Raw genomic sequence first — 121,896 nt, 5'->3', positions numbered from 1 at the left:
ACAAATCAGGCTATTTAAAAAAAACCGCAGTATAGAGCTCTCTATATAATATACCGTCCATCGTTGATTCACGAAACTAAAACTCGTTGGGTCTACCGGTCACTCACAAGTTTGTGGGTTCGAAGAGAAATTGGATTTTTGTCCTAATGTTGATCTTATAAAGTACTTTGCAGAAGTACTTTGCAAACTTCGGGAATATTAGCTCAAACTCGCGTGAAGTGTCCTCCAAACCATTTGTTCGGTTTGATGTTCTTAAACACTTTATTTCACAGTGAGATGTTTTTATTTGTTGTTTTGCTTTATTTCATGTGTGGGTAAAATAATTAAAAACATATTCAGTTAAAAAATAAAGGAGTTTCTGGGATAATTATAGTCTAAAAATCATAAACTTTTTGATAAAAATGTTTATTTCTTTTCAAAGTAAGATACGGGATTAAAAAATAAGGATGTGTTTTCAGAAATATTTACATTAAATAGCCTGCCAAAGATTATTAAAAACAATGTTACTAGTTATTAATCTAGTTAGTAAGTGTATATAATATTCTTTGTTTATTTATTTAACATTATTTAAGATAGATATTTAGATTTTATATGTACCTATGTTACTTACAGTAATAGGTATAAATGTTGGGTTATAAAAAAACCCTGTTTATTTATGTACCTATAGTTACTTAAAATAAAACAATCTCTTACGCAAATAACAGTAGAAAAATAATTTAAATGCTATCTAACCTATGTTAAAATACCTACAACCAAACAACTTTGGTTTTATTTGAATTGGTTAAAAGCTATACCTAAATGGCAATGGCAGTAACAAAATAATAATGTCATACCTACATCACTTTTATAAAAATAACTATAAAATACCTACAATGATCTGTTAAATACCTATCTTCTTTTATAATAAATTTACGTATAAGTATTTCAAACTCTTAATAAATAGCCTTAATATTTTTTGGAGATAGCACCGAAAAAAATTTAAATGAGGTTGAGAAAGAAAATTTTGAAGTTTGATTGAAATAGTGCCTACCTATCTAGGTTTTTCTACTAATATCTATCGGTCATATTGTATAGACCTGTTACACGATCGTGAGCGTGATTAGGATGATCTCTTCTTCTAGCCCTGAAAAAAAAAGATTAAACCTTAAAATTATTCATAACGAAATGTTAAAATTTAAATATGGGTAATGGCTACCCTATGGAATAAGAATAAGTGACATGCTGACAGTCTCTGTTATTATGTTTTAGAGAGTGTGAGCATGTCTTTTATCGCACAATTAGCTATTATCCTGACATTGTTATAAAACACACAGACGATTTTTCCAAGTCGGTTAAAATCAGATTAATCTTCTACTTATTGGGGACAAATTTAATGCTAAAAAAGACTGTTTTGCCACAGTGTTGAAAGGATTGAACAGTAAAATTTGCTTTAGAAGTTGCCTGCCCAGATATATCTTATAGAATCCACCGCAAGGTTCTAATTCGATTCCAATAATGGTGCTAGGCTAGATAGCCAAAAATAACGTCCGGAAAAATCGTAATCCAATAAAAACACGGATCAGGTAACAAAAAAATCATCGCTTTTTGGTATTGAAACCCTCTATTAGAAATAACAACCAATGATTATTTTCCGCCCATGGCCTTCTCGAAATGACCTTAGTCAGCATTTTAGCGGTATCATGACAGCGCTAAAAGGCTGAGTCGGTTTCTTGCTGAAGTGAAAACAATCCATGCGAATCTAAGGACTTGAGGGTTCACTACTACTTTGCGAATACACTATTATTTATTTAAGGTTTAGTAAATGAATACATGCTCCAAACAAACCAAAAGTAACGGTTGGTAGGTATCGTTTTTATTTTGACTACTATAATTATGTTTTAGGTATGTTATGTACATTTATGGTTATTAAAAACGTTTCTCAGACCATCGTGGGAATGTATTCAGTTTTACAGTTGTAAAACTGTTTTTGTGACTTGAGAATCTAAGCCCTCATATCGTGTCGTTTGCAGCCAAACTTCACTTTGATTTCATACGTTTCTACTCTACACTAGAATTTATTTCATATTCGCAAAGTCGGAGTTACCCCCTGGGCCAGGTGAAGTCTGTTAGTCAAGCTTCAACGGTTTTTCTTTACCCTCGATTTTTCCCAACATTTTCCGAACATGGGGTTTGCCTGATATTTTTTTGTTCTTGAGGAAAATACCTGGTAAATATCTTTAATAGCCGTAGGGTCGATAGTTTTAGTAGCAACGATTTAAGGTAAAAATTGGATGGTCCCTTATGGACAGTAACTATATTTTGTACTGAAACTATGGCTGCAAAAGTATTTCCATACATGTCCAACTGTTAAAACTGGCCGAAACTAAATACAAGCTATATCAGCAGAAACAAGTCTTGTAAAATGTACCTACCTACAGCACAGAATAATAATAGGTTTTACTAAATTATACTTACAGTTTATGCCGCTGTCTTCTTTGAATTTGTTTTAAATGATTGTGCGTAGTGCTAGTGGCTGTAACTTGCACACATAACACTATGAGTGGTTGATTGCAAGGATATCTGAAAAAAAGGTAAGCATATACATAAAAATTAAATATAAAAATAAAATGATTTTGTTTGTTTGAAGTTTTCTTGAGAATCATTCATTATATGGGTGCATATAAAACTTATTTACAGGGTATTGCAAAATTGTTATAGTCATCCGAAAAGTCGTGACTCAGGAGCTACCTCAAAATCCCCTGCCATTTGGGTTAGACACTATCAATGAGCGCGACGCAAAGCTTTTGTCACGTCTTGGCGTGCGATTCCTACGCCCCGTGCTAGACCTTCTGTACTTACATATCCTGCCCTAATAGTCTATGGTCTCGCAGTGGCGACGCGAGACCGGATTCCCTCTCGCTCTGCCACCGGTCGCAGTCGTGCACGGAGCGACCCCCCGTGGTGTTGCCTCCGTGCCACACCGCCTTGTTAGGCCTGTGCAGTAGATACATTTCAGTAAAGCTTCAGTAAATACACTGTACCCTTTTCGTGTCAATTTTAGTCCATCCAACCAAAGGTTTTCTGGTAGAGGTTGCTTTAAGCGATAAGCGAAGCCTTTTGTACCCTCATTAAGTTGTCAAGTAAAAAAAATATTATTTCTTGGTGTAAAAATAAAGAGTACTCTATCCATCTTTAAGAAGTTAAGCGATTGCAACGGCAATGTTAGAATACACCGATAGCGACCATGGACCAAGCATCATAGTGTAGTGCCTCTTCCATTTCAATGAACTTGCCATAGCGGATCAGTCATAACATTTCTCCTGTTGAAGCTGTAGATATCCACTGATCCCCGGAACAATCCACCCGTTCCTTCGAAGATGCTGGTCCAAGAATCGAAAAGCACTTCGTCTCTGATGTTGACCACCGGCAACATGCGGTCTGAGGGCTTTACTATAGAGCTAAGTACTTGTTCTCTGAAATATAAATGAAAGTGTGAGATCTTCAAGTCTATTTGTATGTATGAATAAGCTTTGGCGTCAAACTCTATGCTGGGCTAAACATATTTACTAAAGAATTGCTAAATATAGTTAGTTGAGCTTGAGGTGGTATCGCTAAGTTAAAACTAAGATGGTATTGTCAAATTCAATACATTTTGAATCCGAAAATCGTCGTCAAAACAAGTTCGCTATCTAATAGGGGGTAGACCTCCTGTCTAGTGTAGGTGTAGTGTCTAGCAATAGATATAATTATGTAAACTGTTGACAAGCATTAATTAAGTATTTTGTGATGATTTATGTATTTTTGATGTGAATTATAGAAAATCTTACTCGCTAGCCAAAAAAGCCTTGTAGGTTCCGCTGTAATAATGCCTCTTAGATTGTCTATAGCAGTCATAGTTAGCCGCGTTGTGACCCGTGCTCAAGGACTCTGAGTGCATTCTTCCCGTGTACGGGTAGTTTAGAGCTGCTATCCGTATCTGAAATACATTTATTTATTGTGTAGGATTGATTTTGAAATTGTTGTCAGAGGTATACAAGATATTGGATAGGTAAGGAATACCTACCTACTTCTTTCAAAGGATGTTTCGGAATCCTTAGAAAAAAATGCAAAATTTTATTTGCTTCGCCCTTTGGTGATAAAATTACGAGATATATTTATGCAGAACTTACAAAAAAGATAAAATAAAAGTAGTAAACCTTGATAATACATCTTCAACAGTACATTAAGATTAACAGCATTGAAGGAGGTGCCAAAAATTTCAAGTTGTGAATTTGAACATGATTTTCTCTATTTGATGGATTTCTTGAAAACTTAGTTACTTTTCAGCTTAGTTTCTACCTTACTTACGAATCTTTTCTCTTCATTGCTATACGGAGTCGAAGGTGCGTCTCTGAGTTGTCCAAACGCATCTGAAGTGGATGTACTCAGAGGAATCGGCTCTGGTCTGTATGTTGTTGTCGTGTACTTATTCTTGATTGACTTCCCAGCTTCTATTATTGATCCCATCTGCAAGAGATTGTCTATTTAGTTCTGGTATCGTCTTATACCTACTCTATGTAGTTAAAACTAACCTCTACTGGCATTCTCCCGTCGCGCGCAGCCCCCACCCTTGCCAGTTAGGATCTGATCTGACTACTAATCTGACAAACACTAGCTCTAGTATTGCAAATCTTAATTTTATTAAAGGTAAGCGTACACCTTTCGACATCGTGCGCAACGGACCCATCGCTTTCATTATTTTTCGCATAGAAATTAATACAAGTGCGTCCACTTCAACAGCATTGCCGAATAAGAAGTTACAGATAACTCTGTATGTGTGGTGTCAAATAAATGTAGGTATTCTATTATATTTATAATAGGTAGAGGGGACTTTTCCGACGCGTGGGCAGAAGGAGAAAGTCGTAGCTTCGTATATAATATAAGAGAATGGACGGGAGTGGCCATTGTAGAAGCTGCAATATGCAGAGCTGACCGCCAACCTCCCGTAGTGAAGAGGCAATAGAAGAAGGAGAAGAAGAAGACAGCACTCACAACAACGTACTGCCATCCGTCATCAACTCTCATGAGCAGCATCTTCTCTCTAATGACATACGCCAGGGTCCCGAGCGGCGTCATTGAGGTTCGCTTGAACAGCGCCGCGGATGACTTGTAGATCACGGTGGTGCTGGTGTACCACTCGTCTTCGTCATCGTGGTCGTCGTCCACTTCGTCTGTGAAAGTATTGGGAAATTAATTATGTGTGTGGGATTGGAAAAATTTGAGAAGGGGTCAAGTTTTTGTATATGTTTTTTTACCTATAATATATAATTATTATTATATTACACCTGTATAATATATAGTATAAAAATACAAATAACACCTACCTTTAGATGTTAGAATGTTGTGAAATATTGAAAAAATATAAAAAGTATTCACAAATTCACAAAAAATAATAAAATATGTTGGATACTTAAATATAATTTAAGGAAAAAGGTAGTAAGCCAAAGGAGTCGAACTCAGCTCTTCAGTCTGTAAAACATTTGTTCTACATCTTTTGAAAATTCAGAAATAGCTGTGACGACGTGTAATATTTGTATAGCAGTTGACCAGGTATATTATATACAAACTTTACTGTGCATGTCTATTCTGAAAATAATACCCCAGCACTAGAAATAAGTGGTGTTAAATAGAAAATAATGTTTCTCACATGTAACCATTTCAGCCCCGTCAAGTGCGTTTTGCTGAAGAGTTTTCTAACCCCTGCGCTGTTCAACCCCACTTCAAGTTAAGTTGGGGTTAAACATAACACTTTTCTCGTACGCTCGTAAAATTTCACACGTATATTTATGAGGAATTCGTTTTATACTGAATTTAGGATTTATAAATGGAGTAAATAAAAAGGTTTTAATAAGTATGTAAGCTAAATCTTAAAATTTGGATATACAAAATGATATGGGTATTGGTACGAGTAGGTACTATCGGTGTTGAAATTATTTGAGTCAATATATTCTAAAATAAAGTTACATATTTTTGTTAATACCGAAAAAAAAACATCTATTAACCTACCTCACTATAAGTACCTACCATCTTCTTCTTCATGTGAAGAAAAAGAAGAAGAAGAAGTACCTACCATGAGTATAATCCATCTACATACTTACTCAGTCCAACATCGTAGCTGTTATATTTCCTCTTAGCTACGAATTCCCCCGGTTCCCCTTTTGGTCCAACGATAGAGACCCCGGGTGGTCCAGGCGGTCCGGGCGGCCCCGGCTGGCCGGTGCAGCTGGAGTTGCAGCCTACGCCTGGTGGACCAGATGGACCATCTACGCCTGGCGGACCACGTGGGCCTACATCACCTTTTGGTCCTTTGATCTGGTTGGGATAAGTAATGGTTTTATTTAGAGATGCCACGAATATTCGGCAACTATTCGGTATTCGGCCTATTCGGCCAGTTTTTTCAGTTTTCGGTATTCGGCCGAATAATGCGTACTATTCGGGCCGAATACTGAATATAAATCATGTAAAAAATGACTTGTTATATTAATCAAAATTGTGTATTTATTTCCAAATCACAACATTTTAGTACCTACTTAAAATTAATCAGTATTAAGTTGTGCTGGATAAAAACGAGCATTTCAGCATTTTTTGGTAGCCCACGATTGCGCTTTTCATTGTAACCATCCTCAGAAAATAACCTCTCACTATAAACGCTACTTCCAGGTGAAGAAAGATAAGTTTTTGCAAATTTCAAAAGGTTCGGGTATTGTTTTTTGTTTGCTGACCACCACTTGTAAGGATCGGCCATCCGATCTAGGCGAACTATTATCAAATAAAAATTCAACTCGTTTGCCACAGCATTCTGCCTCCTAATAATTAGCATTTCTCATATAATCTGAAGCGACTTCTTCAAAGCAGCTCCAGGAACAAAAAAAACAGGTTTCAGCGCCGAATATTCGGCGCTTCGGCCAGCAGCGTCGCCGAATATTCGGTATTCGGTATTCGGCCAATTCACTATTCGTGGCAACACTAGGTAGTTTTATTTAGTGAGTTATGGTATGTTTGTTAGGTTGTTCATCAGTTTTTGTAAAGCTAGTTAGGTATTATCATCTATCAGTAATTTTAATTATAGGGTATTGAAATAAATATCATGAAAAAACTGCGGCGATGATTAACGAGTTCCCAACTCTGTGAAGAAATTTTATCCTAATTTCTAATTAAAAAAAAAATTTTAAAATTTAAACTGTTTATTTCAAGAAAATAAGTAATTTTTGAATTACAAGATCCAAGGACTTAATCTACTTACTAGGTGAGATTATAATAGCCTTAGATTGTTACCCTAGAACAGCGTATAAGTAAAAAAAATAATAAAATATTATAAATTAACATTATACTTAGTTATAAAAAGTTATTTCAGTAGCAGCGTTAAGTGCAAAAAACAAAAACAATACCAGAAAACAACCTAGTTATGCACCTACACACACCATGCAAGTTAGTATTACGTTGGTAGATGTATGCAGGTACATACGGTAAGTTTAGCTAAGGATTATTTAAATAAACATTTATGTATGTATAAGTAGGTAAGTACAAGTACAAGTACCTAGGAACACTTATTAATTTAGACATCAAGGTTAGGAACTTTTTTTTTATGTAAGTACACAGACAGTATACAAGTAGGTACATAGGTATACATATATACATCATTTTTATAACAGAAAGTGAGGAACATGTTGAAGTAGGCAGTAATATCTAGTTTAGTTGAGGTGGAGCGGTAGGAGATCTGTCTGACACACACGGACCGTACTTTTCTTTGATGAAATAACGTTTTAATATATTTTTTGTTTGTATTTTATTACTAAGTTCAAGTTTATTTTGAGTCTCCTTTGGGAGCTTATTTAAAATATGCGGTAGTATGTATCTTGCAGATCTTCTACCATATTCATTGTTACATTTACAAAGTTCGTAGGTAGGAGTATTAATTAAAGTACGAAGGTTACTGGGTCTTACTTTTTTATGTAATAGATTAATTTTTTCGTGATATTCATTGACAATTGCTAGATCAATCTTGTCGAATACATTTATGACTCTGCAGTATTGGAATAGTTTTTTGTAGTTATTTTTGTATTTATATTTAACTTTCAATGGAACTATGGATTTTAACATTCGTAGTTGAATATTGTATATGCTTTGGATATTTGTTTTAAACGTTCTCCCATAGCTAGATATACCATAGTTAATTATTGAGTCCGCTAATGACATATACAATAGTCTCAGCGTTTTATACGGCATTTTATATTTTAGGATATTGAATTTGGCCAGTAGTGCTCTTAGTTTATTACAAACGTGTTCCACGTGGGGGCCCCATGTGAATTTGTTATCAATTTTTAGACCTAAATATGTAAGCTCATTTACGATATCAAGCCGTTTACAATCACAGTGGGTAGGTGATAAGTGCATACAGTGGTGTTCGTGGGCTATGACCGTCGGAGTTGATGCAGTTTTGAGATATGGCGAGTGGATATGCATTATTTTAGTTTTTTGGTAATTTATCGATAAACCAACATCATGAGCCCACTTACACAATAGGTCAAAGTCGTTTTGCATTTTGCACTGCGCTATTTCTAAGTCTTTGTGCGCTGTTATTAAGCAGGTATCGTCAGCAAATTGGTACACAGAGGCATGCTGAAATATTTTACACATGTCGTTGACATAAATTAAATATTCTGTTGGGCCGATAATCGACCCTTGGGCTGTTCCTTGCAGTGCTGGTTTCAGCTCACTTAATTCACCAGCGATGTTGACGGTACTAAATCTATTTTCGTGGTAGTTCTTAAACCATTCCAGCACAGGGCCTTGTATACCATTCTGCTGCATTTTTTTAAACAACGTTTTATAATTAAGCGTATCAAATGCCTTACTAAAGTCAATCATGACCGCTAATACATGTTTCCTATCATTTAGGTGGTCATTTACCTCATCAGTGAATTGTGATAACAGCTGTGATGTGCTTTTTTTTCTTTGAAAGCCAAATTGTTTTTCGTGTATTATGTCGTTGCCAGAAAGGAAGTCATTAATTTTTTTACCGAAATATTTTTCTATTATTTTATCTATACAAGAGAGAATCGTAATGGGCCTGTAGAAGTTTGTATCTGTATAGCTACCTTTTTTATGTATTGGTCTAATCAATCCAATTTTCAACTTATCGGGAAAAGTGGAAGTAGATATGCATTGGTTTATAAGGTGGGTTAATACAGGAGATATTTTGTTACTGATGTATTTCAAATCCTTGACTCTAATCTTATCTATCCCTGGACTCTTTCTCTCATTCATGTTTTTAATAATTTTATAGACTACGTCTTCATTTGTTTTACCAATTCTTAGAGAAACGGAAGGTGTATTTATGTATGAGTTCTCTTCAAGCAGCGGCTCGCTACAAGAAGTAAGTACATTTAATACATTACTTTCAAAGTCATGAGCAAATTTATTGGATAAATCCTTTGCCTTAAGTCTAAATGAGTTCAGAAGCATTTCATCGACAGCTGCTATCACCCTACCTGTTAGCCTATTCACAATTTCCCACATTTTCTTTGGATTTTTAAAATTATCACATATTTCTTTTTTAATATAGTTATTTCTAGTTTTGTTCATCAGTTTGTTAGTTTTATTTCTGTACCTTTTATAAATTAATTCGTTATACTTATTAGTAGTATCATTTAAATGTAGTTGTAAGAGTTCATTTTTTTTTCTTGACATTTTTATAAGCTGGTTAGTAATCCAGTTACAATTATTATTCTTATTTTTAACATTTACTGTCTTTGTGTAAGTACATTTTTCGTATATAGCATCAAATTTCTGCACTATAAAATCTAGTATACTATTTGGACTATATCTATCAAATACTGGGCTCCAGTCAACCTTAGCAAGCTCCTGCTTTACCTTATTATTATCTATCTTGGTTGTTGTAGTATTTTGGTTTGACCTACGATGACAATTTATAGCGAGACTGGTTATAAAGTGGTCGGCTAATGCGTTTCGTACAACAGCTGATTGAATAGTGTGATAACGCGCAGTTACATCGCGTAAGAAGATATGATCAATGCACGTTTTGGATGTGCCTTTTGCTGTGGTTTCAATTCTAGTATATTGTTTAATGCAACACAGAAAACCTAGTTCAGATAGAAGGTTTAGATAGGAACTTGCTTGGGTGCTGGCTACCATTATGTCCACATTCATATCACCAACAATTATACAATTAGAGTTCATAGGATATTTATATAAGAGCCTCGAGAGTTCACCAATAAAATTACACACATTTGTCTTTGGGGGCCGATAGATAGCACACACGTATGATTTATAACCATCGGTGGTTATCACTTCACCAGATAAGCACTCAAAATAATATGAACTCACTGTTTGCTTTAGAAAAGTAACACTGTTATGTACGTACAAGATTATGCCACCTCCTTTCTTCTTGCTTCGTAATTCTGTGTACATTGTGTAGTTTTCAAATCCGAATAAGTTTTTTGTTAAATTAGATACGTTAGCCTCCGTTACCACTATCAAGTGGATGGTTGATGGGCTTGTTGTGATAATGTATTCTAGCTGTGCGTGATTCTTTATCAACGATCGAAGATTAACGTGTAACAATAATAGGTTGTTTAGCTGTGGGTTCAATTCGCATGAATATTCTATAAAACTTTTATGTGTAGTTTCAGTTATTCCTTGTTCGTGACAGTCCATTTAGGATAATTAAGTGTCAGTATTGACTAGCAATCGACGATAGGCATAATATGAGTGTAGTACATACCTAACTTCAGCCATCTCACTTGTTAAGCTCCTTTTTTATCGTTTGTATGTCGGCCGCCGATCGCACGTAGTATATTTTCTTATCTCCGTCCGTTTTTCGCACCATTATCATGCCGTCCTTGCACCATACGTATTTACAGAGAGATTTATCCTTCAATTCAGTTTTGGCCTTCCATAGAAGAAAAGCTGTGCTGGGGCTAAGTGAGGCACGCACGTATATCTTGGAGTCGCTATTGGCACCGAGCTCCCTGGCACTGATGCTCTTGCTCCTGGATGCCTGTATCCAGGACTCGCTGGAGCCTTCCCGCAAGGTCACTACGATTGGCGCATCAGCAATGGTGCGGGAATTTTGGGCGGCGCCTGGCTTGATGGGCTTTTTCTTCCGGTGAACGCTAATTATGTCGTCAGCATTTTGTTGGAGCGCTTTGCTTACCAGCATGGCAACTTTTTTAGCGTCTTTTTCTTCCTCAGGGACACCGCATATCACGACGTTGTTACATAACTGTGCTTGCTCCATTCTGTTGATTTTTTGCTCAAGGACTTCGTTTTTCAGTTCTAGGTTGGTGTTTTTATTTATGACGTTCTTAAGTTGGTTTTCCATTATCTTTATTCGAGAATCATGATCGTGCATTCTTTCTCCGAAATCATCAATTTTGTCAGAATAAAACTTGAGGGTACTTTGTAGTTCATCGCGAATTATGTCTCGAACCGTTTGTCGCATCTCGCGAACCTCTTGTTTTATTTCATACAGTAACCGTTCTTGACTTCCTAGGTTGGGGCATTCAGCTTCAGAATCTTCATCCTCCCGGTCTGGTAGGATGACCGAGATGCGTTTTGGTTTGCCCCCGGCCGTGCAGGAGCAACTACGGCACTTCCAGTCGACGGAATCCGTTAGGGACAGAGCGGTCAATTGCTCAGTGGTTAGGGATGCACAGGAGCCGTGTAACCACTTACTGCACTTGTTGCACTGCACTCCAGGTGTTTTTTTACCTACTAGCTTACTGCACTTGGCACACTTCACCATTTTAAAATATTATTTTTGGTCGCACACTCGCGCGCAATTACAGGTTATCGATGAAAAAAAATAGAAGTCCGTTCGCCACCGCTGCGTTCGGGCAACTATTATTATTACACAATTAACTATTATACAATTAGGGATCTAGATAAAAGTTACGTTAATAGCAAAATGTTACTTACTTTATCAATACTGATGCATTCTCCTTTGTCACCCTTTTCACCGGCAGTGCCTTTAGGTCCTGGAGGTCCCTACGAAAAATATTATTCAATTCTATTACACTACTTCAAAAAAAATCTTAAAAATTAACCTATATTTTAACTAAAATGTCTTACTTCAACGTGCATATCCCTGTTTTCTTTTGGTTCAATAGAAGTAGTTGAGCCTTTCGGTCCCATGTCACCCTTAGGACCCCTTTCACCTCTGGCCCCGTTCTTCCCATGGCGGCCATCTTTACCGCGAGCACCTGTGTTTCCCTTGTCGCCTTTGTCACCCTGGAAAAAGATGTTGTTAAGAATTGTTGGCTATTGTATTTATAACTATGCTTTGGTATATTTTATTCTGTTTTGACGATATATTTTTGTTAACCGACTTCAAAAAAAGGAGGAGGTTCTCAATTCGTCGGGATATTATTTTTTTTTATATTTTTTTTATGTATGTTCACCGATAACTCCGCCGTTTATGAACCGATTTTGAAAATTCTTTTTTTGTTGTATTGGGTTGAGCTTCCAGGTGGTCCCATTTTTTTTCAGAATTTTATCTCACCCCTAAGGGTGGGTAAAGGGGTAAAAACAGGGTATGAATTTCCATTTTGGACACATATTAACCGATTCTAATGAAATTAAGAACGTAAATATAGTTCTTATAACAATAAAATATGATGGTGACCTTGAGCTGATCTGATGATGGTAACGGAAGGCAGTCAAGGGAACTCCTCAACGGTATATAGCAACTACCTCGTGTTTAGGCTTGAATGATTCGTATTGATTAGTAGGACTTTTTGGTATCATTTGCATCTTACTTTTGATTAAAAACTATTGCAAATAAACAAAAACTATAAAATAAAATAATAATTTAAAAAAATAAAAAACCGACTTCAAAAAACCACTAAAATGTAAGTAATAATTTAAGGTTTACACAAATTATATGTGACAGTACAAATATACCTAAGCAGGAACTGTTCTTTTTTGAAGTTGGTGCCATATTTCTTCAGATTACTTTGTCACTGCACCAACATCAAAAAAGAACAGTTCCTGCTTAGGTATATTTGTACTGTCACATATAATTTGTGTAAACCTTAAATTATTACTTACATTTTAGTGGTTTTTTGAAGTCGGTTTTTTATTTTTCTATGTTAATCTTTGCTGACAGCTGTATAGTTACTCTTGTACTCTTGCATACCACTTAGGCTATATAGGTGGAGCAAGGATGTTATTGTGATAAAAATAGGTCATCACTTTACCGCTTGTCATATGCGTTTGAATGGACAACATTTCATTTTCTTTACCCTATATTTTTATTAGTTATTCGGAAAGTTTATAGAAAATTAGTGGACCCGTATTTTTTTATTTTGTATATACATAAATTTTTGTATGTTATTTTTAACTTTAAAGTTAATTATTTTAAAACCGGAAGTGACGTCACATATTATGCTCAATTTTTATTTTTGTCTATTGCCTGAGTCTTGAAAAAAAACATAAATGACACTGACAAGTGACATTTAAACTTTGTTTACATGCCAACCAACAAATGGGTCATTTTCAAATGACCTTGATATTTCTAATGATGGAAAGTAGGTACTTATCATGTAAAAAAATAAGCAGAAGCATTTTTTCAGCTGTGTAGGCGGTGGCATGCTCTGGGACATATTATATAGAGGTCATCTCTTAATAATAAATAAAAAAAATAGTCAGAAAGTGTCAGAACAGAATTAATGAAAATGACCCAAATAAACAACAACGTCACGATAAAACGTCAACGTCAATCAAAAATGAAAGTGACAGTTACTTTGTTTTTAAATGTATAGGCTTTGATCATCAAAATGCATCGCACCTGATGCATGACGTCATCAGCACTTTTTTACTATTTTATGATTTTCTCGAAAATGATACATCCAAAAAATACAAAAACATTTTTTTTGTGGCCTTTAGAGCTAAATCTCGAAATGGTTTTCGATTTATAGCAGCTTTAGTTTTTTGAAATGTTGTCCATTGGATGTATAAAATCAAATTTATAATAATATTTTTATTACTCCTATAAAATATTGGTCCAGGAAAGGTTACCTTCCCAAATCGGTTATTTTTCTTATCTCAAAGGTCTGCATTCAAAAGAGAAAACTTTATGCTAATAATAAAAATGGTTTTATCACCTTACGACCGGGTTCTCCAGTATTTCCTTTGAAGCCTCTCAGCTTTTCAACGATCGCTTCCACTGAAAACACAATACATAGTAAAATAACAACTTTATTATCATGACCTATAAACGAGTTGTATTTGTGACTACCTACATTGTCTTGTGAAGGAGACGTCTTAATACATTATCATAATGGCTAACATAAACCAGTGGAGCGAAAATTTGGATAGAACAATTTAATATTAACGAGTATTTATTATGATCTAACAAATATGTCAATCAAAGTTAACTGGATCGGAAATAGTTTTGAATGTCTTGATGATAAAGTTTATATCATGAAAATTTTATACATAAATAATAATAATATTAACATTATTTTATATACCTAGTTAATGTGTAATCTATAAAGCAACACTCGATACTTAAGAAAGAAGAAGTTTATAACCTTTAATGGAATAAATTAATTATACGTAGGAACTTGTTTTCTATGAAATTACATATTGCAATAAAATATTAAACATCTCAATAACTGTATTTGAATGTGATACAAGAGCGTCAGATACTTGCACGCTGCTTCCTTTGAAAATAAATACAGAGTATAAATAATAATAATGTTGGCTTAATTTTGCCACTATATTGCCATTCTGTATTTTTTGCTTGTAAAGTTAAAGACCCGTAAAAAAACGTAATTATCAAGCATATACAATTTCAAGCGTTTTTGTATTTATCAGCTTTCATAAATTCAACGACTGGCTGAATGCTCACTATGATTTACTGAATCTTCGTTGAGTAGGACTTAAGTACTTATAATATGCTTAATTAGATTAACTCTAGTGAGAAAATAGGCCTTTGTAAAGCAAAGCTAACGTGGTAAGCAAAGCTAACGTGGTGAGCAAAAAACGAGGTCTTTTCCCGAAGAGCGGCGTTTCTGCGGCTCCACAAACATTTGCGTTGCGTTACTTACAGATATCCGGGAAGAATTGCTAAACAAATAAACTTTCTTTCCAATACGACTTGCTCGAAAACCTCACTTTCTGTGCTGTATCACACTAGCTTCTTCTCATGTAGCTTTTGTATAAATGAATGATGGTCTGTTTTTTTATAAAATGAAAAATATTTTTTAAAATTATGACGCTTTGGATGACATGTTGTTTTGCATGCGAAATAATTTGAGCGTTATTTGTATGACTGCGTTTATTAGCTGATTTATAATTATTATACGGTAGGTATTATAAGTGTGGAACAACGTCGTTGCATTCTAGTACTTGTTGGCGTAGTATAAGCATGGTGTTGCGATGAGACTGTAGTGATCAACTTTCCGCACTCGTATCACAATGTACTTCTGTAAGTACATTACTTGGTCCCTTCACGCCGCCAGTAAGAGATGTTGTAACGAGTTCCATGCGAGTCTCTCGCTGTCTGAGGGTTACTTTATTAACTCATCGCTTTCTTTTGAGTTGCCGAATGAACGCGACTCCTGGCTTTGGAAATGAGTTTGGGAATTGTTTACTGAGAGGTTCTTTGTTGGAAATGTATGTAGGTATGTGTACTAAAGGTGTACTGTAGGTATTTTAAAAATTAAATGTAGGTATGTAATTAAATAAAACGAGTTTGATAATACCTAAATACTTTGAAGAAAATTTTGCTTGTTATTATTACAATACAAAATAAAATAGTTTTCTTCTTCATAATAATTATTTTGTCTATGATAAACAATCGTATGATTGTGGGACTAGGAAGGGTTAGGATTTGTTACCCGTGGTGAAACGATTGGCTAGTCAGAATATTGTCAGTGGTAAGTAAGTGTCCTGGGTACGCCGGTTAAATATCAAGAACAAGTGATCCATTAGTGTCTTTTGGTGCACGAATTTATTATTTACTGCCAGTTTCAATAACTCTATCTACCTATGAGTGATACTTAATACTTTCCTAGCCGCTATATTTTACGTAAAAAAGGTTGATTTATTGTTTATCAATACACAATAGGTTCCTTTTGCTGGCGAAGCAAAGGAAAGCTATAGCAAGTGGAACCGTACATTTTACCGACATAATGAAAAGAGAAAGGAAAATGAAACTATTTCTTATTGAGATTTGTTCATTCCAAAACGTCACACGGGAAAATGGTAACAAACTCAATTTGATGAAGGCAAAACCTTTACAAATAAAAGCTCATAAGTTTTCCTCGTGAATTCACAACCGATTTGTAACAAAAAAAAACATTACTGAGCAGAGGGTTTTTTTCATCCTTTTGGATGAAAAAAATGTCAATACAATTAAAAAATATGCATAAAAATAAATTTTGCTAATGAAAACCTAACGTTTTACTATTTGACCGATTGGTGTAATAATCTCTGTAACAAAATAAAATAACTGGGTAGGTAAAACTGAAAACTTTATTTTAGATGTACCGTATAGAATAATAGCCTAACTTGTATATGTTTTGTTCACGGGTAAAAAAAATGTTTAGATAAAAATCCATTGTTTCATCTAACCAAAAAATGACAAAAGAAGGATAAAGATGAGGCCAATAAAACCAATACTGGCAGAAATACCCGTAGATTCAATCTACTTACAATAGTACGCTTACGTGACCTAAATAATTTTGGGAAACATTGAAATTCATTTCGAGTGTTCCTTCTTTATCGGATCCAAGTCCAAACTCTATTGAGGCCCCTTATTTTTTAAATGTCTAGTCTCATTATAGTCTTTAAAAAAGAGAGAACTGTTGAATGTTTTAACTAAGTGTTTTATTAAATTTTGCGTATTTAGAAACTGTATTTTATTGAAGTTTATAAAATTTACATTAAAAGTTACGCAATAAGTAACGCATTTAATAAAAAAATCACTTACCGTCAGCAGGGTCCATAGTAGGGTCCAATAAATCTGTCAATTTTGCAGATTTTCCTGGCTCCCCTTTATAACCTTGTTCACCCCTGTCCCCTATTAAAAATAAACTGTTAATATCAAATTTATTATGGATTTTATTTTTAAGAAAACTATCGTTTGAGTTGTTTGTCATTAGCTACATTAAAAGTAACTTTATTTGTTATTGAAAAGAGAGCTTGTTACAACTAGTTTACCTTTCTCCCCCTTTTCTGCTGGTCTACCGTGAGCGCCAGGTTGTCCCGGTATCCCGTCCACACCAGCTTCACCCCTCTCTCCCTTCTCCCCTCTCACCCCTTCAGATCCTTTGTGACCCTAGAACATAAGTTCAGGGAATTACAATTCATAAAAATCTCAATTATTTCTTAGATATTTATTTTAAAACCTTGTACCTATGTTCTTTTAAATATTTCGGTTTTTTTTTATAAAAAATTTTCCACCAGCCAACCAGAGTCTTGGGTATGGTAAGGATCATTATCACAACCCAACACGTACTTACTGCTGGAGCTTGAGTCTCCTTTCAATGGAGGAAGGGTTTAGGCCTATGGTAAGGATACTGCATGCTAATTTATCCCACACAATGCAACCAATAAAAAATGCAAACCAAAGTTGCTGCGGGTTATTAGTTATTTAATAAGGAGAATATTCAAGACCGGTCTACTTACTTGGTCACCTTTTTCGCCTTGTGGTCCTTGCAATCCCCTTTCTCCTTTCTCTCCAACATCACCTTTGACGCCGGTTGGTCCTGGAGCTCCTGTTTCCCCCTTGGCTCCGGTTACTGTTATTTGTTGCACATCTTTGGATGTTTCCTGTTACAATATAATAAGGGTAACTGACCAATGGTCTACGTTAACCACCAAAATCACATTACTGACATAAATACTACTTGCTGTAAGTTTTGCGTTCATACCTCTATATGCTACAAGATTTTTTAATTGCATCTATTTGAGATTTTTATTTTTATCACAGCTTTTTAGATGTTATCCTTTTTAAAAATTCACAAATTAGTCATTCTGCTTATCCATAAAAATAAATATAATTACCTTACAAGATTCACCAGGTGGTCCCGATGGACCGGTTGGTCCAACTGGTCCCGGAAGACCATCTGTACCTCTGTCTCCTTTATCCCCGGGCAGTCCATCGATCCCTGGTTTCCCATCTTCACCGCGGTCTCCTGTGTCACCCTTCAGTCCTGGTGGTCCCCTTACACCTTGATCACCTTGTTTACCCTAAAAATATGCACATGAAGTAATTTTATTTCTCGAGTTCCTAGTTGGTTGCTCAGTAAGAGTTGCGCAGTACGACTTATACATTCAAGTGCCAACAAAATTTTACTGAAAATAAACTATCCACAATAAAAAAAACTTAAAAAAAAACAAACAGGTAATTATTGGAAGATGATAATGGACCAATCAGGGGTAGAGCTACTGATAACTTACAGTCATGCCTGTAGTGCCAGGGTTTCCATCGGCCCCTGGGGGTCCCTCAGGCCCAGGCGGTCCCTTCAGCTCTGGCATTGTCAGGAGTACTTGCGACACTGTCTCCGCGGAACATTCACACTGAAATTAATTAAGTCAGGGTTTTTACTTTTCTTGTTTATTCAAATAACGTTTCGGATGACGGTGTCGACGCTAAAAGTGGGAGAATGGGTGACGAAGAATGGTGGTGGTGAAGGAAACGTATGTGATTTTGATGTGACCTGTAGATTATTGAGAGGTACATTAAATGATTATGTGACGTATCTAGGTTATAATAATATACTCGTAACTTGAAATTATTTGTTAACAATTTTACATCATGTTTTTTTTGAGTTTAACAACTTACGGAATCACCTTTCTCTCCTTTTTCCAGATTCTCTAACGGGGCTGTAAACAAACAAAAATCTGCATTAAATAGGGATTTACTTTTGATTTACTTGAACAAGTACAATCATTAACAATGACATAGGAACTTCGGCTTATTACAGTAAAAAGAGCTATTGTAGTCCAAAAATTTACTCATCGTTTACATTTTTCATGATTTTTTTTATTTCAAAATAGGCGAATAACTGAATAATATGAATTTATACTTACGTGGAGGTAGTATGGGAGGAGGCCGTGAAAAAAACTGAAACACAAACCAACAATATTTATATATTATTATATAATGAAATGTGTATATTGGTGTTTACTAACCTCTTTTGCCGACTGTAAATGTGCGTTATTTGTTTTTGCAATACCAACAGTACCAACACCTATTAAATACATAGTTATTTGTGACTAAACTAAAACCAAAATCATTGTGTTACTTTAGTTGTCATCGCCAGGCTAGTAGTAATAGGTATAAAAAGCAAATATAAAAAGCAGTGGACAGAAAAGCCAATTAAAACCAAATGAAAAAAGTTGTTGTTTTTTACAATTTTGAATTTGGATTCCACTTACTTTTTGAAGATTTGCAGGTTTCTGTGTAACCTAAAAGTGTTTAATTAATGAAATAATCATTACAATTATTGGTATGGCTAGTTTAATATTAATATAGGTAAGTACTATTCAATTCATAATAATGAGTAATATTGTTGTATTTACTAATTCGAAACATTCACGGGTAATTCAAAATACTATTCTTAGGGTCTGTTTCACAATGTCTGGTTAGTGGCTACCTGACGGATAAAATACATGCTGTCACTCTCTGTTATTATTTTTTTGACAGTGACAGCATGTATTTTATCCGACAGGTAGCGACTAACCAGACATTGTGGAACAGGGGCTTAGCCTCTTTGCTATTCTAAACACGTATTTCATGAGATTTGTTCAAAATTTTGAAATGGAAGCAACTTGGTTTGTGTGCATTAAGAAGTAGAAATTATGAAGAAGAGTAGATTAGGATAGTGGTGGTTGTGAGTTTTAGTAATAATTTGATAAAACAGGGTGTTGCAAAAAGGGTATACTAAGCCGAAACCTATGTAGATGTGCAGCATGGTATATCTAAGCCCGAAACTGAAACCAGAAATTCAAAATTCGCGAAAAAAAAACCTTTTTGCAACAACCCTGTATAATCGAAATCTAGGGCTATATTTTCTTAAAACAACATAAAAGTGCAAATAACAGGTAGAAGAAAGCGATAAGTAATATGCTTTCAGCTGAATCTGACTGCCAAAATTATTCCCATAGAAAACAGGGCTGCATATTATGTTCTCGTGTTTAAATCCAATTAGGTACCATCTACTAAATTTAGCAGACTTGTAGCACAGAAGTAACGTTACACTACCAATTTGTATATTTAATCACATTAAGTTTTGTAAATACATAGGTATAATTCAAAAGTGCTAGGTAGGTACTTTTAAACAAAAATAAAAATTTGACATAAAAGAAATGCAAAATATAGCCCCAGATTGTAATAAGTTATTATACAAAAAATATATGTATATGCGTAAAAACATTGTCCACGAAACAAAAATGCAATTAAACAGCTTGTGACACTCAACCACTTTGTAAAACTATTTAATTAAAACAAAAAAAAAAATGTTGTTTTCATGCCAACATTTTTACGTATATGTATTATTTATGTATAAACTATGTACTTATGTTAGTAATTAAAAATAATAAAAACATAAAACCCTTACATTGTACTCTTCACCTTCCTGAAAAGATATTAGATTTGTTGTTAAATCACATAGTGCTGGATGAGGGTGATGGTGAAGAAAAAGTGCTTAATAGCGTTTAATAATTATTATGTAATTAAAATTACTATAGAGGTAGCGATTTTTCTAAAGCAAAGCAACTACCATACAGCCACTATAGATTAGCAATCAAACTTGCCTATCTGTCAAAACTGACATAATGTATATGGATCTGGCAGATGTTTCCCAGATAAGCGATGCTGCTTGGGGTTGTCTGGAAGAGATTACTTTTACTACTTAACTTATGCTTTTATTTTTTATTCTGTGAACTTAAGTATTTTATTTTATCTTTATTTTAGGGATTGTTGATTGCTAATGTATCGGTGGTGGTAAAGGCAGCAGGTCTATTCAGATATGAGCGATATAAGCCACCGCTATGGAAAGTGAAAACAATCGCGTTGCTTGGAAACCGCTGTAATTAGGTAATTGTACGGAAATTCTAGAATCACTACTGAAAATTAGTTCCCGTTACCGAATATCGCATATGTTTGAATAGGCCTTTAAGAATATTTTATTTTAGTCGTGTTATTTATAAACAAAAATAAGATGACTTACGCTCTCCGGCAGTGAGATTGTCTGTAATAAAAAAATAACTTTACTAACGTTACAAAGTCCGTTATAATTTTTTCATGTTTTTTTTTTAATCTATTGTATTTAAACCTTTACATAAAGTGTTTAATAAAATGGTCCTAATAATTATAATCTGTTCAGTGTAAATGTTGTTGGAAATACACAAAAACACTTACCTTAGCACAAAGTTCTTCAACAAAACGATCGTTGACGTTCGAATATATTCTCAACTCTTGAATGGCACCCTGCGAAAACAAATATTATACTTTAATATAAAAAATGAGTATTTGTGTGTAGAGTTTTATTCTGCACTTTTTGACATCAACGCACCCTTGCCTACCCCGTGAGTCTTTATGTTATGTCAGCTTTTTCATCAAAACAAAAGCAATTTAATTTAGAACCCCAAATAAAACAGTCTGTGGCAACTTTGTTGAAGCGTCAACATTATCTAAACATAGACAATAAAAGTTGGTCGTTCACAATCCACGGTTTCAGTGTGTGTCCATAAAATTTTAATTGAAAAACCACTCGTCGCTCGGTATGGGCGAAAACCAAAACCGAAGGTATACGACTATACGTTTTTCACCCGTAGATAATGGGATGGTCCTTAGATTAACAATGTACGGATAAGACATACTTAAACAAAGCAAAAAAACTGTCCGCATTTTATTTAGTGTCAAAGCGTTTCAAGTTCACACTAATGAAAACTATTGTACCTTGAATAAAGGAGAATGGCCATTTCTCTATGGCGTCATGACCAGCTAGAGCAATATTAATAACATATTATTATACTGATGTGTAGCCCATGAATACAGTATATCCTGGTGTAAATTTTATTATTATGAGGCATGGGAGAACGAAGATATAGGTGCTAAAAGATTAAGTTTTTGTACTGATTAGATGTTTCCCTCAGACTAAGTTTTTTTAAACGTGGTTTATATTTTTGTTAAATATTTTTTCCTTACTTAGAACAACTTTATCATTGAGTAAAAATAGGTTTGGTTAGTGGCTGCAAAGCGGGTCAGATTTGGCAATTCTCATTTACAAATTTTATAATTTAACTAATTAAGAGCTCATTGGTTGAAGTGGCGTGTTATTTGTCGAGACGTGTCTTTTGCACTGACAATCCATCTTGTTGGTATATTGTCAATCTAAGGGACGGTCGCTTAATGGTGGGTTGGCGAAAGGTATTTAATTTAATTCGTCCATAGTGTACCGGATTCCAGTAGCAGCGCGTGGAACAGAATCGTTTATCGTGTGAACATTCGTATTAATTTGACGTACATTCGATTACCACAATGCGATACAGGATGTTCCTACTCACAGACAATGCTATTCACGTTAAGCATTAACTTAGCTTTTGTACCTATTCTATACAAAATGTGTATAGGTTATATATACATTAATTTGTATGTGTAGTACATATTCAATCGCGAGCAAAGAAAAAAAAACACTCACAAAACACACCATTTTTTCAAACATTTTATTTTCAATTTTTTGTTGATAATATTCTGAAGCGCTGTTTAATACACTTTAGTGCCAATTTCTCCATAGTCGGTTATAGCATAACCAGGTATTAGTGGTTGACTTTTGACACATCTGTCAAGAATTTTATATAGAGATGACGATAATAATAAAATATAATTGATAAACCAATCCCGGTCGGTTATATAGATAACCGACTATGGAGAAATTGGCACTTAATATTGCAGACGAAGTCACTGTGGAACTTTTTCATAGCTTGTTAGTGTATTTGCCTCATTCGGGAGTAGAACCCAGGACCTAAGCACTGCACAACACCGTACCCGATGGTCCTGACTATGAATACGGGCATACAAACACTTAGCAGGGCGACACTATGAGCACGTCGTGACTATACATAAATCCCGTTCAAAATGTAAGCGACATGACAAAATGTAATGTAATATTTTCTTAAGATTTTTCAGGTGTTGGCTAGATTTTAACAAGGTTTTATTTTGGCGTCTTTCAACCCCGGGCCACGGACAGCCGGGGACACGGAGAGAAAAATTGTTTCAATTGTTTTCTTCGATTAGAGGGTGTGTGTACATGTTTTCCGAGATATTGCTAATCATTTCCATAGTCAAACTAAAAATATTGGTTTCGTGGGAATAGTATAGTACCTTATGTATCTTAAATGCAATGTTTAAGAAATAAATAAAATAGGTAGTAGGTAATAGATAGACATGTGTGAATGAATATAACAGTTAGATGCTTTAAGAATTACAGTCGCAATTAAATTCAATATTTACCAACATAATATTATAACTTCCAGACTACAACTGACTTACCCCACTTGCGTAGACCTGGGTTAGCGAATTAACTCGGAGATATTTGATATAAGGAGGGTTAGATTGTTAATTTGTCTTGCACCGCTGAAATACCATACTATTACATTTGAATTTAACCCTAAACCTAATCACCTACAATTCACCAACCAATCACAGCTCTCATTTACGGGTAATCTCATAGAAATATAACACAAACATTCCCACAGGAACGTCGTAACTCACACACACTATCTCGCATCCGCAGAACTAAGCCAGTTTACTCAACAAGGAAGCTCCGCGCTTTCAATTTCATAACACACGCTTGTTGTCAATAGTCAATACCGCTGGATCTCTGAACGGGGCATTTCTGCTAAATTAATAACTTTTGTAACAATAATTGTAGCTTTGTTAAATAGTCACATGTAGTGGATAGGCGTGGTGGGGTGGCAAGGTGTCCTTTTAGTCGAGAGGCGGTGGTTTCAAATCATGTTATGGTTTATGGAATTGTTTTCAGTTCAGAAAGTGCAAATAAACCCTCATGAGGAAACCTGTACTAATATACGTATCTAGATCGCAGAGGCCCAGCGTGGTGGGGGATGGTGTCAGCTTAGAAAAAATGTTAAGACTTTGGGGATGTGTATGTGAAGGTACTAGGTAAAGCTTTACCTAAACCATTCACCAATTTTCAAAACCACACTAAAATTTTATTAGGTAGGTACCTAAATGATTTTACCTTCTAATTTTCCCCAGCATAAAGTTTCGTACCTATAATTATCGAAATTCACAAGCAGCTTAATTATATGCCACACAACTATTGAATTAATTAATATGCACGTTCGAATTGTTCACAGTTACCAGAATAAAGGCTGAGTTTCATTATACAGTAGCGTTCACACAAAGAGTTTACTGACAATGTCGCATTTCACATACAGTCTACAACGAAGTATGTAGGTACATATGACAATGACACTTGAGGAAGTATCATCAAAGCGATTTTATACAACTTTGTATATTTTCAAGTTCAAGTCAGAAAATTTCTAGGCGAGTCAAGAAAATTCACTCTTGAAAACGCAGCAGTATCGTGTGGCGATTTTGAAAATGAAAAAAATGTTGGAGGGTAAAAATTATAGGGTAACAGATCGGAATCACCCGTTCCCTGATGCCTATAGGTATCGGATTTACTGTTGTAACTACTTGCAACGTTGTGAAATTTTAAGTGTAAGTAAGTAATTGCAATTTTGAAATTTTATCCCTGACCTCACCTCCCAACGCCTCCCATACATTAGCGCGATCCAAATCAAAATCGGAATTAAATTGTGACAGCTACAAATGTTTACGAATGATTACGCCCGAATGTACAAGTTGCGCGTCGCTCAGGCTTCCGGGCTAAATACATTAGCTGCAAACTAGTTGCTGAAGAGTTGCCCCGCAGTTTGATTCTGAACGGCTCCGTACCTCTAAGCCGTGGACTGCTAGCGCTTTGCTTAGAATGGATAAGGCTTTTTAGCGATAACCAAAAAAGCGACAAAAACTGAATGACACATAAAACAAAAAATGCGAATCTGTATTTTGGTGGGTAAATATAATAATTCTATAGCCCGCTAGACCTACGTTCTTAGAGAGCTATATCAAATATTGGTATGTCTCGCAATGCCATGTGTAGAGTATGTAATATAGCGCTATATCTAATAAAAGACAAGCCCTTGTCCAGATTGTTTATCAGAGACAAGCCAAGACTAAGAAGTGGACGATACTGCCTAAGCATACATGCCTGCCAAAGCATGGCGCATCCACCGCATCCCTATTCTGACATCAGACCTCGCTTCAGTAGCAGATCGGAGGCAGCTGCGAAGTTATGACGTAGCGGATATTACCGACGCCGCAGCCATTCGTCTTAGAATACGACTTTTAACTTCCATAGGCATTGCAGAGATCGTCTTTGGTGTTGAATTATGGCTCTTGTTACTCATAATTGAATTGTGGTTGTTGCGTATCTATTTTCGGGGATGTTATGCAGGAAGAGAAGGACGGAATTTGCGTGCGAAAATGTTTTATGTAGCAATAAGATGAAACAATACATATTTGGACATCAACGCACTTGTATATCTACGCATATAATTATTGGTTATTTTAGGAGTTGGAAAGTGTACCGCTCCCACTATTCAGTACCCTATTAAAGGGTAAAAAATAGTATAAAAACCTTACGGATAACTACGTAACTACCAAGTCCTTCGTGTAGCAAAAGAAAGATATTGAAATATATGTAGCAATTATTTTTATTTATGAAGACAATTTATTTTACCTATGTAATTAACGCATTATTTAACCATAAGACATAAGAAACTTTAAAAAGTAATAAGTATTATCAATAATTATTGTACTTGGATGTCATTGAAATGATTTTCACCGACAGAAAACCATTTAAATATCCCAAACCGGCCCTTTTATCCAACCAGAAAAAAGTTATTCAAGAGCGCAAACTGTTAGCGGAAATCGCAAAGGCCACTATATATTTCCAGCTTTAAACTATAAAAATGTCAGTGTTCGGAGTTATTTGTTGGAAGTTCACCATCAGTCTATAAATTGTTGCCGCATGCAAAACTCCTTGACTGCGTTTAGACTTCCCGCCGCTCGCTCTGTCTTGTTTATTAGCCCCACTCTTCGAGGTGCAAAAAAACTGGACGAATGCGAATGGGAGTTGCACAAAAAGTCTTCCGAGCCATATTATACAGGCTGTTGCAAAAGTGGTAAGTAGGTATATAGCAAGCCGACAATGGTTGACGCGAAATTTTCAAAAGTCGTACAATAAAAGTTGATCAGAATGACCACCAGAGTCACGAAATATGTAAATGTTCAGCTTTTCAGCCACACTCTCCTTGGTGGATGTGTCTACAGAATAGCGTCGCTGAATGCAAACGCAATATAAATTCCTTCTTCGGATTTAGACGCTCGTAACAATGCGAATGTGGCTTCATCATAACACGGAGGAATGGTGGAAAAAATATATATTGCAAAAATACGTGTTATCATGAAGGTTGGCACACAATAAAACAAATTGAGCTTTATTGCGAAGACTCCCATTTCGCTTCAAGCACCCCAGTTCTTTGAAGACACTCCTTACACACCTACAAACGTGAGGTATCCCTTTAAATGAATACAAAGCGAGAATACACGGATTCCATTCTAATTTTACCTTTTTATTGCACGGCAGTTTAAAAGGAAAAGTTATACAGGGGGGTATAATTCACGCGTGCAGTTGTAAAGTTTACAAAAAGTAGGACCGTATATTTTGAAGATACATCACCCGCTCTGACGTTTGAATGCCCTCCTCTGAGACTTGCCACTTCTAGAGCATTCGCCCCCCTCTCTGAGCTTTTGAGGGGTTAATTATTATTTATAAAATATAGGTATCTTTTTCTTTCAGACAGTTGAATAGTTTTGCATTATCGTTCACGAAGGTTTTTCAACATACACTCGAGCTTTTAATACTAACATAGTTGTATTCAACGATGCAGTGTTCAGTTTCCATGGAATGAACAAAATAAGAAGAAACATTATTAGAGATTCGCATTTACAAACATTAAAGTAAAATGTACCAAAAAACAATCGCCTTACACAAAATAATTACACCACTTATCAAAGACCCACTTCCACTATTTAACAACGGACAACTCCCAACACCGCATTCGCAGCACTAGCTAAACAGTTGGCACCAAAAAGTATCAGTAGCAATGCAGTAGCAAGTAAAGTGCGGACACACAGAGCCAGGCGTCCATTCATCTTCCCGCACAGTGGTGCAAACGCGACGCAACTTGGACTTCTAATAGGGGTGGTGTGGTGATGTTAGCGCCGTTTTTTGATTCCGTAAAAAATGTTATTAAAAAAATATGAAATAGTTACCGTAAATTTATTAAATCAGTATAGCTTATGGCGTAGTTGATATAATATTTTATAAAATTTAGTAATCAATTTTAAAAAAAAGTAACTAGTGGAAGTTATTCACTTCTGTTTTAATGTGTCTGTGAGTGTGTGTGACTCACAGACACATTATAACAGAAGTAAATTACTTGTCCTTTTCTGTTAACAAATGGATGGTTTCTAAAATATTTAAATCTGATTATTATACCTACTGAAAAAACTAACCCTTTCATAATTAAAAATGACACCAGAATTTGTACCTATATAATTTCAGTCTTTGATTTTTTTTTGGAATTCCTTTTCGGAAACAGCCTGTATGTAAGTACATGTTTTGTACAAGTATAAATAGGGTGCACACCAGCAACTAAGTGCGGCGGGAGCGCGGAGTGATCCATTCATCTTGCGAGCCGCACAGTGTGTCAAAAGTTGGACCATAAGTTACAGCGCACATACGATGTACATTGTATAAAATTATATTTCTCTAATAACACTAATATTTTGCGCCACTGTGCTGCTGTAGGTGATGTACGTTGGGGTATGAAGTTGTTGGTTTTTTATTGATGAAGCTTAGTAATGACCAAAATGTATGTACGAGTATCTTTTAAATTTACAATACCTATGACTCATTATCATGATCATTCTACATATTAAGTTATACTATGTTACTATATAAAAATAGTTCTACGGATGTTTAAATCGAAACTTGACAAATTTATAAAGCGTTTGACAGAGTTTAGCATTAATTAGTAAGACCCATACTTACTGTATTACTACAAAAAACTTTGGATCGTATTTAACGGGTGTTTAGAATAGTAGGTTTTGACAGATTTCTAAAGTATTTCACAGTACAAAAGATGTATTGAACCCTGTCTAAGTTTTCATTTCACCCAACTTATTAAATGTTTGCGAAAAAATACTATGGGCCTTCCATAGTATTTTTTCGCATACATTTCCGAATAAAGCTCAGCTAAGTTTCAGAAAGAATTACAATAACAAGTCTCAATCTGAGTTTAATAAGTTGGGTTGAACTCCGCTCGCCGATCTTCGGGAAGTAAATCTACGGAATTGCAAACTTTTTATGAGACGGCGGCTATTTCGTAATTTACTGCGGGCATTTCTGTGTGACTGGCGCGTTTTTTATTATTATTCTGCCCGGAAAATTATTAGCTTTTCCGTAATTTTGTGTGATTGATAGCTGTTGTGCTTTATTTATATACAGATTTAGATTGACTTACAATGACCCTTTTTTATTTATTTATTTATTAAAACTGGAATAGCAACAAACCAACGACCTACTAAAATTCAACGAAGAACAATATAAAACTATTGTTTTTGCTGTAAAAGCCTATTTATATGCACATAGAAATTAGAAATAGATTGAATCGATTCAAATAGGTTCCTATGTAGTAAGTACCCATTAAAAAAAAACCAAAGAAGAACATGTAACGAAACCGTGGCCTAAGTAGGTCACTCTAGCGCAGTGTAGAACTTTATCAAAGTTTTATTCCCTGCATGTTCAGGCCATTACCGGGTAGAGTCCCTGAGCGATTAGTTGGACAAAGTTGTTTCTGTTTCACTTTACCGCTTCCCACTTTTTGAATGGTTACTGCAATAAGCAGGTTTAATTTTAATTCTGGCAACTTGTTCGTCTAATCTGCCGGCGACCAATGGTTATTCCGAATAGCACGGCAAATTTTGCACTATAATAATGTATAGAAGCTGCTATAAGTTTGGCCGGGTATTTCTGTTTGCCTGTTACTTTCAAAATTGAACTAAAACGTTAATTTAATGAATTCTTTGCGTTTTATATTATTAGAATTTCTTTGACTCGGCTATTGTTTATTAACTGCCGTTTCAATAAATATGTATTTTGATGAATGTCAGTTATAATCTGTTCATTATCTTTGAGTACCTACTGAAAACCATTTTTTATTCTCAAACCAACTTAATAATTTAAACGTCCTTCTTGTAATGAAAAACGATAAATTAATTTTGTAGGGAGCTTAAAGGTTTTCAAAACGATTCCACGATGGAGTTTCCTCTAAATGAATTTTCTATCGCTTAAATGAATAACCATTCAGAATTTATTGTCTTGTGAACCTTTGTTTCCGGGCGAAAATTCAAATTTTTCGCGCATCGTTTTTTTAAAAGGTAAATTGATTTATTGTTTTTCCTTCTCCTTTTGAAGAGAGCTCCATTTTGAGTTATTGAATAGCTGCTATTAAGCAACTTTATTAAAAATGTGAGAAATCTAAAGTCATTACTGAAAAAGAAAATATTAGGTCCTTACATATGAAATTGGCGTTTTCTATAGGAGGAACATAAAGTCGTTTTTTTTTTTAAATGAAATATATTAAATTAATCAAAGTATGTACCATTGCTATGTATGCACTTTTGCCATCTCATAGGTAGTTCATTGATCCCCTTACTAAAAAAACCATTCGGGCGGGAATCAATAAAATCTTTGAAGGCGGTTTGGACTGCCCCATCGGAGTTGAATTTTTTTCCTTGCAAGTAGTTATCCAAATTGCGAAAAAAATGGTAATCTGTTGGAGCAAGGTCCGGAGAGTACGGTGGATGTCTAAGACAATCTAATTGAAGCTCCTCTAATTTGGTAGCCGTCTGTTATGCAGTATGTGGTCTAGCGTTGTCCTGAAGCAGCAGTGGCCTAGAGCGATTGACCAGCAGCCTCGGTTGTTTAGCAGCTAGCTTTTCCGGGTACACTACATAATTCCGAATTACTTTTTTACGAATATGAAAATAACGATTTTTAAAATTTCGAATTTCATTGTTCCGAATAATTCACAATCCCGAATTTTAAGTTTCCGAATAACGAAAATCACGAATAGTTTATAAACGAAATTTCAAACAACACATTTATTAAAATGACGAAAGTCAATTTTCCGAATATTATTATTTCGATATTTCAAAAGTACGATTTTTTATTATATCGAAAAAAAAAAAAAAAAACACGCACTCACGCCTTGTACTAATGTTCTCCCTTGCGGGGTAGGCAGAGGTGCATTGCTGCACCCACTTTTCGCCAGAGTGTTATGTTAGTCCCAATGTACCTAATATTATATCGAATTGTTAAAATTCCCCGAATCCCGAAGTTTTAATATTCCGAAAATACAAATTCCCGAATGTTTCTTAGTTAACAAGAAATGGTTATATGAATAATGCAGCATAATGCGTATAAAGACAATATTTTTAAGCTATATTATGTGAAACGCTCCGCTCCGCTTCGCTACGCTCCGCTTTGTTTTTCGATATCTATGTGCACATAACACGCTCCTCCTCGCTTTGCTCGTCGTCGCACCTATCTTTAGGTTTAGGTCCTAAGGTTTTTAAGTTTAAACACCATAAAAATCTTAGCAATTGTTTTGCTCTAAATTTGAAACGCTCCGCTCCGCTTCGCTGCGCTCCGCTTTGTTTTTCGATATCTATGTGCACCTAACACGCTCCTCCTCGCTTTGCTCGTCGTCGCACCTATCTTTAGGTTTAGGTCTAAGGTTTTTAAGTTTAAACACCATAAAGGTTTTTAAGTTTAGTGACTCTGGCCATGGTATTAGCGAACTTTTTGCCTCGTTCTTCCACTCAACTTTCCTGAGTTGTAATACTAGTAACGATTGCCCAATCGCGGACAACGCAGACAAGCCTACTATCGGTGACATCTCATGCATCGACATTTCTTCCCATGCAGTTGAACAACTTCTACGCTCTCTGGACCTATGCAAATCTGCAGGTCCTGATGAATTGCCCGCTATCTTACTTGTATCTTGTGCTTCTGAATTATCTTTGCCTGTCACATTACTCTTTCGCAAAATTTTAACAGAGGGTGTAATGCCACTTATTTGGAAACGTGCATTTATCTCTCCTATTCACAAAAAGGACAGTAAAAATAAGGTTGAAAATTACAGGCCTATCTCCAAACTCTGTCTCTTAGCTAAAGTCCTTGAGCGTCTCATCCACGATCAGCTATACCCTAGCCTTAAATACTCATTTAGCCCATCCCAGCACGGCTTCCTGAAAGGCCGCTCCACAGTGTCCAACCTTTGTCTGTTCAACGACTACCTTACGGAGAAGATGGATACTCGTAACCAGGTTGATGTTATATATACGGACTATAGCAAGGCCTTCGACCGCATTGACCACTCACTGCTTATATGCAAACTACAGGACATAGGTGTTCGGGGCTGCTTGTTATCGTTCTTCAGGTCATACGTCACTGCGAGGTCTCAGGCCGTTGTACTCAATGGATTCACATCTTCTTGGATGAGCATCCCATCTGGAGTACCCCAGGGATCCCTTTTAGGGCCACTCCTGTTCATTATTTTCATTAACGATATTGGTACGTGTTTTCACCATTCCAATCACCTACTATTTGCTGATGATATGAAGGTTTTTGGAGTTGTGAATAACGCGGACGACGAGATGCTTCTCCAAGAGGATCTACGTAGGTTTGACGCTTACTGTGTTATGAATAAGCTCGATATTAATGTTGAAAAATGCTTCCTATTAACATATACACGGAGAGTTAATGTGTTCCCAAGTTCTTACACACTACAGGATAAGATAATATCTAAACTTACTGCTACTAAGGATTTGGGTGTAATTCATGACCAAAAATTAATATTTAATCTCCACATAGATAGCATTCTCAATAAAGCTTCACGATCCCTTGGCTTCTTAATGCGATCTTCTAAGCCCTTTAGAAACATGAAAACTATTAAAATACTGTATTGTGCCTACGTCCGAAGCCACCTTGAATATGCGTCACAAATTTGGAATCCGCAGTACGATTTATACATTGGGAGGCTTGAACGTATCCAAAAAAAATTTGTAAGATACTTAGGTTTCAAATTCAAACTCCCAAGTATGGACTACAACAAACGATGTGTCAAATTGCATCTTCTACCTCTCAAATTACGTAGAGACATAAATGATGTAATTTTTCTGGTGAAAACCTTTCGTGGCCAAGTCGACTGCCCAGACTTACTTAACAAACTCGGCTTGCGGATTCCAACCAGGAGGACCCGCTCTCGGCCCCTCCTTTCCATCCCTCGCTCAAATAGCAATTATAGACATAACACTTTTGTGATTAGAGCTGCTGAAACATACAACCGTCTATGTAGCAATACCGGTGTTGATCTATTTTATAGTAGTTATAACTCAATTAAGGACCACATTATTAATAAATTTGTTAGCTCACTGTGATGCTAATCGTAAATTTTAAGTAAAGTATAAGGTTTCTATATGTGAAAACCTTTAACTGGCATGTTTGTTACTATTAATTTAACTATTCCTAGTTCTATAATTCCATGCTGTTGGTTTTCCATGCTTCATTAATAAATAAATAAATAAATAAATAAATAAATAAAAATCCTAGCAATTGTTTTGCTCTATATTTGAAACGCTCCGCTCCGCTTCGCTGCGCTCCGCTTTGTTTTTCGATATCTATGTGCACCTAACACACTCCTCGTCGCTTTGCTTGTCGTCGCACCTATCTTTTGGTTTTGGTTCTAAAGTTTTAAAGACGTTTATGTTTTTTTGTCAAAATCACGAATTATCATATTCCCGATCGGGATTTGACTTTTTCGTGATTATAATAAATCGGTATTATATTTTTCGTATATTAAAGTAATCGTATTTTTTTACATTCGTATATTTAACAATCGTAATAACAATATTCGTGATTATAATATTCGAAATTATAATTTTCGTGATTATTATAATTCAGTATTTTAAAAAATCGGTATTGCAATATTTCGTAAATTACATATTCGGGGTTATCAAATTCGGAAAAAAGTTTTTCGGAATATTTGGGTGTTCCCAGCTTTTCCATCATGGTTTGCAGTTGCTGACAATAGATATCTGCCGTAATCGTCTGGCCAGATTTAAGAAAGCTGTAGTGAACGACACCGGCACTAGTCCACCAAATACTTACAAGCAACTTTTTTTTAGTCAATTTTCGCTTAGGGCAGGATTTGGCTGGTTCGCCAGGGTTCAGCCATTGCGATGAGCGCTTCCGATTATCGTAGAGGATCCACTTTTCATCACAGGTAATGATTCGATTTAAAATTCCTTCATTATTGTGCCGGTTGAGTAACGTAACGCAGCAGTCGACGCGCGTTTGTCGGTTTGCTTCACTCAATTCATGAGGTACCAACCTTTCAAGCTTTTTCACCTTCCCAATTTGCTTCAAGTGGATTAGAATAGTTTTATCACTAACACCGGTGCCTGCAGCTAACTCGGACGTGGTTTGCGATCCGCTTCCACAATAGCCTTCAATTCTTCATTATCAACTTTGGTCTCCGGCCGTCCACGAGGCTTGTTCTGCAGGTCGAAATTTCCAGAACGAAAACGTTGGAACCAAAAACGCACTGTGTTTTCTTTTGCGACACCGTCACCATACACATCATTAATCCTTCGAGCCGTTTCTGCAGCACTGGTGCCACGGTGGAACTCATACTCGTAAATAACGCGATATCTCAAGTTTTCCATTTTGTAAACAGAGTGACACAAAGAAAAAAACAAAAGAAGAAAAAACTAATGAATTAGGGGGTTTGAAACACAAATGCATGAGTATAGTGCCACAAACTTATCTGTTCCGGTGAGAGCGAACTAAATTGGTCCATACCTCATTACTTACTGTACTAATGAATTTCATATTGACATAGATTATATGGACCAATTTAGTTCGCTCTCACCGGAACAGATAAGTTTGTGGCACTATAAATAGCTGTATGAATTTGAATTTGGAATTCCTAACCATAAAGGTAATATTTGAGATCAAAGTGGCCAGTACGACAAAACGCCAATTTCATATGTAAGGACCTAATATTATAAATTAAGGGCCAAAGTAAATTTAAAAGTATGTACGAGTACCTACAATATTCAATTTCATGTTTAAGACAAAACATGACTTATTCAATTTAAACAATGATGATTCCTATAGTAAAATTGCTCGAAATCATGGAGCTGGTATTATTAGTTAAATTTACGAAGTGTTTTCAACCTTTTACTTTCAAATAAAATAAACCACATCATCTTCACCTTCTTCTTTCATTCTTTACCATCAATTCTGCTTTAAATATGCAACTACAAGTCACACACCACACCACAGTAAAGGGGTATGTTATTTAATAGTATGTTTCGCCAAAAATATATCATAACAATCGGTTCAGCCGTTCATAAATTAATAACAAGCTCACACCACTGATACGCTCTTCAAGCTCTCCTGTAAAACCTAGGGATTTAGCCAAAGCCCTTAAGTGAATAGAGATTGGGTATAATAGAGAAAATAGTGCATCCCCGAAGTGGCAAGCCGCGTGAAATACGGGCGACGTGCCAGATTATGATAAGGCTAAAGCCTAGTAAATCATTGGATTTTCAGCTCTAGCTGAGGCAAATTTAAGAAGAGTCCTTACTGTCTGCGGACGAAGCTTTGTGGAAAGACGCGGGTATTGTTGCATTTTTTATGTTGGTGATCAGTCAGCAACTGACAACATTACTGGTCCCTGGGCCATAATTTTACGGATGTCAATTGGATGTAAACACCAGGATATTTCATAATATTTGACATTTATTTTGATGGATAGTTAGGTCATCTTTGATATCTATACAATGTTGCAGACTTCGAGCCCAGATCGCTCTCACCACGTTGATAAATCATAAGATTTATCTCTAGTTTAGCTCTAGGGTTTGTCACCGACCGTATGTAGTAACCTATCTAACAAAGTACTTACCTACGTCATTTAATATTTCTCACTATTACTTATATTATTCTGCCATTTTATTGTCTAACGCTATTCAAGCAACAAAAGCAACAGTAATAAAATATGAATCAGGAAGCTAAACAATTTTCAATATGTAGAATTAGCAGCCGCACATTTGGGCATGGCATAAGCTAGAGTGCGGTGTAAATGTATAATGAAACATAGGTCCTTGCATGTGGGAAGTACCTACCTAAACGGAATTTGATTTGCCGAAAACCGCAAGCGCTGGTATTGCATTGAGGTAGTCACAGTTACCGAACGGAGAGTAGTTTGTAAATATTGACGTTCATCAGAAAATTTTATACCTAGGTATTTGTACGATGAATAAAAACATTTGACTTTGACTTTGAATAATACAGTCGCGGGCAAGAAAAAAGCTCCACTTTCAAAATGCCCTCACTAAATGAACCCAATGTTTAAAAACATTTTAATTTAATATTTGAGTACAATATTATTGTCTTTTTTTTAGTTTCTAATGCGCTGTTAAATGTAGGTACTTCTATATTGCAAATGACATCATAAAGCTAGTTTCTTTTCCGTTTTTTGAACAATTTGGTGCGATGTCACTGGAACGATTTCATTGCTCGTGCGTGTAATAAATAAGTCATAATTTGTGGTTTTTGTTTTCAGTTTTACAATTGAGACGTTATTCGCCATTTTTGAAATTAAAATCATTTCCGCTTCTTTTCGTTTTTAGCCCACCTTAAATTGCTATTTGAAATTTTAGCATAATGATGGACATCTGCCGGGAAATTCAAAGAAACTTCACCCTGTATCTGTTAACGGATATGTTTTTCCTTGAGATTAAAACATTATTATTCCGAGCTTCCAAGAGTATTCGCGCATAACCTAATGAAATAACTTCTTATCTTGTTTGTTTTCTAGCTCAACGAGTTAATTTCACTAAAATCCGTACATTAAATCAGTCGTTTAAGACTTCATTAACAGTTCGCGAGCGTGTCGTTTTCAGCGAGGCATGTGTTCCTGAAATATTGTTGACAATTGCCTTGCGGTGCAGAAAGTTCAATTTATGTATGTTGTGTGAACTCCAAATCCTAATTAGCTTTTGGGCCGACCATATAGCAAAATAGAAGTTATTGTATACAGTCTTATGTACGGACATTAAGTCATAATAGTTTGTAGTTATACCTAACGATAATTTATAAAATAGTATAAATAAAGTTCTGTGTTCCGCTATACTAATCCTAACTAATATTATAAATGTGAAAGTAACTGTATCTGTCTGTCTGTTACGCTTTCACGCCAAAACTACTGAACGGATTAGAATGAAATTTGGTATACAGATGTTCTAGACTCCAGGAAAGAACATAGGCTACTTTTTATCCCGGAATTCCCAAGGGAAAACTTTTGAAGGCAAAGTAAAGCTCGCGGGAACAGCTAGTTTCCAAATAAATTCGATCCTTCCCCTTTATCGTATCGGTGATAAACACTACTAGCGAGTTAGATCAGTCAGTCCGTAGATCCTTCAATCGGGCAGATTCCTCTCACGGATATCCAAATATCTATGAATATAATTCAGTATTATAAGTTATCTGCAACTGGCACACCATAGCTACTTTACAAAAAGACCAAAAATACCTTTTTACTCCAAATATATTATTATAAATAAATATATATATTTTGCAAGAAAAAATTAACTCAAATATATAGGTACAGTTTAAACTGTTCCATTCGTAGAGTAAGCGGTTAATCAAACTGGCTGGCACCTGGTGATAAAAGAATGCAGTACAAATAAGGTAATTCGGAAAATTTTATTCCCATAATATTTATTACAGCATATCTTTATAACTTTACATTTTGAGATGACTGTCACCTCAAATATCTAAAATTCTGTTCATATTTCAACAACCACCTGAATGAATAAATACATAAATAAATATAAGACCCCGGATTCAGGTTAAAGCCCCCATCAGCCTACTTCCAATTAATTGAACAGCCCTCATCATAATATCGAGTGGCGTGCTTCTTTCAAAATAACCGTCTCGAAACGGCCATAGAGGCGATTTTCCTACAGCAACTCCCCACTTCAAGCATCCCGTCATATTATTTTGTATCGAAGCGTTTCTATTTAAGAGTTCCGAGGGGTTACTCTCTAAATCGATGAACGAACAAACGAGAATTTACACGCAATCGGCCCGCTTATGCCTAGTTTCACCGTAGTCTGTTACATCATTGACACCTTTGTTACAATACATTTGATTGCAATGTCATCAATTATACGTCATCTCCATATTAAATTCTTGACAGTCGTGTCAAAAGTCAACAACTGATCCCTTGTTAATCTAACAGAGTATGCGCAGCGCTCCAAAGCTTCGGAAAAACAAAATTGCATCTCTAAGCACGACTCTACATCGTTGAGTCAAGGGTATTGATTGCGTGACAGTTCTAGTTCGTTCGTTCGTTCGTCAATTTAAAGAGTGACCCCCCCGTTCCTCAAAAGGAATCCAATTTTCGTTCTGTTTCTTATTTCCGCCGCCGTTGTGGGCCCGCGTGGCGCCACTATGGTCCAGGACAATGGGGACAGCCTCACTCGATACTACCACATTGTAAGACGCTTGAGTTTATTGACTTTACTGAAAAATAGAGGGACAGTTACTCGCTTGAGTAAATCTACCTAGATAATGAAATTACATAATGTATTATTTGCTATTTATCAAAAATGCTGCCAATTAATTGAAGTTAAGTAGGACATAATTATTATGTACTAGCTGTTCCCGCGAGCTTCGCTTCGCCTTAAAAAGTTTTCCCGTGGGAATTTCGGGATAAAAAGTAGCCTATGTTCTTTCCCAGGGTCTAGACCATATGTATACCAAATTTCATTCAAATCCGTTCAGTAGTTTTGGCGTGAAAGAGTAACAGACAGACAGACAGACAGACAGACAGTTACTTTCGCATTTATAATATTAGATTAGATAGGATGTTATAATAAGAAGTAACAGCGCTGCATTCCATACTCGAGTTCTGCTTAACCTGACGTTATCCTCTTATAGATAGTTCAATAAACACATAAATATACTATTCATCATCATCATCATCAGCCAATAATCATCCACTGCTGGACATAGGCCTCTCCCAAGGAGCCACAACACTCGGTCCTCGGCCTTCCTCATCCAACCACTACCCGCCACCCGCCTATGGTCGTCAGTCCAGCGGGCTATAGAATAAACTATTACACTTACGATAATTTTCTTCAATTATATTTTATACTTTTTTAGAATTTACCGCCATCACTTTTAGTTTTATTCCCAAGCGGGCACAGAAGTCAACCCTCATTAACTAGGCTCATTGGCCAAGAAACTTCTGCCCGAGATTTAGTTTTTTGTCATCAAATAGTTAGTTAACGAGATAAAACAGGGGAATACCCTCCTTAATCAAGCGGGCAACAATACTAAGTTACTTAGATACTTGTAAGCCAATAGAGATAAGGGGGATACGATGGCGTGGAAAAGGTTTTTTCTAGATGAAAATTACTTTCGATAAATCGATGCGGTTTGATTGCCAGATTTTTTCCAGGGAACTATTGTTTTATGTATTTGATTCGCCCAAAAAAGCGTTCCTTTGAACTTTTTGATTTCTGGAATCTACTTAAATAAGGTTTTTTCTACGATAAAGAAGATACTATACTTATTTATTGTAGAGGTGTATGGTGGATCGAAAAAAATGCATTATTAATAAGACTTGATTATGAAGATGTTTCAAGGGAAAATATATTCAGTTTCAGCAATACACAATACAATACACATTATAGTTACTTAATTCTACAATGTACTGATACTGACTATTTTTTTTGTGCTAATATAAAATAAAAATAAGAAGAATAAACAGAAGAGCAGAATCCAAAGAAAAAACACATCCACAAATTTTTACCGTTTCCAGAAAAGTTAGCAGTGTTTGTTGCATACTTAACACAGGAGGCCCTAAAGTTTATCCAAACAAAACTGTAGTGGTGGGCGGAACACCCTGTACACGTACGACAGGGGGCAGAAAAACTTACCACCCTGTATACCTGTCTCAACAATGCGCGCATACCTCCAACTTCGAGATTAGGCTGACGGTACACCAACGATTTCCGAAACAAATCATAGTACTATTTTTATTAATTGGATTAAATTTACAACAACTGTAGGTATAGATGGTTACAAACCCAGTTTTGTTATGCACAAATTATGTACTGCGTTATAATACATGTAGCGACAAACTAAAATCCAGCTGTGGTGTATATCGCTAGCACGCTCAGGCATATACAGGCCCCGAAGCTCTTCCAAAGTATGGACGAGCAGCATTGCTACCTCTATTAGGGCCAACTAGTGGAGCCGGCGTAATAAGAACGCAAGTCTGCAGCCACCCTAACCGACAAGGAGCAAGGAGAGTAACCAGGAGGGTTACTCTATACTGACGAAAAACGAACGAACGAAAGCTGTCGTGCAATCACCACGTTTAATACAACGAGATAGAGACGTGGCTCACGCAGCTGTCGAAAATCAGTTTTTCGTCATATAGCGTAACCCCCAGGCTGTACAGAAACTCTTTGCCGGTGGGAATCCCGGGATTTCTGTGTGAACTCGCGGCACTTCGGTGCAAGTTTCTTTGGCACAAACGTTTCTACACGACTGTACTCCGATTGCGGATACGACTCGTTACTTCAAGTGCTCCTTTTTAGAATCTAGCTGAAGTTAAATAATTGACACCTGTTGGGTCACTGTAGATTTCGATAATGAACGAATGAGTGTTGTCACGGTCGTATACATTTTATGCGCAAGATAGAGTTTTTCCTAAGCTTCGGCATTGCGAGACAGTTTTTGTTCGTTTGTGTTTCGTAACCTTTAATGAACCCCTTGTAACGTTACTACACTACACGTCATGGCTTTGAGGAAATAATTAATGTATCCTGTCTATAACCAGCACCCATGTTAACAGTTCCGGCGACCTTTTCGTATAATACGTACACAAGATACATTAGATTTTTAACTGTGTCTGATTTCCCGGAATGTGACACGTTGAGTAACAACTTCTAGACTTCTTTGGTTGATAAAACCATAATTAGCATAAATGCTAGCAAACAGTTCAATTTTTTTAAGTTAATTTAGGTATGCAATGTTCATTTGAATTGGTTTTTAAATTAAACTTTATACAGTTTAATAATACAGACCATAAATTTTGATTGTTCATAAATTTTCCGTGTTTTATTTACCTTTATTCATAGTCTCCACTTTTATTAAGCCTACTCATTTCAATTTGGAATAACCTCAATCTAATTTGTATAACGAATAGCAGGGCTTAATAAGCACAGTGTGAATTGAGTACAAAGAAGATAAAATTATACATTTATTTGATTTATTTCATAACTCAGAACAAGTATAAATAAAAATACTGAAACATGAGGACGACAGAGTGGGAACATTCTATTACGAATTGCGATTTTATTAGGTTAGGTACTTATAAAAAAACTCATCAGTACCTAGCTAGGTACAAGTGGAAACTTTTCTATTAAAACATTTGATTTTCGTTAAGGTAAAGTTCCGTGTGTCGAACTGTTAAATTGCACCACCCGCACGCTTATTCCAATACCGTCACGATACAAAGATTTTGTAACTCATTAATTTTCATGAAAAAATACTATAATACATACTTATGGATGCGACTTGTATGACATAACTTAAGATAAATTAACAAGTATGTATCCTATTTCGGTATTCAACATAGTGATATAATAATTATGTAAGTACTTCGGGTATGTGTCGTAAAACGTATACCACAGCTGGTTCGCAGTTGCGCTGAAACCACGAAAATGGCTTACAAAATTATCCACGTCGCATTTAGAAATTTAATACAAGCTCTGCCGGCTGCGGGTTAAATTTAATTTTCACATATTTAGTATAATTTCCTACTTGTACGTACGCTTGCTAATTTAAAGGTTTGAGAGTAACTTTACTTCTTGTTTGGTTGCGATGTGTTCAAGGAGTTACATTGTTGTGTTTTAACGGAGTAATGTTTTGTGTACTTGTTTGATACTCGCGATAAACATTAAACATGTTGTTTTTACTGTATATTATTATTATTACTTGTTTCTTTGTTGTTGAAATAACTGCAGATTGTTATTACTGCTGTTGTGGGATATAATTATTATTTTCTCCGTTTAGGCGCTCAGCAATGTTAAAGTTACATCGACATGATTTTTGGTTACGCTATTAGTTCAACTTACATTTTGTGCTCAAGGGAATATACATACCTTCGTTCAATGACAATCCTAACTAATATTATAAATGCGAAAGTAACTGTGTCTGTCTGTCTGTCTGTCTGTCTGCCTGTCTGTTACTCTTTCACGCCAAAACTACTGAACGGATTTGAATGAAATTTGGTATACATACGGTCTAGACCGTGGGAAAGAACATAGGCTACTTTTTATCCCGGAATTCCCACGGGAAAACTTTTTAAGGCGAAGCGAAGCGCGCGGGAACAGCTAGTAAAATATAAATAAACAAACTTTCGCAATAATTTATATCATGCATATTGAAGGTTCCATGATGCGTAACGTACAAAATACACTCACGGGCAATGAAAAAGTTCCACCTGAAATTGACGTTCAATAATGTCACTGGAACTTTTTCATTGCTTGCAGGTGTATGTTAGAATTTGCACAGAATAGAGAAGATTGGCGCACTTTGATGTCGGAGACCAAGATCCACTTCGGGTCGCTGAGCCAGCGGAGTAAGTGAATAAGTTAGTAAGTAGGTGTATGTTATAATATATTTCATCGTTTACATATACCTTAAAATGATGTGGATTAGCCGCACCAGCATATCCCAGGAACAGCTGTGACCCATCCGTGACATCCACATCCTGGATGTCCGAGTCAAACTTGTACTCTTCAGGCTCCATACAGTTCAGCCTCAACGACACCTAAAGATAAATTAAGATTAAGAAACATTTATGCTTAGTTTCGCCATAGATTGTTATATCATTAACACCCCTGTTACATTGTAAATTGTAATGTCATCAATTATACGTCATCTCCATTTTAAGTTCTTGACAGACGTGTCAAAAGTCGACAACTAATCCCTTGTTATGACCTAGCAGAGAAAGTATGGTGAAACTGGGGCTTAGCAATGATTTCAGTAATATATATGTCAATGGGGCTTAGGCATTTGGCACAAAAAAATACAAAACAACAATAATAAATTAGAAAATAAAACAATACATATAGGTACCTTGTTCCTTTCCACATAGATCAAAACGTGTGCCCATTCATTCTTCAAATTATCCTCTGGAAACGAAACCTGCTGAGGGAGACTATCAGAGTATATGTTGATGCTGGTCAAATCTGGTCCAGATTCTGTGAGCCACATTTCCAGTTTTGACTCGTCTTTTGGCCCTCGGATCGAGAATAGACAAGACAGAATCGAGTCTTCTAGTTTGAACTTTGCGTTTAAGGCGAATGGTATACTGATGCTGGGTTTTGAAGTCAGGTTTTTTAGTGGTGTGTGTATTTTGTTATTTTCGTCGAATACCCAGGCTGGGTAGCCGTCGTCGCCTTCTATGGTTTGTAGCAGATCGCCTTCTGTAGCTGGTTCTAGAAGGTTCAGAGGATCTGGAACAGAATTTTTTGTTTCGGTTAGCCAATTTAAAATGTGCAACTGGAAAATCTGTAATAAAAACTGTTGGTATTTCAAAATTCTTAGAAGTAAAAATTGTTCAAAATTTCTCCCCGAGTACCTACCACTTATAAAGTAGCATTTTTTCAACATCCTGTATAATGTTGGAAAGGTAAAAACATAAACAAATACTGAACGAGTAACTCTTTATTTTTCGTTCAACTTAACAACTTAATTTATTTTGTCAATAAAAATAGCGAATCTTTTTTTAACCTGTGATTAAATCTGAATAGCGTTTTAACGGCTCCACTAAAAATCTATGCCTATTTAATAAATATAAACAACTACATTAACACGAAACCCTTATCGGGGGCTCTTTGTCAAAGTGGAGACAAACAAATTGCTGAATTTTAGTAGCAGCAGCGATCCTTGTGCATCGTTCACGCTGTTGCAGGCTTACTTGAAAGCGGACTATTTCATAAAAAAAAATAATGTCAGCAGTTGCAATCGTAGAGCCCATTCTGAGAATGCTTGAATTTCAGCACTAATAAGGCATTTTTATATGGATATTTATCTAATAAAACTTTTTACTTTATTTCAGTTCTTAATCTCTGTAAATAACTCGATAATGCCGATCGCAGAAACCTGTTTTGTTTTGTTTTTTGTGAATGGAAGATTATATATTTTACAATGACATAAGTAAGTAAACTCCATTCTCGTTTAAGGCGCATGGCTGAAAAAAAAACTTCTTAGCCGGGGATTGAACCTGCGACCACGCTACTAACCACTCACCCACCTACTCGCCTCTCTCCACAACGAGGCACAAAGACGCACCTTCGTATTAGTTGGCTGTTGTAGAAACTAATCTTGATTTCGTTGAATAGCGCCAGTCACGCCAACTAACAAACTTTTCAATGGTATATTTCTAACGCAAACACTCTCTGTTTAATGCGTTTCGTCGTTTAATTATACGTAAATAAATTGTTCTCCCGTTTATTGTAAAAATTGTAACGTAGAAAGAGTGGTTATGGCGATATGTCACGCGCGTTTTATGATTAAGAAATTTGGGGGAAATTGTTTTATTGGATTATAAATGGGTAACGTTACTATTTGGGTATAATTTACAAAATAAATAAATACAGGTTGGCCTTAAGTTAAGATTAAACATTTAGCTGTAGTAATAAGTGTCGCTTACCTATTATAAATTCACATCTTGTAGATCGCAGCAGTAGAAATATTCCAATATAATATCTGAAACAAGCAAACCAAAGTGTTACCAAGTGTAATGTTGCAACTGTTGCAAGAGTCATAGAATTTAAAACCTTGCCTAATAACTCTTTGTATGGCCGGGGATGCTTGACAAATGCCTACTCAATCCAAATTCAATTTTGAAAAAGTTTAACCAAACATCCTTGTCTATGGTCAATTTACAACCCTGAATTAAATTCATTTATATTTACAGGTAACTGGTTGACCTGTTACCACTGTAACTGAACATTCCTACGTCGCAATGGATCACATGACAATAGTACAAGGCGAGAGTATGAGCCTCTTTTTTATTTATATTTATTTGCTGATTTGACTTGCCCGCCACTGACCATCGTCCAACGTGGCCAAACGGTCTAGAATCTGGCCTAATCTGGAGTCTACATTTTCTTTTGCATGACTTTCTAGGTTAGGTAGGTCATTCACACCCACAACCTACAACACTACAAGCGACTAGATGAATGGCCACGTAACCGTGAATCACCCTGCCCGTGCAATACGACTAAATTAAGTATTTTTCACCTTTCTTCACTTAGGTACTAAAGGTATGCAACGGAACTGTGCAAGTTTTTCACCGAGTAAAATACACCCACAAACTAATCTTTTTTAATAGCTTTAAAAATAAAATTACCAACATTTTCTTTGAAAGAAAACGGTATTTATAAATGTGCCCTTTTCAAGTTTTTATTACGGCTCATGAGGTAAGATTGAAGCGATTATAAAGTGCCATTAAGCTGTCGCATATTACAATTTATAATGAGAGCGGGCGGTTCTGCAACGTATTAAACAGCAACTTATACTATAATTTATAGTTAATATGTAGCATCAACTTAGTAATGATTAGACTTACTTCAGGTAAGTGGTTGAGAGGATTTGAAAGTACCTACTTAGATCTAGGTACTTAGTAATGATCATAAAACAACAATCAATTTTATTTAAACGCTAAATGATTACTCGTATTATTATAATGATTGCCCTTTTTGTAACTGGTTTCAGATTGAGGCTGGGTTTCTTTTGCTTGGCGAAAAATCTGCTGTATATTAGATTTTTGTTCTTTACTTTAAAACTCAACTAACTGGCTGGTAAGAAATGTAAGTTTCTACCAGGTTCTTTTAAAAATCTTCCTCACATGCAACTCAAACGCTCTTGCCGGTAAACCAAGCTAATTTTAAACTTTAAAGATTAGGAAGAAACCTACACAATGGCCGGGTAAATCAATAGTGATGCTCAAAGAATCTGTGTATCTTTTTTTGATATTTAAAAAAAATACATTCAGGACCGCTTTAACGAAAATATTATTAATACAACACACAAGTAAAATAACTTCCACCGACATAGGCGTTTTTACCTTGATAAAAATTGTTGTTTTACATAGTAAGGCGTTTTTACCTTTTTATAAATGTTAACAGTTCCTGTACAGTCAATGCCAGATAAATTCATAAAGTAACCCAAATACAGACATAATCAAATAATTGTATGTGTTTATCGATATCCAGTCAGAACAAAGCGTAGTATCTGAACAACACTATAAAACATACTAGCAGCTCCATACTTTACAGGCTGCCCGTCTATTGGAAAAACATTAGTTGAACAAAAGATATGAGCGGCTGTTACTGGTATAAAGTGTGGGTTTAAAAGGTTTATTTTTGAGATCTCGTGGCTGCTAGGTACAGTCGAATTCATGAAGTTGTATACAAGATTGCATAGTTGACTTGTTTTTCGAGAATTACCTATCAACAGTCGTAAAACAAAAGTTACTGAAAATGACCCATTTGTGGCTTACTATGTATACGCTTTAACAGCCTGTATACTTATATCTGCAACACTCTATATTGTAAAGCAAGCTCAGAAGGCAGATAGGAAGGTACCTACTTGGAAAGAGGTTTTAGTTCTGAGAAACATAGTTGTGTACAATTTATCGTCACGTACACACCATTCCTGTTAAATTCGCTCTATAAATCAGCAGCTATATTAATTTGAGTGCAATTACGAATACAATAGCCAATACCTCTGCAACATTGAATTGCTATCTATACATTGCATTTACTACTCGTGCGAATTAATGCGCCTAGCCAACAATAACCAGGGGTCACGCCGGGTACGCCAAAGCTTGTTAATATGACCTCTGGTTTTTGTCAGTCAGGTACAAAGTTAGTTCAAACGAGTAGTAAAAATATTTCCATGTAAACTGATCAACTGACTATCGTTCCCGAGCATTTGCTTCCTTTGACCATTGATTATCATATTTTAAACACTCTGCTACTCTGTACAAACGGGTGCAAGAAATGCCTTCCCTGGCACGGTATTGCTAAAACTTAAAGTAAACTTAAACAAATTAACTGAACATTAGCATTGACGTCATAATATGTAGGTAAACTTACTTCTAAGTAACACAGGTTTCCTGTCCTCTACTGTGCATTCAGTACTTTATTTTACTTATGTCATAGCCTGAAATTATCTTCGAAATCTGTTCATTATTATGTATTAAGTATACTTACTTTTAGATTTGATACATAAAAACAATCTCTGCATTAATAATAATTTATTTTTTTGTTAAGTATAGGTATAACCTGTAAGTGTGATCTTCAAATTAAAAAGTGATGTCTCCTAAATCTATGTATCTGACTGTACATTACATTTCTTCAAATTGCTATTGTATTTATTTACTCATCATGATCACTTAACTTTAATTTAAGTGTTGCGCTTGTCAATGATTTTATCAGTCCAATGGAGACTGTTAAACAATGCCAAGTCTAGACGACTTATGAAGGGTTCACCAAGAAATTGAATTAATTAAAATCTAGAAGAAAATGTTAAAACTGTTTTTAAAACTTCTGCGATCAACATGATAATTTAGGGAATAAAGGCAGAGGTACAATCAGAGATCAAAAGTATAGTGTGCGAGCCAAACATCTTCGGACAAATAAAATATTCCCGGCTCCGCTGGTTAGGACATGTAGAGAGGATGGGAGAGAGACTATCTTGGTCAACCTTCTGGGCGTCGCCCGGTAGGGCGTCCGAGATACCGCTGGAAGGACGAAGTCGCCAAAGACCTGGAAGTGTCCGATTTGTCTCAGAATAGAAAAAAAATGGTGCTTTAATGTCGGAGGTCAAGATCCATTGAGTTGAGCCAGCGGAGTAAGTACTCGTATGTAGCCACATGAGGACTTTGACGAATTTTCATACTTGCTAATACTCTATGCCTAAAATGACGCTATTTTATGCCGATTTTTCATATTTTTCCGGGAGCATTTACCCGATTCAGAAACCCGTTTCGCTCGCTATAGTTATTTCATTTGCCGACAGCTTGAGTACTATCGATTGCACTTGAATCGGGAAAATGCAAATGCGATTTCATATTGATAAGGCCCGTTTTCTTAACTGAATTCCCAAGCAGGTGAGCTTCGAGATAATCAATGCTTTTCGATTGCCTGTTTTAACTTGTAAATTAGTTACTTTGTGTAGCATAAACAAGTCAGTGGCAACTGATACAACGGTATTTTTAGATATTGCGGTATTTAATTCTTTAATTCTATACAATGTAGTGAATATTGGATGTTGACAACACGTGGTAGCTTGGTTAAGTTATAGGTGTAACCTATCATTTAACCTAGTGACCATTTCGTTAGTCTTACTTCTCGTAGTTATATACGAGTAGGTGATGTGTAAACTTTCCACAAACACACAATTTACATTTACGCCTCATTAGCTAGTGTGTGTGTGTTTGTGAGTAATCAGTATGTTCGAAGTTGATTTATGGTAAATATGGTCATGAAACCTGTTTGCTTTTCGACATAATCTGTGGGACAGGCAGTGCGCTATTTGCTCACAGTAAAATTACAACAGTAGACAATCTGCAGCTCTCTCTCACTTTACTACATTAAAGAGAAAAGTGAGTCGGTAATTTAACCAACTGCCGTATTAAAGTAAGCGTCCACCTATCAGTATCTTAAGTATTGGAACAAATAGATTTTCATAAACCTATGGAGAAACGGCGTCGGCAATGCCAATGAAGTGGACGCATTTGTGTGAATTTCTATAAAAAGAATACTGAATGCGATTGTGGACGCTTACCTTTCATACACACAGAACGAAACACTTTATTGCCACCACGGTAATGAAATAATCTGGTTTGATAGTCAATACCGAACATTTAATACTAATACGATCCAACAGAAGTCCACTGTGGAACGTTCTACAATGCTGTACATAGGTACTCTATAAAAGTATGTAGGTATATTCTATTAAGATCGTCAGTAGGTACATTGTATTTAACCTATTTCTTGCTGCGTGATTCACGTTGTTTTATGTCTTTATTCCACATTATAATTATATTTCAACCATGACAACACTTTATGCAGGCGCCATTTAATAGTAGAGGTATAATGCAGTATTCAAAGTTTCTGTTGGCGTCTAGATTAATTGTATGGTCGTCTGATGAATTGACTTGGTATTTACAACTGGATCTAATAGTTAATTTTATCTTTGTAATATTAAGTCGAGAGGCATTGGGATTATAAATTCATTAAATCGATTACTATTATTTTTTATAGTCATTTATGGATTTAAATTGTGGTTTTAAATTAAATTATCAATATCTAGGAACTGCACGTAACTTTCCCATCTTTCCAATCGGTGTTCCTAAAACCCTTTTTACAGAATCATTCGATTTATTTTCAGCCAGAAATTCAACGCACGGGTTGGTGATACCTTTTTCTAATCAACCTGTACTTCAAGCTTCGAGCTTCCAATCTGCATTCAGAGCTAGGAGGGCCATTCTCTAAGATGAACAACTAAGTTTGGGAGCACTGCTGCGCAGGCCACGACTCTATCTCGTTGTACTTAACGTGCCGATTGCTCGACAGCTCTCCTTCGTCAGTTTTTCGTCGATATAGAGTAACCCTGTAGGTGCGAGTCTCGGAAACCGGCTCACAGAACTAATTCTGTCGGTGTTCATTGGGAAATCAGTGCATATAAAAGGATTCTTTATTAAAATTAAATATTAAATTTGAAGGTATAAGGCGTGGTTTATACAGGGTTATTGGTAAGTAGACCGGATCCTTTCAGGAGGTGATAGAGGAAGGCATTTCCAGTCGATTGAACCCAATAATGCATTATCCTAAACTTAACTATTTCTAAGATATTTAATATTTAAGGTTTTTTTTAATTTTTTGCCAAAATTTTATGCTTAAAACCGAAAATAAAAAAAACTAGCCACATTTCAATATATTTTTTGGTTGTTTTGCATAAGTAACACCTTAATAAAGTAATTAAAATAATCAAATGTGCATTATTCGACTTAAATTAGACATAATACCTCAAAATAGTTTAACATTTTGAAAAAATATTCAAAACGCAATAACAAATAAATTATATTAAAATAGATTTTCATACGACATTTTTTTGTGCACTTCAGCTTAAAAACATGGTCAACTAATAAGCTTTCAAACAAAATGATTCAATACCAAATCGATTAAGGTATCACCAAGATATGGCCAAAACAACCAGAGAAAGCGGAGAAAACTGAGCAGGGGTTTCCATACTAAAGTTAACAGGACTGAAAACAATCACACTTTTTACCTTTAAATTGGGCTAATTTTGTTAGTTTTCCTGTTGAATTTTGTCCGTCTGTGCTGGTTGTTTTGGCCATATCTTGGTGATACCTTAATCGATTTGGTATTGAATCATTTTGTTTGAAAGCTTATTAGTTGAACATGTTTTAAGGCTGAAGTGCACAAAAAAATGTCGTATGAAAATCTATTTTAATATAATTTTTTTTTTTTGCGTTTTGAATATTTTTTCAAAATGTTTAACTATTTTGAGGTATTATGTCTAATTTAAGTCGAATAGTGCACTTTTGATTATTTTAATTACTTTATTAAGGTGTTACTTATGCAAAACAACCAAAAAAAATTATTGAAATGTGGCTAGTTTTTTTTATTTTCGGTTTTAAGCATAAAATTTTGGCAAAAAATTAAAAAAACCTTAAATATTAAATATCTTAGAAATAGTTAAGTTTAAGATAATGCATTATTGGGTTCAATCGACTGGAAATGCCTTCCTCTATCACCTCCTGAAAGGATCCGGTCTACTTACCAATAACCCTGTATATCTAATTTTTTGGCAAGTTACCATCGTTTGATAGGTATGATTTAGGTCAAATTTATAGTTGGTACACTCACGACCAAGGTTTGAGGACTCATCATATTTATGCACTACTGCCGCACTTAAATATCCACTAGCAGTAGGTATTATCTATTTTTAATACTATTAAAAACAGCGTTGAAATCGTCCTTACAATTCGATAGCAAATAATTTATTTTCTGCCAAAAAAATAGGGATTCTACTCGTTTTATCGCGTCATTTGTGAAACAAACGTAGTATAAAAAGCTCCAGCCTTTCTAGAAAACTAGAGATTTAAAAGACAAATTCCTTTACGGCCTACTTACTCTAAGATCAATGGCAGAGACGTGAGGAGAAGGGAGACCTTGAATTCAGCTTTAGTTTTCCATTTTGTTTTAGGCTATTGGAAAAAGTATGTACCTCTACCTATTGAGATATATTTAATCAGGAAACTTTAGCTATCAGTTTTTATTGCCTCTAATTTAGTAACTAGATTCTTATAAATACATTATTATGTACCTCTATAGGAACTACACTCACGGGCAATGAAAAAGTTCCATTGAGAAAATCACCAAATTAGTCGTATGCGGAAAAAAACAACTAAATGAGTATCTAAGTACATTTAACGGTGCCTCAGAATATTAGCAACTAAAACGTAAACATTTTGTTCAAATATCCGATTAAATGATAAAAAAATTGAGGCTATTTGATGGCTGCATTTTGTAAGTGAAACTGTTTCTTTGCACGTAAGTGTATTTTAAGTTTTATTAACAGTGTTCATTGAAATCTGTTCAGTAGTTAATACTTAATAGGACCATTCGAATGATATTATTATTATGGCTTATGATTAAAATTAAATTGTAGAACTGTGATTTAATTAAAAGATAATATTAAACTGTATAGCCGAGATACTTACGCACAGTCGTGATGTCTTATTGAATATGTACTTAATAAGTGTAATTAAATAGATATAATTAATCACAAAGTTCATTTACTTACCATCAGGTGCGAGTGTCCAGCGACAATAGTCATCCACGACTCGTAGGCTCATAGAAAATGATTTATTTCACTTTGTTTTTTTAAAGCCATATGCACAAAGGTTCCATTCGAGAGATCCATGAGCAGAGTACCCTGACAGAGAATAGAATAGAATAGCTAGTATACATACGAGATAGTAAAAAAACTAGTTTTCGCTTTTCATCTCTAAGGCTCGGGTTTGAGTCCCGAATGCAGCTTCCCGAATCAAACTTATGTAATGATATAATATGATGTACATCACATAATAAAATACAAAGATTATATTTATCTACTTACGTATTAACGAAAATTTAAATCCAGTGAATGTATTTAATAAGCCAGGTTAATTGACACCTACTGCTCTGCCACGTTGATTAAGCCCCATACGAATGTGTAAGTTCATTACCGTGAAAGCAATTTTATGTACAAGTGAAATATTAACTGAATACATTTGCATATTTATCAATTAATGACGGGATGCCGGCTTCATTTCCCCGCTGCGCTAAAATGGATAGACTTATGTGTTTATTTTATTACAAGCTGTTCGAAGCTTGAAAGGTGGGAATTCCGGGATAAAAGAAGCTTTTATAAAATGGTTTCTGTGAGCGGTTCAGAAGTTTATCAACAAGTAAACGTATTTTTATGAAAGTTTGCAGGATGTTAGTACTCTCAATAAACATAATAGAATAGAATAGAATAGAATAGAATTCATTTATTCACAAGAAACAAGGTTATACATGAGATCTTAAACATCAAATTACAGTTTCTATCATGCTTCACCGAGGAATCGGTATGTGAAATACTTAACAAATAAAATGTTACTTCATGCACAAGTTGAGATTACTTAAATAGGTATTAAATGCACCACAATAATTACATAAATTAAAATACTATATGCCAATTCAATACAATTAATTAAATAGGTACTAGTGATATGTCAATTGAAATTAAAATAAGAATAACAAAATATTAATACATATTAAAATTCATTTGCAATCTCATAATTTAATTTATAATTCATTCTTTTATAATTAAAACTGTCAACCAATATTTTAGTTTATGCTTAAATAGTTTTAGAGGCAATTGTTTTATTTCATGCGGTATACAGTTATAGACCTTTATAGTCATAATGTGACAATGGTACTAGGTAATGGTAATAGGTACCTATCTGCGTGAACAGGTACCTACTTAGTACATCAATTTTTGTGACAGATTATGGGAGCCTTTCTGAAGGCAAACAATATTATTTTAGCACTGATAAAACATAACTTATTCATTCGAAAATAATCATTGTTGGTTCTCAGTGCTCCGTTATAGGTAAACCCTCGATTTTATTTTTGTGTTGGCATGTCATGGCACTACTTCGGGCTTAAATTGAATTCACCAAAATCAATTATATTATAATCCTTATGGATTTAGCAACCTCGTATTGACTCTACAAGTCTGCATGTCACGACAGCTACAAATCAGGTGAGTTATTCTGCAACGTAATATAGGACCTTTGCACTAGTGACCGGATGAAAAATTGAGTGTAGAGAAGTAATGCCGCCGTTTTTTTTCTTCGTAGAACCTCACAGATCTCAAAGTTGAGGGCATAATTTTATTATGATTTGCCTGATAAAACTGCAGTGAATTAAAAAAAAAAAAAATTACCTAATATTTTTTCTATCCAGAGATTAGTTGATTTGAAGCATCGAAAACAGTATTCTTTCCATGTTCTTATTTTTGCTAAACCTCTGTGTTCGTTTGATGTAAACACACCTTCACTAGCACTAGTTACAGAATAGCGCCGCTTTAATTCTACATTCAAAGCGTGTAGTAATTGAAGTGCTGTAATCACCAAGATTGTATAATATTCTTATGCTAATTCGTTGCTTGGCTTGTTTCAGAATTAAGTAACTTCGTTATTCATTAACTACTGATTTGGCTTGGAGAGGGCTGTAAAATAGGAAGCGGTCATATTTGATAGATATTGTTTCTTAAATATACCTACAACTGGCAACTGCTGCTTTTTAGGCCGCAAGCTTCGCTTTACAAAAATGGTTCAGAAGGACTTTTCTGCACTGTAAATTAACCTATATTTTAAAAAATTGTGACAATCCGCCTGTATTTTGATCAGTCGTCAGTCAGTCACTGTGGTCGGCTTTACACGTTCTCAAATGTACTCCCTACATATTCGCACTAGGCACATTGCACACTGTGCATCTAAGTGGTCAGTAAACGTGTGTACGCGTTTCGCTGTAGCATTGTCGGGCAATACCCACGAAGACCGCAACATAGCTACTTTGTGTAACATAGTCTATGGTTAGTCAATGTCAAAACTCTATGGTTAGTAAATGTGTAATATTTCTTCAATCTTTAAGATTTTTTAGTTTGCCAGTAGTGGTAATTCGCTGTCGTAGTTTCAATAAACCCCTCTAATCTATATCAATATATAATTCATTAGTAAATAATGAGATATGGATCAATTTAGTTCGCTCTCACCGGAACAGATAAGTTTGTCGCACTCTACAGATGATTAAAAAGAAACCTGACCTGTCTGCCTGACAATGCTACAGAAAGGCTTTCTTTTCAGTCCACTTTAGAAAAAAATCCTGTCAATTTGTTAAATATTCGCTTTTTCAATTCTCAAAACCTAACCTAGCAGAAACATAGGTACAAAATAAGCAGAGTACGAAATAACCAGGAAGATTATTGCCGCATTCATAAATTAAAAGTTTGCACTGCGCATTCCACGCAATACATTTTGTTTGGACACACAATTTGAGTGAATTTACTACCAAGTTGCGGTAGGCTCGGGTTCCGTAATAATATTAACTGCACTTCAAGTTTCTAATATCTAATATTTAGTGGGATATAAATATAATGTTGGTAAGTATATACTTACTTAGGTATTGTAGGACGATACGTATGGTAATTATTTTATCTTATTGCAGAACACAACTAATCGACTTTCACATTTCTGTTATAAAATTGTGATTCTTAATAACAGTCCAACTATAAAGTCGTGGAAACGGAAATGGATAAACTAATTGTATAAGATCGTATTTAATCGATCAATTTTTATTAAAGGACAGATCCGTTAAAAACCATAATCAATCGGTGTTTTATTTTTAAAATGTATGTAAAAGTAAGTTAAAAACTGATAATCATAAAAAAGTCTTAGCAAAATCGCACTCTTTGATGTCAGGGCTGCATAGTTTGACTGTAAGTACATACTTAAGACTCACAATTATTATTACCATCTTTGTTCAGCTCTAAAGTGGAAGTAGATAGAATCATGTAATATAAATACCCTTCACGACTGGCAAATTAATAAATATTATGTTTCATTGCATAGCAGTCGTAAAATATCTACTTTATGTGGGCTGGCAAATAATCGCAAATCAGTTAAATTCGAACCACATAATCTACATAGTTGTAAAGTAGACAAGAACACAGAAATAAAACAAAACAAACCCAGCCAGGGCCGGCTGCATGCTAAGTGAGTAACAAAATGTCATGAAGAGTCTAGAGTCTTGACCACTACGGAATTTGTGTTCTAAAGGTTCTAATATCCACTGAGGCACTCGCGGTAACCATAGAGAAAATTAATACATATAAGTTTTTTTCAAAAATTAATAAATATGTAGGCACATCGCACACACGGCTATCTGACCACATGCCAGGCAGACTCTGTGAAATGGGTGTCGGACAGCTGATACATATATCTTCAAATATAAATGTTTACTCACCCCAAAAACCCCAGTCCTTACAAATATCTACCCTGGCAGGGGATCGAACCCGGAACCTTTGAATAGCAGTCAGGATCACTAAGCACTTCAATCGGTCTTCAATAAAGTTAAAATATTTACAAAAAGTGATGTATTATTTGTAACATAACGAGTATTTACTAATTAAGTTTCAATTTACGCGTGTGGTATAATAGTCTGTTTGTCAATAGGCAGTCTTAAAGACAAACCATGACATCAGGTTTCCACGAAACTTTCTCTGATAAGTCTTTATCATGTAACTGCGAGCTCTAGGTGAGTTCCTGGTAAATATTGCGCAAATAAGGGTCGTTGCATCATGTAGATACACTAGGGTGGTATGTCTTTCTTTCTGTCTCTTATCTAGAGAGTGTTGCAAAAAGGGTATACTACGCCGAAATGGCTCAGCAGGTTATTCTGAACAACTTTTGTTGAGGCACCTCCTTTCGGCTTAGTATACCCTTTTTGCAAGCTGTATTAGCCGCTTAATTGTAGAAGTTTCGCTAAATCCGTTTGGTAATTGTGTAATCAAATCAAGCATATAGGTCACCCCTACTTACAACCTTTTATATTTATAATATAAAAAAGATTTACAGACTTACCTACATAGTGTGGATACATGAACAAATTACCTGCAATAAAAGCGAGTGTCCGACCGGTAAAACCACTTGACTCACTTGAATCATTGCCAAGTATTTTGCATCGGATGTCATCAATTTAAGGTCCAGTTCTGGTTTTATTTTCCAACTTTGGCCGACACCAATTAGCTAAACGCTCAATGGGAGCTGATGGATTAAATAAAAATACACAATTTCTCTTTTACAACATATTGATACGTAGAATTTGGTGAACATAGTGTTTGAAAAAGGGTACCGATTGTATATGCCAAAATTGGGTTTCAGGTCTATACTCTAATATAAATTCTGCTATACTGGGGATTTCTTTTTAAATTATTGCTACCGTTAATAAAAACAGTTTTAAGTTTAAAAGTGAAAATATAATTCCCCCACTGTCCAGCTAAAATAGCTACATCGCTAATAAGCTTTATTACACGGTGCGTAAAGAGAGACGACACATTTTTAAAATAGCCTCGTGTAGTATTCTGGCGCCTGTCCAAACTGTGATTGCGTATAGTTTTCAGTTTCACTTGCTTGTAAATTGGCCGTAAATCCTATGTCACGCTGGGTTTAGAGTGTCATGCTTCTGAAGGCTTTTATGAGCCTCATCCAAAGCTGTCACATTACGGGACACGTAGAATGGCAGATAAATGTTTTTTTTATGCAACTTTACAGATACTTTTCCGTTTCGTATTTGGCATAGTGTTAGCGTTTCTTTTATGTGTATTATATGTTTTTTACTAGGTAACTAATAATTTAAGCATATTAATAAAACGTTATTCTACACTTATGGGTGTAGTCATCACAGCACAGAAATAGCCTTAAACATGACACACGTAGCGTTTTCATTCGCGCGTTTACAGTGCGCGCCAAATACAGTATAGGTATAAATTGCGTAGCAACAGAATTGGGTTATGAACATACCCTATCCTGTTATCGAACATAAAATTTCCACAGCAAACACTCAATTTGTGGATCGAACGTTGAGCAAACGTCAGGACGCGTCGGGAACCCCTACAGACCATGTGTCAACATTTAGTACCTACCGAACTGTTAACACCTGGCCATTTTATCTCACAAACCTGCAAAACCTTATCTCGTTTCGTTTAAGGCTGGGAATCGAGTGATAGCATACCTGGTTATGTTGGTGGACGGCCACGCAAGATTGATAGTCTCGCTGTGAATGAACTTAGTAAACATTAGTCGTGTGTGCAGTGAATTCTGATAGTAATTTCAAAGTCGCGAGCGCTGGTGCGAAATTTTAGAATGGGTTTTTCGAATTTGCTTGACCTATTTCTGTAGGTTTAGTGTAGATACTAGATAAAATATATAAAACTGTATTCCTACTTACTTCTGTCTAAGTATTTGTATAGAAAATATAATTATAATTTCGGTAAGTATTGATTGTATTTGACAAAAATATTGTCATATGATTCTATCTTTAATAATGTCACAACACAACAAGTCATAGTCATTATTTTGCATAAAAGTAGGTCATTTATATTATTGAAGGTTTCAGAAGAAAAGTAAAAATTTAAATGCCAAGCGCCATCAGTATGGGTGGTCTACTAAAATAAACTCTTTCAATAATATTACCTAAGACTTGGCTGATACACATGTATTTTTATTCAATGTCATTGCCACTATGACTAAACTGGTAAGACAATTAAATAAATCAATGGGAAACACTTTAGCACAGAAATAAAAATCAAACAGTTAATTAATTTATTAAAATAGAAACAGTGTGTGAGAGTTAAAATAAAATTGAAGACTTGAATGACAGACTTTTGGCAGTATTCCAACAGAGACGTTTACAAAAAATATGTAAATAATGTAAAGATATACCTAGGTATTTTCTGAAAAAAAAATTTAAAACGTTAAGTAGGTCTTACAATGGAATCAAATAATTACAATTTATACCTACTCAAAATCAGATGGTTCTTAGTAATAACATGTAAATGTGACGTACAGGATTCCTATTTACTCAGGATAGTAGCTTAGTTATATTAATTCTAAATTAAAATTATAAGTGACAAAAATTCAGCTGCACAAATAAATTACCGAAACAACTCCCTTAAGTAGCCAGTTCTTGGGTGTTTTACCCTAAACTTTCGTATTAAAAATGATATTTAAGTAAGTACACTGTACCCCATTTATATCTCTTTTAGTCCATCCATACAAAGGTTATCTGGAAGAGATCGCTATAAGCGATAAGACCGCCTTTTGTACCCTAGTTAAGTGTCTATGTAAAATTGTTCATTATTTCTTGGTGTGCAAATAAAGAGTATTATATCTATCTATCTCTCTAAAAAAACGCTATGTGTACAATGTGAACTAAAAATTTCACACTGAATCGCTCAAGCAGCATACTTCCCCTTCAGTTTCCCGAAACGGACAATATATTTCTGCACGAACTATGACCTGCAGAAATTTTCATCTCCACCACATGCCTGAGTCAATGAACCGAGAAAATGTATCGATGCGAGATCGAGTTCGGATCGATTTATCAATCACTCGAGACGTGACCTTGTCACTGCGTCACTCCGCTGCAGATAAGGGTTATTTCCCTCTAGCACACAAGTTTGGGAATCAAACTGGAGTAACAATTACGCCTGCGAATTGTCAGCCGATTATAAATTTTACCGGCACCCGCTGTATTGCTGATATTTAAAAAAATCTTTAAGTAAGTGTTTATTTGTTTTTATCTAGTTTTTGCAGGAAGATAAATTGTATTGTGTTTTTACTAAATTACTGTGTATGCTATAACCACAGAGCATGTAAAATAACAAAAAACATGCATACATAACAATTGAGAACCTCCTCCTTTTTTCGAGATCAGTTATTATTATTATTATTTATTAAAAAGGCGATACGGATCACAATCCCATCACGTGAGTACGAATAAAAAGAAATCTCTGACATTTCGTTAGAGATTCAGATTACATAGTGACCATGATAGTAAAATAAATCATGTTGAAATTTAAATTGAAATAACTTTTCATCATCTTAGTAAAGGAAGGTACGAGCCGTAATTACCTACCTTGTTGCAAACATCAAATTAATTCCAATTCATATTCCAAATCAATTATGATTAGCTTACTATAATTATATCTGCTGCTGGCTTAAATTAATCATTTAACTGTCAATTTATAATTTACGTATAATATGAACTCGTCTATCTAACTATGAAGCACAAATTGTAGAACATAATAAGGACACCGCTAATCTTGTAGTTAAGAAGATAAATTTTATGAAGGTTTGCTAATGTTATTTTAAATTTTAAAGTTATTTATTTTAAAAAGCGCTAAAATCGCTTAAGATTGCTTTTTGTTCTTCTCATTACTCCTTAGTAACTAAACTAGTTACATATTAGGTAATCTGTGTTACAACTACAACGTTATACAAAACTAAGTGCCAATTTGTCCATAGTCGGTTATCTAACCGACCACGGATGATTTATCAATTATACGTCATCTCCATATAAAATTCTTGACAGATGTGTCAAAAGTCAACCGCTAATACCTCTAATTGCCCTAACCGACAGTGGAAAAATTGGCACTTAGCTGTCAAAACGCGGCATCAAAAAAGCGTGTTAATTAAAAATAAAAGCCAGGGTCAAGTTGCATGGGTCAGACGGGACCGCGGGGAGATAAGAGAATGCGTCACATATCGGATGTGTCAACTCGCTTCCCGTATTATGTATACTGTTTGCTCGCGAGTCATTTCGTATCTTCTATTGTTATTTTGTAGCAGATAAGCCCTTTCTGTGGACTTGGATTAATATTGTATTTAGGGCCAGTGTGGTGGAAAATAGTTAAGGAATAGGGAGTTCAGAGCAGTATGGGATATGCACCATAGTTTAATTTGACGGCCGACTGGTGTAGTGGTTAGTGACCCTGACTGCTATGACGAAGGCCCGGGTTCGATTCCCGGCTGGGGCAGATATTTGTTTAAAGACAGATATTTGTACTCAGGTTTTGGGTGTAGATATTTATAATTTAGTATGTATCTATCTATGTACTTGTGTAAATATATCAGCCGTCTGACACCCATAACACAGGTTCTGCCTAGCTTGGGGTCTGATGGTCATGTGTGAGATGTCCCCACATATTTATTTATTTATTTTTATTTGAGAGAGCCAGTTGTCACGCTGGGTATCTGGCTTTTTTCGGCCGTGTCATGTTAATTCGCGCGGGTTGTACATAAAATTACAAATTATGTAAAACTTACACACCAATATCAAGCATATGCAATGGAAATTAAAACTTATCGTCATAAATCTAAGGATCTACCTATTTTCAAAGTTAAGACATTTAGTAATTTATTGAATCCAAAGTCATAAAGGGTATTAATATCACTTCAATATAAATGAAATGTAGAGTCAATTATAAAGGGAATATTAAATGTTTCAGTGGAGGATAAAATCATATTTCTTAGAAACGTCAGATGGGATTCTGTTTATCCTCAATCGTAAATGTAGGTTAAGATAGAACACTCACTTCCGGTGTAATGAAATAATAATAAATGCCTTCAGAACTTTATGTAGATAGACATGTATGTTTTACAATATGTAGGTCTAAAGAGACGTCTGATTACCGACTGGTAGATCAGTGACTGTGACTGCTTTGTCGTAGGTCCCAGGTTCGATCCAGCCCGTATTTGGTCTCTGGTCTTCAGTGTTAAATGTTTGTGTTTGGTGTTATCTCCTAGCGTGGAGATATAGCAACAACCCCCCAGTCTTGGAGGAGGCACACGTCCCGCAGGGATAGCACGGGGTGTAAGTTAAGGCGTGACAAAAGTTCTTCGTCGCGCTCGCTCTCGTGACCGTGAGTCAGCGCGATGAAAGACTTTTGTTACGTCATAACGTGCTCGTCTTGCGCCCCGTGCTAGCCCGGCTGCAGTCGATTATTTCTTACGGGCTACGGGTATAGTACCTATTTATACTCGTTTTATAGATGTGTGGTGTGGTGTGAACTCAAAAGGAGGAGGCCTTTGCCAAGCAGTGGAACACTGTAACAGCTACATAAAAAAACCGGCCAAGTGCGAGTCGGGCTCGCGCACAAAGGGTTCCGTAGTTAAATCAACCTATCTCAAAAACTATAAGAGATACTTTGATCAAACCAAAAATCGTTGAAAGAGTTAATTAGCATGCATCACCTCTATTTTTTTTAGAATTTTATACCCCGTAGTTATAAAAATAGAGGGGGGGGGGACATACTTTTTACGACTTTGAGAGCTGATATCTCAAAAACCGTTCACTTTAAGAAAAATGTTTTTTAGAAAACTTTATATCATTTTAAAAGACCTTTCCATTGATACCCCACACGGGTATGTACATCGAAAAAAAAAAATTCATCCCTCAGTTACATGTATGGGGGGCCCCACCCCCAATTCTTTTTTTTACTATTTAGTGTCATATTTTTGTAGCGGTTCATACAACACATATTCCCATCAAATTTCATCACTGTAGTACTTATAGTTTCCGAGTAAATCGGCTGTGACAGACGGACAGACGGACAGACGGACAGACGGACATGACGAAACTATAAGGGTTCCGTTTTTGCCATTTTGGCTACGGAACCCTAAAAATTGTAGTAATTCAATAATAACAATGTAAGACACGTAAATAAACAAACTATTAGGTATCTAACCCTAACCCACTTATCTTTCGTACCACACAAGTGTGAAGTGATGAAATCTATATTGTTACTAATTATATCTCATTATAAAGTAATTCCAATAAATTAAGAATATTATTTACAAATTATATCACATCTTAGGTTTTAAAGATACTTACATTATAATGTAAATAATATTCTCAATTTCTTGGAGTTTGAACCAGTTCAAGTATAAAACTTAGCTTTCCTAACATCAATGTAGACCAGGTACTCCATTGGATAGGTTTAATCAATTACATTCTAATGTATAAAGAACCTTCCTTTATTGGAAGGAGACCCGTGCCCCAGCAGTGGGGACGTAATGGGTCGTGATGAAGATGAGGTATAAAGAACACATCAGCGGACTTAGTAACCAAGTGTAGAAGTGTATCTGTTTGTCAAGGTCGCCTTTAAAATATCTCTCTTAGCGAAAAGGCCGTCTATTGTTCATTGGTCCTAGTTGAAAGATATTTTGTAGTGACCAATAAAGTTATATTCTATTCTATCTTCCTGTATTAATTACTCGTCGGTCATTCTATATGTGAAATGTTTTAAACGAATTAAACTCACAGGAAACAACGATTTCCCACACTATTTTTATATCATACAGTAATTGTATGTTTGTGTGAATAGATTTGTACTTGCCCAAGTGATAAATACAATGATTATGTATCGTAAATATCAAGGTCGAATTAGTTTCTATCCAATAGGTACTATAAAAATAGAATGGTATTTACTTAATTACTCTTCGTACTAAATAACTTTCGTACTAAATACATACATATACATACATACATATGCACTCACGACTGTTATCCCCGAAGGCGTTTCTTACTAAATATATGCTCATTATTAAATTTGCTCTTACGAGCATAAAATAGTCTGTGTAAAAACATGTTAATGTTCGAATAGAAGAAACTAGCTTTTAACCTGACTAGCTGAAGTATTGATGAAACTACACTCAGGAGCAATAAAAAAGTTCCAGTGACATAGCACCAAATTACTCCCAAAGGAAAAAAAAATGTATAAATACATATAGCTTAATGACACCGTCTGCAATAAATATTAAATTATAAGAAATATCAACGCAAACTTATACTGAGACCTGATAACTGAAACTAATATTAAGATCAAATAATTTAATAAACGATCATTACATACAGTGTTCGAAGCTGCAACGATAGGCAAGAAATAAGCCTTATCCGTTTCGCCACTACGTCCCTTTAATAATAATAAGGTATAACTGTAGATGTTTATTATTAATCTAATTCTAAATAAGCTCATGTGTTTATGTTTAGCAAAGCTCAGTTTGGTCAGCACTTGGCTGGTTGCATGCCATCTTAGCTGCAACTTGGATATCAAATATAGAGCTTACAGTGCAAGAATTAAGCTCCAAAGTACAACAAGACACAGTTGCAAGTCAGCTTTTGTGGCAGTGTTTTGTGCAAATTTAGCCGATTGAGCAGTTATTTACTTATCATACTTACTAAGAAGAAATAACTTATTGGTTATAGTTTATGATTCATAGTTAACCAAATAAAATATATGAAAAAAACTATTTTTGCTTTTTGTGTCAAATGAAATACTCGTACCTAAAAAAATACTTTAAGTTATTCTTCAGTTTAAGGTAATAAACGTACCTACCTAAATAAAGAAAATACTCATAGCAAACTACATAACTTAATAAATTAATACTTACATTATAAATTTCATATTATTATTTTCTTGTTATCCTTGCAATCCAAAAACTTCACTAACACTTTCACATTCCCAAAAGACACTTCTAGTATATCACATAGGCCACATTCTCATCTACACTATTTCAGTAAAACACAAAAACAAAAAACTTAAAACACAAGAAGATCACGGTTAAAATTTGTTTAAGAAACATGCGCGAGAGCAAGTGAACTGTGCGCGCTCGCGACAAAACTTCGAATGCGTAAAGTGAAGTGTGAAGCTTAGAGACGTAAAGCGTGCGAATTCACCAGTACTGTCGACAGAAAAGTCAATGTACCTACAGATAAACTTGGTAAACGCGCGTGATAAAAGTATTTTTTTTTTCTAAAATACTTCTTATAATAGACTTACCAGCTATTATTAGGACCGTAAAACTTAAAAAAATATTCAAACAAGGTTTGAAACAGCTTTTCAAAACATAAAGTATAGACATGACATTTCATTTGGTGCATTCAATTAATAACAAGTGTAACATTCTTCAGGTTTTAGCAAACCAATAAATTAATTCATGTATCATTTGGATTAGCTTATCGCTTAAATACCAATATTTTTATACCTTAGCATTTTTTTCAGTGCTTCCGTTGCCAGCTGTACTTATTACGGTAGTTATGAGTCATCGACTGGATTCACTAGATAGCGAATATCATTCATAAATTCAGACGCCGTGAAGTGGAATTTTTCAGGTCAATTTTCAGAAGATAGTGCTTTCTTTGTAGTAGGTTTTATTTTAGGCAGTCTTAAGTAATTGATCTGATTTCATTAGGTTAAACATTTATAATACGGATTGGCAGTTATGAAAATGCGGACAGTTTTTTGCTTTGATTTTGTATGTTACACGCAATATTGTTGTTTATTGTTCATCACGACCCATCACGTCCCAACTGCTGGGGCACGGGTCTCCTTCCAGTGAAGGAACGGGTTTAGGCCTAGTCCACCACGCTGGCCAAGTGCGGGTTGGTGGACCCCAACACAAGCAAGCTTGTGCTGAGAGAGTTGTCAGGTAAAGGGGTGTTTATTGTTGATCAAAGTAAATAACGAAATTAAATTTTGTTGTCTTGTCTATTGAGCCGTTGTAGAATACAAATAGGCGATTCAACATAATTATTCGATTCAAGATCCATCAAATCAAACCTATGATTTTTCGTCAATTACTAAACCAAACCAATAATTTTAATGATGTAACATGTACCTACCTCCCTGTAGGTAATCAATATAGTCCGTATCGGATTCAAATTAGTAACAATTATTTTAATAACTTTTGTTTTATTTTGAATGGTGACTTCAATAGGAAAATATGCGTAAAGCCTATAATGCTTTTGTGTTTTTTTTGTTGATAAATACCTAATGCTAATTAGATCCATTTTCGTGGATACCAGTGTTATACACATTTTTTAAAACATCGATGTATGTATTATATGATATCTAAGCCTGGGCCTATCTACAGGGTGTTTTCCTTCATGCAAATAGTTTGGGGTTAATCCCAGAAGTAACTAACCTAGATTTAGCTTTATCCTATTGTTAATCTATAGATTTTTTTTATTCCTTTAGACACAAATATACAGTCATAGGTACCAACGTAGTAAACTCGCCAATAATTTCATTAATAATCCAAAGTTAATATTTCGAATTAACATAGCTGTTGTGTGTTGTTCAGAAACACTGCGTTATCGCAACGAACAGTAATATATTGCTGCAAATCAACATTTATAGATATTTAGTGATCCCCAATGATCCATACATCCGACTATAATCATTTATGGTCGTTTTTCTTTGGACCTGTGATGCATGACCTAGTAAGGAATAAAGAATAGGCGTTTAAATAATGTTTTAAAATATTTATATTAAGCTATGTGTCCAGTAGTGGAACGTGATAGGTACTAGCTTTAATTGCTTAAAAAAACTTAATTTCATAGTTAATTAATTGCACCATCAGCACAAAACCATCACAGTACATGTAAAAGTATATCAAAAGTGACATGTAAAATCTTCATAAATTATACTGTGCCTCAGGCCTCAGCATAAGGCGTCGTCAACAAATATGATATTAAATGTTAGTATCTTTTTGACATCGCATCTGATTATCGCATCTGATTAAGTTTCGTAAGTAAATTTATAAATACCTAATAAAAACGAAAAAAAAAATAGGGTTGCGTTTACAATTGGGGCGCAGGAATTTGGTGTTTGTGAAGATTGTATTTTGTAGAACTCATTCTTCTCTTTCAAATGAGGTGCCTCTCATTGTGAGGAAACACGTTATTTTTATATTTTTCATACTTTGTGAATTTGTATGTAAAAGAAAATATTTGGACTATTCTACTGAAATACTACGAAAATAACATAAAAATACCTGGGATCGAAACCTAGAGGTAGGTGCGACGACGAGCAAAGCGAGGAGGAGCGTGTTAGGTGCACATATCCATTAAAAACCAAAGCGGAGCGCAGCGGAGCGGAGCGGAGCGTTTCATATAGCTATACTGAAAACTCTATTCTATTACAAACAAAAATTACTTAAAAATCCCTGGTATCGAAGGTTAGGTACACCTGTTAGCGGAGCGCTTCATACATACTTTGTTAGGGGGCTAGTACTTCCCTTCCCACCACAACCTCCCTTAATGTAGGATAATTGTCATACATTTTGAGGTTATTTATAACAAAAAAAAATATCTTTTCTTAAAAACTATGAGTCTCCTCGCGGGGTGGGGGTGGTACCAATGGGTTACCTACCTCCCCCCCTCCCCCCATACCCCCCATCCCTCAATTCGTGCGCCCCAATTCAAATCATTTCCCAAAATTTAAAACCGCGTTTGTATGGCAATTACTCACTCGCGGGGTCACACTCACAATCCCTACTGGCTCCAACCCTCTTCATTATTGAGTTGAACGTGTCACCAATGAATTATCGCGCATGAGAGATTGCGAAATCACAATGTCGCAATGTTTAGTTGGGCCCAATCAACCGGGTACTACAGGTTTCGGGCCAGTTGGCATTTAACGGACCGGATCGAAAAAAGTTTAGTTAAATTATAATGCTTTGAACATTTTAATGTTACCGTTAACATTTGACTGTCTAAAATCAGCCCCTGAATTGCGTGAATGTGTTGACAACTATTTAAAATGAAATACGGATTAAAAATGTATTGAATTTCACTTACTTCGTAAATGTTACTTCATTTTGACTTTGCGATAGCCCCACAGATTTGGTACTCAGTTATATTAACTTCTGGCTACCGGTGTCCATGACAAAGCCTGCCGAGTGTGAAATTCACAGAAATTTAGTGTTCATGTGTATTCGCCGAATTCTCATCAGTTAGAATAAGACGATTCGTGTCGTATAGCACTCCATACATAGGGCATAAAAACGTATTATTGACTAACTGATTGTAGATGAAATAATAATAATATTGTGTACTAACCACTTTATAAAGAAATCCAAACGGTACAATAAATAATCACAGGCAATAAATCAATTAAGTATATTTCCAAAAAAAAACCTACGAAAATCACTGTCAGTGCTCTTAATTCCACTTCCACATACAGACCTTTCCAGTCGACTATTTGCACACCAAATCCGCAAGCTAATCCCGTCCTTATACCGCTTAATTTAAAGTCCAAGTGTATGTACACACGGCAACGTTAAATGGTTGGCAGGGCACACTAACGTAGGTAGTGTATGTGTGTGTCAGCGACGTCGACGTAATTATTTAGTTCTGGGCAACCCACACACGGATATTGTAAGCATGTAGTTGTGCCAGTGACAATGATTCATTGTTTTTATGATATGAAGCAAAATTTTGCAATGCATTGTAATAGATTGAATGGCTCAGTTGGTATGATACAAGACTTACAATAACCGGTGTGGTGGTTCAAATCCCTGTGAACTTGCAAAATTCCTTTTTTGTTTTTTTTTATAGATTTAGTTTATTTTTTAATATGGCTAATAATAGTATTGTAGTATATACGAATAAAGCAACACAGAAAGTAAATGAAACAAGTTATTAAGTGTTAAAATTACAAAATTTATTCTTGCCGTAACATAAACATTAAGGATGTTACGTTTTTGTTGTTTTTCGTTTTAAAACATAGTTGTAGTTTATATTAATAAGGAAAATTTTCAATTAGCAGTTTTAAATCATAATAAACATCAGAAAAGGATGGACTGGCTGTTTTACTAAAGTAAATAGGCAAGTCATTAGTTATATGAATCAACATGTTAATTAGCTAGAAATAAGATAACTTATTCCAACCTCAGTAACAATAACATCATTAACACATTGGCTTACCCATAATTATAAATAATAATAAGTATTTAACAAAATAACTAAAATCTTATACAAATGGAAAAATAAAAATTACTGAGCTAACCCCAATAACTATAATTTTCACCACTTTTTCGCCATAATATCTTACCATCCATCCTTGTCTGACTTAAAGGACTTTTCATCACTAAATATCACCACATTGTTGCACCAATCAAAGTTTAAAATAGTCAGTCGCAAAACGCACTCTGTTTCGACGATGCTGATCGGTTAGAGCAATTTTCTTCATCGGCCTCCGACACCGCAACCCTGCAGCACGCAAGTGAACCCGTACGGTTTGTAGGGATAGATTATGTGTTGTGGCCGTAGAACGGGTGCTGCAGAACGGATCAGCGCTATGTGCAGCTACGATTTCTCGATGGCGTGGTGATGCATCCGTATAGACGACTACTGTCCCGAATCTGCGTATCGGTGAACCCATAATTGAACAGTTCTCCTCTGCAAACAAAAAAAACAAATACTTAGCTTATACAAATATTCTAACAGTCAAATAAAATATTTACAATTCTATGTTACTTACCGTTAAACGTCTTGCGATTTCACTAATTGTAATATTTTGTTCATATAATACAATTATCTCCGCCTTTTTGAACATGGTCAAATGACTTTCCATAGTGACTGCGAAGATAAATTAATTATAAATTGACAAATCACAAAGTGAATCACTATGCAGACGCAGAGGTGAATTGTCACTAAAACTAAAAACTAATTTCGTTTATTCATATTGTATGAGGGTAGAATGGTTTTACTTCTCAAATGAAGAACGAATCATATAGTTTTAGCGAAGAGAAATAGTCGACAGCTATGCAGCTTGTAGTCATTTGTCAATTTCAAATAAATTTATTTTATACTCAACAGCGTTTAAATTAACGCTAAATTTAAATAAAGTAAAATAAAAATACCCATCAGTGGACTCGAACTCACGACCTATGTTTCATAAGTCTAACATACTACCAATGAGCTACGAAGAGTATAGCTACAAGTTGTGAAATTTTGCTTCAAGTCAATTTTATAACTATTTGACTTACTCGACCGGTTGATATTTTTATGTCACAGCTGGTGTAAGGGCGTTTGCCTACGCGCAAACTCGTTTGTGCTGTTGTGTGTGTGTGTGTGTGGTTTGTTACTGGTGTATTTACCGATTTCTGCTTTATTGCACACATAGACCACGTTAGTGTGCACACATACACTACGTTTGTGTGCCCTGCCAACCATTTGGAGGTGCCGTGTGTACTATTAAGTCTGGTTTGCGTGCGAGGTAGCTGTCTCCGCTGCCGTGATAGACACAAAATGGGTTGAGCTTCGCAAGTAGGTCGTTAGCTTGAGGAAATCACCAGCCAGGTAGTTAATGAGGGTATTGCGATGAACTGGCTACATCGTTCAGTCATTGACACACTGCAGTATAATTTTCATGTACTTAATTTAAAGTTAAAAATAAATTGAAAAAATAAACTATGTTTTATTGTACTACTTTTTCGGGGCCATAGAACAACGCGGACTCGGCTGTACCCTGGATGAATGGACGGGGCAGTAAATTTGTGGGATATCTATTCGAAATAAAAGCTTGACACTTTTACCCGTTTCTGAGAAAAAGAGTGGTGATAGACGGACGGACAACAAAGTGACCCTATAAGGGTGTATTTTTCCATTTGAGGTTCAAAGCCCTAAAAAAAACGTAGGTACCTACATATTCCAAGTTCAAATCTTATATGCCTAACACAAGTCTGCTGTAGGCATTGTAATTATGATTATAAAGTTGTTTTTTATTATAATAACGTAGTTATTGACAAACCTTTTCTTTAAAAGGGCAGTAAAACCAATTGAAAATGTACGATCAATCAGTGTTTGATTAGTTAGAATGGTTTATTTATTAAAATTGAAATTGATGATGAAATAACAAATGAGTCAGACATAAAATACATGAAAATATCAAATTTATGTTTTTATTCAAGAACTATGTTTTACTTTCTGTTTATGATGGAAGTTTTAACAAACATACATAATAATAGTACGGTCATGTGCAGAGAAACCTGACCCCCCTCTCATAGTAACAATGTTTCTGAGAGGGGCAGATTTCTCTGCCGTATACTGTACCTACTCACGCCTGTCCCCCAGAGGGGTAGGAAGAGACTGTAGATCTTCACGTTTTGAAGTTTTGAACTTTCGGTTAATTTAGATTATTGATTTATATAACACATAAATAACATCGTAAGTATAGGTAATATCTGTTTCCTTTTGATATGAAATAAATTAAGTATAATACATAATTACACTCTTTTTACTTTTTCATTGCTCGTGAGTGTATTAGCGCCAATGCAGATAACACGGCTCTACAAACCCAAAACCGACAATTTGCAAATCTGATTGTATGTGATATCAGAATCGTAAATTTCCTGAACGACACTTTTCGGAGCACAAGAGAATTCTTTTAAACACGTCAACGAAGTAAACTTCAATAGAACCGAGACATCGAAGAATTGTATAATTTCGTTGGACATGGTAACGAAGGAGTTGTTTTTTTTATTTATTTTGACATTGTAATTTTATTTTTGGGCATAGGTGGTGGAGGACTGCACGTGCACACGTAGGTTTCGGTTTAGTATAATACCATTTTAGCAACAGCCTGTTTATACATAGGGTACTCTCATAAGAAGGTTCTCATTCTCATTCTTCTCATTCACACGGCGAACGACAACTGCTGTGGAGACGGCCCCTAATACTTTAGTAAAAGCTTCAGTGTCACTCAGACCAGGTGGTACATAATTTACAGAATCACCTGACTGAAATTAATTATACATATACTTCTTCTTCTTCATTTTAGGAGCTGGGCTTTCGCTGTTGTAAAATTAAACTTTCCATAAAATAAATGAATGTCATTACCTGCTCCAGAAAGCTTACCTCCTTGGTGCCGGTCCAGCTATTTCCGAACTCTTTTGGCACGTCCGCAATAACGTTTATCGGATACCCGCGCGCTCGGTACGGGGCTGGAGGGAGATTTCGCAAATTTCCGAAACAGGGTCCTGCTTGAGGGTCGTTCCTGTGTGGATACTTATTTTTATGATACTTACGAGCAATGAAAAAGTTCTACTGATATAAGGAACGTCAGTGGCAGGTGGAGTGGTGGTGGTGAGTGTAGATACATCAACAGAATTAAATATTATTACATTTTAAAAAGATAGAAGGCGAAGTTCTTAAATCTAATACGATATGCCAGTAGACGGCCGAATGGTATAGTGGTCAGTGATCCTGACTGCTATGCGGAAGGTCCCGGGTCGACTCCCGGCCGGGGCAGATATTTGTTTAAAGACAGAATAGATGTTTGTATTCTGGTCTTGGGTGCTAATAATGTATATAGATAGATAGATAGAATACACTTTATTTGTACACCAAAACAGAATAATAAAATTAACAAAATGTAACTTAATTAGGGTACAAAAGGCGGTCTTATCACTAAAAGCGATCTCTGCCAGACAACCTTTGGATGGAGGGAAACAGAGATTAAGATTGGGTGCAGTGTACGGTGGCCTGCGCCTAAAAGTATACAGGCGGAGTTTTGAAAATAGCGATCCCTGATGATGAAGGGACCAGCTACATCTGTTATAAATCCGGGGACGTGTTGTGTGTGATGTGTGTAGCAGTGGTTTTTATGTGGATGTGCTTGAGCAGCATGTGAGCTTGAGATCGCTATTTTAAAAACTCCGCCTGTATACTTTTAGGCGCAGGCCACCGTACATGTTAAAAAGGAATGTAGATTATTTAATATACTACGCACTAACTAAAATATTACAAATATACTTAAACAGAGGTAGGTACATACTATATTACATAATAATACATATATACCTAATCCTAATCCTAACTAATATTATAAATGTGAAAGTAACTGTGTCTGTCTGTCTTTCTGTCTGTCTGTCTGTCTGTCTGTCTGTCTGTTACTCTTTCACGCCAAAACTACTGAACGGATTTGAATGAAATTTGGTATACATATGGGCTAGACCCTGAGAAAGAACGTAGGCTACTTTTTATCCCGGAATTCCCACGGGAAAACTTTTAAGGCGAAGCGAAGCTCGCGGGCACAGCTAGTAATACATATATATTATATAACATACATACAATATATAAATATAGTAAAAATACATACACAGTGTTAAATTGGATTCAATTAAGTACAGTTTTAGACCATGGATTTAATGTAGTGTTCCTTTACCATTCTTTTAAACGAGGCTAGCGTAGGTGCTTGCCGGATAGTTTCCGGAAGATCATTCCACAAAGTGACTGAGCGAACTGTGAAAGAAGAACTGTAGAAATTTGAGGTATTAGGCGGGATATTGAGGCGGAGGTTATGGCAAGAGCGTAGTATATAATATGTATCTTTATCAGCTTTCCGATAATAATATGTTTCTCATAACATATTATCTAAGTATATGCAATTGGTATGCTAGTCACCGAAACTTATTTATTTCAGCCTAATACTGTCCTACACATAATTTGGCAACATAATATTCAACCAGGAAACATAAGGTACAATAACGGGTGTTATTGCGACTCTACATCGTTTAGGAAGTGGCCGCCTCTCGGATGGGGGGTTACTCTATACTGACGAAAAACTAATGAATGGGAGCTATCGTGCAATCGGCACGTTTAACACAACGAGATAGAGCCGTGGCTCGCACAGCACAGCTCCGAAACTTAGTTTTTCGTTAATGTAGAGTGACCCCTTTGCTCGTCACGTAGACTCGTAAACTACAGTACAATGTGCGCGTTCGACTTGAAGCGCATAATAGAATTTTAGTTGCGAAAGCACTGTATTGTATATTATTTTTATTTTGCGTATAAAACTAGCTGCACTGCCATTGAGTACCTGAGTTCGCGTTTTTCTATGTGTTTGCCTAAAAATAAGTTCAAGCCATAGAATAACGCGAACTTGAGTGCAATGTTAAAAGTGTCTTTGATAGAACATTTTATTTAATTGTATTAATTTGATGACAATTGTTTCCGTGTGTCTACTTTTTGCAGTAAGATCCGTAAGATCGAGCTGCATTATATCGTTAAAATTAGTAGGTAGTCTGATTTCTTTATCCCGAGCAATGAAACAGTTCTATCAGCCATAGCCGTTCCATAATGTCACTGGAACTTTTTCATTGATCTTAACTGTAAGTTTCAGAAATAAATGTTTTCCTTTCTTCTGTTTAAGATAAATTCTAATGACCTGACGAAAGTAACAAAATTTTTATAAATTAAATTTGAGGTTTATTGGCCCTATTCTACTAGTTTTCTATGCACCTATTTTGGTCTCTGTACGCTTTTCATATTCAGATTGGCTATCAAACGAACGAATTCGGGATGAAAAATGAACAATGGGTTTTATTTTAGGACCTGCATGCTACAAAATTAGATATTGACAAATGTAGGTTTATAGGTAAGTACTCGTATATTGTATGTCTGTAACTGTATATATATATGGTTCTAGGTTCTACAGCTCAAAACAGATAGAAATATTTGAATGCTCAGAAGTGTTAATTAATTACCTAGGCATGTATTAAAAAAAAAAGATTTTTTATCTAGGTGAAGTATACCAAAACAAAAAAAGAAGGATGATCTACACAAAATTTGGTAAGTAATGAATTTCTTCTTTCGTTACTGAGAACATCATTGCATTAAATTTGTAATTTACGAAATGAACATAAAGAAATCGCCGAGCCATGGGAATCATAAAGAACACGGAAAAAAGGAGAATTGATTAAATTACGTGACATTGGTAACGATTCAATCCTCACCCACTTAAAGATATCGTAGTTCATAAGTATGGAACAGTCAAAGGACTCCAACTTTCAATTTGAAAACCAAACTTATTTTTGAGTACAGTCTTTTATTTTCCCAAGCTAGGTACATGAAAATATTTTTTTTCATAAAGAGTAGGTATTTATGTTACATCTTTATTAACATCCTCAGTACACATTATAATACATCAAAGATACCAACACAATGATGACAACATAAATGCTTAGTTATGTTTGGTTGAATAGACCACCCTAGATCGTTCCCGGTTCGAAAGTTCCCATCAAGGAGGCCGTATAAAAATTTGGTAGTATTTTTTATTAGTAGGCCAACATGCTCATAGCTTTATCCTGTTCTCCTTTCATAGATGTTCTTATAAAAGAAACAATTTAGCGCGAGAGGACAAATTGAAACAAATTTAGGAAGAGTACACAATGAATACAGTTTGTTTTTGAGAAGTCAATGTTTGAAGATGTCGATGTCGTCCTCTTATTGACTAAATTAAGATGAGTAAGTACTTAAATCAAAAACTTTTAATTCTTTATTCTTACCGCAGAGATTTACAGTTTTATGTTTATTACCTATTATTTATGTTGTTTTATATACTTAAATAAATAAAAAAGTAGTGGTCACATCATTCTGTGGAAGAACCGATAACTGATGGGGTAAACGTGTTCTGGAGTGGAGACCGCGTCTAGGCAAACGTAGTGTGGGACGCCCTCCGGCTAGATGGGGTGACGACTTGCAAAAGGTGCCTGGTAATGATTGCATGCGGAAAGCTATATATCGTATCCAGCGACGTGCTTTGAGAGAGGCCTACGTCCAGCAGTAGACTGCTATAGGCTGATGATAATGATGTGGATTATAAGACTACTATCTTTCTTGGTCCTTTTTGAGTTTATTTTCGCATAAAAACTAACCTTCTTGAAAACATTTCACAGATACTGAAAATGGGGTTCAGAAAAAATACTGGAATCACTAAATTCACTAGTCTTCGACTTATAACATTGGAAGGAATTCAGAGATGGGCAGAGCTCCAGGAATGTCCCATGAATCCCAAAACTTCCAACTTATTTTATGACACTGTTCTCGCTACTGCTCAGGACAGTTTTAATGTGAAGTAAATCGAAGCTGGAATTCAAGGCATTTTTGTATTTAAATTGTTATTCTAGCTACAAAAGATGAACAGTATTCTAACGGTAAAATGAGTCTGCAAAAGGAAATAAGTTTGATTGAGCGTCATGTATGAAACACTTAAATACTATTTATGTAAATATTACAATATATATTAGGTATATATTTTTTATTAAGTAGGTACAATATGATTTTGTACACATGTTAGACTAGTTGAGTAGTAATTACAACAAAGTATGAATTCTGAACCTTAAACCGACGACTGATATTTTTTCTCATTCTCCGATATACCTAGTAGATGTCCCGCATGATCTGATGTTATTAAATCTCGTTTTAGCAGTTTAAACCTACCTTCTTTTCTTATTAACAGCTCCAAAATAACACCGCTGTCTCTACTTAGGTACTTACCTACCTACGTCTTCTTACATACTTAATTCATGACAAATTGCAAGCGAGTTTTTAAGATGAAAACTTTAATTACGCCATCAATGAGCTAATTTAGCGGATACCTGCGACGGTAGTAAACTGTTCGGCACTTACGTAAATAATTCAAGTGGCCACATTTTTAAGGGCAGTTAACAGAGCGTTTAAAATTTTATCACTTCATTGCAGTAAAGGAGGCATTTTAATCAACAGTTGAAAGGATCTGCCCCTGTTTGAGTAACTTATTTATTGGATAAAGTAATGTTTGGCAACTTATCTAAGAGCCGTAAAATTTGCATCAAGACGGTAATAAAAGAAAATGGCTTTGACGAAAAATTTTATAGTTCAAAGTTAAATTGTAATCTAAATTATTTATGCACTATAATATAACGTAATTTTTTAAACATTAACTAGACCGTAGAATATCCGTAAACAATAAATTAAGCGTCTAAACAGTTTTTTATTTTCAAATTAGACTCTCACATAAGTTACAATTTTGTCACCTATCAAACAAAATAATATTATCAATTATTATTAATTAATATAAAAAAAATATGATTGAGTAATTTATGAAAACCACTTTTGACTGTGTGGGGACCACAACACAAAAAAAAAACACGCACTCACGCCTTGTACTAATGTACTCCCTTGCGGGGTAGGCAGAGGTGCATTGCTGCACCCACTTTTCGCCAGAGTGTTATGTTAGTCCCAATGTAATAGGGGGCGGGCCTATTGCCATTTTACGGGCACATCCAAGACGCGAGAACAAATACCTGTGTTTAAACAAATATCTGCCCCAGCCGGGAATCGAACCCGGGACCATCGGCTCAGTAGTGGGGACCACTGGCTGATAAAACTCTATCCCAAAACAAAAGATGCCGCTTTAAGAGTAAAAAGCTAAAAAGTAATAGGTAAAACGCTCACAGGTAAGAATAAATAAAATAAATAGGCATACAGACAAGTTGAGAACCTCCTCCTTTTTTCGACGTCGGTTAAAAAGTAACAAGTCACTTTGGGAGCAGTGAACAGTTATTTAAGGAAATTGATGGGCTCATTCACTCGTCGGTGAATTGAGAAGTTATATTTAGATCAAAGTAATTGCGCACACGCTGCTGTACGTGCGAAAATGCTTGCTTCTGAAGGGTTACTCTAGAATCTATCCCCCAAATTCATAGAGGTTTTTGACACTTTACAATATGTTTAAAATTGAAGTTGTGATAAACGAATTTCAACCTTTTGACTGATGTAAAGAGTCGAATCTCGTGTGTTTCTAAGTAAATTTTAACCATGTTGTATTTTTTCAATACGGTCTATTAATTTGAGGGTAGATCTTAAGGCTTTGTCAAAGAGGACGCGTTACGCGTCAGAGCGCTAACTTGACGCCGCGCTATGATGCTAAGGAGTTGTACCACTACGGTAAAATACCGTCAAACAGAGCCCCAGCGCTAGAGTTGCGTTGCCCTGTTTGACAAAGCCTTGGCTGTGCTACCACAAAAGACTTTAAACACTGTTTAGCAAATGTTTAAAATGAAATTTGACAGATTTTGTAGGCGTTTGACAGCGCTAAATATCTGTTTAATACTGTCTAAGTTTTTGCAGTAAGGCCCTTAGAGTCTAGATTGACAAAAATTTACCAGATTCGCCAACCGGTACGTTTAATATAACAAGATAGAGTCGTGGTTAACGCAGCATCACCCCGAAATGTATGTTTTCGTAAGCTAAAGTGACCCGAGTGAATTTCGTATTGTAAACACCCTGTGAAGTTGCTAATAAAGTTTTTAATACCTTTTTTATTAGCTTTTTCTATAAAACCGGAAGTTCAAAAAAAGTTCAGATTATATTGTTCTTAAATAATAAGAAATGAGACGCAATTAGCAAATTTTCGCCGAATTACATATTACATATATAATAATATAATACTGGCACTCTATCTTGTTCAAATAGAAATATCAAAATATCGTTGAACATACATAATAATCCTCGTAAAGTATCAGCTCCTAGGATAATTGTGATTCACGTGCATGACATAAATATCATGACGAATAGAATTGTATCACGCGTCTATTGTTTGCTATTTTATCGTCCTCGCTTCGACTCAGCGGTGTCATAAAATGATCTCACTGGATGAATTAATTCGGAGAATTTACTGCTATTTTTGTCATTGTCTATCTTTATAGTGTCCTTTTAAAAGGTAGGTCGTATAATGACCGGTTGCTGCTTGTATATTGCATCATGTTTAATTTTACTACTAATGTAAGTCTTTAGATACATGTCTGTTTTTGTCGATGCTTTATTGATGAAAGGATTGGTCAATTAGATAAGCGTAATCGCTGACTAGCTGTGGCCAATAAATACGTCACTTGAGGTGTAAAGAATTCGATATTATGCGTAAACATTTTCTTTGTGCAACTACGCGTAAGTAATTCAAATTTTGTACATAGATGCACGATGTTATAAAATTATCAAGTCTGACGACACATATAATTATTTATTTATAAATGTTAGACTTAAATTTAATTTAATATCACACCTTTAAAATCGTATTTAACAATATAAATAATACAAGACTGGTTATGGTTATTGCATTCGCATAACTATAAAACATAAAATTCAAAATGATTCCATCGATTTTGCGTTTATTCAAATTTTATAACATACATTTGCATAATACATGTAAAATAAGATAGCATTGGAAATATTGATTCGAAAAGCCAATTTGTATGACATATTGGTTGGGCATAAGGTTGTTTCTTTTTCTCACGCAACATGCATAATAAAATGGTCAAATAAAATATCTTAACGCAAGTCCAAATAGGGCTAACAAATTTTTATTTGATACGTACCTACTAAAAAAAATGATCCCGACGAATTGAGAACCTCCTCCTTGTTTTGAAGTTGGTTAAAAAGATCCCGCTGAACCAATGAATTTAAACATAGACAGGTGGCCGGTGGTGGCTGGATCAGAAGGGCCGAGGTCAGAGTATTGTGGCACTGATTGCGGAGAGGCATTTGTCCATTAGAGGACGTAAGAAGAATTGTTTTGTCACATCTTGACGTGTGCATCCTGCGTCCCATGCTGGCCCTTCTGGAGCGGACAGTCCGTACACAGCTTAACACAAGTTTTCTATACCAGATTGAAAAACTATGCTCGTGTAGCGCGGGCATAAGCGCCATTTGTACGGAAACCACTCGCATTTGGTAAATTAAAACGTTGTTCAGCAGCTAAGTGTTATTACGGTCTATAAATTAATCAAAGGCAATGGTCGGACCACGGCCTGTGTGAATGGGTCGCCGTGTCCACATTCCGACGCTCTGTTGTGTCTCTATTGAATAATTGCGACAAAATGTTCCGTGGGAGAGGCCGGATTATTTTGTCAATATTTATAGACGTAACTTGTGTATTTATTTATTTATAGGAACACAATACAGAGAGTTAACAATACATGAACAATATTACATATAACACAAACACAGAAAACAGTTAACACTCCAAAAAATATGTGTCCACAGCATGCAAGTAGTAGTTAACTAGGTACATTTAATTATTATATTTAACATATTAATTATATTAATTAATTTAACATCAGATTACATTTTTAAATATTAAAAAAGTAAAAATAATAATATATATAAGTAAGTAATAAAATTTGATTCAGATTATTATTAAAATTAAAATATGCCAGAAAATTTGAAATTCTTATTAATACTAACTATTTATTTGAGTTCTTTTATGGCGGTATAGACGAGACGACGGTAGGTGGGATAAGAGTTCCAAAATATGTCAATATCACAGTCAGTTGTGTGGATTTGATTGTAAAGGCGACACAATCGATGCACAGGGGAGTTATAACTAACATTGATGCGACAGGTTGATACGTAAAACAGTTTAAATCGACGACCAGACCTAGTTCTACAGTCTAAAGCAATCTGCGACAGCACAACCGTATCAATTTTATTATTTACAATCTTGTAAAGACAAAACATATCTAATAATCTTCTACGATTCTCAAGACTATCAACTTTAAAGAATGCCAATCTTGACTCATAGTTGTTCAGTTTATACTTATAACCAAATCTAAAACTAAGTATTCGTAGAAATCGTCGCTGCACTGACTCTAAGGTTTGAATATGTGTATCATAGAATGGAGACCAAATCACTGATGCATATTCCAGTATACTTCGTACCAAGCTATTATACAAAGCGATAACACTGTGTGGTTTTTTAAATTTTTTGGTAATCCTAAGCACAAAACCTAGCATACGATATGCTCTTTTAACCGTACCATCTACATGCTCAGTAAATGTCAGTTTGTCATCCAATACAACACCAAGATCGCGAATCCGGGATACCCTTTCCAGCATGTGATTATTTACTGTATATTGATATGTTACCTTATTGCGCTTGTTAGTAAAGGATATCACAAAGCACTTTTTTGCATTTAAGCTCATGCTGTTGGCATGGCACCAATCTTCTATAGTAACTAAGTCAGCTTGTAATTCATGACAATCTTGCTCACAGGTTACATCCTTATACAATTTGAGGTCATCAGCGTATAGCAAGAAATTACTTTTTAGATCGGCTGTAAGGTCGTTAATAAAAATTATGAACAGTAGTGGATCCAAATTAGAACCTTGAGGTACCCCAGACGTAACAGAAATTGGGTTAGATGTGAAACCCTTCAAAGCGACTAGTTGAGATCTTTTCGAGAGATATGAAATTAGCCAGCGCAGCAATGTGCCTCGTACTCCCATTTTAAAAGTTTTCAGGATAAGCAACTTATGATTTACCTTGTCGAATGCCTTTTTAAAATCTGTGTATATAGAGTCAACCTGTATTTTATTGTTTATTTTAGAACTTAAATATTCAGTAAATTCCATGAGATTAGATATAGTGGATTTGCCTCTTACAAACCCATGTTGCTGTCTAACAATATCCACTTTAACGTGATTGTAAATATGCTCAAAGATCAAGCTTTCAAATATTTTAGCAAAACAATTCAAGATACTAATAGGGCGATAATTAGAGCATTGGGATTTATCATCAGATTTATAGATTGGGACTATATAAGCATTTTTCCAGACCTGAGGAAACTTACCACTAGCCATAGATTTATTAAAAATTATGGTTAAAGGTAGGACAAGTTCATCACTACAAGATTTGATAAAAAGAGATGGAATACCATCAGGCCCAGCGCCCTTGGAGGGATCCAAGTCCTTTAGCATTTTTAAGACCTCATTTGACGTAATTACAATACTACTAATCAAATTAGAGGATGACCCATGGTCGGCGTTCTCATACTCAACCTGATGATGAAGATTATGATTTGTATCATCATAAACAGATTTAAAGTAATCAGAGAAGAGTTCGCAGGCTTCAGAATAAGAAGAAGCTGAGTTTCCGTCAAAAAACATGGGCAAAGGAACATCACTACTCGTCCTATTACCTTTAACATAGGTCCAAAAAAGCTTTGTAGTATCAGACATTAAAGAATCTTCTACCGAACCAATAAAATTTACGTAACATTCTTCAATCATGGTTTTACTACGAGTTCTTAATAAAGAGAAACTGTCGTAGTCTCTGGGGTTGCCAAACTTTTTAAACTTTTTGTGAGCCCTATTTTTTTCTTCGATACATTTTATAAGTGGCTCAGAGAACCATATTGGATACTTTTGACGTGATTTTTTCTTATACGGCGTGTTCTTTATGATAATTTCCATGAGTAGTTTATAAAATACACTAACGCATACATCTATGTCAGGATGGGAAAGAAGTTCATACCAATTTATCTTATTAAGTTCACTTCTGCATGATTCAATATCTGTTTTTCTATAGTTTAACACTCTGCCTACGTTTTCTTTATGAACTCTAAACTTTAGCTCTATATTTACATGGAATGCCGGATGGTGTCGGTCCTGCTTACATAAAGAGTCACAAGAGTTTAAAATAACACTAGTAAAGCTGCTGAGAAATAAATCAAGAGTGCGATAATTATGATTTTTAATAAAATTGAATTGTCTTAAGCTACCGATAGAAATAAGGTTTAAAATGTCTTGGGATCTCTTATTATTTATGACAACATTGGGCGTACAAATACTCGTCGTCTCGTCTCGTACCCAGTCTAGTGAAGGTGTGTTGAAATCGCCTAATATTATTGTAGGATTGTCATTATTTGATAGAATGTCACATGTTTTTGAGTAGAAGTTATTGAATCGTTCCGCCGATACATCAGGTGGAATGTAAACAAGACAGATATTAAGTTGTTGACGATTGTTCAGCGTAAGATTCAACCATAATGTTTCAATATTAGTCTCCCAATCATGCCGACGTACAGCAGTGTAACACTTCTTTAAGGCGATCAAAACACCACCACCCGACCGTTTATCACTAGAGTTACTATGTCTATCATTCCTAAATATCAAATAACGATCATCGAAATATTCTTCACTATTAAAACTATTTTCTAAATTTGTTTCTGTTATGCATATAGCATCATAATTATTTCTAAGTACATTTAATTTAAATTCAATTGATTCGAACGGAACCGATTAACATTTTGGTAATATATTAACATAATTTAATAGGTAGAGGATTGACAGTGCATTTAAAACTGAATATATTGTGAGATAATACATATAACTTTACAAATTTATGACAGATTGTTTAGACACTCCAGGCTTTTAATACGCAAGTAAGGTGATTTATCGTCTTTTCTCATAAATACCCGGTTAAATTTCACCCATACAAACTTGTAGGATTTTTCTTTGGCAATTTTTCGTGCAGCAGCATGGATCTCTTTGACTGCAGGAGATAGGTGCTCAGTTACAAAGATAGGACAGGCTTCACCAGTTATTTCCAAGTCAGATGAGTTTAATTTATTTGTAGAGTTGGCCTTGTTGTATCGTTTCACAGCCGAGATAATATTGTCCCGATGGCGCATGGATGACAGTGTAACGAGAATGTTCCTTGGTCTAGAGGAAGATTGATCCATCTTGGCCACTCTTCGGCAGGCATGAATCTCTGAGTCAGTCATAGGAACGTTTACCTTCTTGCAAAGATTTTTAACGTGAGTTACAACATTTTCACCTTTCCTTTCAGGCACAGCTTGTATTTCCAGATTAAGGCTACGCGACATCTTTTCTGCGGATTCAACACGACGTTCTAATGATGTGACAAGACTTTGCAATTTAAAATTCTTGGCCTCCAACTCTTTTATGTCTTTCTTAGATGATTCTATTTCGGTTTTTAAGTCTTTTTGTTCAGCTGCTAGAAAGTCTGTGGTTGCGGTGAACTCCTGCCTTATAGTTTCAAGTGCAGAGTTAACAGCTGCGTTAACTTCCCTTTTTATAGATATAGTTATCTCAGATACTATGTCGGTTCTCATGCGATTCAGTAGCATATTCATTTGCTCAAGGGTGATCATTCCGGAGTTTTCAGCTTCTATTAATTTTTTATTATTATTAATAGTTAACGAGCTTACTGACTCGTCACATGACATATCCAAGTTATCTTCAAGGAGTGAATACTGATTTTGTGAGGTAGTAGGTCTTTCCGACGGCGGAAGCGCGCGTCTTGTTATGTTCGTACAAAACGAGCATTGCCATTGCGACTTACTCTGAGGGGTGAGCGCTTTGTACATTATAAGAGTTATATTGAGACACTCAAAATGAAATGTATTATTACATTTTTGGCACTTTAGAATATCAGCTAGTTTAATAGATTTCATACAAGATGCGCAATTAGGCATTTCTGTTGCCAGATGTTATATAAAAATTAAAAAAGAGGAATTTGTGATCTCGAGATTTGAACCAGCGCCTACGAATTACGTCTCTTCTTTGTACGGCGCGATATCCAATGCGCTACGCTGCCTGATACTTCGATATGCAAAAATATGGTACCAATTCGGCGCACTGAGTAATCACTGTAGTAGACCGGTTAGCGGTCGTTGCTCGGGCACGCACTTGAAGGTCAAATCACTGTCACCATTTGAATTTTAACTGAGTAATTGTGTGATTGTTTAGGTAATAACTTGCTTTTACGTTGATTTAAGATAACTTTTTTTACACAGTTTATTAGTTTGCACTATGAGCTTTAGAAATATATACAATTTGCACTGATAACTTTACTGTTTACTGATGTTAATTAATTTAATTGAAGAGAGAAAGCAGTACGTGTGTTACTCGTAATGAGCGCGAGCGCCAAAAAAAAGTAATGTAATTATCACTGAGTTGTAGAAAGGAACTTAAAGCTAATTGCTGACTTGTTTTCACAGTATATATACGGACAAAAATAGACAGATATAGATTTAATGGCGACATCAGTTCAATGTTCCTTTCTGAAACTAGGCTTATATGGTAGAGATAAATACCGACTCCAGCATAATGTATAAACCGACGGGTTATTATTTTTCAAAGTGAATGTTGGTTCAAGCAACAAACAGCATTACTCTGATCACAAATATAATTCTACCCTGCATTTGTGTTTCATAGAAGCGAAGTTTCTTCAAGATACAGATTTACTTTGTGGCTAACAGAATCGTATGAGCAATGATCCGTGTAGATTTTAAAGGGAAATCTAACAAATGCGGAGCTAACAGGCTTGTCCGGTGCAAGCGGAGCCTCGATCCGCTTACAATGCTCAGGGGGCTCACTCTATACTGACGAAAAACTAACGAACGAGAGCTAAAGTCTGTTTTAATCTCAGATACTAAATTTACAGGTTCTGAACGGTTCATCGACATTACAGTCGATTGTCCCGCCAATAAAACGATTCGTCACCGACTGTTGATGAACCGTTCAGAATCTGTCAATTTAGTAATGATAAAAGAGAGACGTTAATGTAACGAGATGGAGTGGTGACCACTGGTGGCTTGCGCAACAGCGCTCGGAAACTTTGTTTTTCGTCATATTGTTAGGGTCGATAAGAAAATGTGTTATTTTTACTTGATATTGTCGAATGAATACCGATTTAAGTAGGATTCATTCGACAATGCCATAGTTCGAAGCTAAAAAAAAAAAGAAATAGTAATGGCGGTTGGGTTGACTGGTTGAGCAGATTCAGTCTGTTGCTAGCTGTGGTCCAAGACGGACGTGTATCTGGGAGAATAAATTCATATCCAAGAATAAAGAGTTTTATCTTGTGCCACATTGATTTGTTTTGTCTCCACTCCACCTCCGAGGATTGTGTCTTCTACAGTTCAGAAGTGGCAAACGACCAAAAAAAAAAACGTAAGTAACACGCCCATTAATTTTCCTTATTTTGCTTCTGGATTTTTTTGTAATAAGTTCATTAATATTACTGTTGATAACATTTTCTGTGGTCACGTAGCCATTAAAATCATAAGTTTGCCACGTGGCTGCTTTAAGAGCAAAAAAATAAAATTGAGGGTATTTTTGAAATTTTAATATTTTATTTTGATCATCTTCCTGGGCTATGGGGTTACATAGGAGGTTGAAAATTTGCTCAGATTTTGTCTACGATGCACGGTTATCGAGATATTTCACATTTTGTGAAAGTATATGCGAGTGTTTAAATTTGAGGGTATTTTCGAAATTTTTATATTTTGTTTTGACCAGTTTCCTGGGCTAGGGGGTTACAAAGGGGGTTGAAAATTTGCTCAGATTTTGTCTACGATGCACGGTTATCGAGATATTTCACATTTTGTGAAAATGTATGCTTGTGCTTAATATTTCTTTTGTTTTCTTTTTTTTTTCGGTCCTCGAGCTACTAGACGATGGATGAACATCCGCAAGATCTGGAGTCAAGTCGGGATTCAGTTCGCCGACGCCTCGAGACGCCTGGCCGTGGGGAGCCACGGCCTGCCACTCGCAGCAGAAGCCGCAGCCGCTTGAGGACGCGCAGTCCCAGCCGGCTGCACAGGGAACCGGGGCTCGGACAGAGCCTTGAGCGCATTGAGCTGCTCGAGCGGGAGCTTCAGCGGGAGCGCCAGCGAGTGGACGCTGCCAGACGGCGGCGCTCGAGTCCACGGCGTGTCAGCGAACACCGTGAGGAGCACCGGCATCGCAGCTCTTCTCGTCGCAGTGGAGCAGTGCCCCCAGTAGAGCAGCGTCGAGAGCATCGCAACGATGGAGACTTACCCAGGTCACGTAGTCCTTCTTTTTCCAAAAGAGATGTTATAGACATATTCAATTCTATTAAATGTGGACTTCCATCACAGCCATCCACCCAAGTTGCGCCTCATCAAAAACTAGATCACAAAAATATTCTACCGAACTTTGACCCTTCCACGAAAAACCAACGTATTGATGTTTGGTTAAAGAAAGTCAACGAATGCGCCTCGGTGTATGGCTGGGATGAAAGGACCACTACGCATTTTGCGATGCAGAAACTCCAAGGCCTTGCCAAGACATGGTACGAGGGTCTAAATTCGATACTATTTACTTGGCAACAATGGCAAGATAAGCTAGTTAATGCTTTTCCCTACGAACAAAACTACGGCCAGGCTTTGGAGGATATGCTGAAAAGGAAAAGTCAATTTAACGAACCGATAGAAGTATATTTTTATGAGAAACAGACTTTGGTTAATCAATGTGACATTGTAGGCAAACGTGCTGTAGACTGTATAATCCATGGTCTAACAGATAGGACATTGAGGTCAGGTGCTCTTGCTCTGCGTTGTACTGACCCTGATCAATTATTGCAGTATTTGGTTAGTAACAAAGACTCACAGCGCTCTGCTGTGGATCCAACTGAGTTTAAACATGGTAATCATTCTTCCACAAATGATAGCAGCGGTGGCCAAAGTCAGACAGCGGGTGATAGTAATGTTCCGCCTACTGGTTGTTACAACTGCAAGGAAACGGGACATAGTTTTATGTATTGCCCTAAGCCCCTCTTAAAATGCACGCGGTGTCAAAAGATCGGGCATTTGGCAGATGTTTGCCGTAGTAACCCTAAGAATCCTGAAAATATTGCCCGCGGCCAAGTCGGCAGCAATAGTGGTCACACCGATGCTGTCAAAAAGACAATGGGTATTGACTCGGTTGAGGCTCAGTAACGTAAACCCAAATTCTAAGTTCACGAAGGAAGTTACTGTCAATGGTGTTACGATGCTTGCTTTCGTGGATTTTGGTAGCGAGGTTACTCTCATAAGAGAATCAGTTAACATGGGGATGGGATTGCAGCACAATTCTGCTCCTATACATCAATGAAGGGCTTTGGAAACAACATACCTAGTATGTACAGTCGCTAGGACAGTTGTTCTTTTTTAGGGAGGGACAGATATACAGTCGCGCCTGTCGCTGGTCTAGATAGCACTCAAAGTCGACGTCCAACTACCATCGCGGCGGATCGCATGATGCCATGGATCCATATCGCCGCTTGAAGCCTCGAATTCACTAGGGCACAAGTTCTGAGACTGTTACAGAACATCTACGGTGCGTGTTCTCAGAACATTTTGGTAACATGTCGTGATACAGAAGTCGCGCACGCGTCCACACTCTGCAACAGCGGTCGCTAGACCTAGTAAAAAAAATATACTCTATGCGCTAGACTGATGTCGCAGGAAGTTCTGTCTCGCGAGCCAAAACACGGAACCTGTTCTGCGACACGTAGATGTCGCTGTATTGTCGCGTGCGACGTCGCAGAACAGAGCGCGACGTCGCGGCGACACGTAGACGACATGTGCCTAGATAGGTTCTGCGACAATTTGTCGCCTAGTGAATACGAGGCTTTAGATATTAAAAAACGGGAACGATTCAGATAGCAGTGAATTTGATTATTGATTATGAATCACTAGTTAATTTTTTTTTATTTAAATTAGAGGAAATATTACAATATATTATTATGAGATAGTAACTTAAGCCTAATAATAAAGTATGTTTCAAACTAAACTACCTACCTATATATTATACAAACTAAACCTATGTACATAACTAAAACTATATGTAGAAGAGACCTTCTACATATTTTTAATCACTCAATTAAACATAAATAATATATTATTATGATTCTTGTTTGTTGCTTTATATAAATATTATATAGGTATTAATAAGTATGTGGTATTTATTTTAAAACTATGTTTAAGAGAGAAGAAGCTACAGACTATTTCATCGATTGTTTCAGATCAAATCCGGCAATCGATCGAGCTGGGTTTTGATCAACCAACTGTAAGAGTGTCGAAGTAGAGTGTGGCAAGCATTAATCGATCGGCTTGTCCACGCCTACTCTATCGAACTGGTGCCTTGATTAATCGATCGTTCAAGGCATCGGTCTAGCTGGTGACCTGATTAATCGATCGTTCGGGTTACCAGCTAGTATTCATGACCATCCCGATTAATCGATCGTTCGGGTATGGTCAAGTCGTTACTATACCTAGGTCCGATTAATCGATCGTTCGGACCAGGTACTAGTTTTATGAAACCCGATTAATCGTTCGTTCGGGATATATTTTTGTATTCACTATATTGATCATGTATTTATTAAAAATGTATTTTATATTAGCTTGAACGTTATTCAGTTGTATAAGTACTTTATATAATAATTACTATAATTATACTAATATTTTGAAAGAGAATCATCTGTTAATAAGTCAGTATAAAACTTATTATAATTGTTATTTTTGTTTTTGTTAAAAATTTCAAAATTGTATAGTATCTAAATTTAATGAAATATTGTAAAATCTGAACAACTAGTCACTCGCCGATTGTTAGGGTTCCACCTGGTGCCGTGCGCAGGGACGCGCACGATGTCAGGATGGTCGATTGTTAGGGTCGATAAGAAAATGTGTTATTTTTACTTGATATTGTCGAATGAATACCGATTTAAGTAGGATTCATTCGACAATGCCATAGTTCGAAGCTAAAAAAAAAAAAGAAATAGTAATGGCGGTTGGGTTGACTGGTTGAGCAGATTCAGTCTGTTGCTAGCTGTGGTCCAAGACGGACGTGTATCTGGGAGAATAAATTCATATCCAAGAATAAAGAGTTTTATCTTGTGCCACATTGATTTGTTTTGTCTCCACTCCACCTCCGAGGATTGTGTCTTCTACAATATAGAGTGACCCCTGAGCCACCGGTCAAACATATGCGTATTGGATTTAGTTTTGTGAATGTGGAAAAGTTTATTCTGTTTTCTGTTTTGTTCTGTGTATAAGGATGTTGTTTGTATTTAAACTGATGTTTTACGGGATTATCATTGCTAAAACCACATTCAATAAAGTACATGGAATCGATAGCTATATGTATAATTCATTTATGTACACATCATCATCAGTCTATGATCATTCCCTGCTGTTTATACCTAATTATTATTATTTTCTCCCAAAAAGTAACATAATCACCCACAGCCGCTGATTCAGTGAAAAAAAGTACACACTAAAATCTCCTCATTTTAAAGTCGGTTAAAAATAATATAAGGCTTTAAAACAACGCATTTCTCAAAAAGACATTACCCAACCTTCATAACAACTTCTCTTAAAACTTGGTCAAGATCCCTAAATGGAGTTAAGCTTGTTACTTAATTACCGCTTAAAAAAAACGGGAAAAACATTTTTTTTCTAAATAGGCGGCGAACACTTTCAAAAAGCCGGAAAACTTTTGTGATTCCACTTTTATGCTTTAAAGTTGAAGGAATAAAAAATACATTCAGGGAAATCCAGTTAGCAAGAAAGTTAATTTGTTTTGCGTTTTCTTTTTAACTCCTTTCTTTCTGTAGGTATGTTTCAAGTTGATAACCAATTGTTCGCGTGTGATTTTTGAACGAGTCCCGTCAGAGGAGAAGGCAGTCGAGTCACGACACACGTAACGTTATGATACTTTGCTAAGTGTGAAGTCTTCGGCTAAGCAACGTATAATTAATATTATTTATCTTTTATATCTTTTTCTTAGAGGTCTAGGTGACCGTGGTGAAAAGATTAGCCAGTCAGATCACTTCATTAAATAAATGGTGGGAGCTCTGGACGTAATCATGTTTAGTGTTATAAGTTACAACTTTATAACACAAACCGTTTTTCATGAATCTTTATTAGATAGTCATCTAAAATCATCATCAATAGTTAATCAATCAATTGTGATAAAAAATAAATATAAATACTTTTTAGTGGTTTTTTGAAGTCGGTTTTTAATTTTTTTTAATTATTATTTATTTGATAGTTTTTTAGTTTATTTCCAATATTTGTTAATCAAAATTAAGATGCAAATGATACCAATAAGTCCTACTAGTCAATACGAATTCAAGCCTAAACACGAGGTAGTTGCTATATACCGTTGAGGAGTTCCCTTGACTGCCTTCCGTTTCCATCATCAGATCAGCTCAAGGTCACCATCATATTTTTTGTTATAAGAACTATATTTACGTTTTAAATTTCATTAGAATCTGTTAATTGGTACCGAAAATGGAAATTCATACCCTGTTTTTACCCCTTTACCCACCCTTGGGGGTGGAATAAAATTCTGAAAAAAATGGGACCACCCCTGAGCTCAATCCGATACAACAAAAAAAGAATTTTCAAAATCGGTCCATAAATGGCGGAATAATCGGTGAACATACATAAAAAAAACATACAGACGAATTGAGAACCTCCTCCTTTTTTCGAAGTCGGTTAAAAAATAACAATCGTAGTTTTGAAATATTTGACAAACCAAAATTGGATGATAATGATTGCTTATTACCTATTATCGGTTTAAAATTTATTCCGTGGGTGCCGGTCGGTACCTATACTACCTACCTATGCAATAAGGTTCCGAGGAAGACCTCCGTTACGACAATTGCATAAGATCCTTACTACCGTTTCAGACAGTTATTCGACTTAAATCTTAACCAGAAAGGAGTTTCTTTGACAAAAGTTTATGTCAATCGCGTCTTCCGACCGAATTCGCGCATCCAACTTTAATTTTTGAACCGTCTCATTCCAAACTTAGCGAACTCGACGGAAAATTTCCTCTTTTGTGTAGTTCCTTCATTCAATTTAGATAAATCTTTTGTTCATTCGCTCGTTTAAACACTAATGCAATTATTCTTATTTAAAAATGATAAAAACGTACATAATTGAAACTACTAATCCGTCTTCCATATGGCATTCGGGGTGCACAAAAGCAGCCTCCTCTAGAGACGTATCACCTATTCTGAAGTACCTTTATGTATAGGTACTGCTCGTATATAGGTAGGTACCACTGGCACATCCTGTGCAGTCAGCAATAGTCACTGATCTGATCGAAGAACCATACTGTCTAGTGTTTTCTCTCTAAAATCATCAAAATATCACCAAGGAACAAAAAGTGCATTCAAGAAACATGGCTAATGTATACGATACACAAAATTATCTCAGCACAACGTTAGTTAGCAAAACACGCGTCTTGTTCATTGTGCAAATGGACTTAGCAACCCGCAGGTGACCTCAGAGGTCTAGAAACTAGAATTCTCTAGAACTTTAGCATTGTCGGAGAAGTTGGTCGACAAAGCAAGAGAATAGTTTCTGAGTATGTTTGTTGACAACTCGCTTTAAGATAGGTGTAGAATTTTAAGTACGGTGTTTATTAACCTGCTAGAAAACGGCCAAGGAAAACATTTTGAAGAAACATGCACATCTAGATTCTTGATGTGTACCCTAAGTGCATTGGACTTATTCAAAAACGGCGATACGGCTCGCCGCTTGTCACGTGAGAACAAATGTACAGCGAAAAGCGTGTGACTAACAACCTCTGACTACCTCTTAGAACGTTGGATAAGGCCTCGTCCTCTCAATCAAGAGGCCGTGGATTCAAATCCTGGCCTGTACCAATGAATTCTTTCAATTGTGTTTCCAATTAGGTACAATAATACCACGTGCTCTTACGGTGATGGAAAACATCGCGAACAAACCTGCACATCTTGATTTCTAGATGTGTGTACCCTAAGTGCATTGTAATCATTCCCAAACGGCGATACTGCTCGCGACCTATCACGTGAGTGTGAGTGTGACTCGCAATCACTGGCCGTACAGTGAGCATTATTGTATGCATGTGTATGAATACAATAAGAGCCTTTCTTATAGAGTTTTCTTGCATAAAAAATTGGTAAGTACTTAAACAATAACACAATCCTTTTTATTTACTATCGTGTCGTGGCATTATCGTTGTAAAATCTCGTGTAGTCGGTGGTGACGCGCCATCATTTGTCGCTAGTTCCGCCCCGACGCAGGAACTCTGATATTACGGGCCTAATTAATGCCCCGAGTGGAGCAGCCGCGATGTACGACTGTGACGACTGTAAATGGTCGGAACCTCGGTTCTGGAAGCGTGAATTTGTTGGTGCTCGGTGTTTTTGAGTTTTGTGTTTTGGAGATAATATTTTATATAATATCGCACTTAAAAACGTGCATGCTAAACGAACTATGTAGAAAATTTAGTAATGAAAATACTTAGACAACGGCATAATTATAATGTAATAATCAACTACCTAACTTGCGAGGAAGATGCAAGTGCCCTATTGCAACCATTTTACACAGAAAATAATTATGTTAAGAAATTCAATTAAGTGCTTGAAAACTTGAGAATTTTAATTGTAAAATATTAATTATTAAAATACAGCCTTATTGCAACGCAGTACTAGTAGCTCATAAAATTGTTTTTCTTAAATTTTCCGTAGGTAACTCATTTGTCTTAAAGGCTACGAGCAAATGGTATTTATAATTAGTGATCTTGACTGTTATGTCTAAGGAGGTTCGATCAACGGCCGGGGCAGATACCTATTTGTATAAAGACAGAAAGATAATTATGTGTACTTTTCATTTAGTTTCATAATCTGCGAAGGTATTACCTAGTAAATAATACATAAATAGAGCTAGGCGGTTTACACTATTGAGTTCACACCATTATCTAGCTGAGATAGTGAATTGGCAAAGTAAATGCACTATCACAAGTGATCGCGATATTCAGCCACGCTGCGCGGTTCTGAAACAAAGATGAATTAAGTTTTCAGTTTTTTTTGTAAAGCCAATTTGACAGCAGGACGCAAATATACTTCAGGGGTGCGTCATCTACTCGTACTTTTCATTTTCGTCCACTTTACACGGTTACAACTGCACCTATGTTTGTATAGATCTGGCACATCCTTTGTCAACGATCAACAACTGATCTGACTGACTTTTCCTGTCACTACGGTTTACAATCATCCCTAGTGTCACCTACGAAAAAGAAGTGTATGGTTAATTATTGTTTATAGTCAATAACATTCATCTATATTTACATCATCTGTAGGTTACATGTAGAATCATTTTAGATTCACTATAAGGTTGCCTTTAAGTGATCGCTCTTAGCGATATGGTCGCCTATTGTTCATTGATCCTAGTTTATAAGTTTTCTTTGTATGTTTTAGTTTATGGTGACCAATAAAGATATATTCTATTCTATTCACTACGTGCATTATCGAAAGCGTTACTTTTGTTCAGTTCAATAGTTACTCTACGGTTTTGTCCGCATCTACGCTAGCACTAACTCCGTCGTTCCGTCCCAATGCTTATCTCTGTTTGCCATCGGTAATAGAATAGCTATGTCTCCTTGTGAATTAATTTACTAGATGACGTGGTTTAATTACAGATGCATGACAAACACGTGGCGATTGTCTTCGAGATTGACTGTGAATGTTTAACAAGCACTGCTGATGGTCTCTACATGTGACGTCATTATCTTACAATAGGAGGAGTGGACCATGGGCGAGCTATACTTAAGCTGTCCCCGCTGCACCGATCCGTTATCGACATAGATATAATAATATGTTAAATGATTCGCGATTCCCTGTAAATACTGCGCTATGATTGAAGGAACGCGCGTGAAATGAGTTTATCGACGTCTGTATCTATCTATGCTGCGGGACTGCAAATCCTTAGTATGCTTGCATAAGCTCATGAAATAACCAGTAGGTTACCACCCACTTTTTGTCCTTATAATTATTATGAATTATGTCGTGAGCCATATCGCCGTTTGCAATGAGTAGGTACCTAAATACCTTGAAATGAATTAGGACATGACATTTCTGTTTTAATTTCTATCTTCCCTATTTGATGCAATTTCTTTGTATCGGCTTTTTTTTCTAAATGAAACCTATTTACTGAAGTCGGCCATAAGGGACTTATTCAGCTTTACCCTAACTGTGGGGGAGGCGCCGATAGGCGCCTTCACCCAGTCTTTGTATCGGCATGGCCTACGAACACACTGCAACTTATAACCAACTTCTTTTGGTTTACTGGATAAATCCAATATCATAATATTAATATGCAATTGTGAGGTTTCCTCCAACAAACACAAGTAATGCAATAAAGGTGCAGAAAGGAAATGAATTAAAGTTAACTCTGTTACTCGCGTTTAAATGCAAATACGAGGAACTTACCTACAAATACAGGAAATTTCTATCTGGTTTGTAGAAACGGAATTATAATATTTGTATGTTTATCGAATATAAAATAGGTATTCTAGTGTTTATTTTGCTGGAGAGAGATGAGGAATCTTGTTGTTTACAGTATACATTTATTGATTATACTTTACTGTATGAGTAGACCGTAGTAGGTTCCACGTATTTGATTGTGAAATTATGTAATTTACAGATTAATAGCTATTTCCTGCTGCATGGCATGCCAGTGGAAATCCTGGGGTAAAAACTGAATCCAGCGTTGCATTGATTATGAACAGGTACCTATTTATGTAGCTTGCATTGCTGAGATTGTCTCTTTGCCAATTTGTTACTCATAATAATAATAATGTTATTCTTAATCATGTTACTCTTTAAGTTAACTTTGGCTACATGTACCAGTACCTATTTTATTTTTATTTCTTTCTGTCCAAAAGTAGCATATTATATTAACCTAGTTTTGTCTCGAACAGATCCGACCTAGGGCAGGGTTAAGAACTAAAGCAATAATATGATTTATTTAAATGGATCGACCATACACTGCACATATTTACACATACAGCATTGCAAGATATCCTGACACTAACCAGTCACCAGTGACATGACGTCACGAACCGACATATCAGGACTTTACATATAGCCGGCCAATATGAAACGATGGCACTAATCAAACAGACAGCCACTGGCAGCCGCTTACGTCTGCTGATATGACGTCACCAGTGACATGACGTCACGAACCGACATATCAGGACTTTACATATAGCCGGCCAATATGAAACGATGGCACTACTCTGAGCTTACACGTATTGAATTATTGTATCTGTTATGTACACTCATGAGGAATGGAAAGTTCTACTTACAAAATGTTAACACCAAATAACCCAAATTTTTGAAAACATTTAGGTAATTTAGAATTTATTAAAATATTTACATTTTTAGTTTGTAATATTCTGATGCGCTGTTAAATGTACTTACGTTAATATTTTTGACAGCGTCATTAAGCTAGACTTTTCCGTTTAGGAGTATTTTGGTGCTTATGTCATTGAGACTTTTTCATAACTCGTGAGTGCGTAAATTGGCGCTCCTTGAGAGCATTTGTTTAGGAATATATGATTTTTAGTTTATTATGAGTCGTGGTGCCGTAACCGATAAGGCTTCGTCCGCTCATTCAAGAGGCCGCGGGTTCAAATCCTGGCAATTAGGCTATAATTACAGTAGATATTCACTCGTGGAGAGTGTTTTCTTGCCCCAAAACGAATTAATCTGATGACAACAAACAATTCTGAATTACATATTTTTTCATTAAATTTTTTTGTTTAAAAATACTGATATTATTCCAGCTAGCCTACAGACATACTGCAACACTATAAACTCGTGGTAGTCCCACAGAGCCATCGCAAAATGGATGACAAATCGCATATAGTCCACGGATTAAAGTATCGTGCGTTTGACGAGCATTTTTAAATTGATATATGGATTGGAGCCGCCGGCCGTTTTGTGGCGAGATGGTAATTGACTGCGCAGGATTGAGAGGTTTCCGAATTGACGATGATGCCGCTTTGCATATGTATCTGGTGACAGTTTAACCGCAGAAATCCTGATAACTGATGACAATTCCTGTAAAGAGATTTTTTGAAAAAAATTGCAGTTGTTATTATATTTAAAAAGCATGGGATGTTCACAAAATTTCTTGTATTTTCTATAATTTCCACAGTCAGTCCGTTAAAATTTTGTGGTTTGTCAAAATGGTCTTTGAAATAATGAATATGCCGTTTGCTAGTTCGACAAGTTATAACAATGTATTGGCTGCCAATACATAAACTGCGGTCTCTTTTGACATCTGCAACTTCCAAAGAAGAATGGCCATTTCTCTATGGCGCCATGACCTGCCAGAGCAGCCAATGATGAAACATATACAGGCCCTGTAGCACAGGACGCTATTAAGACGTGACAAGAGTTCTCCGTCGCGCTCGCTCTTGAGGCTGCGCGATGTGAGTGAGCGCGATGCAAAACTCTTCTCACGTCTTAAATGCACCCCGTACTGCACACACACACGCATACATATTTATGTACATACATACTTATATAATTATATGTACAATTGTACATAAACACGAAACTATATAGACTTGCACACTTTGTACACACTCCACGTTTACCTTTTGTTATTTATGTACCTATCATTAAATAACCTGCATGCCTTTTAGAATTTTGTTTTTAGTATTTAATTGTTAGTAAATTAATAGAAAAAATGTTAATGTGATAAAACTAGAAACTGTATATGCGTACAAAATAAGTATCTATAGGAAGAGCGGAGTCTCCTGGCACAGGTGTTTCTAATACTTAAAAGGAGGCTTCAGCAACTAGCATTTAAGCATATTTTTAACCGACTTCAAAAAAAGGAGGAGGTTCTCAATTCGTCGGAATCTTTTTTTTTATATTTTTTTTTTATGTATGTTCACCGATTACTCCGCCGTTTATAGACCGATTTTGAAAATTCTTTTTTTGTTGTATTGCATTGAGCTCCCAGGTGGTCCCATTTTTTTTTCAGAATTTTAGTTCACCCCCAAGGGTGGGTAAAGGGGTAAAAACAGGGTATGAATTTCCATTTTGGGCACATATTAACCGATTCTAATGAAATTAAGAACGTAAATATAGGTCTTATAACAAAAAAATATGATGGTGACCTTGTTCTGATCTGATGATGGAAACGGAAGGCAGTCAGGGGAACTCCTCAACGGTATATAGCAACTACTTCGTGTTTAGGCTTGAATGATTCGTATTGATTTGTAGGACTTTTTGGTATCATTTCCACCTTACTTTTGATTGAAAATTATTGCAAATAAACTAAAAACTATAAAATAAAATAATAATTAAAAAAATAAAAAAACCGCCTTCAAAAAACCACTAAAATGTAAGAAATAATTTAAGGTTTACACAAATTCTACTCGTATGTGACAGTACAAATATACCTAAGCAGGAACTGTTCTTTTTTGAAGTTGGTGCCATATTTCTTCAGATTACTTTGTCACCGCACCAACTTCAAAAAAGAACAGTTCCTGCTTAGGTATATTTGTACTGTCACATACGAGTAGAATTTGTGTAAACCTTAAATAATTTCTTACATTTTAGTGGTTTTTTGAAGGCGGTTTTTTGGTTAACGTAAATAAACCATTTTTGTACTAGTCCTTCTGATGTGTAGCCCATGACTACAGTATATCCTGGTGTAAACTTTATTATTATGAGGCATGGGAGAACGAAGATATAGGAGCTGAAAGATCAAGTCTTTGTACTGTTTCCCTCAAGCAAAGTATATATTTTTAAAGTATTTTAGATTTTTTCCTCATTTAGAACACCTTTATCACTGAATAAAAATAGGTTTGGTTAGTGGCTGCAAAGCGGGTTAGATTTGGCCATTCTCTTTTCTCAAGATGCAAGTATTCGTATATTATAGGCAGACGTGGAGTATAACTAACTTCCCCAACCAAACTCAAGAACGGTAATATATAATCCGGCTCATTTATTTTATAGATATCGTGTGACTTTACTACGGGCTCGATGGCATTATTGTGTTATGTCTATGTCAATACCGATATCGTCCACAGTTATAGCGATTGCGATTGTTATAGGTACTTACCTAATAGATTCAAGGTGGTTAGTGCAGCAGTGAGTGATCTAGCACCCTTATATTCTCTTAGTAATATAATTTTAAAACAAAACAAAAATGGCTCACACATGTTATTTTTTTCAGGAATTTCATTAGGTATGAGCACGATCATATACCTTCCTACTGAAATCCCGGGACTTATTTCATGTATGTCTTTGCACTGCCGTAAGTATAAAATTTTGTGAGCCTCTTGCTATGTTCACATTAATTTGCGACTGAATTCCATACGCGTAACGCAGATGATGATTTACCGAGCGAAGAGAGAACATTGGGGGAACACTGCATCCATGGAGAACCCTGAAATTATACAAGGAAATATTACCTTTGTAAATAGGTAACTTTGGTTTTAGTATAATTTCCTAGTTCTCATTTATGAATACATAGGTACAACCACTAACGTTAACTGTGGCAAACCAAAGATGCCAAGAAAAAGGTTCTAAGATAAAAAAAAATTAAAGTCAAAAGCTCTCTTGAAAAAATATGGCAAGGTTACTTGTCTACATTTTGTAGACATAGTAGCAATATGGGTGTCTAGCCTGAAATAAATGACTATTTATTTTATTATTATTTTATTTATAGTAGGTACTATTATTGCTTAAAAATCCTTCAAACATTAGTTTAAAGCAGTACAAAAGCATAAAATATGGACTTTTAATTAACCGATAACTACGTTATTTTAAGCCATGCATACACACATATAGCTATCATCACCAAAAACAATTTGCTGCACGTGTCATATCTCGGATCTGGAGCCAGTCTGGCGAAAGACAGTCTGGAAAAAAATAAGTATGAAACGCATACGAAAAATAATGGCGAGCACCGCTCACAGAGTACTTTTTACGCTATCATAGACATGTTTGGCTTTTGTCATCTGTCAGTGTCAGTCAGTCAATCGTTTAGTTTGAAAAATAATTTTAAATCATAAATAAATTAAGATTTAACAGTTATTTATATATTATTATTACTGTGGATAAGTGCAGTGTTTGTGTGGAGGTACCTAACTTTTAGTGTTGCTTGATATTATTGATAATAATTACGTTTTATAAAACTTGCGAAATATGTGGTTTAAGAGCCGCTAGCCGGTCGTATAGATGGCCAAAAGAGAATTTTCATGGCCAAATTTCCACTGGATGAGGAAAGGTAGGCTACAATTAAAGGCTAAAGCATAGGATTTAGATTATTTATATGTATAAAAAAGTTAAAGTCTAATAAAATAACTGGAGGGTCAGCACAACCAACAATAGTGCATGAATGTTTTTTTTATCGATATCGATATTTTCATTTATCATTAGTACGCACAGCTCATCAATCAGAACAACTTTTGTCTACTAGTTTTGGAAATTAGCGAAAATAAAATTCGGATCTCCATACAAAAATTACCAGTGACTTTTATTATACCTACTTAAATAATATTTAATTTTTTAATAATAATTATAAAAATGTTGTTTGCAGATGTAAACAGTGGGTTAAGATGACCGGTAAGGAGGATCTGGTTTATGTGCCTATTGAAAAGCTACATCAACTTAAACGAATTTGTGGCAATCATTTTCTACCACAACATTTTAAGAACACAATTGAAAAAAAAAACAATTCCATGTGTGGGACTTACTGCAGACACTTTATTTTATAATAAATAAATACCTATAATTATATTTTTCCACTTTTATTTTATTTCAACATTATATCATAGCACTTACGTCACGCACAACGGAAAATCTCGAGTTTATTTCATGGATTATATTTTTGTGTTCAAATAGGAACATAACATAACGTTGAACCGAGACTTAACGTTGGTGTCATTGTGTAACACTGAAATCCTATTGTGTAAAACTGAAATTAAAGTGATACATACACTCGCACTTTTTTTTTTTTACTTGTTATCGATAAAAAATATCCATAAGAAGCACATCACTATTTCAGCGGGGCTATGTTGGCAGTTTTGTACGTCATAATTTTTGTTTTGTTGGTACCCTCGGTTAGTACGCGTGAATAAAAAAAAATAATGCAAGTATTTTTTCTTTTTTTTCCCTTGTACTCCCATCTCTTAAAACGTAGTGTTCTTTTCTCTATGTCTGGAGCCTCCTAAATTTTCTTATTAGCTTGTTTTCTTCGCAACATGTCGGGACTATGACGGATGGAGTGCTCCGAATTATTCCTCAGACGAAATAAGATGCCCGTAGTTATTAATATTAAACATCTGTGCCACGGATAGTGCGTCATTGAAGTAATGAAATAATGTTTCTTGGACCGAAATTCCGGAGGAATCAGTTATTGTTGGGATAATCTGTGACTAGCTGATATTAGATGTGGGCGTCATTGTCTGACTGTTATTTTTGCCCTTTAATTTGTTTTTATAAATAAGAGAATCATAGGAAACACCTACACTCTACACAATGATATATTAAACTTTGACAATCTCATAATAATGATTATGTACACCTATATGAATATCAAAAACCACATCAAACTAAAAAAATCATGTAACCTCACGTTACGTTATCGGTTACGGAAAAAGTCAATATATTATGTACCTACCTTTCTGACCCGACATAATGAAGAACTTTCATTGTAATAATTATTTTAAAATCACGAAACATATCCAACAGAAAGCTTATAAGACATCATGAGATGAGACAGAACTTAAATGTACCTAAAAAGAACATAAGTAATAGGCTAGTTCTCCTCCTCTCCTGAATTGGATTTTTTGACTAAATTTTTTATGCCAACGGTATGTTCACTGAAAAAACCTACATTCAACAATATTTATAACGATGTCAAATTACCATTTATTATTACAAAACGGTCCCTCGTTTAGACCCACGTGGAACTTTGAAGCGGTTTATTTGCCATAATTAGATAAAACGGCCCACGTGCGGTTCATAAAACAGTGGCCATGGTTTTTTGTGATTGGGGACAAACAGGAAGTCCTTTATGCACAAATAAACCTACAGGTACATATAGTGCCACAAACTTATCTGTTCCGGTGAGAGCGAACTAAATTGGTCCATATAATCTATGTCAATATGAAATTCATTTAGTAAGTAATGAGGTATGGACCAATTTAGTTCGCTCTCACCGGAACAGATAAGTTTGTGGCACTATAGATTGTATTATGTATGAACAGAGGCTCAGTTTAGTACCAAAAATATAGAGAATTTAACCAATTTGAAGGATTCTTAAAATAATTATAAGTATGTGAATGGAGAAAACGTCATAAGAAAAACGATTCTCAGTGTGATGGGTTTCGATTTTATATACCTCTATAATTATGCTCTACAACACCCTGTCTATGTACATAAATGATAAGTTGATTACAATGTTCCCTTGTAGGTATTTTAATTCTATATGGTGTTAATTTAAGACCCTCATATCTGAATGCAGAAGGGTCACTCTCTTAGGGCCAGTTTTATGATCCGTGGTCTACTTAAACCATTAGTTAAAGGACGTGTCAAGCATGACAGCTGCATACGAATTTTGATGGTTTATAACTAATGGTTGCCATTTTTTACCAATGGTTGAGTTAACCAGGGATTAAAAAACTGGCCCTATCGACAAACGAACGAACAAGAATTGTGACATTTAGTTACTTAATACAACGAGGCAGACTTGGCTGGCGCTGCAGTTTTTTTTTCCGAAGCTTCGGAGCAACGCTTACCACCAAGTACGTATTGACACTGATAATTTTTCACACTTACGAAAGAAGCACGTCTCTTCAAATGGTCCGCCATATCTATACTTTGTAACAGTTCCATCTATTTTACAGTTTCAATATCTCATCGGTAAAATTGATACCTTTCGAAATCGGCAACTTTGTGATGGAATGAAAACCGGAAGGATATAAACGTATGAAGGCACTAAAGGAATTCAATTTGTGAGATTAATAATTTTATGGTGCATACTTCTTACTTAACTGTAAGAAGGGTGTGGAAAATAGTGTATCAAGCTGAAAGGTAACCCAGGGATCATTTTGAAGAACTTATTACAAAATATTTGTGATGACAAAATAATTAATAAGTATATTTCCCTTCTTTCTTTGTTCCTACTTGGTCGTTAATGTCGACTTAAAATGACCGTCAAATATAGAAAGATAGATAAAAGTTAACCCAACAGCCTTCAGTTAGTTATAGGTTCGAAAAAAAAAGTGTTTCGTTTATGCTTGGCATTTTTTAAAACAAAAGTCCTAACATGTTTTAATGGAACGAAAAAGTAGCGTATATCAGGTTTGTAAGCCCCGTTTTGTACGTCCGTCAGTCTGTCAATTATTATTGGCATGTATGCACGCCACATAGCCTCTCTTTTACGTATACAATGTGTTGAAAAAGATATTGTAATCCTAGAGATCATCAAAATAAAATTCACGGTCTGAATTTTAAGGATTCCGTATCATAAAGAAAAAATAGATTACCTACTTTGTTGCCCGTCTGTCTGTCTAACTTCACTTTATATTGGTAATGTGATATTTATATTTAGTATCTATCTATCTATGTATTTGTGTAGGTATATCAGCTGTCCGACACCCATAACACAGGTTCTACCTAGCTTGGGGTCGGATGGCCGTGTGTGAGATGTCGCCACATATTATTATTATTATTATATTAATGAGAGAGGTATGATGCTTTTATGTCTGTTGATGTTGTTCAATGATCATTTCCTCATACTTACATAATAATCAATAGCAAAATAATCTCGAATCGAGACATATCTCTTACATTGCCCCACGATTACAAAGTACACTCGCAAACAGCAAGCACTAAAGTACAACACTACAGGGAATACAAGCTCTACTAAAGATGGCGTTGAATTTTAATAGTCCCGCCAATTTAGCCGAGATATAAAGTTTGTGCTTGCCTGTACCCTTGGGAGGAAACTGTTCCGAAATTGAACAAACAGTGTATGTACTATATTTAATTATTATAGCTCAGGATCTGCAAGTTTCCACTGTAGGTGTAGTAAGTAAAGTCCTGTTGGAAGTGATGGTTAGCTTCTAGTTCATATTATGTGTGTGACTATGGTTTGTATTGTGATACTCCATCTTGTTCATATTATTAATCTAAGAATGAAATAATCAAAACTAATTTAAACATTATTTTGTTATTTTCTCTTAATTTAAGCAAACACATGACTGACTGAGGAGAAAAAATATAAATGTTCATATACACTCACGGGCAATGAAAAGGTTCCACTGAGAGAAATACCAAATTACTTCTAAACGGAAAAGGCTAGCTTAATGACGCCGTCTGCAACATTGAAGTACAGATAACAGAGCATCAGGATAACTAAAAACGGTAATATTTTGTTCAAATATAGTTAAATGTTTGAAAAAATTGGGGTCGTTAGGTGTCGGCATTTTGTTGGTGGAACTTTTTCATTGCCCGTGAAGGTAATAAAATAAGTTTAAAATACAAAAATATTCGCCGTATATCGTAGGTACCTACTATATTTGGTTCACAACTCAATCGGATAAGAGTGGTGGGTTGTCGTTACAAAAGTGTTTGACGAGCTTTGACGCGATCGAGGCTCGAATCTGTATTTTTAATTACTGTGAAAGCTTCGATTTGTTTGTTGTATTTTCCGTGGAATTTCTGATAGATAGATATTTTATGGATGGCAGTGATTACGCTTTAAAGAGACGCTCTATGCTTGGGCAAAATCAGGTTAAACGTAAGAAAGCTATGGTTACAGATACCTATATTTTATAATCAATCTTGAAGCTTAATTTGGAAGTATATACAGCGCATGTTACAATTTTATGTAAGTCTATGTTAAATGTACCGTTTATTGTTTTTTTTCAGTGTGTCAAATAGATCTTTATTTATCTTACCTCTATCTGCCGAAAAAGCGATGGTCGAAGTCATACCATACCATTAAATATACCTAAAGTTCAGTTCTGCACTGAGATCATAATTCTTCAATATTAAGATTGTCAGTCATAAAATATTTTAGTATGCGATACGAAGCTACCTCGATTCATAATATGAAAGCCCAGTTTTATCAAAATATAGGTACTAAGCTAAGGTCACTTGCTCTGCTCATGTTTTATTTTATAGGTTAATAAAATGTTATTTTATGACTACCCACCTTTCATTGGGATGACTGAAATAGGGTTCATTCATCGTGATTGCAGTATGATGCTAAAACTGGATTTAGTCAATTTTTATTTTACGCCTTGACGGACTTTTGAATCCTCCAATAACGATGATAAATTAGCGGATGACATGTTTTTGACATCACAGATTTTTATTATAAGGGTTGTAATAAGGTTGAACTTAAAACGGTTTGTCAGTAAACAAAATGCGGTCACTTTTTTGCTTTGTTTTTGTATGTGACACATCTCGTTCGAATATTGTTAGTCTAAGCCTGCAATCGTAGAAAAGTTGTAGCTAATCTCACATACACGGTGTCTCAATAACGAGATGAACGGCTAATTCAGTTAGCGCCCCCGAACTAAACACATTAGCGCAATTACATGTAATACTATTATAGGCTCATCAGTAAGAGATGTTGGTGGACCCTGATTGTGTGGGTGTTGAGTGATTTATAGTACTTATAACACGACTAGCTGTTCCCGCGAGCGCGAGCGTTTCGCTACGCCTTAAAAAGTTTTCCGTGGGAATTCCGGGATAAAAGTAGCCTATGATATTTTTCAGGTTCTAGACCATATATATACCAAATTTCATTCAAATCCGTTCATTAGTTTTGACGTGAAAGAGTAACAGACAGACAGACAGACACAGTTACTTTCGCGTTTATAATATTAGTTAGGATAACACTATTCTATTTATGGGGGCGTTATACCTACGTTATGCGTGCTCTGAAGGCCTAGAAAAGGGCGCAAGACGCAAACTTCAAAAAGACGTGACAAAAAAAACCGTCGCACTCGCTCTCGAAGCCGCAGGATGCTAGTGAGTGCGACGCAAAACTTTTGTCATGTCTTGCGCCCCGTGCTAGGCCTTCTAGTGTTTAGTCAATTACCTACTGTAGCTGTAGACCCTAGTCAAGAAGTCAAGCTTTAGTTATTTTACATTCAATTTAATCCTATTTATTAATATTGAGTTATTATTAAAATAAAATATTAAGTACTTATTATTTAACTAAACTATCTATATATTTTACAAATAAAAATGATAATAATATAAAATACTTATAACCTTATAACTAATTTAGTTATTTATTTGGGTGGTTTGTATGATTACTATTTGATTATAACAATAGTGTTAAGTAAAAAAATAAGTGTATTATTATTGTTACATTAGGTACAATCAAGGTGTTGGATTTAAAAATAAACTTAAGCTTTAACCGTAACATATACTGCTAGAAAGAAAAAGAAAGAATCATTTATTTGACTTTAATTTTCACAAAAATGCAGAAATGACATGAGGCCGTTTTGTAAAGGCATCGTAATCTGGGGGCACGGCAGTGCCCCCACCAAGTCGAGCAAAAAAGCGGCATGGCCGTACCATCCTTTTCTCGAAGCAATTCAGGCCATTTTCGACCCCCTGTAACTTCGTTGTGGATAAAACTAGAAGACTGAATTTTCACTAACCATGCAGGCATTGTAAAGACACGGTATATTTCAAATTTCATTCAATTTGAACCAGTAGTTTAAGAATTATAACGGGTCAAAGTTTCTTAATTTTGTCACTGACTCACTCACTCACCGATCATAAAAATTCTAAGGCACTTCTAGCAGACCTAGAAGCTTCAATTTTGGAATATAAGTAGTGTTTGGTGTATGAATCAAGGGAAAACTAAAATATTTGGGGGCACGGTAGTGCTTAGTGTAGTGTAGCGTAGTGCTTTTTCAATTTTGGTCCAGTTTTCTAGATAAATTCAAATTCAAATTCAAATTCATACCATTTATTCACACTAATTCACAAACATACACAATACAATACAAAACATAAACATTAAATTTGTACTGGACTAACTACCTACATACATGACATGAACACAGTTAATAAATTGGAACATTATTAAAATATAAATACACATAATTATTTTCACAATTGTGTGGGTAGTTGTAAAATAAATTACTGAATTACTGTAACAGGCGGTTTACAGTAGTTGTGGTTAGTGTGAATGGGCCGGGCGACTCAGCGTTGTTGTCACGGAACAGAACTGCCCCGTGACGCTGTTATTCTGTCGCTAGCCCGAACCGGAAAACTTATGTACATTTACATTGTGTATGTGCTATTACTATTCTCACCCATATATTGAACATGCACTAATAATGTTGTTGAAATAGTGTAGCTGTAATGCGAACAAAAGTGCTAAAGTGGGAACACAGAAAAGAACTTACATAACAAGCATTTGGGACATAAACTAAAGGTAAGTAAGAAAAACCATTACTATTTTTATCTTTACAATGCAAAATTTGTGATAAGGCAAAGTTGTTTGTTTTAATAATCCATGCTGTCATATGCACTTATGAGGAATACAAAAATCTAAAAAATTCAGGTACCAAATTAAATTGATAATTATAAGTATCAATGTAACTTTGTATTCAGAAAAAATACAGTAAGTAATTGAAATACAATTCCATTCCTCCAATATAACAGGTACAATATAATATAATAAGAATATATTATGTATAAACTGGAATCCGATTGTAATAATTAATAATTATAAAAAAAAATAATAATAATATATTATATTAAACTAGGGAAAACGTTGTGTTGTTGTGTGCTTTTTGCAATGCTTTCCTGATTAGCTACATACTTACAGACTAGAGTCTCTTTTGCAAATCAAGTAAATAACTTTGGTACCTTCTCTTAAATGTTGGTTTTGATTTAAGGTCTCGCAGTGGTGGGGGAAGGTCATTCCAGCACTTTGAAGACAAGTAGCGGAAACTGCCCCTAAAAGCTGCAGTGCGATGTTCGGGAACAGACAGGAGATAAGATGAGCCACGTGGGATGAAACCTGTCCTAGCGCGCCAGGTGAGTTTCTCATATAGATATTCCGGTAGTTTAGATTTAATAACTTCAAATAACATCAGCGCAAGATACAGTTTTTGTCTGCCATTCATATTGAGCATGTTTGCTTTGTTTAAGTACGGCGTGACGTGTGATCTTGGCGGAATGGAAAAACAGAACCGAGCACAAGCATTCTGAACTCTTTGGACAAGAAGTTGGGACCTTTGTAGGAGACAAGGACCATAAACTGTTATGCAGTAGTTAAGTTTAGATAGAATAAGGGTCTCGCAAAGTTGTATACGCAGGTTTAGGTTAATAAATTCTCGAATCCTATACAAAACCTTTAGTCTAAAGAAACAGTTCTGTACAAGTTTTGTAACGTGTCCCTCGAACCGCAACGCACTATCCATCAGCAAACCTAAATTTCGTGCCTCGTACACTCTGTCAATAGCCTCACCCTGTATCCTTACACCGGGGTTGAAGTCAGATATTGTTTTTATCTGATTTTTAGAACCTAAAACCATAAATTTAGATTTATTAGGGTTTAATACTAAACTGTTTCTTGATGACCAACTTGCAATGCTGTCCAAATCCATATTCAGATCTTCAACTGATCTATTGGGGTCCCGGGAATCAATAGGTAAATAAAGTTGTATGTCATCTGCGTAAATATGATACTTGCAGTGAGATATGAATTTAGTTATATCCGAACTATATAGAATGAATAAGAGCGGTCCAAGCACGGATCCCTGTGGGACTCCTCGCTCAACAGGACGGCAGTGCGATAGTATGTCTCCCCCGTTTTTTCCGCGTAAGGCAACTTGCTGATGACGGCCAGATAGGTAGCTCTTGAACCATGCTATTGTATTTTGATTAAAACCGTAATATGCAAGTTTGGAAAGAAGAAGAGCCGAATTTAAACAATCAAAGGCGCGAGAAAAATCCAAGAGTACCAGTATTGTTCCACTACCTCTATCCTGAGCAGTAAGGATATTATCTACCACATCAGTAAGAGCAGTTGCAGTGCCGCGTTTTTTCCGAAAGCCAGATTGATGAATAGGTAAGATGCCGTTCCGCTCAGCATAGAAAGCGACCTGATCGTATACCACTTTCTCGAGTATTTTTGACAAATATGGTAGTAAGCTTATGGCTTTTAGTTCTGATACACTACCGGGATTACTGTTCTTAGGGATCGGTCGCACCGTGGCTAATTTCCATAAAGACGGAAAAATGTTAGATGTTATGGACCTATTTACTATGGCCGTAATAACTTTAAGCGTGGAGGGCAGCGTAAGGATGATCATGTCCATGGTGAGTCTGTCAGCACCTTGAGCATTTGACTTAATAGATAATATAATCTTGGCTATATCATTTTCGTTTACAGGCTGGATTTCCAGAGTAGATGCCCCATGTCTGTTATGGTGAAAGAAATCGATTACTGATGAACTCACCATGCCATCACCTGGTATTTTAAGAAAGAACTCATTTATTATATTAGGGTCGTTGAAACAATCGGGTATGTCGTGGCTATTTTTAAAATCCGGTATTACGTTTTGTTTTAAGTTTTTCCAAAGAATTTTTGAATTGTTTAAATTACAATTTATGTGTTGTTCAAAAAATGCTCGTTTCTCAAAATAGATACTTTGTTTCACAAGTTTTTTCAAAGACATATATTGTTCTTTATCTGAACTACTTTTAGACTTCTGATACTTTTTATGAGCTTCATTTCGCAGTGCCATCATGTACCGCACGTTTTCAGTGAGCCAGGGAGGCAATCTTTCCCTAAGAGTTATTGTTTTTTCAGGCGCGTGCCTATCAAACAGATTAGTTATGTATTCCGTGAACACGTACACCATTTCATCGACGCTTTCCATCTCGCAGATTGAGTCCCAGTTGATCAGGTGTATGTCAGCATTCAGACTGTCTTGGTCAATTTTGACGAGCGACCTGCATTTTACCCGTTTCAAAGGTGGTTTCATAAGTTTAATTTTTAGGTCAGCCATAATCATTGCATGACCCCCAAGCTCTACTATGTGATTTACCTGAATATTCACTACTGTTGCATCAGTACAAAATAAATCTATAAGAGTTTCACTATGTTCAGTAAAGTGTGTTGGAACGGTTACATAATTAGTCAGGTTACAGTATTGTAGAAACTGGTGGAGTTTGATTGTTTTACTATCACGAACGTCAAGTAAATTAATGTTAAAATCCCCTAACAATACAACGCGATCGAATTTAGAAAATGTTAAAATGGATGTTGTGAGGGCATCTATGAAGTCATCCACACTAACCCAATCTGGTCTATAGGCGGTACCTACTATGACACTGGTTGCATTCAACTTAACTGATAGCCACATTTGCTCGATAGGTGACGGTGGGTGTGGACGAGTACGTGCATAGAGACCTTTTCTAATATAATACGCAACTCCCCCTCCTCGATCACGCTCCCCAGGTCGTGTGGCGCGCGCGCGCGGGATGTGCCGCAGCCGGTAGCCGGGCACGGCGGGCGCGCGCTGCTCCTCGCCCTGTCTCAACCACGTCTCATTTATGGCAAGAATATCAGGAGATTCATTTGTTACCGCAACCACAAATTCCTCATGCTTTGCCTTGGAACCCAGTGATCCTATATTTAATAATCCAACTTTAAAAGACTTTAGCTTATTCATTTAAGTTTGTAATAAGTACACCAACTAGCATAAGAAACAAATAACAAAAAATCCGCACATACCAACTAAAAGGATAACAGTCATAATATTGGGATTCCATAATATACGAATTGCATTCATGTCCCGCCTCAAACATTATACAACACCTCATTACAACGAGTTCGACCGTAAACGTTATTTTTATTATTAGCATTGCACATAAAACACCGACATTGATAACAAAAAACAAATTATTGAAACAAATTATTGGCCCTACAAATAATTCTTTCACTAGCGATAAAAATATACAATTAAAACATATTAGTACTATTGCATTACGGTACAATAAATAAAAACATAGAAGCTGAGCAGGTAAAATTGTCATGCTTAATACAATAATATGTAACATGCAGTAACAAATGAAATAGTTCAGCTGCGACAAGCTTGATCCAACTCGACCAATAACATTACTGTGCGCTTTTTTTACTATGAGCTGACCCAAAAACACGATCTAAATCTTTTTCAGTGCGAATCGTATACCTGGTTGATGACTCTTCTTTTTTAGCGAATATCTTTCCCTCTCTTGTCCAGATAAACCGCCAACGGTTGGTTCTGCCTAATTCCCGCGCCTTCCCAAATAACACACGATTTTTATGTGTTAGCCTTTCATTTACATAAAATCGTTGCGTTGTATGAGGCGCCAGACCCAGGTCAGAAGTGTCTGCTCCTCTTCGGACGCGGGCGCTATTGATGATTTCATCCCGGAGGGCGCGCCGAGTGAACCTCACCACGATAGGGCGCGGGCGCGGTGGCTGGCCGGCCTCGACGCGGCGCGGCGCCCCGACGCGCCCCGCGCTCACCACGTCCCGCTCCTCCAGCGCCACTCCCAGCTTGCGCGCCACGGCCAGCACCACATGGCCCACCGACTCCCCGACAGACTCCGGGATATGGGTGAGCTCGACGTCGTTCTGGAGGGAGGCTTGGTCCCGTTCGTTCAGCTCGAGCTGAAGCTGTTGTACCTGCTCCCGCAGTTCGATGGCGTCCTCGGAGGCCACCGGCTGGTGACTGAGGCTGTCCACTTTGGCTCTCAATTCAGCATTTTCGTGTTCGACTGCATCTAATCTATTACTCAGAATAGATATCTCCGACTTTATGTCTGATCGTATTTGGGCTAGGGCGGAGCTAAAATCGGTGATTGCCGACTTTATGCCAAGTAGCTTGTAGTCTAGCAGACTCGCCAGCATATCCATAGTAAACGGCTGATTGCTAGGTGACGTAATGCATGTACTTGTAGTTGTAGCGGCAGCGGTCGGAGTAGGGACCTCAACATTGGAATCTTCAAATGACATATCGACTTCGGCTGTGCCTGCATTACGTGAGGTTTTGACAGGAGTGTCGTCAGTCTTACGCCTCTTGGTTATGTTTGTACACGATGGGCACAACCAATTCCTTTTAAAGTTGGTATAGTTGGCCGCGAAAGATGCGCTGGTTATATTTAGGCAGGCATAGTGATAATGGCCTGCACATCCACTGCATTTCAATAGTTCTGGCTCAGCGACCTTTTTTTGGCACGCTAAACATTCCATTTTTGGTGCAAAAATGAGTTAGGTAACGGGTGATTGTACGATGTAAGTAATTTGGTTAACTGCGCGATGCGATGATGGGTTGCGCGTGAGTGCGACAGAGACACAAAGTCCTCACTTATCAGTCGAACATATGGCCGGCCGGGGTGAATGGCCGAGCGCCGTCTAACACAATGTCAAGGTCTCGCCCGCAGCGATGTTTTAATTAAGTTTATATAGAAATGCTTATTATAGCGAACACACTTAATTTATTCACTAGCACTAATCACCACCAATCACTGTAGAACTTAAGCTCACTATTGATTATAAGTTTAACTTTATAGGTTTATTGTAACTGTTATTTTTGGTAATTATAAGGGAGAGAAACAGAAATGCGTGTTTACTTTAACGGCTCCCGCAACCGGTTTTCCGTACAGATAGGTACATAACTGCTTAAATAATTTTATAATCACATAATATCTGGTGGCGCGGCAGTGCCCCCACCAAGTAAATATAGGCGTACGGTAGTACCCCTGCCAAATCGAGCAAAAAATTCCCGTCATGCAATCGAAATCCGCAAAGGATGGACTACCTACCTACGGACAAAGCACATCAGGCTACCAGTGCTACCACTTATAGTCAAATTTTCTTAATCTACAATGAACTTTGTGTATTGGAATCTAAGGTTGAAATTTAATTAGGGAAATTTGATGCAGTACGAAGTATCAAAGTTACGTTTATTCATTACTAACATTACGTAGCCAAAAATAAAGATTCTTGATTCTTACCTCAAGTTTGCGATTTATGTAGGTACTAGTAGGTAGGCAACCTACCAAACTAAGTAAACGCACCTACGTACCGAAAAGAAAAAAAAAGTAGAACTGTAGTTGAAAAGTAGAACAAAATACAAAAAGAAATGAGTACCCATCAAAAACAATACTTGTCAAAAAAATCAAGTCTCGTAACTCAGTTGTTCTACGGTAAAAAGTTGTGAGATCCATGTAATACCAAGTCTTATCCACGCACGCATCTCAATCTTAAAAATCTTTAATGTTTATATAAATATATTGACTTGGTCATCGCACTAAATAATTTAATTAACACGTGTTTCCATGCGATGGCCGAGTCAATATATTTATATAAAACATTAAAGATTTTAAAGATTGAGATGCGTTTTTACCGTAGAACAACTCGGCTGTCCATTTTCAAAACACAGTAAGCGCCAACTTTAAAAAAAACGGGTCTTTGATTTATACATTATTTTAGGCGATTCCGCACATTCCTGCATTGTCAGAATATCAAAAAACGGCTTAGAAACGAAAATAAAATTTCTAAAAACCTAGTAACTCCACCCTGCGAAATCAAAAATGCCACGAAAACCATTTTAAAACACAGTAAGAGCCACCAACCATTTTAAAACACAGTAAGTGAAAATGACTTACTAGGTTTTAAAATTGTCAATGGCGCTTACTAGGTTTTGAAATGGTCAGCAAAGGTCAATTTTTGCCCGTTAATTTTAGTAAGTCACAAATGGCATACATTATTACAAACACTTTTTTCGAAAAATATCAGATATTTCAGAACCTGTATCTTTGAACCAATGAGACCTAGAGAGGTGAATTAAAAGTAGAACATAAGGAAATTTTGTCTTCTTTATAAAAGCCATAGAGACCTTTCTCGTCAGAACCTTTCTACTAGCCCTATTTTGCATAAACCAAAAAAAACTCAAACATTGTAAACTAATTTTAGCTCAAAATTTAGGAAATATTGTCTAATTTAAGGCAGCCATAAATAATGTTGAAGCGTCCGTAGTCGAGCGGGCCTCAGTGATCGTAACTGATCGCTGAGGTTAAGCAACAACTGACACGGTCAGCCATTGGATGGGTGACCAATTTCAAGTGGTGCTTTTCTGGACGCTTCCGTGCTTCGGACGGCACGTTAAGCCGTGGGTCCCGGTTGCTGCTTCGGCAGCAGTCGTTAAGCCTAGTCAGAGGCCTTCGGGCGGCTTGAAAACATCTGACAGTCGGGTTGCCCACTTACCCGACAACTCTCTCAGCACAAGCTTGCTTGTGTTGGGGTCCACCAACCCGCACTTGGCCAGCGTGGTGGACTAGGCCTAAACCCTTCCTTCACAGGAAGGAGACCCGTGCCCCAGCAGTGGGGACGTAATGGGTCGTGATGATGATGATGATAAATAATGTTCGTGTCAGACATGCCTTCTTAATATGGCGATTTGGTTCATTTAGATAAAACTTAAAAATATGCCGGTATTTCAGCTATTACTTAGTGCGGTCGTGTAAAAGTGCTTCAAAATTTGATTTATATTATGTGAAGGATCCAAAACATATAAAAAAATAAAAAACATATAAATTATTACGTTATTATTACAATTTCAATATACTTTACTTGTCTTAAATTACACAATAATGGCTCTTACTAGGTTTTAAAATGGTCAGTGAGGGCGGTTTTAGGGTGAGAAAACCATTTAAAACCTAGTTAGTGTTTTCTTTTGTGCATTACAGCAACAATATTGGTCATATTTAAATGAAATAGTATTGTATGTAAAGCCTAGGTTCTGCCGGTTCTTTTAAGCTTACATTCGTTTAGATATGTATCATAGTTTTACCAGGGCATTGAAATGAAGGGACAAAAACGTTTTTTGGCTCTCCTGAACATTTTGTCTCTTGGCTGTTACTGTGTTTTGAAATTGGACAGCCGAACTGAGTTACGAGACTTGGTTTTTACAAGTATTGTTTTTGATGGGATCAGAATAACACTAACAAACTTCTTACAGCTGTTCCCTACAATTTATGATAGGCATAGAACCAGAAACCTAACGGAAAATTTAATAAACGCACAATATTTTAGTGTAAAGCCAGCTTACCATCTACGAAGACATGTTGTATCTTGAAATTTATAGCTCAAATTAGCCAACCTCGAGTGCTATAAATTTGCATACGAAACTCATAAGTTAAAATCCGTATGATGCGTTAGTATGCGGCTCCGGAGCCGGCACACGTATGTGTAAGGCCCTTTATTACAGAAAGTAAACTATAATTTACCATCTAATGAGAAGATTTAAAATAAATCAGTAAGTATCTCATTTTATTTTAAATTGGTTATTTTTTACGACTTAGATACTTGTGATATTTGCAAAACTGCGTATAGTAACTCTATGTTTTCGCAGTTGCTATTAATATTAAAGTCATATATTTCCAAATATTAGGTTATTGTTTGTAAACAGAGTACATAAAAACGACGCACTAAGGCGCTCCTAAATAATAAAAGCTAGAAAAGGGAGGCTAGGAAGAAGAAGAAGAAGACATAAGTACCAATATTTTATACTTAAAATTAAATGTATTTGAAAAACACTTTCAAATACACCTGGGTAGAGAAAATTTCACCAAACAGTACCCGTTTGAACGTTTCAATTGGTAGCGAAACAAAATTGAAAACGTTTTGTGTTGCGACGAACGAATCGGACCAAGCAAGTTGGTAGGTTCAGTTACAATGCTAATGGAAATAAGTGAATTGGAATTCTCTCCCGTTATTAATCCTCTGAATACTTCTAGCGTTTTTCCACTTCGCCGGCCCAGACGGAAGTTGGAAGCAATCATGGGATCAATACAGGAAAGTTGGACGATTTCGACCCTTATCCAATAAATAGAGATTAGAGAAATAAAAAAACAGTTTGCTATAAATTAACATGCTGAGCGAAGGTTTTCCATCTATCCCTGTCTATGGCCTCTGATATCTCATACGATCTGTTCACTGCACTTCCAAAATACTACGATCTATTGCTGTCTGACAAACCTTGAGTTCGGTCTTCTGAGACTCGTTCAGTGACCATGTATGTGCACCGTAGCTTAGGACAGACAGATTACATGTCAACGAATTTACGCTTCAGCGACAGAAGAAGGTCAACCTTCATTAACGTCTTCATGGATCAGAAGCTGTTCCAGGCGCATCCTACGATCGATTTCTTTTCTAAGCCTGTTTTCGAAGCATGCTATCTGGACCAAGTAAATGTACCCTCTTTGAAATATCAAACCGGAGCAGTGGAAAAAGCCTCGTACGCGCGTGAACCGGGAACAAATGCACCCGATATTTTTCGGAAAGAATTTTCGGCCGATAAAAAAGAAACAATCTGCCTGTCAGCTGTCCGTCTGTGTCTCGAATTTTGTGAGCGGAAAAGCTGATGTAGGGGCGAGGTGTGACTCGATCGACTTCAGGATAAACTGCTTCATTATTTCACTTTCTATTTAGGAACCTATTAGGTAGGTAGGTATTTCTATTGATCGCATGCAGTGGCGTCCTTTTGAGAGGCCTACGTCAGTAGACTGCTAATGATGAGGTGTTTCTTACTTATTGGAATTGAAGAGGATTGTGGTCAATTATTGGTCGCATGGTCAGTTATTGGATGTTTCACCTATTTGACAAAAAGAAGATTAGCTGCTAAATGTTTTAAAATATTTCTCGTATCGTTGAACTTCGTAAATGTTAATTTAAAAATAAAACGAAATACTCATGTTCTGCCCTTTAGGTACTTTTCTCGACAAACTTTTGATTATTTTTCCACTTAGCTGAAAAACCACTTGAGACTAGTATGTAGTGCCATAATGTATGTATCTAGCTAGTAGGTTAAACTAAAAAAAAATCTCATTCATACATCAACTTGATCAGCCTACACAGTCATTTTCCTAGAGTGATTTTTCATCAGTGACGTTGCCGATATCCATAGAAATTTTATTTTAATTATGTAACAACTCTGAAAAACTGCTGTTTTTAAGCGAAACTTAACATTAAATACAAAAACATTGAGAATAATGTTCCGTGTAGATACAGGTGTTTTGAAGGTACGTAAGTGAATTGGTTTCCATGTGATAAAATATTTTTACCTATGATATAAATAGTAACACATTGGACTTTGCAAAAGCTTTGCAAAGAATAAAAATTTTTGTTAGATTAACAACATAAAATTTAATATTAGGAATTGCTGTATAGTTCCGATTTCTTAAGTAAACAAAAAATAACAATAAAGTTAAAAAATAAGCATGCCTAATAACTAATGATGCCACCGCTGTTTGCAATATTGAAGTAAATCATTGCGCATCAGAATTGCGACTTCCCTGATTAAATTACACCCTGAGTAATACACACTCAGGAGCAATGAAAAAGTTTCCCTTGTCATTGCCATTTAATATTATGTCACTATACCTTTTTCATTGCTCACAAGTTTATATTTCAACATTCTCAGAAGCGGTATCCTGCAGAATGCTAGAGAGTTTGCAAATAAATTAGTCTCCCTATCCCCCCACTTGGTTGAGGGTTATTGATATTCAAACAGTGAGAGGGGAACACGGGGTATGTAGGACACGTCCGCTCAAACGCCTCAAGCCAGTCCATTCGCACCAATATTGAACTGCATTACTGAGGGGATATTGGGCTTCGCGGGTGTGGTGGTAATAATCTATTTTATGACGACTGATTTTGAATAAAATCTTTTGACAGATAATGTATGCAGATGACAGAAGAAAAAATAATATTTTTTCTTTTTCGTAAATTACCTACAAAACCTGGGATAAGTGAGTTGATTCTGGCGTCTCCGGATCTGTGGTCCTGAATGTATTTACGTAAAATGTATGTTTGCGGTGTAATACAATGGTGCTCCAAGAATCCCGTTTAAACATTCAGTGCCCATAAAAGATTGGCTCCCGAAGCTAATTACAAAATTGCAGAAACCCATTAAAGAGGAGACGAGAGCGGAAACAGAAACACATTTGTATTTCTTTATCGCTGCAATAAAAGCGTCTAAACCCAGGTTTTACTTTACAACTCACCCCAATTGCTCTCACACTAATTACATTAACATTAGATTTTACAAACCCCACATTAATTGCAAACAGCATTTTCCTAGCACGAGGTTTACTTCATCTTTACCGCAAAAAAACTAACCACATCAATCATGCAATAAGTACGTTTAATGCAATGACGTAGAGTCGTGGTTAGCTCAGGAGCGCTTTGAAAGTTAGTTTTTCGTGGGGTAGAGTGGCCCTGCAGGTTACATTCATCGCACGTACCGCTGTAAACTACTGCTGGCATTTAGCAGATCGCGCAAGAGTTGCCAACGGCGCTTCTTCCATTATGTTCGTCTTTGTACAATTGCTAAGATTCGGGAAAGTCGACCGAAATGCATATAGAGAGAATACGCGAAAGACAAAAGAAGTGAATTTAGATTTTTTCAAAAAATTACATAATCTCGAAACTTAGTTTTACAAGATGTGACTTCGGTGTTTCGGTGCGGATTGTCATGTGCGATATATATACACTTTTTATTTGTTAGACGGTCCTTGTATTATTTTGGATGCTTAAAATGATCTAAGTATCGGCAATTGATTATAGAATAATTTAGCACCATAAAAACAACCACGGCGGACCTCTAATAAGACCCCTTCTAGTACTCGAATCTTACTATTTTTTTCTAAAAACATATCATATTGTTTATTAGAAAAAAACACAGTAAATATTTCCCAATACTGGATTGCTTCTTTCATATATTTCATAGCGATTGTGCTGCAGTATTTCGTGTTTTTATCTGGCTGGGTTGACCTGAATTTCGTAAAATATGCACTTGGGGTCAATATGTTGTGGACGAAATGGCATCTCCGAGAAACGCCGTCGCGGCATTTTCGCTTCTTCGAGAAAATATTCGTGACTTAGCTGTAATAAAACTGTGCATCCTGCGAATTTAGCATTTAGTAAATTGAAGTCACGAATTCTTATGCATGAGTGAGAAAAGAATGTTATTAAACTTCGGTAAAAGTTTTAATGCTTCCGCCAGTTTATAACTGGAACAACATCCCTCCACCCGAGTCTTCCCGAACGCTGCCGAACATTCCCGAGTGACCGCTGCTCCAGCGAAGTATTATAAATTAACACGCCAACCGTAACCGGCCCGGGTTAGAATAATGCGGCACATTCTTGCAGCGGCCGCTCGTCTCGCAAGACCTTAACAAATGTCCGGACATAAATTCGGCCCATTCTTGTGAGGCATTTGTCCAGTTGAGACGCAGCCGGAACTGTGTAGGTACTATCTTACACTTTGTCAGCGGTTACGTAAGTTGGGTCTTTGTCTCCGAGTTATGAGTGTGGATGCGGAGTGGACCGCTCTAATTGCGCTATTGTGTCAACAGTTTGTTTGGTTTATGGTCTAATATTATAAAACAATAAATTCGAAACAATAGTAAGTCGGATACTTATGTTAGGTGTGGTTGATATACGTCACTTGGGAAGGCTCTTTTCGTGCACCGCTCGGCTTCCGTGTAGATTACAAGTACAGAAGTATTACCTAAAAACAGGAAAAGAACCGGGTTCCTTGTTTAAAACGGCGCTCATACAAAAGTTAAGGCATTCCATCTACCACGCAAAAACTTTTAAAATCTTTTAAAGTCTCGCCTGAAATTCTCGCGTAGAGCGTGGGAGTATTGAGAATTTTAAAGTATTAAAGCATGAAAGGAAACTGCCCGGAACTTATTGAAACAATAAGATTGTGCAGATTCCTTTTAACATTAGCAGAATTCTTGTCGGGTTCCGATCGCATTAAGAGCCCATTTAAACTTGGTCCTTGGAAAGGATTCCTCTAATTTCGTTCAGTTGAAAAATAGGCTCAGCGATTCCAGAGCTTTGTGCTTCGATGTTCATTTGCCTAATTCCATTTACGGAAAATGGTCCCTGAACAATCTGAGCAGTTTAGGCCATTTATTGTAACTAGAAATGTAATTTCATGTTAAGAGCCATCCGATATTGATCTTATTTGGGAAGCTAAGTTGTATTTTTGCCTTCAAAATTGCTTTTTGTATATTTTTTCTCCCTTCTGCTCCGTTTAAGGCTGGTGGTCTGAGCGGAGGCGCTGTAACATATTCTTAACACGTTTCTTGTTTACATAAGTTCCGAAAATGGCCGCGACGCCCTCCCTAAAATATGAATGAAATGAGACGTCTTAATTTTGTATTTTTGTGCTTATGTCCTCTTTTTATGACTGGGCGTTGTAGCAGCTAGTATCGTGACGCAGAAAACGTGGTATCGTTTGAATACAGATTTTTTGTTATTGAGTCTTGTGGGTTCTACCAGTTACTAGTACGGGTATAAATACTGGTAAAAGATAGGTAATTATTTTTGTTTTTGGTTTTAAACGGAAGTCAGTTAGGCTAATCAGCTAATCAGGAATGTCATCTTTAAACTAGACGCCTATTAAAAAAGGCCTACAAGCCAGCAAGGAATCAGGATAAGTACTTATACATTCTGTATCAGTTTACATTTTGTAAACTCAAAATTCTGCAAGCTACAGCATTTCCAGGAAATGCCTGAACGCTTGATGCAAGATGTGTTCAATATACCTAGTTTACGCATGATTGATTTACAAACATGGAAACTTTACGCTCGAATGTATTTTTACCAACTATGTATAAAGTTTATTATAGAGATCGTTAAATTGGGTGTTGTTAACCGGATTGGCTACACTGTTGTTGAAGATGACTAAAGTTCATGCTTAGGTAGATTCAATGAAGTGAGAAACTGGGGGGTCACTGAATGAGGAAAATCTCAGTTTCAGAGCGCTGCTGCGCGATTCACAACTCTACCTCGTTGTATTAAACGTTCCTATTGCACGCCAGTTCTCGTTCGTTCGTTTTTTTTCAGTATAGTGTAACCCTCCTGGGCCTTAGTAAGTTTCTGTAAACAAATAAGAGCAATCTTTTGTTTCCTTTCATACAAGTTTAGGGTAAGTATGTAATCGCATTATATTCAAACTGCTGTCCAAATCTGAAAAGGTCAATAAGTTTAAGAATAAAAACTTGGAGAGAGTTTGATCCTTTTACTTTGTTTGACAATGTTTATATTGGATTTTCTGGCCTCTTGCTAGTTTATTTGTTGTTTGTTTAAAATTTGATGCTATACTTATGTTTTCTACATATATAAATATTTATTTATGTATGTATAAATATGTTTGTTGCCATTAAAATATGTCAAATAAAATAAGATATTTCCATGAAATCGGCAAGCTTCATAAAACGAGATAGAGCCGTAATTAGCGCTACAGCTGGCTTGTTCGTTCGTTCGTCAATGCAGGGAATGAGCCCCTGACGCTAATTTGACTAGCTAATCCCTCCACCTAGTTCACCTCTAGGGTTAAGCTGCGTACAGACCGGCCAAACGACCGCCAACGAACGGGTTTCGTTGACCTTCGTTGCTGCAATCTGACCTGTATTATGTATGATAAATATCCATCGTTGGGCGTTCGTTGGGCGTTCGTTGGGTCTGTACGCAGCTTCATGCACCGACACTCTAAGAAGGCGAAGTAGTTCTGAACACATTCGTTATTCCACTACATAGCTGCTAACTCGCCCGAGTGGCTTTTCAAAGTGTATCGCTCCCGTTACACTCATAAGTGAGGAACACGAACCTTAAGGATGGGCGGAGAACTATTCGAGATAAGCAGGTAATGCCAACGCGACGGCTTGACGGCCGATATCCTTATTACGTATAGCGGCCGCTACACGGATTCGTTATCGATGTGGATAAACTCGTTTAATGCGCGTTCCACCTATCACAGTGCTGTATTTATGGTAAATCACGATATAGTGACGTTTATTTGCGTCGAAACCGAACCCGTGTTGCGGCAGAAGATTAAGAAATGTATTTGAATAAGTAATGGTCATTTACCAAAAGTATTTAAAATTTGTAAATAGTACTCACCCTTCATTAACCATGAAAAAGAGGGGTGTTATAAATTTATCATAACTGTGTACCTATGTGGTAGCGTAGCTGCGAAACGGCTGAACCAATATAATAAACCAATAATAATTATCGATTTGTTTTCATGTGTCATAGACCGTATTGTTACCCCAAGCCAAAAACTGCTTAGACGTTTAAAAGTTATGCAATATCGGAGACTTTTAAGGCTTCGTCAAACAGAAAGCGTTACTAGGGCGCGTCAGACCGCTTACTTGACTCCGCTGCCGTGCTACGACGCTAAGGCCCGGGTCTCCTATTACGCGCCGTAGGTCGCGTCCAGCGCCACGCCGTAGGCCGCGTCACGATGCTCACTACATCTACGCACCAACGTCGCCGTGTGAGGGAGACCGCATCAGTACATTTCTATAGTGAGCATTGTGACGCGGCCTACGGCGTGACGCTGGACGCGCCCTTCGGCGTAAATAGGAGACCCCGGCCTAAGATGTGTTGTAAGCGCGCTAGTAACGCTTTCTGTTTGATAAAGCCTTAAATGTTTTTTAGGTTATTAAAAAAACGATGCTACGACTGCATTAAGATAGCTTCTTAGTCAAGAATACGCGGGCTGGAATGAAGTGAGCTTTGAGTACAGCACTCAAAAGGTCGCCGCTGACACAGTCGCTCTATTTCTGAACTGCATTTCTTTTGTTCCAACTTGTAGGTTTTCCAACGATTTCTTTTCACTACACACATTGGAGTTCCAACCTTATGCCCATGTCATAGAGGTGATGAAGGCTGTACAGGTGTAGTTGGTAGTGAAGGCTGTATTTGCCGTGTGTAATGCTACGTAAGCAGTTTTCTCAGTGTTGTCGGGAGTTTGTGCAGACGGAGTCATAATGGCGGGTGCTGTATGAAACACTGCGAGTACTGCGACGCATAATATTACTATGCACGTATTAGGAATAGGTGGGATAACCGGCCCTTTTTTTGGGCAGCCAGCTCCAGCAGGTTGACTGGTAGAAAATGCTTTTAACATAAAATTTAGTCCACCTGATTGTATTGTATTTACTTTTGTATAATGTAAAATAAAATAATCGATATATTCCTAAAAAAACTCGTTTCAAATCCAAGAGAAAAAAATACATAATATTTGTACAGTTACCAAGTTTCTGCATTCTCTTACTTATTACATATTATTTTCTCTCAAAGTAACATTATTTTATTGCATAAATAGTCTAGTATATAGTCTAGTATATTCGCGGAAACCTATTAAACGAATTATCAATAAATTTCGTATGCAGGAAGCTAATACTCTGGATTGACACAAACACTAATTTAGGGAATTGTCACGAAAAAAACTTATTAAAGCCAAGCGGAGCAGCTTATGCATGAACAATTATTATTATTAAATTCTTTATTGCACAAAATAAATTGGTACAAAGGCGAACTTAATGCTAGCAACATTTTCTACCAGTTAACCTTTGGTGATGTTGAAAAAGTGATTGGTAGTGCTTACGATAGAAGATGGTCTAAATTGAGTACCTAACCAAAATATTAATATAACTATAAGTACCTATAAAATATAAATAATTATATACATGATACATACATAAATACATAACATACATACATAAACTTAAAATTACTATCACAATGTTTAATACTATCATAATAACAATATTTTAAAGTTAACTCAATACCTAAAAAAATACCAAATTATTTTCTTGTTATCATTTTAAAATGCCAGTAAAACGTTAACATTGTTTTAAAAACATGGAAAAGTAAAAAAAATAAACATAAACCCAAAACATTAAAAACACCGCTCTCAATTTGAGCGGTAAGAGTTATATTTCGACGGCAAGAGGTTTTAACCTCCTGCAATACGGCTTTGTTTATTTCGCGCACACTTCTAGAAGGTTCCTTCATAATGTTAATAGAAGATGATGAGCAATTCGCAGTAGGCTCGAGAGCGGTGTCATTGTCTTTGATTAAAATTATTATTGCCAGTCCTATTCGGGACTTCTTTCGCGCCCCAAGCCGAGTGGTCTTACAAGTTGATGAAAAAGCATGCACTTTTGTTTTTTGTGTGCTCAATAGCACTAATAATAGCTGAAGGTATTTGTTTAGGTTATGTTGTCGTACTAAGGTACCCCAGTGGTACAGAGGGCCTTCACGAGAGTGCGCCACGCCGTTCTGTCCTCAGCAACCGCTCTGACCTCCGTCCAGCTCAGGCCTTGCGCTCGCAGTTTAGGTTATGTTGTATGGTTTTTACTATTTACTTTATATGAATTAATAGATAACTTCATATAACTACGTAGTCGTATATTGTTTTCTTTCTGTAAACCTCTCATGATATCTTAAAATATAAGTACCTATATAAGTTTG

General features: G+C 36.0%; 3 protein-coding genes and 1 long non-coding RNA gene across 6 annotated transcripts; 1 reads left to right on the top strand and 3 right to left on the bottom strand.

Annotated features, from left to right (window-relative positions):
- Positions 1–981: 981 nt before the first annotated feature.
- Positions 982–19,205, bottom strand: LOC105387212 (collagen alpha-1(XV) chain-like). 3 transcript variants are annotated; one of them, XM_048631580.1, is made up of 18 exons: positions 19,084–19,205; positions 18,836–18,876; positions 18,451–18,570; positions 18,055–18,240; positions 17,677–17,820; positions 17,209–17,326; positions 16,979–17,068; positions 14,145–14,206; positions 12,112–12,270; positions 11,959–12,027; positions 6,117–6,330; positions 5,011–5,189; positions 4,318–4,485; positions 3,807–3,955; positions 3,273–3,452; positions 2,839–2,973; positions 2,455–2,559; positions 982–1,123 (listed from the first exon to the last, which is right to left on the bottom strand). In XM_048631580.1, exons 3-18 carry the CDS (start codon positions 18,526–18,528, stop codon positions 1,048–1,050), a joined length of 2,112 nt encoding a protein of 703 aa, XP_048487537.1. In that variant the 5' UTR covers positions 18,529–18,570; positions 18,836–18,876; positions 19,084–19,205; the 3' UTR covers positions 982–1,047. The 3 variants fall into 3 exon arrangements, with proteins under 3 accessions (XP_048487537.1, XP_048487539.1, XP_048487538.1); XM_048631582.1 differs by having other exon boundaries at positions 4,327–4,485; XM_048631581.1 differs by having other exon boundaries at positions 18,844–18,876.
- Positions 19,206–19,289: 84 nt separating this feature from the next.
- LOC125490973 (collagen alpha-1(XV) chain-like) lies at positions 19,290–63,199 on the bottom strand. The gene is made up of 8 exons (XM_048631583.1): positions 62,965–63,199; positions 44,032–44,087; positions 42,453–42,832; positions 42,013–42,144; positions 21,416–21,484; positions 21,225–21,245; positions 20,613–20,630; positions 19,290–19,461 (listed from the first exon to the last, which is right to left on the bottom strand). Exons 1-8 carry the CDS (start codon positions 62,976–62,978, stop codon positions 19,318–19,320), a joined length of 834 nt encoding a protein of 277 aa, XP_048487540.1. The 5' UTR covers positions 62,979–63,199; the 3' UTR covers positions 19,290–19,317.
- An 18,101-nt stretch (positions 63,200–81,300) lies between these two features.
- LOC125491011 lies at positions 81,301–82,074 on the bottom strand. The gene has a single exon (XM_048631776.1). The coding sequence runs from the start codon at positions 82,072–82,074 to the stop codon at positions 81,301–81,303; it is 774 nt and encodes a 257-aa protein (XP_048487733.1).
- A 15,355-nt stretch (positions 82,075–97,429) lies between these two features.
- Positions 97,430–98,236, top strand: LOC125490992. The gene is made up of 2 exons (XR_007268042.1): positions 97,430–97,800; positions 98,113–98,236. It is a non-coding gene; the product is annotated as an uncharacterized LOC125490992 (long non-coding RNA).
- Positions 98,237–121,896: the final 23,660 nt, after the last annotated feature.

Source organism: Plutella xylostella, chromosome 29 (assembly GCF_932276165.1).
Source record: "Plutella xylostella chromosome 29, ilPluXylo3.1, whole genome shotgun sequence".
NCBI lineage: Eukaryota > Metazoa > Arthropoda > Insecta > Lepidoptera > Plutellidae > Plutella > Plutella xylostella.
This window is presented reverse-complemented; position numbering and strand designations above follow the sequence as displayed.

Bases quoted from the DNA above. Each gene is read 5' to 3' on its own strand.
- LOC105387212 (XM_048631580.1), bottom strand. From the start codon at position 18,528: ATGCCAGAGCTGAAGGGACCGCCTGGGCCTGAGGGACCCCCAGGGGCC. The intron at 12,028-12,111 runs GTAAGACATTTT...TATTTTTCGTAG, and splicing joins ACAGGGATATGCACGTTGAA to GGACCTCCAGGACCTAAAGG. The intron at 1,124-2,454 runs GTAAGTATAATT...TTTTTTTTTCAG, and splicing joins AGAAGACAGCGGCATAAACT to GGCTAGAAGAAGAGATCATC.
- LOC125490973 (XM_048631583.1), bottom strand. The intron at 42,833-44,031 runs GTAAGCGACACT...ATTCTGTTCCAG, and splicing joins AAGATGTGAATTTATAATAG to ATCCTCTGAACCTTCTAGAA. The intron at 21,485-42,012 runs GTATATGTAAAC...TTGTTTTCGCAG, and splicing joins CTAATCCACATCATTTTAAG to GGTGCCATTCAAGAGTTGAG.
- LOC125491011 (XM_048631776.1), bottom strand. From the start codon at position 82,074: ATGATCACCCTTGAGCAAATGAATATGCTACTGAATCGCATGAGAACC.